We start from the raw sequence: 105,678 nt of genomic DNA, 5'->3' as shown, positions 1-105,678 counted from the left end.
TAACTTTATGAATCAAAATAAACTAAACTATGTCTTTATTCTTATTTTCTATTTACGTCCTTGCAAGGCTAACAAGTTAGTTAGTTAGTTAGTTAGTTAGTTAGTTAGTTAGTTAGTTAGTTAGTTAGTTAGTTAGCACTGTTTTTGACTTCACTATACAACATAAATAGAAAAGATAAATGACCAAACACTGAAAATACTGGCTGGTTGCTAAATGTATTTATGATGTAGGCAACCATGTTTTGTTGCAGCTTCTTGTCTGCAGCATCTCCATGAGGGTAAACGCTCACAGAGTGGGAAGGATTTCATATCACCTGGACAGCTTTGTTCTTTGTATTTAATTCACATTTCTTGTTTAGTTTTAGTACTTGTCACAGCTCCCGGATATTTGAAACTCCAGTGACAGTAACACTATCACTGGGTTAATCTAATTAGTTTAATGATAGGTAACTAGGTTACTAATTGCTTGAACTCAGGTTTCCTCTGTAATGGAAAGAAAATGTTGAGTCACACCGACTGAAGGAAAAGTTAAGGTGACGGATGTAGAGAGAATAAAACACAACACAGCTCAGTTGTCAGTTACAGTTACACAACAAAACAGCTCTGGTTACATCCACCATTAATGTTATTTAAAATGTGAATCGACTCGAGTCTCTTATAAGAATATTTTGCTCAGTCTGAAGTGGCCTGTCGGGCAGAGGGCAGCAAGGGGAAGGGGTACGAGGGGTGGTGGGGGTTGATGGGGTGGGAGTGGGGGGGGGGGGGGGGGTGATGGGGTTAACGTGATCCTCCGTCTCCTTTGTGTCTTCAGACTGTTTGAGTTACTGCAGAGATGTTCCATGAGGTCAGCAAGGAGGTGCTGTTACACAACCAGGAGACAGCTGAGGGAAGCTCCTGCTGCACTGCTGAAACACTGTCTGGATCTAATGGCTGAGAAGAATTCTGTTTATTTCATGTTTCATTTCTCCAAAAAGAACACTGGTCCACAAACTAACATTAGATTAAATATCTTTAATATATATCTCACAAATTAAGAGGTAGAAAATAAAGCCAAAACTGATACATAAAAAAATGTCATAATATTGAATATACAGTATCAGACTATATTTGGTCTTCCTGCCATTTATGGTCCAATGCTCCTTGGGGCCTTTTGCAAAGTGTGAATAATCCCCCTTTAAGTGTTAAGTACTGACTGCTCATCTTGTGTGAGCAGTAAAGGTATGAAACGAAATCATTTCCCAGGCAAAAGCCGATGGAAAATGATTCTTAACATCATTAACTACAAGTTTTGAAATAGATTGACATCAAATACAAAATCTCTTTAAAATCTCTCTACATTAAAGACTATAACTGAGAGAGTGTTAATTTATAAAATACTTGAATGTGAATAAGCACCAAAATGATATGTGCCAGGAGGTGGTCAAACAATGTTTTTTATAAAATTTAAAAATAATATGAATGATTTCATAAAAAGCTTTGTAGATTAATTAATTTTAACTTAATATTAAGTTGCCATTTACAGTGTCTGGTGTACAAAGGTGAAGAAACTGGTATTAAAGGGAAGCTCAGTATCTTATTCTCCATTATGACTGTTGGTTATAATGACATAGAAAAAGTTGACTCCCAATAAGCATCAATCAGGGCAAAGACCACGAGCTTCCTACAGCTTTGCACAAAAAACTATCATGGTAAATACTGATAATGGACATAAATAAAACATCATCATCATGATAAAACCACATATTATCCACATGTTAAGCAGCTAAACTGGTTCAGTTTTCCCTCTCTGGGTCTGATTGTGACGTGTACTGAGTGGCCTCTCGGTAGAGGAGGAAGAAGAGGACTGGAGGGAGGGAGGGAAGGAGGGTGAGGTCCCAGCCTCTCGGACAGCAGCGGGTGACGGACGGGCCGAGGATCTTGCAGATCTGATAAAGGCCCAAAGAGAGCCCTTTCCTTTTCCTGAGTGCTGGACTGTTTGTGTTAGAGCGATCGGCGTCTCTTCTTCTGGGTGTGGGAACCTGCTCCTCCCAGAGTTCATGGTTTCCTCTCGTCAAGGACCCACATGTGTGTCATTCAGCCTCAGAACTGCCTGAAGAAGGTTGTACAGGATATTAAACATATTTATTCAATGGGGTATTGTATATAGAATCAGTTTTTACTTCCCAATTTTTTGTTTTATATGTATATACACAGACGGATGACAAATTAAAGGAAAAAGCAACATAAAGTGTCTTAGTAACAGCTTCACTGCTCCTTGACATGCTTGATTCTCCAAGTCTCTGAACTTCAGTGGAGGGATGAACCATTCTTCCAAAAGATATTCCCTCATTTGGTGTTTTGAAGTTGGTCAAACCACTCAGGATAAAGGTGATCACTCTGAATAACTTTCTATTGATTTGCAGTGACCATTCCCTCTAAGGAGACAAATGGACTGGAACCATGTCAGCAAAATGCAAAACAGAGCCACTGGATTTCCCTCACTGTAGGGGTCAAGCATTCAGGCCTGAACCGTTCCCTTGGTCTACGCCACACATGCACTTGCCCACTGACAATATCACTTTGTTCCACATCTCTGCAGACCAGCGCCTCTGGTTTCGGCACTGAACTCTCAGATCTGCATTCATCTTTCTAATGAAGGTTTATGCTCTGCAGCCTTACTATAATACCCCTCTCTTTGTAACTGTGGATGGACTGTTGCTGCTGACTCTGATCACGTCTTGCATTGACATCCTCAGTCGCCTGAGGAAAAGCTGCTCTTCTGCTCTTCCTTACATATCGCACTGATACACGAGCATCATGGTCATCAACTGTGCTCTGTCGACCCTATTTGCTGACGTCTTTCTCATAGATCTAAATGCAGATGTCACTTTAATCACTGTTACTAAAACATGAACCCTCTTTCAATCTCACTTAGATCTTTTCCTCTTATCATCTTGAAACAAAATCAGGATCATCTGGTATTTTCAGATATGCCACAGAGCATGATGGGATGTTAACTGTTTAATCGTACCATGCAGTTTATTTGTTATTTTTGCCCACCCATTTATTCAGGGGTTTCTTGTCTGTATATTTATCTATATATACTCAGCAGTGTAAAACATCTATTTATATACATTCTTATTTAGTTTTTTTCTTTATATGTATGTCATCCAACAATGATGCATACACCTCACATAGAGTGTGTTTTGGCATAAATAATTGTAGGTTATTTGGCTCTTTTTTTAAAATCATTTTAAACAGCTGTTTCAGAGCCGCATCAGCCCTCCTATCAATACTTTGCATTAAATATTATTTTGTAATAATCAAAATAGGAACAAATGACACTTCTCAATCACAAAGATATGCTAATTCCTCCTACTGGCACTTCTCACCAAGAAAACTTGTCCAATCCAATTTAAATAAATCCACGTTTGAATTCAGTCTAGATTATTATTCTGTGCAAATGACTCTGGTGAATTAGAGAACAATATATCTCGCTGATTAACAGCCTAAGTTATTCTCTGTGTCTTTTTTCTTGCAGCTTTGTCTCAGTTTAAACGCCTCAGTGCTTTTGTGCTGCAGCCCACATTCACACCCAGTTTAAATCAGCAGGGAGCTGTAAATCTGAGTCCTCACTATTGTCTCCTGTACGTCATCACAACAGCTTGTGCGATCCTTCCCCGGGCAGCGCTCAGAGGAATGTCCACAGCTGATAAAAACCAAAGGAGCACCCCAAGATCTCACAGTGATGTTGTTTACAGTCTCTCAGGAGGGTGGGGGGGTGGGGGGGGGGGGGGTGTTGCTGAAAATGTCCCATAAATTTGTAACTGTATGATTCTGTGGCTCGGATACGACGTTTTCTCGTCAATGTAAAGAGTCAAATGCTACAAGAAGTCATGTGTTATAGTTTTGACCTGCATTACAAATGTAAAGGCAAGGCGAGTTTTCATACACCGAGCCAGTTTAACGTGTTTAAAAGAAATCCTGAAAATAAAGTTTGATTTACACTTGATGCAAGAGGGTAATAGGAGTGATGCTGTGGTGTAGTTTTTGGTTCACATCATCAGATTTCGGATCTTTGATATCACCACTGCAACACCAGAAGCACGTCATAGGGTGTGAGAGGGTTGATCATATTTGAATTGTAAAACAGAAGATTTGCCGTTTAGAAAAATGGCTTTGTTAGATGTGTGTTACTGAAAAAGAGAAGATAATGCAGCCTTTATTTGACTTCTTGTAGCGTGTCAGCATGCTAACATTTTTACTAAAAAGCACTAAAACTACAGCTGAAACCTAGGAGGAATGTCATTTGAATGTAGCAATGTAACGTGGTGTAATGTAGTTTTGCAGTTATTTGGTCAGAAACCAAAAGTTTTGGATAATTATAATTTTGATTTATTGATGGCACAAGATGAAAGATATCACATTTTATGGCAGTCCACCTCGTACTTTGCATTACCTTTGACAAACAGACTGAGATTTTGTCCACAATGAGCCAAGTTGCTAGCACAGCTAAAATCTTTTCATTAGAAAAGTGGCTAAAGGCAAAGGTGCACTTGCCATTATTAGGATGTTGTTTCATCCACTGAGAACATACAACCTACATTCAGATTGTACTTGGACAATATAATTTGTCCTTGTTGCTGTGAAAACCTGGAAGTGTGAGGTCAAAAAACTAGATCCATCACATGAAAAAAAGTGATCCATGTGCAGGGAGAGGCATAAATCTAATTAGACAGGCAAAGCTTGATGCTGTAACTGAAACTTGTTGGAAACAGATGTGGGATTGTTTGCACGTCATGCTTTTATCAGATATGGGAGTAAATATGAACAACCATCCAAAACCTTAGCATGAATGCCTCTAAGCGGACCTTTCTCATGCTGAAAGCAACAATAGCCCATTGTGTACAGTGTGCTGTTGCAGGTAACAGTACATGCACTACATGTGGAAAGGTGGAGCAGCCTGTGGAAACTGTGGGAGTGAGTTTTGAGGTTTATTGGGCTCGGGCAGGAAAGTTTCAGCTCCACAAAGTAGCTCAGCTGTTCAGATGAAAAGGAAACCAAGCGCTGTGAAGAAGCTACTTCCCATGACATCATTGTGTTTGTTAAATGACCTCTGCGGGCATGTCAGACACACCTTCTCATTTCCCCCCTCGAGCCATTCAAATTATTTACTTAAATTACTGACAGGAGGGAAAAATGGTTCATGGTTGGCAGGATTGTCCTTGAAACAACAAATAAGATACAGAAAAGAAACTGAAAGAGTCAGTTTTTAATCACAGGCATGAGGCTGACAAATGAAGATGTTTTTATCTGTAAGAGGTTTATGGAGAGTCATTTATATTATCACATTCCTTTTTGAGTATTTTCTTCCACTCTGTAATACAAAATCTCTCTTGTATGAGCATATAACAGATTCCCTCTTAGTGGATTTCAATAAAGTGAATTTAATTATTCAGAATTTAGCGTCTTTTCATGTTCTCTTTTTTAAGTGATGATTGTGATTTTATTTTTTAACTTATAAGACACAAATAGGTCTGATTCTAATCTATAGGCTATCACAAAACAATGGGAGATCCAAATCAATTATTTTTATTTTGGGCATGGTCAGCAGTTTGAGCTCATGGATCATGGAGAATATTGAGGTACAGCGCCCCTCGCTGCCGCAATTAGCATCAAATCATACTCTATAACTCAGTCAAATCCAAACACACAGACGTGATACACACCTTTTGAGATTCAGTGTGATTCACACTTTCTGAGGATATCATTATATCTATTGGGAAAAAAAATCCCTCCTCAGAAATGATAGACAATAGATAGAAAATAGACACAGCTTTTAACTCCTGCACTGAGAAACATCACAAGTTTTCTTCAGTATCAAAATAATAAAAGCGATAGCTGTGTGTACATCCATGGGCACAACACAAACAGGAACTGATCAGAGTTCATTCAGGATACTTTTAATAGACCTGATGATGAAGTTACAAAAGTTCAAGGTGAAAAAGATGTGAAGCAAATTCATGGAATGCACAAGATAACTATACTATAAGTTCATAGTGAAACCAAAGACATCACAGTTAAATTGGGGGATTTGATCGATTTGCAGTAGAAATCTTTCCAAACTTAACAAAATATGTGTGATTTGGATGGAAGCACAAGTTATAGATTTCAAAAATGTTTGAAAAAACACAGCTTTTTTCTATTTTCCTCTAAAACTCACATTGCAAATGCCTCGATGTTCTTCTCAGTATCTGCAATGTTTAATAGAAATGGTTTCAACATGAGGTATTGTATAAAATCAATCAACAGATATTTAGGACGGCCCCTAAAGACAAAGCGCATACAAGAGTGAAAGCACAAACATTGCAAACATCTGGATTTGGAGAGTTTTTCCCCTTATGATTTGTGTTTTCACTCTTGTCTGTCTCTTGTATTTGGGGCCTCCATATATATTTAATGCCACACTGAGCAAAACTAAAATGAAATCCAGTCAGGTGACATATTTCTGTGGAGTAACAGGGTCAACTCTAATAACCAGTGATGACCAAAGTGACCTGAGGTCCTGCTGTGGTGCTCATACAGTAAATGGATTGCTGTCTTGTATGTGTTGTTCCAGTAAAACGATTGAAAACAAAAAGGGACTGGTTTCTGGGTTAACATGTTTTATCTAATTCTTATCACATGTGGACATTTAATGGCTTTATAATATTGAGTTTGACCCTTTTATCTCATTTCCTGTCTTTTATATTTCTATATCTATAAATCCATAGAAAAAAGAGTTACAGATTGTCATCAGGCTTACAATAAAACGTAAGTGGGACATGTTGAAGGCACAGTCATTATAATCTGGAGTTTGAAACAAACTGCTGCGTCCAAACCACGTCATATATGACCAATGACACAGTTTTCAGATGCTTAACATGCTCTCGTCAGACATTGTGTAATAGGCCAGCGAGCGATTTAATTCAGCAGAGTAGGAGCAAATCTTTGATTAACAAAAACCCCTGTGGCTCTGTTTCTCGAGTCCATGAAAGTGGCTGCTGCTGATTAAGAACAGCTTTTCCCGAAATCGTTTGAAAGAGCTTAGTGTCACAATAGCAGCAGGCTTTTACCTGACACGCACAGATGTTTCTCAGCCATCCATGGTATCTTATCACTCTTCCACAGTGGGAGGGTGAATAAGAGGCTGACACACCGGCCACGCATGCAGTTTCCCCATCTTTTGCGAAGCATGTGCGTCAGAAGAGGCGATACCAATTACAGTCCAGGGAAAAGCCAAACAAACGGCCTGTAAAAACAGCAGCTCGGTTTGGATTCAAACAACAGCTCATGAGTTTTTCCTCACACATATGGAGCTAATCATTCCTGATCTGTGATGGGACTGACAACAGTGTGTTGAATTTCCTTTTGTTCTGTCACTTTTTGTTCTTCCTCTGGTGTTGACCACAAAACTTTGGTCTACAATTGTAGAGAGGGGGTTGAGATTTGGTGCAGCAGTTACTTCAATTATCAGATTAAACTATGAGCTCCAGCTGCTGTTATTATACACAAAAACTCTACACACAAAACATCATTTTTATGTTCTTACAAGCCCTGTCACTTTTACACCATTATTTTTGATGTGTATAACACATTTAGGTGGTAAAAACTCTCCTCTTTAAATCTTAACTGTGCCTCGAGGTGGATTCATACGCTTCCCTTCACCCCTGCTCTTAAACATATCAATATTTTACAGCCCTGGGTTCAATAAGGAAGTGACAGACCACTGTAGAAACAATAGGAAAGGGAAGAGAAATTAACAGAGAATGAAAAGCAGCTATATTAAAGTGGTTTATTGGAAAATTAATGTACTGTCTCAGCAGTTTCGGCTCAAGTAGATCATGTGTGTGAACTCAACAATCACCTTTTCTAACCAGTATCAGACAGTAGTATCAGTGTTTTTCTCTTCTTCTTTTTTTTGCAAGGAAGTTCAAACTTTAAAAGAAAAAGTGTGAAGTCCTCCAGCCTTAACAACCACATAGTCTACAGTTTGTCTATGGGCAGGGCCCCCTGATACAACCCATAGAAGCATTTCCTGAATTAGCAACACTAGAGAAGCCACAGATACAAATTTTTATAAATGACTGTTGAAAAATGAATAACTCACCCTTTTATTTGTGACAGTGCTATGGGAAAGCTTTGACTGTTTTTAGGTGCAAAAACAACTTGGTTAGGTTTAGGGAAAGATCATGGTTTGGGATAAATATATTTTGTTAAGGTTAGAGGACCTCTGATGTCATAGTTATAATATTAATCACGCTGACGAACAGCAGTCAACATTCCCCGACTTCCTCCTTTGCTCTCGTCATCATTACTACGGCCACTAGGGGGCTTGGTCACTGTAATGTCAATGTGTCATCATGCTAAAAGACTGATCCAAAAGGTAACTATAGGTCATAATGAGCTGCTTGCACAAATGACCACTGGTGTGTTTTTTTTTTTATGGAAGGACATTCTCAAATACACGGTAGCGTGCTGCACAACTCGTTATAGGCAGCCGTTTAGATGTTGTAGACAAGCAGCTCAAACATTTTGTTTGCAGGTCAAATCCATGCTGACCAAATATAGATGCTGAATGATGTTGATGTTGAATAGACCTACACATACTGAAGTTTTGTTCCAGCAATAAAAAATTTCTCTATCAGCATTTTAGTTTTTCATCTTTAAAGCTGCATTAATTGATTTTTTTCTGACCACTAGAGGGCAGAAAAACTCCACAATATGTTAACAGGTCTTGATAGAATTGCATGATTGCGCACCCAGCACTGCAAAAAAAGCTATGAGCAAGTAGCATTTAACTAACAACAATTACTGTTGAAATTAATTAATCAAGGGAATAAAGGGTATTATTGTTAGTTAGTCGCTTGTTGTGTTTTCTTGATTTTGTAGGGGTTATTGTAAAGCTATGGCAGCAAATGTTTTACATTAGAGATGACACTAGTCCTGTTGAAGTGGGATTTACTGTAAAAATAGGAGGAACTGGTCAGGAAGAGCTGTCTCTTTATTATGTGGAAGAATGAGGGCGAACCGAGCCGCCAGCCCCTGAGGGACTGTGGGCAGCCAACACTTCAGACACTCCAACAACCGCTGGCAGCACATGAAAGAATCAAAGACAGAGCCTGTCGTGCAGAGACACTGTCACACTGTAAAATACTGCTGGCTCTTATTGTGTTAAGCGGAGAGGTTTTGCACTTTGATTTTAAGCCATAAATGGTGTCCTTTTGCACTTTTATATTAACTTCTTGTGGGAGAGGTAACGCCACAGTGCAAACCAAAAGAAAGAAAAGATTCAGGGTACTGCCCAAAGCGCGTAGCTACAACATTTTGTATCCAGATCTGCAGCCTGTTGCACTAAACAGTTTTTTTGATTACTCTAAAGTTCTGTTGTTAAGGCAAAACTAACTGCGTCGCTTTGCTGAGCTGCACCATCTCCATCCATTTTGGTGGCATGCAAAGGACCAACAGCATATTAGGCAGGTGGAAATAATATTTTGGTGCATTAGTTAATGAAAAGATAATGATAGACAATAAATAAGGGTATATTGTTATCCAACTTACAAAATAATGACTGAATTTAATTTGCATAGTGGGGGCCGTGTTTGCAGTTTTTATGGTGGAGTAGATGATGTCACTAACCGTGTTGGCGTGGGCAGAGCGAAGGATGTATACAGCTATCGCGACAGGATGCGACAAATTCCCTTGTTAGGTAGGAAGGCCTCATGCTAACATCCACAGCAGCACATTTTCTCTACACGCAAATCTGAATCTACTGCAGGTAACACACTGCTTATAGATAAGTACCTCACACAGCCCCAAATCCAATAACCCAAACTACATATCACTGTAACTTTTCATCTAGCAGCACAATCAAAATTGTCAGTGTATGACCAAATACCTGGAAGCTAATGACATTTTCATCAGCCTCAGATGTGTTTAGTGCTGATTAGCAAATGTTTGCTAAAACATTAGAATGTTGTATGCGTGTTAGAATTTAGCCAAAAGCACCACTATCAAAGTACCGCTTCAAACAGCCCCTGAGAATTGCAAAACCCAACAGAAATGAATAATGGAGAAATAGACGAATAGAAGTATGAGCCAAAATGAAACTTTATCCGAATAAGCGACAATGAAATCTAAACAAATATCCTGAGTTTAGTTTTAATATGTCATCTTCATCTCCTGATGTCTAAAAAACTTTATCACAGATTTGGCCTTTTCCTTTTTGGAACAGATCTTATCGACACAGTCTTTTTGTTCCTTCTCCAGCAACAGACGACTGCAGAATAATATTAACATTCAAACAAGCTGAACCGGGTCAAATCAAACATCTGGCTTCTCTTGTGCTCCACGTCCTTCTAGAAAACAACCAAAAGTCAGTTCAGTCCAGTCAGCTGGTCAGAAAGCTGTCAGCTCAGGTCTGTTTCAGCCTGTTCACGCTACGTGTGCACAGCTGTTCTGTTAGACTGAACCTAACCGACTAGGATCCCTGTAAAGCTGCTGAGCTCATTATGTTTAATTGTGTTGGATTTGAACAATGTGCAATCGGTTGTGTTGAAGTCTGGAATTTCAGACTTCAGTTTGTTCGGTGTTTGGCTTTTCATTTGTTAGAGAGAAGCTCTGTAAGTGTTGTACTTAATGTACTGAGGTACTGGAGTGTTGCTGAGTTTCACTGAGTTTTGTCGTATTTTCTCTCTTCCTTCTAGCCAATTTTGTCCTTCCTTCTTTCCTTCCTACCATCCTCGATTTCTTCCTTTTTTCTTTCTTTACCTCCCCCTTTCCTTTTATTTCTTCCCTTGTTTCCTTACCATCTCTCCGGATTACTTTGTTTCTTTCCTTCCTTCCTTCTTACCACTCCCCCCAATTTGTTTCCTTCCCTTCTTCCTTGATTTCTATATTTTCTATTCTAAATATATCTTTCCCATCTTTCTTCTTTTCTGTTTCTTTTATCTGTCCCTGTCTTTCCTTTGTCTTTCCTTCTTCCTTTCCTCCAAAGCTCCTTTCCATCGTAATTTATTTCCTTCTGTCCTATCCTTCCTTTTCCAACTATGAAAACATACTGAGTACTTTTTCTTTTGCTAATACTTATTGACTCATACTAAAGTACATTTTCATTATAGTTCTTGTGTATTTCTTCTTCATTGTGGTTTAACTAATTCCACTTAAATGACTAGAGTTCTCTGCTGTTTATCAATACACTAACCCGGCAGTGTGTCGCTGAGTGAAATGACAACCATGTGAGGCACAAAAAGGTGCTAGCAGTGTGTAAAGAGGCTGAAGACACTGGTGGAGAGCACCTGTCAAACTTCATATCAAGTCACCAATTTTTCCAGCTTCAGTCTGCCTTGCTCCAACCTGACAAACAGGGGAGGTGACGCCTCACTGTGTCATGTGTCCCATAAATGTGTTACCGATCCGATCTCTGCGCCCATACGGTACCAGCCTATAGCTGATCGCATGTGGTGCTGGTGATCTCCCAAAAGTGACAAAGTGTGTTGTAGGTTCTCCTCTGACGCAAGGAAACCATTTAGTTGTAGTGTCTGGTGTCACAGGGACGCATAGCAACGCAAATGCTGCCTATAAATATACTTCCACGTCCAGGCTATTTTAAACTTAACAGGGTCAAACAGGAGAGTTCAACTTCCTTTTACCACTGGGAATTTATGTCCTGAAATGTGAAATAAATGAATAAGAGTAAGACGGTGGACTTGACTACTGAAAGTAGACTATCAAACTGTCAATGAACCCCAAACAAACATTTGGCTGATGCAGAATGAGCACTGGTCGCAACAATTGCCATAGTATAGCATTGTCATAGTGTAGGACAACCAACACTGCAAAAAACGCTAATGTGACTGCCTGGTGCACAACTGTTAAAATGGAGGGAGGAAAGAGCAAAGATGATGTTGGAGATGTCTGGTGGGACATCGAAGTAGGTTGTAACCCCCCCACCACCACCACCTCATTTCTGACGGCCAAGTGCAACACAAGATGGGAAGCTATGATTTGTTAGGATCCAGTATTTAGTCTGCCATGTCTCTTGGATAAGATTTACAGGGACCATCAGATATATCAGGTAGTTCAATCAGAGCATAATGAGAAGACTGTATCTGTATGCTGTGAGCACCATAAACAAAATTCCATTCACTAACATTGTGTTAGGGAGTGGGGAGGGTGAGCTGACCCTCTAATTAGTCAACTTATTTACTTTAACTGCACTGTAATGATATCACAAGTCAAAGCACGAAATGTTTGCCACATTCGTTTTGATTATTTGAAATAGTCAACATCAGGCACGAGTGTGTGTATTTGTGTGTGAAGACTCGGGCACACCCATGTACGTCACATTTCCTTCAATTCAGCCCTGGAGGCAGAGAGCTGAATGTTAATATAATAACTCATCACTTCTCCAACCCATAAACCATCTCTAAGAAACACAAACACTGATGTCAGCGTCACCCAGAGTCACATATCCTATAAACACTGAAAGTCTGACTAATTCATTGTGGCAGGTGGCATCGGCTTGTAACAAATGCAGTACTTCTTTATCAGTCTTGGGCTACACAATGGGGGCCAAAATTTGAGACCAGTGTCCTATTCACGTGAGTGGGAAAGTGGTCTCAGACTTTTGGGTCCACCATTGGCCTGATACTATTACTAGAGGTAATGTGGTAATGTGGAAGCAAATATATAGATATAAAAAAAAATATTTCCTAGAATTAAATGCCGGGATCAATTTTCAGTCTCATACTTACTTACTGTACAAGGGAAAGAGTTAGCCTTGTTCTGTCCAAACTACCAAATTACACTCACCAATATCTGAAAAGCTGATTTATTAGGACGTTGTATCTGATTTCTCTGATCTGTACACAAAAAAACGAAATGTGAAGACGTTGGTGAACGTTACAGTGAGGTTGTCAGGGTCAATACCATCTGTGCCTGTTGTCTGTACCTGATAACCCACACTAAAGCCGAGGATGCCGGGCGGATGGATATACTGCTGTTTGTCAATAGATAAGTTCAAGGCTGTGTTGGGATTGTCCACCTGTTCACCTACTCACTATAGTGTTTGCTACATAGATACTCACAAGGGGGTAAGTGCATATAGAAGTTGACACATTTCAGACACTACTTGAATGTAATTATTATCTCTGTCACTGACGTAATTATTATCTCTGTTGCATAAACAAACACGAGAGCATCTGCATCACGAGGCAAAAATACATGCTATCTCACAAACTGTACAATTTTACGTATCCCTTGCGCATTATGTAGCCTATGTTTTCATTTATTAACTTGTTCTTATTGGTTTGTCAGTTTGTGTTGCTTTCAAATATGGTCCCGACAAGCATTTTAATAATAACTTTTGAAATCCTGCTGCTCAGGCAGAGGAAGAGACGAGCCGCGGCACAGTCGAGACGTCTCAGGAGTTAGCTAGCAGCTAACATTAGCAGTTAGCCTGTTGGCGAGATGACTTCTTCTGCAGTGCTTCCACGACAGGCAATGCATGATGGTCTAGCTTGATCGATGTAGTGTACATGTTCTGTACTGAACAAAAAAGAAACAATGTGTCATTTAGTGAGCTGCAGATATATTGATTTTGATTGATATTGAACTTTGGAGAGAGCTAGGCTAGCCATTTCCCCGTTTCCAGTCTTTATGCTATGCTATGCTGACCACGTCCTGACCCCAGCCTTTTCCTTAACACATAAACACAAGATTAACATTCATCTTGTCATCTTACTTTCTTTCTCATTACTTTAATCCGTCTTCCCAACCGTGCCACCATTACATGTTTGAGTATTAATGAGTTTATTAAACCTCATGGCGTCATGTTAATACATGCAAATGATTATATCAAAAAAAAACAAAAACATATGCTACATGTAATATTTTTTACAATATGGAAGTACACCATGGACAATAAGAGCATTGCCACAACACAATTTAAATGTTCCATATTCACCATGATAAGCAATAGTACTCAAACTTTGGATGCATCACTTATTGAATTTGATGTTGTTTAATACTGAATATGATGATTATGAAGGATCAAAGTGCTTTAAGTGAATACATATTAAAGGTTAAATATTCTGTGTGTATAACATCACCTGCCATCTAATCTTATGTGCTGGACAGAATATATTGGCAGATCTTTAACAGTACCATACTTCCATAACAGGCAATTCCTAATAATTCCCTGTGAGATGAACAATAACAGATATGTGCAAGTTGAAGTGTAGAAAATGAGACATGAATCATTGTCCTGGATTTTCCAGTTTCCCTCTCCTTTCCTGGGCTCTTTAAACCACAATCCCTCCCATTACAATCAAAGCCGCCACATCCAACAGCAGATTAATGAGAGACTTCCTCTACATGGCTTTGCACAGTGGTAATTCATCTTAATTGTGATACATTCCTTTTGGCTGAGTTCCCAGTTCACCAGATGCTCAGCGTCTGTTTGACAAATAGATCCCTTACAATGCCTTCAAAGGTTTAAGTTCTGGGCCTTGAGAGTCTGCGGTCAAAGCTTTTACAGGTCGGACATCCAGCACATGCAGGACAACATCTGCCTACAGTTGGTTCTCCAGCTCCAAACCATGTGAAGATCAGGCCTTTGCAGGTTCTAGTAATCAAGATTTGTGTTGTTCAAACTGATCAAGTTCAAGTAAAAATACTCCTCTGGTTCACGACCAGGGCGGTTTGGCTCTCCCGTCGCCTCTCCTTCTTCCTCTCCAGTCTCACCTTCCAGCAGACGGCGCTGGACGCTAAGAGCACCAGACCGGCCGAGAGGAGCACCAGGCCGAAGTACGAGATGGTGGATCCGTGTGAGTTGAAGCTGTAGGCCACGGCGGTGACTACGATGCCCGCGATGAGCACCACTACACCAAATGGGACGGTGCAGCGATAGCAGGACAGCTCCGTCCCGCCGGTGGCTGCAGTCAGCTGGACTTCATTGACCAGGGGGATGTTGACCGCCATTACAGGGGCTGCAGGGCGCTCATTGTTATTGGTCTTCTCCGGGGTCGCAGGTGTTCTCATGGCGTCCTTATGAGCGTCTTCGGGCATTGCAGAGTTCAGCAGTCTCCTCTAAACCAACCACAGATGGTTCCTCAGCGTTGCCCTTTTACCCCTTTTCCTTGCTAGCATCTCCCAGTCTGTGTAGAGAAAGAAACCATTCATTAAAGGGAGAGCAAAGAGTCAAGCGTGTTGCTCAACACTGGACTCTACTTTGCAGGGGGGAAAACAAAAGACCTTGCAGATGCTTTTTGTTGGAATTCAATCCCACATTTCACAATTCACCACCACTCTCTGACCACCACATGCTGCTTTAATAAACCCACGTAACCTCTCTGCACAGTCCCAGCCGCCTCCTGACCCAGTCAGAGGACTTGTCTGAATGACGCAGGACCACTCAGACCAGCACGAGCTGAGACATTCCCTAGAGAGCGCAGGATATGACATTACAAACTGCTCCGTGAAATGCGAGGAGCTTCAAAATCACCAGCAATTTCACAAGCACTCATCCCACCCATCCACCCACCCCCCACCCTCCACCCCCCTCACGTCTGGTGTGTGGAAAGATGTGATTCAGATGCTGAGTGACAATAAGTGGGAAGTACGGTTTCAGTTATACTTTCCTTCAAAATTTTGGCAGATTTTCACTAAAATTACACATGATGAGTATTTAATTGGCTGAATCCAGTATTTCTGGACTGCTTTTAAAACAACAAAATTAGGAATAAAATAAAAGCTTCACTTTTTCTCCATCAGAACTGTCTCCTGACAGTGTGGAAAAGCCTTTTCCTGGACAAAAAATAAGAGTAGAAAACTTCTGTGTGAACTTAAAATATATAATAAATTTGATTATATATATGTTATTTACCTAATGTTTGTGCACTCATTTCATTTCAGCTTAGTGTGAGAGTCTCTAAAGCGTTTTGCTGTCATGTGCAGTGGTGCTTCTCTTCTCTCCTCTGCTTCCTGTTTCATCGTGTCTTAGCCCCTCCCCACACAAAGAGTGGACAAATCATTACGTAAGTGCAATAAAAGATTTCCAACAAGTTATACCAAAGATGGGCAGATTTTTTTGTTTTGTTTTTAAACACACACAATGTGGTAACATAAGTGAGGATGCTAGCAGCTAAGCCCCCACCCCACCTAAAAAAAAGCCCCATCATTGCAGTCAACCTAGAGGAAACACTGGGTTGCATAAATAAAGGATCAAGATAATCCAAACAATTAAAAGAAATTTAGAAATTTTCCCTTTGTTATCTGTTGACAGTTTTATGAGGGGGTCACCAGATAAATCTGACAGGTCGGACGATGCTTACTGACTTAGAAAAAAAAAAAGAAGAAACATTTCTGCTCCACAAATTTATGTTTAAATTCTTCTTCTACACACTGGAGACTTTGACATTTTCAGGAATCTAAAAACCGTGGTGAGAAGGGAAAGGGAATGTCAATCTGGTTGATGAGGGGTCACATAAAAATGTTGGGAACCACTGCTCTTTATCCTACAGATTCACATTTTATAAAAAGGCTTGTATCCCTGTGACTTACACTGAAGAAAAGTTTTTTTCAGTCTCTTCTCTGGAAACAGAAGCTTTAAATTATTATAAAAACTTCTGATGAGAAAATTCAGTTCAGTCTTTTATTCTCTGATTAAACTAACTTCAACAGTGCAGCACAACAATAAGTTAATTTCTTCTGTTCACCTAGGTGTGTTTTTATTGGCCGATTCTTTTCATATTGTTGCATCAATTTATTGTTATTATTGATTCATCTGTCAATTGTTTTCTCAATAAAATGAATAATGTCCATCAGAATTTCCAAAGTAATATCTTGTTTTGTCCATGAAACAGTCCAAAACCCAAAGATATTCGTTTAGTGTAATAGAATAGAAAATAGAAAATAATAATAAATCAATTATCAAAATAGTTGTAGATTGATTTCTTTGTTGGTTGATTAATGACTGATCATTGCAGCTCTACATGGCTTGGAAACAAGCATCCGTTCAGACTGAAGAATTAAGTGGAGTTTGTGACCAAGGATTAATTAAAGGGAGTGAATTAGAGAAAAAGCTCCAAGTTGTGAAGCTTGTTACGACCCAGCTTAAAACAAAAAGAAAAGCAGTAACAGAGGAGAGATGGAGTCTGTGATGACAGTCCACATTACTATCAACAGCAGGCGTTTCAGTTTGTTTTTAGAGTGTTTTACATGCTGAAGTTAAAGTTTGTTTACTGTAACTGAAGATCAGCCTAAAGTTGTTATTTTAAGAATAAGTCCTCTAAACTTTAAGCAAATGAATCTGCACCTCCGCCATGTAAAACTTCAGGATTAACTGACTTGATTTACCATTATACCGCAACTTTCCCTTGTTTTTCGCAGAGCGGTCACCCTGCTTGACATGTTCGACAAAGCTTTGAATAGAAAGAAGAAAAGTGAAGTTACCTCACAGCTGTTTTCCATGTCACCCAGTCTCCAGAGTAGTGCTCCTCCGCTGCGGCGAAACTTGTCTCGCGCTCTTAAAATATTCAATCAGATTGATGTAATTAAAAGTGAGTGTTGTTTGCTTCTGACAACAAACAGCGTCTCTCCTCGGCCCGGAATCCGACTCCCATTCATGAGAAACGTCCGTCTGTAACGTCCCCAGGTTAAGAGCTTGACTGCCATCCCCATTGAGAACAACTATTTCAAGTATCGATGACTGGAGTGTGAAGTTCAGAAAAATAAGAGAAATTACCAGTTCCGGTTGCGTATTTCAAAGTAAATCGCATGTCGTTGTGAGAGCAATTTGTAATTACTTTCAGTTCATTGGATGCATTTATTTTGAAGTCCGAATTGTGTATTTCCGTGACTTTTTTTATTTTGGTAAGCTGGTGGTGCTCACGTTTTTTTTCGTTAATTGATCATTTTAAATATGTGGAAGGATAGAAAATCTTCAGCTTCAGGTAGAAGTATTTTAAACAATATTAGGTTTGCCTACATTTTTTCTATTATGCACCATTTTTGTTTGTAGCCATAAGCAAATTTCAGTTTTTATTGGTTTATTGGGAGGACTAATCTTATTTATGGGGCAAAAACATTCTGCATTGTGTGTACACCTGCCTGGCATCAACTGTCTCCATTAATTGTGGGCAATTTGTTTAACGTTAAAATTGAACACAACATTTCTTAAACTATTTGCTTGTCCTCATTGAAATGTACAAGATTTTGATGATTATAAAAATAAAAGACACAAATTATTGCATGTTGAACCAAAACTAATGGTGAAACCCAGTAGCATCTATACTATGTTCTATAGACAAAGATTTACAAGAATGTTTCTCATAGTGTGTGTAGGACTCAAAACTCACAGTTTTAGAATAAGCTAGACTCTGTATTCCTTTGTCTATAATTTATTATTTTGTCAAAGCAACAGAAACTCTCTGTTCCATTTGATTTAATTTAGCCTAACGCTTTATTTGCATTTAAGTTTTTGTATTTTCATATCAGTAATTTAAATATCAGTTCTGTAGCATGAGCATTTTCTGATGACTGGCTGATACTAATGCTCATACAGTATGGGCAAAGCCACTCCACACTGTCTTTAATTTCCTGTCATCTCTCTCCATTTCACTCACTAATATAGGCGCAAATACTAAATAATACATTCATAATACTATATGACTATGTACAATTAAATATTATAGTTTTCCTCCTACATTTACATATATGATAATAGTAGTAATAGATTTTGTATATTAAGATTTTACATAATGTTACACATGTTATTTTAATTACAAAACATATGACACAATCATAAAATATGATGCAAATTGGAACAAATATATCTGGACCACCTGCAACTGATACTACTTCTAATGCTGATCCTGGAAGATGACTGAAATCTATTACTAACAGTTTTTATGCGCTTCTCATATGTTGAATGCTGCTATAATCTTTCTTAATCTTAAAAAGAAACAAGCTGCCTCAAAAAACAGGGTTTTTCCTTTGGAGAGGAGTGGAGGACAAGTCTTTGAAACATGAAATCTTGTTGTGAAGTACCAGATCTAGATCCTTTACTAAAATAGAAGCAACAACACCAAACAAACAGGTAGCTAAATGTCCTTCTTTGAAAATGGTGATTAAGTAACAGCGCGTAAGTATAGCAAAAATTAACTTAAAATACACTAGCAAACGTAAAATAATACAAAAATTGATGGATACAATACATCCATCATTTCCTCTTTTATTTTGAAAGTATTGACCGGAAACCTGGTGTTGGAGTCACTGCTGGGAGGCAGGTGGTGTGAAAGGAGCTGTCATGTCGCTGCAGTTTACAGATGAGGAGTTTCAAAGCGCGTGGAGGGAGCTGGATGAGCCGCAGCTGGAAGGAGGATGGGAACTCTTCACCGAGACGATGGGAGTCAAAATCTACCGCCTCTATGACAAGGTACAGACAACTGCTGAGATTTCACAACATGAAATGGATCTTAACGAATGTATGAATGAATTTGAGTCAGCCTGTAGCGTCGCTGTAGTAATATCACCCATTCCCACTCGTTCTTTTCCAAAATGATAGGCTGTGACATTTATGTTTCGTAGAATTGAATTTATTGACAACATATTTGCATAATCACATCGGTAGCGGTCTCCTAGCGGCAAGCATGGGAAATATCCGGAAATAGATCGAGAGCCGGTGTGTTTTTCCCTTGATTCACAAACCGCCTGTACCAGTAACACCAAACTCCATTCAGAAACCCGCCAATTTATTTCTACTTCACATTTGGTCAGCTATGCATACTTTATTGAATATGTTGGATGTATAATGGAATACACTATTCAACTCGGCATACATCTTGCAAATGTAGGCAGTAGCCTTTAATCATTTTAAACTGAATTTAATAGAGGTCCAATGTTAAATTGTAAAACTGCTGTTTGGGGAATTACTTTGGAGCAATACAATTACTTGGGAATAATACAATGACTTCTGTTTATTTTGACTGATGTTGGGTGTCATTAATGCATGAAAAAGTATTTATGAAATAGCCTACATAAAACAAAAACAATGCACTTTGTAGTGGAAATCCTATCCTCTTCAACCCGTTTGGCTCTCCTTTACCTCTGTCTCTTGTGAGGAAAAATGAACAAGAGAAAATGCAAAAAGTCTCCATGTTAAAATATGAATGAGAACTTGATATTGTATATGAAGTTCATCACACACCTCCGGTATTATTGCTACCAATCTTCTGACTTAAATAAATCATTCAATCAGTTTCTTAATTTAATTGAAATTTGCACACACTGAACTATGTTCTCCAGTCTCCAGAAAATCTTCATAATGCACTTTTCCCAAAAATATTTTAAAGATTTCAACGAATTAATTTGGTTAGGGGCTTTGACATGCTGTCCACGGCAAAAAAGGGAAAATTAAGAAACCTTAAATTTTTTTTTTTTTTTAATGGAGTTTGGTATGACTTTGCTTCTTTTTTTAATTCAAGTTGAAATAAAGTCAGCCCCAAAATCTGCAAATGTTTATTGCAGTTAAGGGTGTTAACTATATTTCAACTTCTGAATCAAATCCAACACACTTCCTCACTCAGAGTGAGAAAGGGTGTAACGCAGAGCGGCTCTAATCAGAGTTATGTGGTTTGGGATTAGTTACATACTGTGGGGTGTGGCTTGCTGCCTGCAGTTGGAATACAGAACTTTCATGTGCTGTTTTCAGGAAACTGGACTTTATGAGTACAAAGTCTTTGGCGTGCTCACCACCTGCACTCCAGAGCTGTGTGCAGATGTCTACATGGACTTGACCTATCGGAAACATTGGGATGGATATGTGAAAGGTAAAAAAAAAAACCCAGTAAGGCGAGGTTCACACTGTCATTGTCCAAATCAAATTTCCCCCATCTCTCCTCTGCCTAAGAAATAGACTTTACATTCACATTAGTTTCAGTAATGTTTAATTTCTGACATTCACCATGGTTTGTTGGCTGCAGCACACGTGGCCTTTTGTTGTCGTGGTCTTTTCTTCTTAGATCTTCTTGTCTTGAAATAATGTTCTGCATATAGGAATGGTTTTATTGTTACAGTTTTATAAGGAAGTGATATTTTTGATTTTTTTTATCCTTGCCTTCATGCACATCTACAGTAACAAGGTAACATGTTGTACAGTAGCTGTGGTCTGTAGACCTATAGTCATATAGTTACGTAGTCTCTTAGAAAGAAAAATCCAACTTGAATCGCATGCAGTATATTAGTAAATATTTTAGATGATTTTTGTAGAGGTAGCACTGTCCTCTATCATAGGATGCGTTTTGGGATAGTCTTGTTGTCCGTAGTGGAGTCTTTTCTTTTGTCTTCCCTCAAAAAAACATGCAGGTTTTCCCCCAACAAAGTGTTTTGTTTTTCAGCATCAAAAGTAAAATTGTCTGATATAAATTGAATTTTTAAGCCATAACTATGGCACTACCAGACATAGATTGATTTGATGTTGAATTTTGCTTTTGATTTTAAGTCCTCAGAAGCAGAAAGCTAAACACATCCAAAATGACTGGCTATTAACTTTTTAATGGAAGCAGTTATGAAACTGTGAAAATACGTCAATATGGCAGAGATTCTCTGAGATTACTATTACAGCCTTTTGTATCACTTTTCAGTGTATGATGTATCTCTCCATCTACTGCCGATATTTAGCTGCTTTTTTTTTAACTAAGTTTGTCATTTCTTTATTCAGAGCTCTATGAGAAGGACTTCAGTGGACAGTCAGCAATCTACTGGGAAGTGAAATACCCGTTTCCTCTGTCAAACCGAGATGTATCCTTCCGGTTTAAACATTTATTTACACCCAGTCCACATCAATTAGTTTGTGGGAGAATTAAAAGGAGGTGGTTATGGAGCGCATACTCACAGAGTATCTTCCCTGACGGTCCAAACCTCAGTATGTGTACGTTAGGGACAGGAGAGACCTGGATGTGGACGGCAGGAAGATCTGGGTGATCCTGGCCAGAAGCTCTCCAGAGACGGCGTGTGCAGAGAAGAGCGGCGTGCTGCGGGTCAAAGACTACAAGCAGAGCGTTGCCCTGGAGGCCGACGGAGACTGTGGGACTAGAGGTAACACATGATGAGGGAACATAAATATACTGCTGTCACTTTTTTTATGTTTGTCCTTTTTCAGTTTTATGTCATTTGAATATGTTTGGGTAGGAGCAGGAAGTATGGATGAAATTAATATTGCAAGATTAATTTAGATATTTTTCTGATATGAATATACATCATTACAGGAGGAATGTGTGCAAAAACAGTTCAAATAATCAAGCTGATGTCCAATAGATTAATCTCTGAAAACTGTCACATTAGTCACAGCTCTATCACCATGAATAAACATGTGCTTTATTTTAGTTTTCTTGAATTACTTCGACAACCCTGGCGGTATGATTCCTACCTGGCTGGTGAACTGGGCAGCTAAGGTGAGTGCATGCGAGTTCCATTTTACTGCAATACAGTATATAAACATGATGCAAGTATCCATTCAAGAAAAAACAAAGACATGTTACCGCTTTAAATCTGATTGGCCCATTAAGTAGCTTAAGGGTTTCTGGCGTCACTGAGCAGTTACAGATGGGTCAGATGCAGAGAATTTCCTCCTCACTGAGACAAATAAAGTGTGACTCAACATGAGTGGTTTGAATCAAGGCCTCCTGTCAAACATTAGAAGTGCAGAGTTGAGTTTGTAAGTTGTTTTTATTCTCATGTTTTGGAAGTAAATTGTAAGTAATTGAAATAGTGACAAGGAAATATCTCATGTAACTTTTGCATGATTTGTTGGTGTAGTTTATGTGAACTAGCTTCATGTCTCAACAAAGGAAGGGCTTCATGAGGATTATGCTTCCTTAGCTGCACAAAGGAGAGAAAAGACATAGAGTAGTGGTACTGGATACACTTTATATTGATATGTAACACACAACATCTTGAGCCTCAGCTCCATTTTTTTCCCCCTCCTGCTCTGCATCATCACCCATACTGTGTTTTAATACAACCAATCTCACGATTCAGCTGTTCTCGTTCACATATTTTAGTCTGTCCTGTCAGAAAACTGTAGTTTCCCCTCTCCACATTAAAATGCCAGGCTGACATTCTTGTTTATCGTCTCTGGGCAGCATTTTTATTTTATTAGTTTAGCTTATTGTGCTTGTATACAGACTTTAAGATATTAAGACTTTTATTGATGTGGAAATTGTGACGTGACTATTTCCCACCAGCATATCGTGATCTTTGAAATGTACATATGTTCATTGTTGCCCTACACAAACAGGTCTTTGCTGAGGGCTTTAAAGAGGGTGTTAAAAGAGTTCACACACAGGCCTCAGAGAGCTCCATCCCTCCGCCTGCTTTATGGTTTTCCGTCATGATTGTGAGCAGATGTGTGGCAGGGTGATGTCATCAGCTCCTCACTTCGTTGCCCCTCCTTGGGTGGGTCCTCCTGGCACATGTGTTTGTGATGCTCACTGACAAATCCACTTTGTGTTTTTATGAAACAGAGTGGGGTTCCAGGTTTCTTAACAGACATGCAGAAGGCCTGCAGCAATTACAAAACCTACTGCCAGAAGAAATGAATGCAGCCGACGGGAGAGGGGCCTCGCGCACAAGGGCTTTGATCCATTTTTATTGTTTTCGTTTTTGGAGATGTTTTAATCTTTTATGTGCAAATTTGACTTTTCTGTAATGAGGTGAATGGAGCATGGTGTGTGGGCTGCTACTTGTTGTTGTAGCATGCTGTTTACTCAGGCATGATCTGCATGAACATCCACCCTCATTGATAGGCTGGTATGAATCAATTCAGTTCCATTGTGCTGTATTACCCAATACTGTATTGTCTTTTCTGTGTAATCATTGTAAGCTCCAGCCCCCTCCAGGATTCAGGAGCTTTCACAGGATATTTTTTTAAACAAAAGTTTATATAAAAAAAATCAGATGGTTTATTACTTTGGACCCTATGTGGTGAAACAATCATTAGTTGTAGCTTCTTATATAGGTCATTGTCATTTATCCTGGTTTTAATTTTGTTCACTGTACATGTTAAATGTGACAAATGCAATATAATTTGATTTATTGTATATTTGTTCACACTTGAATCTTCTCATTGTCCATTTCAGTTCACTGGGATTCACTCATTTGCTATAATGAAGTGAAAATGAGAAATCTGCTCTTTTAGAGGAATGTTGCCTCTTGTGGTTCTTTTCAATGGGTTCATTACTTATGCAATGGTAATGTTAAGGATGTATATGGTCAAACATACAGTATCGGAGCTAATACTGTGTTTAGGCTGTACCTCTGCTTGGTTTAATCTGGTGATGAAATGACTATTACTGTGTAATATTTTTGCATTATTGAAATGAATAAACTGACATTTAGAGGCGAAAAACTGTCTATTGCATTTTTTCCAGCTTGCCATCACATCCACTGTCACACGATGCATTACAAGTAACATGATCATCACATAAGGTCAATGGGTCTGTACACTGTCATGTTGTCTTACAGATAGGATGCTACCATGGTAACCTAATCGCTGCTAAGCAATGAAGCGTTTGACACTGACACTGAGGATAAGGTTTATATACTCACTTGCCAGTTTATTAGGTACACCTTGCTAAAACTGGTGCAGTCCTGCAATAAATCCACCTCCGTGAAGGTTATAATGTTGAGTTTTGTTGACTCTCTTTTAGACAGGTGTTGATGTCATTTACCCTCAATGATATGAATGAGCTGGGCAAAATAATAGAAACACCTCTCAGTATAACATAATACAATTCATCAGCACCACAAACTACATTCTTTAAATTGATCAATTCAATCAATGGCTTTCTGAACAGTATTGATTGTGTCTGATTCAAGCTTACTTCCTTGTTCCTTTAGACGTAGTACCAATCTACACCCTCACCAAATTTGAACATGTTACTTTGAATTTACTTTATTCATAATGTCTCTATTGCTTGAAACTTTAGTTAAAGTTTAAAATGAAATGACTTGATTAGCTCAGTGAAGTGTAGTCAATGCAAAGGGACACAATCAATTTGTCACAATCAAATGATCATGAATCCTAATGATGTACAAATGTGTCTTTGTTTTGGGTCCTTTTTGGAAACCCTGAATTTAATTCTAGTGTGATTTTCATAATTCAAGAAAACCATGCTTCCTCGTGACTAGGAACAAACACTGTACTGTTTTTTAATCATGAACATAATTTTTAAACTAATTTTTAATGTAATGTAAGTTTGACACTATGTTGTTGAAAACCCTTAATAATTAGACTAGTCGGTTATAGTGTTGCCAGATTGGGCAGTTTTCCGCCACTTAGACTACATTTTCTTTAATTGGGCAGGTTAATATTGATTTGGTCGGGTTATTATATTTTGCTATACTTTCTCTACCATTAGGCCGGTTTCCACTTATGAACAGTTTTAGATTCACCGTGATTTACACTTTCCCAGGATACAATTATCTCGAATTTCTATCGCAAATAAACTCCCATTAACTTGCTCAGAAGTCTGAGAATCATCACGTTTTTAAAGTTTTCTTCAGTATAAAAGTAATTAATTGTAGTTTTGATAACAAAAATGGTACATAGCAAACAGGAACTGGTAATAACAGATTCGGCACACTTACGACGATAGGGTGGGTTCTAGCCTCTGATTGGACCACTAGTCAAATCTGGCAACACTGGCCAGGTACTGTTGTTGCCTCGCAATGAACCGTCGAGCAGGTGTGAAGACGGCCCCTCTCTATCGTGGAGCCTTTTACCCTCCAGGAGGAGGTGCTGCTGCCGGTAAGAACCAAATAAACACCAACCTCTGGGACTAATGGTTCAAGTAAAGAGTTGGGTAGTTCTTTATAAGTGGCTGTACGACTCTTCTGTTTGTGTTTCTGATGGGAGTGAATCTTTTATTTGTCCAGGGCATTTGCCTAAACTTTAGCTAGCTAGCAAACGTGTTATGGTAGCTCCTTGTCATGTTAGCTAGCTGGCTTCTTTTTGTGATCTTTTTTTCTGTCTGTGACAGAAAAAAATATTTAAAAGCAGTAGGAGTTTAGTTTTCTATCAGTAAGGCCATCTCATGATAACAAACAGGTGTGTAAAGCTGCAATGTTTGAGGCTGCCTGTCCAATACACCAATACAACTTTAAACTGATTTTGTCCAGCTAACAAGTGTGAACAAGTATGTTTACTTCCTTCTTCTTTAAAGATGTAAATGTATTTTCTGGGCCCAGAAAATGTTTGCAACTAATGTATTATCACATTTTTGCTGGAGGATAAATCCCTCACAAGATTTGAAAAACCCAGGTCATTTTAACAGCACTTAGTACAGTCTTGAAGTTTTTACAGAATCCTATAAGACTTAAGACTTTCCTATGCTGTGACTTTATTAACCCAGACAGTTAAGTTGAAAGAGGACATCCTGTAATTTACCTAAATGAGTGATTTTTTTAATATGTATTTCACCAGTGACATGACTGTTGTCTGCTTCTGTAACTGTGATGAGACATAGACGATAGACAGTGTGTTTTTTTAGAAAGTGTTTTGCATGATCACGACTTTTCATAAGATATTTACAAGATGAAAGTTGGAGTCTCTTAAGGCAGACATTGTTAAACCAAAGTGTACAGATACATTTATTCCTTTAGATCAGCTCCCTTAGCTCAGTTAAATCTTCTTCATTCTGAAGCAGAAGTCCTCAAATGAAATTTCAAAGCTGCAGCAGAAAATATTGAAGTCATTCATTGAAGTGTCTCCCAACAGGTGATCCTGTGATGGTGCGGTTCTGTCGACAAAAACAGAGCATGGGAGAAGACAGCCACATCCTGAGAGGGTTGGAGTGTTGTGTTGACATGGCTGCTGTAGCTGCATGATGAGTCTGAAACATTCACCAGGTTAGGAACTGACTTATCACTGCATTTTGGTGTGACACAAACCTTGAAATTGATTTAGTACTGCCTCTCTGTAGTATGAGTGACCTGTGCCAACTTGTGCTGGCTGTAGCGTTGACTGCCTGGTATATTTCTGCTGTTGCTTTACACGGTATGGCCACATTAACATTACAGCCACATGTGATAGTTGAATGTCTAATTCCAAAACTATCAATTTGCTTCCTGATTGGCATCCTCCAATCTGTGAAAGGCTTTTCCACAATATTTTGAAACCTAGCTGAAAGCCGGAAAAATGACCCAAGACCAAAAGCGTGGACAGGCTTGTACATTTGGCCAAGTTTAGTATAATTTGCCTCCACAATGATCTTCATTATTGATTAATCTATTGGCCATTTTCCCCATTAGTCTAATCTAGAGCCACGGCTTACAATTATTTTCTTTTGGTCTGTTAAATGCAGGAAGCATGACATTCCCATGGCTCAATGTGAAGTCTTCAAATAGTTCTTTTAGACCAAAAAAGATTTTCAATATCCAATGATAAAAAATGGAAACTGCAGCAAATCCTCACATTTTAGCAGATATTATTTGATGTTCCTTTTTTAATTTAGGATAGCACGTAACTGCTGAACATGTTGAATCAAAGGCCTGATATACATTATAAGTTCACTTCTTGCTTCCTCAGAGGAGTTCTCTGTGGAAATAATGAATTACAGGGTCATTTCCTCGTTGCCCCTATAATCCTCCTGATTACTCCTCTGCCACAGAGGTATAAGTGAAACCAGGCCAGGGTCCTTTATCCCCTCCCTTGCTATGACACGCCCTTCCACCCTTGCCCTATGTTTTTTTTTCTGTGCTGATGAGTCGTGAAACTAGTGTTGGCCCAGATGTTTCCTGACGGAAGAAGATGGTTGTAGTTTCCTATGAGGTCACTTTGCTGGTGGTGTAGTGATGGTTTTGGTGGTCTATACTTACTTGCTCCCCCCTACTGTCTATCTACCTTTGTCATAAGACTGGATCTTTGCCCCTGCTTCATCAAGCAAATCCAGCCAATGGAAAATAATGTTTTGTCTTTAGTTTCTTAAGTGTAAAGATCTTAAAAGCTTGAAGATGGATTGTAGTGCAACAAATTACATTAACTGGTCATTGATGATGCTGAAGACTAGTGTTATATTTCACATCCAAAGTATACTTAATTTTTGAAAAACATCAATTTCATATATACTCTCTTGTAAGGAGATGTAAGAGTATGAATAGTATTTTATTTAATACAGCTCCTAAAGACACAGGAGAATAGCTGTGTCGTATCTTATACTATGCATGTCTAATTTGGACCTGAAAGGAGACATTTGGTTTCAGGTTAGTCAGTCTTCAACCCAGCCATATGAGTTCAGATCCTCCACCACACGATTTGTAGACTCTATTAAAACACAAGAAGTCTTCTGAGTTCAATGTGATGTGGGTTTTATTCCAAAGCTGAGTTCAGTCCTGGGAGTGAACTAAACTGTCTCTTCTGTGCATCAACTCTTTTATTCTCTCTCACTCCACCCACTGTGGACTCAACCAGGGCGCCCACTTATTATTATCTCAAACTGCCGTGCCTAGACACCATTATTTATGAAGTTTGGGTATTTTCCATCGTGGCTAATTATAATGGTACCTCAGTTTTCTCAGTGGTAGATAACAAAATACAAAACATCAATCACATTTCTTTATGGCTCTGCTTTGTACTGCAGTATAATTCAGTTCATTTTCAACATGTTAAAATAAATGATTGTACCCTTAAGCGAATGATCATACCTGGTTTACCGACATATTCGATAAAATAAGCAGAGCACTGTCATATCATTCAAAATTACACAGGCTGAAAGACAAAGCAACAGATTGCTTTTCCATGCAGCATTTTGTTCATGGATGCGTTGTTTAGAATAAAAGGACTACTGGCTTTCAATACAGCTGCTGTATACAGAAGTTAATTTGCACCAAACATCACCGCCTCACAGCTCGGTGATCTGTGATGCTTTTACTCCCTCTGGTGGTGAAAGGTACACACTGACCAAAATCCTGTTTAAGACCAGTATGCTTAATACTTGTTCTAGGACTACCTCAACCTCTGATTCATAGGTCAAACTTCCCACTGTAAAAGATTTATCATTAACAAGATATTAGCATGAAAAACACAATCACAAAATATAAATAGGAACCTGAACCAAATGGCAAAAAATGGTAAAGTTGGATAAAGCCAGCATGAAGAGGGAAAAAAATTCAGTATCTTACATTAGATCTACATTCAGTCAGAAATTGACTTAAAAAAGAACACTGGTGTATTGTTATAAGTTATAAAGAAAATGCTGTTTTATTCCGAAATTCATATCTTTCTACAACTCTTTGTACACAGTAATATTGTGATATTTGCTGTCAGAAGCATTCAAAGTTAAGTGAAAAATACAAATGATAAAGTAAGATGGCTGAAACGAATAATTATGTTGCTCAGACTCTAACAGCAAATGTCCTTTTGAACCCTATGGGAAAGCTTCCATACAATAAATTAAACAGACAGTGTAGAAAGGAAACTGTTGTCAGACACTGTCTATTTTTCGTGGTATTGTAAAGCGAGGTCAGCAGGCGCAATCTATGTTTTAAGTTGTGTTATAAGTTCATTTCAGTTTTTGATGTTAACTGTCTGACTGATTCGATTTGAAATGGTGAGATCTGGTTTCAGCAGAGTTCTCATGCGTTTGTTTGGGAATAACAGTGGTAGCAGTGACAAAAATCAGACGCTTAGATCCCACTTTAATGCAACATTTTATCCCCTGGAATGTCTTGGGTGAATAATATTCAGTTCTGGAGACTTTCCACTGCCAGTCCTTCACAAATGGAAGACAAATATATTTCTTGGCCGGCCATTGTGTTTCAGAGTGAGGTTCTTTTGATTGGTAATATACAGGGCTAATTAGCTTAAGAAAGTGATATAGTTTTTCTGCTGGACTGCTGCTCCCCCTTAACGTCAGCTCAGATTTCCCAGGTGCCTCGCTGTCTGCCAGAGGTAACAAAATAATGGCTCCACTTGGAAGCCTATTTTTCAAAGTCGTTTTTTTTTGTGATTTTTAATAGATTACTATTAGAGATATTGGTGTACTCGAGGGAATCCTTGATCCTGAATAGGCTTTTATGTGTTTTCCTCTTTTTTACACTCTGCTGTGCAAACCAGCTATACTTTGGTGGAAGGCCTTCTGCCCCATTATGCATGTAGATTCACATGAAAGCTCAACGTTAGCCCGTTTCATAAAGAAGAAAAACTGCAGATACCAATTTCAATGCTTGAATTTCTGTTTTTCCCCCCTGTCATAGACTGAAAGAAAATCCTCTTATTTTTTGTGATGTCTGACATTCCTGCATCTGAAGAAGTGTCATGCTGGAAGTGCACCAGTTTAAAGTGTTTTAAGTGATAGAGTGCATTTGTCATGAGTTTATAATATGGCATAATTTTTTTTTTATTTTTTATCATCGATCGCTACCATTAAGGTAGAGACATGAAACTTGTTCATACAACTACATTTGAAGGCAATAAATGTTTGTAGCTGCTACACTCAAAGGCAGGCTGAAATCTTTCAAATTTTGAGAGTCTATACTTGAAGGCGTTCATGGTGTTGTACTCTGTTATACACATGAAACCAATGGAGGCAGTTGTGCCAAGAATGAAGAAAAGAACTTGAAGTTCAAATCCTGCCTTCTTTCTCAGTTCCTCACACCTGGCCAATCACGTAAAGTGAGCGTGCTCGATGGACTGTCGGCTTCGATAGAACTACCAAAATTTTTGGACACAGCCCTGGCAGTTCTGACGTTGGAAAGATGTGGAAGAAGAGGGTTTCAGACTCTCTTAGATGATCCAACAAGCCCTGCATTTGTAGTACACTGAACTCTTCATTATACATGATATCTATCAGGGCTGTAACATTATTGTGGCATTTGGTATGAATAATCCACTCTGTGCCAACATGCAGCATAACATGGTGGCAGCCATGCTAAAGATCCTTGCCACATGTTTGTATGTGTTGCATTGTGTTAACTTAAATATATTGTTTCTTATGCAGCTGAATAGTCAATCAAGAGATCACTAAACCTTCCCCTGCAACATCTGACAGTGTTTTCCATAATTCAGCAGAAGCTCACCAAGTCAAAATCTTCTGGCTCTTTATCTAAAGAAAATCAGTCATCAGTAGTGTTGTGTATAGAATTCTGCATTTTTTAGAAGTTCTAATATTATACATGTGTTTTTGTACTGACACGCTTTTTTGATGCCTTAGTTTGGAGACTATAAACATGTACTAAAGGCATTAGATAAAGAACTACATTAAATATTGTCTAAAGATATATAACCTTCCTTATTAGATTAAGAAATATCTAGGAGGATCCTCAAGGATAAGAAAAGAACATTCATATCGGTTTTGATGTTTGATGCCCATGCATCCTTAGTCATGGTTACATTTATATAAAATACATTTTTACTGTAGTTGTAGGTGACTGTCTGTTTTGGACTAAATTAACTCTTGAAAAGTTCAATATTTTGCTTTCTGTGACTCTATAGTTTTCAGTTATAAAATTATGAACTGTAGTATCATAAAATTTGTTTTAATAGGTTTTTCAATGTCATTGCTTTGGCTCAGTTTTTCTTTATATTTGTGCTATAGAACTTTCAACCTCTCTAGCACCACTCAAAAAAACAAAACAAAGTACAGCATGTCTGTAGATACATGAACATAATAAAGTCATTTTAACCAATAGAAAAACTTGGACAGATACCAGCTGATAATGTTCTGATGTCTCTCTAACATTTGCCTTCAGGGTACATAAGTTACATAATACCATTTTTATTGCAGTTAACACCAGTAACTTAAGCACAGCTGTATTTCTCCTGCCAATCTTCAGTGGAGTAAATCAAACACTGGACATTTTGAGGTAATTCAACCTCAGCGAATGATAATTCATCAAACTGTACAAAGCTTAAGTGCTTATTCAGATGACTGGTTTCCTATAAAAGAGGGAGTTGTCTTCAGGCTGTGTAATTTAGATATGATCTATGTGTGCATTTAGGAAACTACAACAAAGTCACGCTTTAAAAAAAAAAAACAAAAAAAACTTTCACTTAAACACAACTATGCATTTTACTTTATTTCTACTCTTTTTTTGAGAAGAGAAATGTTTAACAAAGAACTGCATTACTCCAGGAACATCCAGCTGCTGTTTAGCCATCCTAATGTTTTTAACATCTCAATAAAGATTTTAGTCAATTGGAAAAACAAACAAACGTCAAACCTCTTAGATTTGATATTTGTATCTATCTTACTATTTTTCCATCCTCATTCTTGGTAAACAGACTTTCTACAGTGCCATTGAACCTGGTGAATGAATGGCCTCTCCTGTCTCCTGTTACAGACATTACCAGAATGGCAGTCTTAGACTATTTATACTGACATTTTGAATCATGGTGACACCCTTTAATTGTTAGAGAACATGTACAAACAACCATCATCCAAACTACTTTTTTTTTTTTTTGTAATGAGCTACTTCCACATTAAACAACAGGAAAATGGCTAAAACTCTTCTTCTTTTTTCTTTCTATGAAGGCAAACAACAAACGTGCATCACAGCCAACATGTGATCAGCAGTTGGACAGACAAACTGAATGTTTGTCAGTTGGTTTCTTCTTGTTCTATGACCTCCTATAGTATAGGACCTATACTGTGCTAAATACAGCCAAATTCACAATTTTGTTGTCCTCATTTACACACATTTATGTCCTGTTGTCCGGCAACTATACAATCTCGGGTTATAAATCTTTGACCAAAGACTCAATCAAATCATCTTTAATGATCCAAAAATTGTCTAAAAATATAAACATAAATGCCTCATAATTGGCTTTATTAACATTTATGCCAAATCACAGAGAAGGTTAGCTGCAAAAGGAAGTTGTTTTGGTAACTTTATACACAGCCCCTGGGCATGTTAATGTCATTGTTTTCCAACAGCTCTGTTTTCCTCATCCCTATTCAAGTCAAGTTAGAAGTTTTCAGAATTATTGACTCTAGAGGTAATTTTCAGGAAGCTCAGTTCTTAGGTGTGAAAGACACAAAACACTAGACAAAGATTCACATTTATCTTGCTTAGCGTGGACGTAGACTACTCTATGAAGTTGGTTCCTCACAGTCCATAGTTTTCATAAGAGGCTTTTAAACTATATATTATCATGAGTGAAGTGAGCAGTACAACGGTTTCTGTTAGTGGTGAGAGGCAGCTACACTTAAGATCTCCTCCTCTTTACAGTACACTTACAGTGAATACATGTCTAAATTTAAAAGGCTAAACTCTTCTGCTTGTCTGTGCTGGTTTGGATTTGATTGCATAACAGTAATGCTTGTGTGCTGCAGACTGCATGGCTAATGACAGCTAGTTGTTTTCCTCTCTTTTTTTTTTTTTGCATTCATTAAAAATAATTGTGTTTTCTGCTGAGCAGACCACAGACTGGCACCTCCTCTGAGTTGCAGCTCCTCTTTGGGCCAACATAAGCCCTGCATACCAAGGAGGGACGACTTGTGTTTACCTCACCCTACCGGCACAGACCGACGGCAGACTGAGGGTCCTCTCCTTTTTCTTCTGTGGTTTCTGGCAGCCAGCGCCAGATTCCTCCATGTCTATCACTGCAATCAGCAGGCCAGACCCGCAGTCAGCCAAGCAGCTTGAAACAAAGCAGCATGAACGGCTGAACATAAAGTAGGTGAAGCGTTTCTTTCTGGATACTGAGAAGAAGAATCTGTTTTCTCTCTCAGCTTTGTCAGTTTTCCGCTCTTTGTCATCGGAGGACAGTTCTTCTCTTTCGTGATAAGCCAAAGTGCGGCACGCTCAGTTTCCTCCTCAGAAGCGGGAACTTAAAGCAGCATAACATGTCCTACAATGTGATGTAACTCCTAACACGATCTTGAAAATGTCTTCATTTTCTCCATAATCTGTTTGTACACTTGGTGACTAATTAAGTGTAATTGTTGATTGGCTACTGAGCAGATTCATCCCTCTGTCTAAATATAACTTTCAGGATCCTACACCTCAAATTATATCATTACCCCTAACCATTCACATAAAACCAAAGTATGTGCTGATAAGCTAAATGTCTTGTGTAAATGGCAGAAGGTGTAAAGCAACCAGAAAATAAGGGTGTTGGTTAAAAATGCTTGTAATGCAGAGACATGTTTACCGAGGAATGATAAACAGCATGATTTTGCGCTGGCACCATCCAAGTGCTTTTCTTGGAGCGGTGCTTCACCTTCAGGGATTATTTGGATTAGACTAAATCATACTAATACCAGTCAAGAAGGAGCAGAGAAACACTAGAGCTGCAGGAAACCAAGGTGAAGTTTTGTCTTTGAAAAATGAAACAAGCTTTTGACCTCTGACTGATGTAGTATTGTTGTTATTGAGTAGTATTATGTTAGTCTGCTTGGGATTTTCAGAACAGCTTTTGAAAAGTCCGAACCATTTTAGTTGGCTGGTTTATTTGTAGCAGAGCTTCAATGAAGCTGTTTCAAAGCCACTAGACACACAATTTTTATAGTGATTTATATATTATTCAAATTATTCTGGGTCAAATGAGCCAATCGCATGGAGCTGTCAGCTCTTAAATCTTCCTGGCTCTGTGCCACAGCGTCTTTTTAAATTAAAAAAAAAATAAATAAATACAACCACTGTTGTATTTAAAGCCAGAGTTGGCTTTAAAAAGTCGCCTGATAATCAGGCAAAATTGTCATTTTGTTTTCTCTTATTTAGTCAGACATCATGGGCATATTGGCAGTTTTCTGTTTGGATCAGGTGATATTGCCCCGATCAGTCGGTAGTGACTGATGTATCTTTCCCATCCGTCATTTTCAGGATGCTGCAGTAGCTGTTGCTGTAGAAGCAGTTAACTTAACGTTTGTCATGAAATATATTAAAGAGCTGTTCTGTCTGTCAGTTGAGTTAAAACATTCTGTTCATCCACACTTCCTGCCATTCTTTGGTAATTTCTTTAGTCAGGATTTTTCCTGTCCTGGCACAGGCAGATGATGTTCCCATGATGTCCTGCCTTAAAAGCTCTGATTGGCTCGGTTGTTATTTCAATCCTGGGAAATAGCCGTCAATAAGTACAACACCAGACCCATTTAAATCGCTGAAAAAATCAGATGTGGACAGAGATTCAGAGTCCATAACTCAACAGGATCAGTGCAAATGGCAAACATCTGATCAGTGGACTGACATCTTTTTACAATCTACATATTTATGAGCTCTTACTGTTTTTCATATAATCCTGCTATAATCTTTTGCTCCAGATTGTCTTTAAATGTCTTATTCAGCCTTATCCAGCCTAGACAGCACTAAAGTCAGTGTTTTGTTGCATGCTGCATTTTTCACCGTAATTATCAAATTAACCAAGAATGACACTGTGCTTAAGTACATGTTGACAGCAAAGAAGAAAAAGTAGTGTGTAGATATGAATCTGTGTGTCTCCACTGCTATTTGGATTTCATTAACCACGCACTTTCTATTGAGCAGTGAAAGAGTTTTAAGAGAAATGTTTGTTATTTCACACCAAGCGCACGGAGCCAGCAGTAAACCCGTCTGTGAACTTAAGTGCTCTTCTATAAACTCCCTAACAGTGTATTCCCTAGTAAAAAAAAATGCTGTGTTGGTCAGAGATGGATAGGGGGCATTTTGGGACTAATAAACCCCAAGTACACAAATGCCTCAAATGAGATGTCTCATTGTAGCCTGCAGACTGATTTACTGATTCCCAGAATCAAAGGCCAGTCACCCTCATGCCGTCCCATTTCACAAACAAAGTGGGAGTCGGGGGGGAGGACACACAATAGCTGTGACAGTATTACTGTTATTATCATTCCGCTCTTGCTCACTCCACACTATCAAATCACTCGTAATAGATATAATTGTTGCTCCAAGAATGTTGTTGAAATGCCTTTTTAATTAGTCTGCACGTAATGAGATGTTTCATACATAAAGGCAAGAGGGAAATGTCAAACTCTCAACACAAGACTTTGTCTTTGTGTTTAAAAAATGGCAGAAAAATGAAAGGTGACGCTCCCTTCCACCTCACCTGACCCGATCTCGCTATAACAACGGCAGTAACGAGCGGCGATGACTGCACATCCTCTCCTTGCTTTCCAGTAATGCATGCAGATATGATTGAATCCTGCTCCTCGTCGGCTCTTTTCAAACACGTGCCTGAAAAACTACCCCATTACAAACCCAGTTAACTGCAGTAATCGGGGCCGTGGCAGGAGCACATCTTGCAGTATCATTAATGCCACTGCTCATTACGGCTTTGCCCTTGAATCCACACATACCAGGAGGAATCGAAAGTGTTTAATGGCTGCAGCCATGGCAACAGAAATTCTTCCTCTTTCTGTTTTTCCTGGAAAAATGCATCTTAATCAGCTGCACTACAGACATGTATTTGGTTTTAGTGTCAGTTATAGACCAGAACCATATCTCCGCATTTTTTTCTCACTGATTTTACGTTGGCTCAGCAGTGTACCGTAACCTACTGCATCCGCAAACAAAATAGAGTTAATAAAATGAGACTTGTGTACATAAATTATTCAATCTACCTCAATTTAATCTAGTTATTTTGTTAGCATGTTTTTGGAATCAGGAGATAGGCCAAGGTCCAGACTCTCAGGGTTTCCTGAGCTTGGCACGTATCAGCTCTGCCGCCATTAACTTTGTGTTTGTAATTAGTTTAATTCTACAGTTATTAAGCCGTCTCACAAATACTGGAAGGAATTCAAGCGGCAGACTGGATTCTCACAGAGCTTGCCATTCAGGCTTGTCTGGATGAGTCTGGTGCCACAGTTCTTTACGTGGGATGATTCCACATGTTGTAGTTTGTTTTAGCTCTGCAGCTCTGAACCATCAGTAGCACACAGGCTCCTCAAAATTAGGGTATACAGTATACACAATCACTAGCAGGCTGAACTGCACAAATATTGTGAGAGGAAAAGGCTTAACCCTTGAATACCAGTCTACACAAGTAGCGCGGGATGAGTTGACCTAAAATCTGAGCTTGTTTAAAGGAGATGTATATAGACTTTAGTTGAGGCCCCTTTTTTGACATGTAATAAAATCAGCCTCTTCTATGTTCACTGTTGCATCCTGTACCATAGATCAAAACCAGCCCCTTCATCTCCACATACATATTTCTTCACTCTATTTAATCTTGATTTACTGATACTTCTCTGGCTCCTTTTTGAGACGATAATTATTTTATTCATTCTCTTGAAATTGAAAATTGGCCTCTTGTATAAGATATATATCCAGGGCTGAGTATCACTTGGCATTTTTTGATACTAGTGCTAATAAGATCCCTGAGTTTTGGTACTTTTAGCAAAATAATAGTAATTTGAGGACCTTATGCTTAGAAATGTCAATTTTTTTTTCTACAAAGCCATTTTTTAATTTTTTTTCAAATTTTGATCAGGAAAGAAGGACTTAAATTATCAGAGTAAGTGAACAAGACTAACCTGCTCAGCTTTTGGTTACTCTATTCTTCCGGCAAATATATAGTTAGTTCCAAAAAGAGTAGTCATTCACTACCTAGCCCTATGATTAGGAAATGAATGTGAAATACGGTCAAACTTTAAACACATTAAGGTCATTTTCTTCCACTGACAGGTTATATGAATGGTCTATAAAAAATGATTATCTTCATATTAATTAGGTTGTTAATTTTCTGACTAACCACATAGTGAAATCATGTTGTAAAGCTCTCAGAGACCAGTGTGATGTCTCCAACTTACTTGTTTTGTTCGACCAACAGTTCAAAAGTGCCTTAAAGATTCAGAGAACGTTTGCCATGTTTTTTTAATAATTGACTAAACGATGAAACGTTTAAGTTTCATGTTGACTAATGAGCCAATTGTTTCAGTCGCAAATGAGGACATCATTCAAAACGTAAGTGAGACCATGTTTCTTCTCAAAATCCTTTCACGGTCTGTCAGTGATCCTAAAAGGAATTAATTGAGTAATGTCTGTTTTCCAAAAACCGAGTCAGGAAAGAAGAAACGGCAAGATGATCACCTCATATGTTGATCTTCTGGGCTGTCAAAAATTAATTTGGTGTTTTTCTATCTGGTCCAATTCCTTTTGTTATTCTAACTCACCATCTTTTACTATAATAGCCTGTAATACTGTATTGTAATTGAGCATTGACCTGACAGATAAGTACATCTTTGAAGTGACAGATAATATATGACACCGATTATTCGCGTTACCGTATCATCTGAGCTCTTTAAGTGGTTTACCTGCCGCCTGCTCGGCACGCTGGTCTGGATTCAAAATGGATTGAGAGAAGCAGCTTTGGCCTTTGTAGTCCACAGAGAGGTTGGGGTGGACAGGGCTTTGTTTAGTCTGACCCCAGTGTGTTTCTTCTGCTCCTAAGGCCTTTGGAGATGCCAATCTCAGAGTGTTTGAATGACCGGCAGCACATCATTCACTGTCAGCTCCCCAGTGCTTCGTCTACCACCACACCTCAGCTTCTTAACTAGTGCCACCGTCCTTCAATAGACTGATATACATACACATCACTGTCATAGGGAAATCATCCCTTTATACTAGTCAAAGAAACTAGATGGATAGATATTGGCTTATATTAAAATTTACCCTTCCCAAAAAACTGAATAGTAATGGTTTATTTCTGGCTCTCTAACCTCTGGGCAAACTCATTTTCATATGTTTTTGACCTAGTTACGATAGAATTCAGGTTATTTTCTTTGCCTAAAATTTAGCCTGAGAATCAAGCATGAGGCAGGGAGGTTTTCTTTCTAAAGCTGCCCTTTTGCACATCTGTTAAACTCAGTGGTGAAAGAAGTTTTTAGATCCTTCGCTTAAGTGACAGTCGTCCGTATTTGAGTCATTCGCAGAAAGTTGTTATGTTAAAGTTTAGAAGCATCAACTAGCAACTAAATGGTTAGGTCTTCAGGAATAGTCTTAGATTATTGGTGCATTAATTTTTTAACTGGTCCAGAGGGAAGTTCATTCATTTATTACCTACTCGACTCTGGGTAGTTGGAAGTTGGAACTAGCATCATGGCAAGCAAATTATTTTATGAATGAAATATGAATTGGTTCACTCACTTGTAACTACAGCTGTCAGATGAATGAGTTGAAAAATACTGTCAATTGTGATCTACTGTGAGAGGCAGAGATTTCTTTCTTATCTGACCCACAGTTTGTATCTTTGCGGATGTGTTGTCAGCATCATGTGAAATCTGATTCTTTTCTTCTAAACATCTGGCTGCAGCACAACAAAACATCTCCTCAGTGTCTTTCTCAATATGAATTAAGCTTCTACCACAGTCTTCACATAAACACAATACGGTAAATTAGAACCTTGTTTGTGTCACAATTCACTCTGGGAAATGTAGGAAAGTGCTGGACTAGAGGCGAGTGTAGGGAAGCTAGGTACACAACAAAACGACAATCAATGATGTCCTGGAACAGCATTACGGCTGGTAATTCTCTATGAAACACAAAACATTGACATTTTTTTTTTTCTAAAGATATACAGTATATTTTTTGTATTTAGCTTATACCAGATAGCTGTGTAAATGCTATCAACCCTCAAAATCCCACGCTCGTTGATAGTAAGTGTAGACTTTACCTCGCCAGGCTACGGAAAGCACAGTAGAAGGCGTATCAGGCTCGACAGAAGCAGGCTCCCCGCCAAGCAGAATCAGAAAGACAATAAAAACAACCTGACCACAGACTCCTCAGCTTTCACCATCAACATCTTCTCGTCTGTCCTCACCAGCTCAGGCTGTTTGTTGCCGTGGAGATTTCTGTGAAATGGGTTACAAGATTAAATAAATCAGCCACGTTGAAGCACAGGATGTCGAACTGCTGCCTGTCAAGCTGCGACTGTCACAAGTCGGCCTACATTGCTGCCGTTCTCCTACAAACTCTGCCAATTCCAGAGGCTTGAGTGCCACTGCCATTGTGATTTTAGAGAGCTCCACAGGGAAAAGAATGGAAGGTTGCACAAAGCCTCAAACATATGACCTTTTTCAAACATCTTGCCCATTATCAGTGCTGTAAAACAGCTGAAATCATTGCTGAAATGCCCTTTTGTGGCTACGTGTGTGCGCAGCCTTAGTTCACGCAATATGATTTTTATTTGCTGTTATTTTAAAAGTGATTCACACAAACAGCAGAACTGCTCTCTGAGGGATCTGGGTGGTCTGGGTTGGTTTCTTTCTTCGTGGGAGCTTCTCGGTTGACTGTCTTTGGACCACTCAGGTAATTTGAGTGACTCCTAATTAATTGTTGCAGCATGGCAAATAGCAGTCCCCCCCGTCTTTACTTGCAGACCTCAGTTGGCGTCAGACCGACATTTAAAAAAAGGAAGAAAAGAAAAAGAAAATTGTAACAGTGAGTCAGTTTCAGGGTCAGGTACCAGGCCTCTGTCTCTGAGCCACTATTTTCATACTTCAGTGTCTGGGAAGCTGAATTGGAGCAATAAATGTTCATAGACAGTATGATGGATTTTCATGGCATTGTTAAGAATCGGTCCGAGCAGCTGGACAGAGCAGAGCCGTGTCGGGCTAAATGCAGAAACAGATGAAGCTGATGGAGGTGGATGCATGTCATATTTATCATAAAGATGCATCATCGTTCCAGTTCATTTAAACTCTCCTGTTTCTCCAGTTTTCACTGATTGACTAGAGAACATTAAAATGGCATCAACCTATTGTGAAGTATATTTCTGGAGGAGTATAGTCCAAAATGTTTTTCCTGCTCACAGCAAAATAAGCCTTTTATTATTTGGTCATCACAGTAGTTTCTCTTATGAAACCATAAAAATCTTATATAATCAGATTAAATATCACTATGCATACACAATATCCAATGATTTGTCATGCCAGCCCATGACTTATACATTTAATGAAACCTCCACAGCCATTTTTACTTACTTTAAAAACCTCTATTCTATATTTATAAAGATTTTATTCAGCATTTTCTTAAAGTCAGATGAAATATTACTACATATACACAATATCATACATAATTTATTATGCCAACCCACAAATTATACATATACTGAACAAGACCCGAGTGCGTTTTCCATACTGTTCATACCATGGTAACTATAACTTTAAATATTTCTGAGTGTATAAGGCCATTGTGGCCAATGTTGCAAATCATCACGGACTAGTGAAGCCCGTCATCCGAATCCACATGTATGCATAAATCGTCCATCCGCCACCCGAACAAATTATTTTCCACGATTTAAGAGATCTGCACCTGATCACGCACTACCATTATTTCTCAGTGGGATATTACGCCTGATGATATGGTAACATATTACACTGAAGTCAGTAAAGTAAAAGTTGTAATTACTTTGGTAAAATGAAACTGAATGTCACTTCTCCTTTATGAACACAAACAATTTAAAAGCTCATAATAAGTGCAGCAGTGCAATCACAGAGTCTAATTCATGCCTCAGGAAAATTAATCTTAAAATATATTCACATTTTAAAGAAAGTCCTCAAACATATAATATTTCACCCACCCGCAGTCCTACAGCTGTTAATCAGAATGTTCATTTTTATGATTTGGTCCGCGGATAAACTGCAGTGCCCGTGGATATAACTGCGATCATCACTATCATGGATTATCATGGGTATTTATTATTATCTAATGTATTGATATTGAGATATAAAATCACATATACTAAGATAGAGGATTTTAGCTGTGTCACCCACTGCTATCCTAAATGATTCATCATGCCGACACACAAATCATTTACAAAAACTTCCACATTTCAATAATATGCCCTTTTAACCCTTCTAACTTTTTGAGCACTTTATTTTTTCACTCTAAAATAGCTTTTTAGAGGTATACTGGAACATTTTAGCAATAAAAGCCCTCAGCAGAAGTTACATAATTTAACCCTTTCAAAGACAGGGAGGAATGTGTTGGAATATGGCAGGTACCTGGTAATATTTCTGTTGTTGATTCACAGGGTCTCATCTAACCCATGAGATTAAAGGGTACAGTTACAGGTCGCACATGCTTATATTTACACCTAAAAGTGATTATTTGACGTAATGAAACCGATTTTTCAGCAGATACTATGCTGTGGTCTTTTCCTTCATATGGGCATTTAAGCACAGCTTCTGTTTTTCTTTAATAAAGCACCAGCTTGAGTCACAGAGTCGGCAGGGATCGACCATCCTAGTTGCTGAGACGAGTTAAAGATCTTAAGCTGGGTGTCTCTGCTCTGCACCCAGTGGGCTTAAACATATATCACACTGGCAGTAGGCTGTTTGCTTTCAACCCCCATCTCTGCCTCCTTCCTCCCTCCCTGCCCTCAGCTGGACTGGCCACTGATCCCCTGTGTCTCTATCTCACAGTGAATCCCTTCTAGTCAGGGCCACGACGTTGAGTTTTCACAGTCAAACAGCACCCATGCTGGCTGAGAATTTCTTTGATCCCCAAAGAGCTTGTGTCTGACAGAGCTACTGGATTCAGTCCTTCCACCAGGTCAATGATGTGTGCTTCATTTAAAACTAACAAACTGAAGGGGATAATCAATAGTTTAAAATAGGCAAATATCTGTTTTACCACTACAATAGCACACAATAGCAATTTGATGAGTATCCAGTTCATTAAAGTTTTTATTGCAGTTGTAAATACCAGGTGTCAGGTAGGTCTTCCTGGGAAAAATACTCTGAACTGAGCAGTGATACTTGCCAAGAAAAGTGCACCACCAACACAAACTCAAACCCTGCAACACACAATCCAAAGAAGATGACATTGTAGTGACCAATGTTTAATTAAGAAGTGATCTCAAGGAAGCTCTGTGTAAAAACACAATAAAAACATAGAACTGATCATTTTGCACTAACTGGAGATGGAATTTAACAAAAATGCAGCTTTCACATCAGAAATAGTTTGTCTGCAGCCACAAGTCAGACCTCCTGAGTTCACACTGCAGGGGATAAGATGGAAAAATATGCAGTGATTCTGAAGGAGGGCTGGTATGGGTGTGAAGACTGTGAACTGTCCTGCTGACCCCTGTGACTCCTTTGATCACTGGACCTTGGTGACAGTGCACCAATCCATGCCAAATTGCCATGTCACAACACAGCAGACCATCTATCAATCTAGATTTTCCCCAAAGAAACAACATTTATCTGTTGCAGATCTGAAATGCATCAAGGAGGCAGTGACGACGCAGGCATGTGTGCATTTGTGACCCACTTTTATTGAGCTGAACTAATTTATTGATTGATTAATTGATAACAGATTAATGGTTTTAGTGCAGGGCTTCCAGCTGCTCAACTCTAACGATCTGCTGCTTTTTATTTGTTGTATATCGTTGTCCATTGAGTACACACACTTAAATTAAAATTTGTGTAAACAATTCAAAGACATCACCTTGAGAACTGGGGAAATTTTAAAGACTGAAAGATCAATAAACAATAACAATAATTAATTGAATCCTTTTGGTGTGGGAAAACATTTGAATTGGAAATTTAGGATAAGCAGTGGAGAGTTCATCATGCTCATTGGACTTCTCAGTGTTTCAAGTCTGTCTAAAAACAATAGTTAAATGCTCATACGCACATCGAAAGAGTTTTCAATCATTCCTCCATTTCCTGAACAATTTCCATAAAAGTGATGGGGACAAAATCCACCATCCTGTTCCTGTGGAATGTGAAGTCTGGAGTCTGAATTAGATGAATCACATGGGTTTCTTCCAAACTTTGACTTTGTCTTTGTAGTACTTTTTAGTATTTACACTCTTAGATTCGGTGTCTTTGCTGATCTGTGGTGGAGGGATAGTAACTAAAAAAGAGGAATTAAGCACCAAAAAGATTGTACCTGTGGGAAGCTTGGGGAATATCCAACATTTAATATCTACAGTCAGGTGTAAGCAATGCTGCCACTAAACAGCAGTTCAAAGCTTTATATTTCACAAGCCAAGGTACAATGTACAGTAAGCAAATCAGTGAAATGAATGAGGGTTGGGATAGGCAGGAAGAACAGGAAGAACAAACATAGGGACTTATAACTGTTTCAGTGCACATGTGCAAACATGCAGAGTCATAGTGGTCTGGTCTCGATCCCTGTTCTTTCATTCTCATTTGCAAGATGGTTGAAATCTTTTTTCTTTTTTTTTTCTCAAATTAGTTACAAAATTCTGACGTTAATGTCCAAACCTCCTCAAAAACTCAGGCCAGAGTAACACAAAACAACATGATGTTGTAACCAGTGTAATGAGTGTAGTTGTGTAGAGTTGTGGTTCTTGATGTGTAATTCAAAAATGAGATTCACTTTAATTTACCAGGACAAACATTTTCTTCCTCCCTGTGTACAAGCAGGAAAGACGACTATACAGTTCAACAATAAATGAACAACAACAGACAACAACAGACAATAACAAACAACAGACTAGATCTTAATCAACTGTTTGTCTATTTGGGGCGTCCATGAAATTAAAACCTTTACAGAACTACTCTTCCCTGCTTGTGTGCCTGTAAGGCCTCCCTTTCATTCTTGTCAGTGTCACACATCAGGTTTTGGGAAATGATAAGTTGCCAGGTCCATCTGATCTGTCTGCATCTGGGTCCTTAATAAAAGACCCACATCAGGGCCAAAACATGGCTGTGATTTTTTTTTTTTTTTTTTCAAATACACAAATGTAACTGGTGTCTGCTGTGAAACTCTGCGGACGTCTTTACATCGCGTTCTGCGTGAGAAAAATGCTTCAGAAAACAAACAGCACACAGCCCGAAGCAGTGGAAAATGTCTTTGTTTCTGTGTTTATGTGATGGTCTAATTTAAACTAAAACAGATCTCATTGGTACAAATTGCCCGTTAATTTGCTTGTGTGCAACACAGATGTGTGATTTCATAGTCCAATAAATTTGCCCACAAGAATCCCTCTAAAAAAATCGGATTAAATTCCACTTTGAAAATAGTTAATTCGCTTCTTCACATTACACATGCAGCATGTACGAATAAATGTAAAATTAAGTGACTCCTTTATGCTCCTGAGGGCGATCCAGGAATTCTGTGAATCAGCAGGGTGTATAAATCAAACTTAATTAGGCACCTGAGCAGGTATGATCTCTCTGTAGTAGTTTTAAGCCTGACAAAAGAAAGATGGGGGAGAACAACCAACACTTTTTCAGTGTTTGCCTGCAGGGCCCTTGGGAAGAATGTGTCTCCCACTAAAGCGTCACCTCTTAAAGAAAGCATATTACGTTACATACAAACATGTCATTTGTGGGACACTTGGGTGGAAATGTCTCCCTGGGGAGCAATCAGACTGACTCCAGCTTTTTAAAAAGTCTCCTCTCTCTGCCACTCCTCATTTTTCAGGCTTCTGAAATTAGTCGAAATCCTAGCTCGCCGTATTTGCCTTCCCCACACAGCTCAGTTACATTGATTAGAAATCAATTAACATTTTCCTGTTTTGAAAGTCTCTTTGTAATTCAACTCCACCGGAGATAAATCAGAGCTTGGAGCACTGTTAGCTTTGCAGGAAAGACTGTGCTGTACTTTTTATTTTCTTACTTTCTCTGCAGTTTAGGAACATCTAGAAATGAAACTAGTGCAGAATTATATTCGTCATCAAAGCAGTTCATTTCAGAATTTTATTGTCCCTAAGAAATTCTTTTGGCAGCAAGTAAAACCAATAAAAACACAATGAACAATTGCGCAGTACAGTCAAACAATGCAAAATACAGTACGGAATTTCATCCATGTGATTTAAAACTGCAACAAATAATAAGAATAAATTATTTGTTAGGCGATGTGGCTGTGTGCTTTCTGTTTTGTTTGAATTATGTTTCTTTCACAAAGAAAAATAAAAATTTGAAGCTGTTTCATCTAATTTCTGGAAACATGTGTCTCTGAGCAGAAGGCTGGATGTCTAATTCCCTGAAGGATAAATATGGCATTAATCTTTGGTTTTTGTGAAGAACACATGTTTTAGTACATCTATGAATACTTTCTGAAACAGCTCACAACTGTATACATATATATATATATATATATATATATATATATATATATATATATATATATATATATATATATATATACACACACACTTATATATATAGTTTTGTTTTGTAAAAAAAGGCTTGTTAATTTGCTAACTGATCACTGGTCTCATTATGTTACTCAAACACAAGGATGTACTGCATTTGTGAACTGTTTTCACCATCGGATTAATCCACATTTGATGCCCTAGCGAGTGTGTACGCTAACAGGACGGTGTGTGTGGGATTGAAACAAAATAAACCTCTGTGTGTGTTCATGGAAATGAAGGAAAATGTCACCCACTGCAACAGTGATGTGTTTTAATAGATTCTGGACAATAATGAAGCTCTGTGGCTTAGAGGAATAAGATATATCAGGCTTTGATTACACACACAATACTTGTTGGATACTGTTGTTGTTCCTCTTGGCGTTTTTTGGGGATTTGTTGACAATAAGAAAACTATAAATTATCACCACCTTATCTTATTGTGTGTATTCTTTGAGATCAGTTTTGAATTTTCCATAACATTTGTCAACTAAAAAACTGCAAGGAACACATTGCAATAAATAGCAAAAAACTCTGATGTGGTAAAAGTGATAACTGCTGTAAAATATAAACTTCAAAACACATTTGGACTGATCTCACTCCCGTTTTAATTTGTTCCCAGTATGTTTAAAATTAAGGTACATGCAAGCAAACTAAACTCAGTCTGCTAGCTCTGTGTTGTTGATTAGCCCAAACAGTTTCTCATCAGCCGTCAACCACCATCCTGACTGGACAAACTATTCCAAAGTTTAGGTGTTAAGCCAGGCTCTGGGAACATCCAGCAGCCACTGATTAGACCTGAGAGACTTTGGTTATCATCATTTGGAGACAACACATTTGGAAATCTACTCAGAGGCTTCAGCATGTAGCCTGAAGACCCAGACCTGGTCCAGCCTGTTTGTTTCAGCAACAGAAAGGGCATCTGCTCAGTGGGACTGAGGGTGACTGTATAAGGTTGCACCCTAACATTTACACACTTGGCACTGGCAACAAAGCAGCCATTCCTCTGGCAACCACCGCCGGTCATTAAGCATAATTTGTCTGGTATCCCTGTGTTGAAAATGCACAAAGGAGGGTGAGTAAAGCCAGCGTGAGGTTGTCTTCTGAGCTGTCATGTGGAGGAATGGTGGGGGCCCCATGCCGGGCGGCGGTGGTGGTGGGGCAGACAGCGACAGAGTGGCTGACTGGGGCAGCTCCCACAGGACTGTTTGGGGACAGCAGCAACCCGAGAGGGACACCACCCCCCTACTTTCCCTCCAAATCCCACCTACAACCACTGCACCACCCCCTCCCTGCAGTCGTGCGTCTGACGGTTAAAACAACAGCCCCTGTGGCCAGCCAGGCTCCATCTCCCCTGCTAGATTTACGCTTGATTCTCAGTTCCCACCACCCTCTACTACACCCTCCCCTCTGTCTCCTGCTCCATCGGCCAGGAACCTTCTCCTCTTCCTGACTTTCTTCCTCACCTTCTGCTCTTGTAAACAGCTTCTTCAACAAGACACCAACGTTTTGTCTATATAATTTTTGCAGCTGACAAGTCGAAGCACTTCAGAGACACTGAATATCACCTGACATTTTGGACACTATCAGCATAATATTCTGCCCATTAACAAACATCTGCATTCGTCGCCTGTGATGATTATGACACACCACACGATCAGAGCTCAAAGTCTGCCTGGATCCACTTGGTTATTAGACACAGCTGTCACAAGGCCCTCACCTGAACCAGTTTGACTTAATATAATTTGAACCTGGTCTTCCAAGGGTCCAGGGCTCATTAAGACATCTCAGCTACAGGCAGAAGTTACAGTGGCTGAGTTTTGCAAAGTCATAAACACTGTTTATAATTTTGAGTCAATGACAGTTGACACTTTTCTTGAGGTTTTCAATGTGCTTTAGCTGCAATTGTCAGCACCGTAGTGTTAGATGCACATATTGACTGTAATGTAGAATAGCTAGAAAACAATGTTTGTGTGAAATTGGGTTTCATCCACACTGGTGTTTCGCAATAAATCCTCACATCTAAATTACAAAATTACTTGTTTGTCAGTGCTTTTTGAAAGTGCTTTTTGTTTTGTTTAGTTTTAAGCATCTACAGCTGTATGGCTAAGTTTGGGGAAAGATCCAGTCTCATTGTTCAAAGAAACCAGTTGTTGACTGTTGGTAGGAGACAAAACATCAACTCCAGTCTCAAGTGTGCACCCCTCCATATACACTGAGTCTCTTCCTGTAACTTTCTGCCAGACTTCAAGAACATCCGACTACCTCCAGCTTTGCCACTGAACTTAACCATAAGTTGTTTAAGTTGTTTAAACAAATGATAATGTCTTGCAGTTCTAGAGGGGAAATTCTCCCTTTTTTAAATTTTTTTTTAATATCGTCTTCTTAAAGTTCACCGTCCTCACTGAAATACTGAATCAATAAAAACATTCGTGTCTGCTCTTTTTACTCCTTTTTCAGCATTTACCTCCATCATCCTGTGACAGACTTTTCCAGGCCTCTCCTCAAGTGCATGCAGTGAAAAGCGCCTGCCTGAACAAGATGTAGAAAGTGGCTGCACGGATGAACCAACGTCAACTGGTAAGGGCTGGTGTTAAATTAATTGACTGTTTGATTTCTGTGGGGTAAAACTCTCAAAGTAAACACTGACTCACATTATCATATCTCTGTTTCTGTTGTGAGACGAGTGTAAGTTTTGATTTTATTATAGGTCATAAACAGTGGCTGTTAAGCAAGGCAGCAAGGTAATTCCTGAGCCACTGCATTTAGACCCACAAATAACTTTCATTCATGATACAGTCATCCAGCGAATGTCCCCCCCCCCCCGTCCACATGCGAAAATGTATCTATTATCTATTATAAATTCATTGTTTGACTTACAATAACACACAAATGCAACAAAATCTGCCAACTCACAGGAGATAGCCGTGTACACAGGCATGTAATGAGAAATAAAAAGCGCAACCCCGGCCATAAACCTGTAAACTGACCATCATAAAACACAACCAGTATAAACACGAGTTAATCTTCTTTTTCCTTCTTCTGTGCGGTTGGATAGCACTAGGGATAATTTACTGTTCACAAACATGTGTCAGCCTAAAAGATGAAGGTTAACTAGCCTGAAAATAACATTTTGGGTAAACTGAACTAAATTAAAAAAAAAAAAAAAAAAAAGTCTCACCATATGATTGTCTATCTGTAGCAGTCTGAAGCTCTGATGTGTCAGTTTTTAAACATGTCTGAGAAACTTTTAATCTAAACCAGCAGAGCTTCTGTTAAATAACAGGACTCAGGAAAAAAAAAGGAGAAAAAGAGAGGAAGAAAGAAAAAAAACTACCCTTGCCTCCCAGAAATGGTGTGAAATCCCGTCTGTCTCCACGTCTGTTTGAGTTCACAGCAACAACACAGTCACATGTTGAACCAACACGAGAGGCTGACTGAGGTGTGAATTGGAGGAAGTGTGAGGAGCTTATAGAGCCAATAAAGTGATTATAGGTTCCTTCCTATCAAGCCCACAGAGCTGCCTGACAGTTCCGTTCAGTTAAACAAACATGTTGATTTAGTCCTCACACAGACCTGCTACATGAGGCCTTTTTGATTCATTTCTCATTTGCTATAACCTGATTATTTTGTTATTAATTCAGTCACTGAGTTTCTAAATTTCTGTTTTTTTTTTTTTTCAATAGCTCAATCATTTGGTTTGTATGTAAGAAAATAGTGATAAAAATACCCATCACAGTTTCCTACAACCGAAGGTGATGTCTTCAGATTGTTTCCTTTGTCTAATTAACATGCCAAAGCCCAATGATATTTTAGCTTGTTGGCATGTAATACAGAGAAAAACAGCAAATATGAGCAGCTGGAGCCTTGAAATCTTTGACATTGTTGCTTTAAAAAAAAAAAGACAATTACTCTGGTCAAAACAGTTCATTTTTGTAGACTGACTATTTGATTAATTGGCCATTGGTTCCACTGTCTTATTCCTGTCTGGTGGATACGTGGAATATTTTTTTTAATGTGGCATGAAAGTGGTTGAGTGAATAAGCTTCACTCCAGAAATGTCACTATATCGTCACAGGGATTGTCCTTCAGAAAGCCATTTTTGGTTGGACGCTAGTATGGAATCATTCCTTCATTTTAACTTGACACAGAGCAGTGGCTGAGATGAAAGTGAGGAATGAAGTCATGTGTCTGTCACCCATTGCTCTGGCCACTGCTGGACCGCAGGCCAGCGAAAGTGACTGCCTGTCTGTCTAATTGCCTCCTGGTTGTTTGACACGCTGAAGCCACGTGGAGGCTCGCTTGCGGTCTCACCCCGATCTGCTGCTGCTGGAGCTGTGGAGGTGAGCTGGGAAGCGCCTGGGTGGCAGGGCAACACACGGGGCCTCCCTGGCTGGCGCCTGTAATTTTACCTTCCCATTCATCAGCCAGAGATATTAATAATAACAGCACATCTGGATTCACTTTACTGTCTCGCGTTAACCCTTTCCACTGCAGCATTGACTGCTGCTGCAATGGCTAGCGAGCCCCCCCCCCCCCCCCCCCCCCCGTCCCAACTCAAGTCTCATTCCTCTTGCTGTCAGTCTTCATTTCTCTGTCTCATCTTGTGCTGCAGTTTTTCTTTTTTCAGCTTCATAGAGAGCCAGCAAGCTCACCTGAAAATCTTTGACATGTTTTTGTGTGAATATATATATATATATATACACCATGGTAGCTGCCTCTTGTGGGCATCGTGCTGCTGGACCTTGTGGACATTTTTGTCACAAAAAGTACCATAAAATTGCTGAATAATGTGTAGGTGTATAAATTTAGACCATAGCTAATGCAGAATCCATTGTTGTTACCTTACAAATATGTTCATAACAAAGTGCTATGTTTGTAATAAACTGCATCAGGGATCACTAAAAGCTCTGAAAATTTTTCCCTGTTTTTTTTTTTTTTTGTCCATGTAAATAGAGAAGGATCTTCATGTTGTTTTCCATGTGGAAAACCACTAAAGGCTGCAGTCATTGTGAAGACATACACTTCTGTTGTACTCGCCATCGGCTGCACTGTATTGCGGCTTATTTGCATAAAGTTTAATTCTTTGTTCTTTGTTGTCGCTCACACTGAGAGAAATAACAGCATCATGAGCATCAGCTGCTGCATGACGAAAAACAACATCGACATCAATTTGCTTCACATTAAGTTCTTGTCAGATCTTCGTGTGTGAACTCCCTCCGCTGACACTACCCAGCTGGCACCGGACGTCACTGCAATGTTAGAAAGACGTTGAACTCTAACGTCGGACAGACATTAAAAAAATGTTTGCTAACTGACATTGTGACATTGAGCAGATGTTGAATTTTGGTCACCATACCTCATGACTAGAACGTCGGTATTTTCGCAAACAGTTTTCCATAGGTTTCCTGTGTCAAGATGGCGTTGGCATGAGACGTTTGGAAGACATTGGGTTTTGGTTACTATACAACACGACTTGAAACCAACAAAATATCAACGTCAGCTGTCATCGGTTTTCTACATCAAATTGATGCTGGCATTAGATGTTGTATTTGGTCACCCGACATGACAACCTTCCTTCAACCAAATATCAACGGCTAACGGCGGTGGTGGACAGCTGTGTGCCTTCTGGGTATTTTTGCTTTAGAATTGGAGGGGCTGCCTTCGAGGTTAGGTGCGGAGATGGGAAAGTATGCAGGATACTTCACACAGCTACTTACACCACTTTTCATGAGTACAACCAAGACCATGAATGCCTTTTGAAAAGAGAAACCATGCGCTGTTATTGCCGTTTGTACTATTCACTATTAAGAAATACAAAAGACACAAAGTGCTTGAAGAGACATCATGGAGTCAATGAGATGCAAGAGAAGGAGGCTACGACAGCCCGCTTTTTACAGCGCCTTCAGTTGTGTTTGATACAGGTGATACGCTACGCCAAACATTGTTTTAATTATACTGAATCCTAACTGGTCCTTTTCAGTGTGTCCACTTCGAGGCTGCCCCCAAAGGTTCTTATCCTCAGCTAATTCAGTGAAGAAAGAACCAATTAGCTGAGCCTTCCATTTGATTTTTATCACCATGCCAAATAATCCAAACGTGAGAACTGCAGTTTGTTTCATGTCCACATGAGACGATGGGGTGTAAAAACTCAGACATCAGCCTGGCTGTATGCCGCCGCTGCTACATGAGTGTCCGTAGACACCTCTGCATGGAGGCAGAGTAAATCACCCTGCTGAGCTGTCTATAGGTGGAGCCAGGGCCCTGCTACTGGCTGCCACGCTTGGCTCCACGCCTGTCGCCCCAGGACTCCCGCTGGTGGTAACAGGTGACAGAGGTCTGCTGTGTGTAGAGCTGACAGCCCCCTCACAACGCATAGAAACACTTGCTTCATTACCAGATCCCCCTCCCCAACTCCTAGCTGTGGAGCGAGAGACAGCGAGACAGACAGAAGGAGAGAGAGGCTTTACTACTTTTCTGTGGCACTAAACACGAGTTTGAGAGGAGGCAAAAAGCTCAGTGTGCATCACTCATCTGCTCATGAGTCAACACTCATGATGTCACAGGCTGCCTTGCCAGCCTCACACACAACTATACTGTATTACCAATTTTCGTATAAAAGACCTTATTTATTAAAAAAAGGGGAGAGTCGGCTCTTTTTCCATGCAGTGGACTGAGCTGTACCTCCCAGAGAGCCCTGACTGTTAAACCATCGTGCCACAAACAACCTGCTAAAAACACTTAGAGTATTTCTCCCATACAGAAATAAACACTGGCCAATTAGTGTTCTTATTTTTGGAACTATTTTAGCTGCCAGCGGAGTTGAAAATATAACCAACCAGACATGGCCTGACACGGAGGACTGCAATTTCAGTCCTCGACGTCTCCGTATGGACGTCCAGGAGCTGTTGGAGCTATCAAGGCTATACATCGGCCTCCAGGATAGTTTATGTCTCTGAAATGAATCCTCATGGTGGAACAATAGTGCCACTATTATCCAGCACAGAGAGAGATGAATTCACATGAGGATAGGCCATCTTGATTTATGAAGTGTGAATTAGGAGCTGAGAGTTTGAGACCAAGGTGGGGTCGGTGGGGGTGTTGCCTGGCACAAACAGCCGTCTGTGTTGTAGGAGCTAGAGACACCGCGACCTCCCGTCATCCCCCCACCACCACCACCACCACTACCACCACCACCCACCGCTACGCTCTTACTCCTGGTCTCTTCGCTCATTCACAGGAGCATCTGGCACGGCTGCAGCTTTGGCTTGTGATGATCTGTAAAAATCCAGCCAGATCACCATGTGGGGATCAAGGCCTCAGCTTCAGCAGGACGTTGAAATGCGCGAAATGCCTCGCTGGCCACAGAGGACGCCTGCTGTGCGACTGTGCTGCTCGTCAGGCTTCATTTATATCACATGGCGGGTTGATGGAGTGCTGAATCATCCATCAAGACTGCAAGCATTTACTCTGATTCTAGTAAAATAAAGGCTGCTGACTTGGACTCTCTCTCTCTTTGGCCAACATGGCAAAGTAAGAGTGGGTGCGTGTTCCTGCGTACTTCTGAATATTAGTTTATGTCAGGGTTTGACCAGTACAAGCTCATGAGAACCCTATTGAGTTAAAGCTGACTGTAGTCAATATTGTAAATACCTGCACGTGGCCATTAATGGGGTTTACGTCTCTGGGGAAATAATTTCACAGTGACAAGAAACTCCAATCATTTTGGAAAAATAGCTCAAACATGTTCACAGCTGCGGCTGCAGATGAAATGTGGCCACAGGTATTGCCATGAGAATTGTCACTCACTGTGATGATGGAGATTTACTCTTAAAGAAAATTCCTCATTTCCTGTTTGTGAAGCTTCACCTTAGACTTCACTCTAGCTAAAGCTAGATTCAAGCAATATTAATGTCTTTATTCGTCCTCCGCTCTATTTAATCACAGCCGGGCTCCTACATACAAACAGTGCTTTAATGACTGTCTGTCAGTCAGAGTGTATGTGTGTGCGTCAGTGATGCAACCATTGGTTATATGCAGGGGATGCTGATGTGAAACTATAGGGCAAATTAAATTTAATATTAATTTAAGACCAATAATAAGTTAAGATATTAATGGGAAAACAAACCAATTATGGTCTTGACACTGACAAAGGCATTCGCTATCAGCGTCCATATATACATTACTGAACATCAGACCAGTGTTAAAAAATTGAATTGTTTTTATAGATGGGGGTGTGTTGCCTCAGAAACTTCAGAAATGATGAAAGTTTATCAGACAGAAAACCAATGCACAGTTTGTAATACTCAGGGATAAGGTTTTACAACTCTGGAAGATGGCAATCACAAGGTAAACAGAAATTCAGTATTCACATTACACACCTATGTACCACAGATGACCACTTGCATGTATTTGATTGGCTAGCGCAGCACCTTGCCAGATGACAGCACGTTGCTTTCTGGTAAAAGTTGAGCTAATGTCGGCCTGAACGTGGCCATAGGCCTTCACTTCCTGTTTGTCCGTTCTGCTTTTTCATCACAGTTAAATAATGTGCATGATCAAAATTTCTGGCATCAGTTGTGATCAAGGAAGTTTATATACTGTGTGTAAAATTTAATTCAGATCGACCTTGACAAAAAGTGTTTTTTCAATAAAATTCAAAATACTGGAAAAATTATTATAGCAGAAAGGAAAATTGGTTCGTACAACGAGCCAAAGACTCTGAGGGGGAAAAAGTTAAAAGAATAGTTCATAGTTCAGGAGTGATGAGCCAAAACATAAAAATACTTGTTACAGTGCCACCAGTTGACCAATTTCAGTACTTGTACTTTACATTGTGTAAGAGTTGAGTTTTTGAACCTTATGAACCATGTGATCGCTCTGGGACTTTAATTTTGAAATTTAGAAGAGGTCAAAATATTTCTCCTCCAGCTTCTCCTGGCGATATATGAGATGCTGATAAACTAATCTGTCACCTGTGTGAAGAAACACAAAATTCAGTCTCCTGAGTGATCACTGAGCACTGTGTTCTGGGTTAGGGTTTAATGACTTTGTTTGGATGCAGAGTTTCTGTCTGTTAAAGTTTATGGAGGAGTGGAAGGAACATACACTCACACTGGGATTTGGGTGCTTTGAGAGTCAATTCTGCAACCTGTGGGAAAAATTAGCTAAATGTACTAATAATAGTCCTCGTTAAAAGCCACAGATATTTATGAGTGTTGTATACAGCCTGAAGATGACTCTCTATGGATTTAACATACAGGTTTCATTTGAATGAACCTGGATTTTTGTGAACTGAAACGCTAAACAGACATGGAAATCTTCAGATTTTCACTTGCTAAACTGAAACCAGTTGATTTTCATATTTCAAGTTGATGCAAGACTGAGTGAAAATGGCTATCAACAGTATTGACAATAGGTCCTTATATTCTCAAACAGGACAGGAATAGTGTGACTTGCGAGAATGCAAAGCTGCCATCCGACTCATGGTCAGTGGTCAGAAGTAGCAATTCATTTTAATTAAGCTCACAGCAGGAGTGATTATTGTGATTGTGTGCTCTTGGATTGCAGAGGAATGGAAAAAAGTGCTAAACAAACTAGCAAATTGCACACCTCCCAAGTGCCAGAGTAAACAGAATAGCACCCACTTCATGTCTGTGTGTATTCAGCTTGGCAGCGTGGCCTCAATTAGCACGAGGTGAGAAACAGCGTACTGATGGAGATAAAGCACAGTGAAAGGTGCTTTGTGTTTTCTGAGTGACACTGTAGCTGCTTTATATCATTGATAACCTCCTGCACAGAGCCACTGCAGAGGGGACATTAAGCCTCAAAAGTCTGCTCCGATGATTTAGTTTAAAAAAAATAATGACCAAAAGAGACTTTCTAAATATCTCAGGTCTTTTGTGTGGATGAAAGCTATCAGAATCCTTTCTGCTGTGTGTGTTTCTACCTGAGCGTGCCTTTTCTTGGTACCAGTACTGAAGGTGTCTGCCAAGAGAGAAGTCTGCTTTTCCTCACTAAATGAGAAATCAGCAGGGAAGGCCACAATGTCCCGTGCACAGCTCAAACAGGGAGATTCATTTTGAACGCATATCCTTAAGCGCAGGTTTTAAAGTCTTCAAGAACCAGACCCCGCAAAAAAAAAAGAAAGAAAGAAAAAAAAAAAAGGTCATTACCTTGGCCAGATTATTAGCCAAAGGGAATTGTGTTTGGTTAACTTAAGAATGAAAAGAAACTCCTCAATTAAGCAGGCGTCTGTCTCAAGTAGCCTGTCTTTTTAAGGAGGAATATTTCACTATCAAAATGTTCCTGTGGTAAAACAGTAGGAAGGGATTAGAAGAAACAAAAACAACTCAGCATTAAATGAGCCTGGCAATCCTGATGACACTTAATGAGAACCATATTTGGACTTCACCCATGCAGCCACATTAGAAATGAAATATTCCAGTGTGTGAAATATGATTTCTTAAGAGGAAAAAACATGCCAATTTCATTTTGAAACTTCCTCAAGTGTGTGATTAAGTACTGAAAGTGAATTCAGCTACTTCATTTAAGTTGTCACTAACAAAAATAATGAATTGGTTTTAATCTTTAACTGCATTATACCTTAAAAACAGTGCGTTTTTAGAGGATTTTAATGGACACATACATTAGATGTGTATGTGTCTGTATGCATTTGTCGTTAACTCTGCAGCGTCTCACGTGTGAATGCGCTGGATTGAGCCTATCTGTCAGGGAGCGATAGTTTATGATACGTGCTGGTCAGATGAAAAATATAAGGGTGACATTTTCCAGACTTTTCACCATCATTCGACCGTAAACTAAATGAGTCGTGTGCTCAAGTGCTTGTGTGAATTAGCTCATTCAAAATGAAACAGAGATGCATTTATCTAAAGCGGATGGTTTATGGCTGATGTAGCAGCTGGCTAAGTTCTTCCACTAAATTATTTTTCAAAGAATGATTCTCTGAGCATGAGTTTAGACAGGTTTGCAAATTGTGATACTTTCCATGGCTGCTGCTTAGTGAGCGTTGTTTATTTGGGAGCTAATTTGGCCGGCTTTATTGAGAGGCTCGCCGTGGCACCGTTACAGGCAGAAATATTGTCCCACTTCAGCTGGACACAAGCAGTAAATACACTGCAAAAAGTGCACTTAAAAGGCCATTTCACATTTCATATTTCATATTCAGATTGTACTTTCCTTCAAACAAGTGAAAGCTTCTGCTGATTTTGCTCGTTTCCTGTGCAGGATGTTTTGATCCATCTTTGACAAAGGCAAAAACGGGGATGTCTCATACTATCAGGAAAAAAAAAATCACATTTAAATCAAGAAATCTGTGAACAAATTGGAAACAGATGAACTTTATTTCACCCTTAAGGTTCAGTTTTCTTCTTTAGTTTCATCTCTCATTCCACACTGTTGGACAGTATCACATAGATTCTGTTCCTGCCCTTTATTTAAGCTTTATGATATTTACACTGCGTGAAATATTCAAACCCAAGACTCTGACACATTCCATCAAATGGAAATATTTTAGTTGTCCAACTGTGCATCATTTTATACAGGTTTCCAAAAGAATTCAGCCTTAGTTGAGATATTTCCTAAACAGCCACAACCCTGACTAACTACGTTAACCGTGTTGATGACTCAAACCTCAAAGTTGACTAATATCATCCAGTTGTAACTGAAAATCATTTTCATTTTGCAGTGATGTTTTCTTCAGAGGAACATCCGCCACAGAATGCATGTATGTCCAAACTTAGATGGTGCTTTTTGTGATCATGTACAAATTTTGTTTTCTTTATCTGCAAGATGGATCTAAACCTAAAGATCACATCAAGTGTGCATCAGACTTTAAATGACCAGAAATTTCAGATGCGTCTGAGCAGAAATAGTGTCTCTAAACTAAATGAGGTGTTTCCCAAACTGAAGTATGACTTTACCAGTGGTGAAAAAATATTCAGATCATTTTACTTTACTAAAATAAAATGTAGTAATAAAAACGAGAGTTCTGCATTCAAAAAGTAAAGGTCCTCTCAAAATGTACTTAAAGTATCGAAAGTAAAAGTACACATGGACACTGTCAGTGTTGGGGGGTGTTATTATATTTAACTTGATTATCATTACTGCTGCATCAAGCAGCATTTGAATGTTGTACCTCCACAGCTGATTTAATCACTTTCAACTACAAACAATCACATTTCATGAGTTAATAAATTTTTTTAATGTAAAATCTTAAATGCAATGTAGTTGTAGGTGTGTGATAAATAGTGCAATAGAGGTAGAATATCATAAAATGCATATAATGTATATATGACTCAATTTAAGTATATATATATATGGGTAAAGTACCTCCGAATTATTTGTAAATGTACATTTCCAAGTGACTATTTTACAAGAGGTTTTGGGTGTTGTGGAGGCTGCAGAGACTCCCAGCAGAAGGATTCATCAGATGACCGACACCCCTGAAGAATGAACGACTTCACTAGTCATTCCTACTGTGAGACTGATTTAAGGAGGTCTGGAAAACCGACAGGGGGCGTCTCCTCTCCCCGCATCCCTCCTCCTTCCCCTCGGCCACCCACCCCCCACCCCCACCCCCCTTTCCAGTGAGATGGAAGAAGGAGGTATTGGGGATCTCCTCCTAGACAACAAACCCACATTCAAAGAGGGGCACACGAATTACATCACGGTCCGTGCGGAGGATATAACGGAGGTCGCGGGTTACGCTCAGCGTTTTTCTGCAGAGGAGACAACAGGGGCATCATGCCGAGCCCGCGCGCACGGAGCCCGAGGAGACATCTGAGCTTTGTCACGCAGTTCATTATTAAAAACAGGTTTCCCTGACGGTGCTGTTTTTAATTCTGTCACGGAATTTCATCATGGGAGTTTGTGAAGTTTAAAGGACACTCAAGACGCGGGTTTGGATACGGCTCACGCGTAATTGCGCACAAGAAAGTAGCAGCTCCCCGTGCGCACTGAACTCACCGCGGGACCGTCTGATACGGATCAATCTCAGCAGTGTTTAGCCATGTATCTGCTGGTGCTGTCTCTCGGACTTCTCATGGGCAGGGGGGTTTGTCAGCACTACTACCTTCTCCGCCCTATCCCGAGCGACAGTCTGCCGCTTGTGGAATTAATAGAGGACCCAGATCCCGTCTTCGACCCCAAGGAGAGGGACCTTAACGAGACCGAGCTGAAGAGCCTCCTGGGAGACTTTGACAGCCGCTTTTTGTCCGTTTTACCGCCCATGGAGGACAAATACACCGGGAACGATGAGCTCGATGACTTTGAGATCCAAAAGCCCGGCGGAGTACTGCCGAAGGAGATTAGAGCGATGGATTTTGACGTCCAGTTCGGCAAGAAGCACAAGCCCAGTAAGAAACTGAAGCGGCGGCTGCAGCAGTGGCTGTGGGCGTACTCGTTCTGTCCGGTCGTGTACACCTGGACCGACCTGGGCAACAGGTTCTGGCCGCGGTTCGTGCGCGTGGGCAGCTGCCTCAGCAAAAGGTCGTGTTCGGTCCCAGAGGGGATGGTGTGTAAACCTGCGAACTCGACCCACCTGACGATACTGAGATGGAGGTGCGTGCAGAGGAAAGGGGGACTCAAATGCGCGTGGATACCGGTGCAGTACCCGGTCATCACAGACTGCAAATGCTCCTGCTCCAGTTAAAAGAGTCTCTGCCGCAAAAATAAATTATAAGCTCAACATGTTTGTGATTCTTTTCTCACATGCACTACCGAGTGTAGGAATGTATTTTCTGTATATGCGGTGCCATGCAGTTATATATAACTCCCTGTACAAAGTCAGTATTATATGTAACCAGAGTCTACTTTATTTGTGGAGAATATTGGTTATATATTTTGTATTTATGGAGATATGGCGCATAGAGCCACGTAAGGACTTGCTGTTTTCCATATTTGGATGAAGCAAAAGGACCTCAGAGTTAAACGTGGATTATTGATACAGCCATCTATCAGTGACTTGTTTCATCCTGTAAATTAAGGAAATTTACTATTTATTCTTTATATTCTGCAATAAAACAACACTGAAATCAATTTAAATGCTTTTCTTTCCTTTTTTTGATCACCTATACTCAGTCTGACCGACTGGATAAAGTCACCTGCCCCAGTGCGCACAGCCTAAGGTTCTCAAGCAAATACCATTTTAAACAACATGTAAGTTTTACAATCATGGTATATCTTTACAATCACGTGTATAGACTTCTGCAGTTTACTCCATATTACAATGATGTTGTAACACTGTAATTATAGAAACAAAAGAGGATTTGAGAATGAACTAGAACTCTTTGGAAGGAGATAACTCAGATGGATACTGGTTTTATTTAACAATGTGGTCAATAGCTCTCCCCTGGCCCCCAGTTAACCAGCCCTGTCTTATCACTGTAAAGCTGTCAGTCATACATCAGACCCATTACATGCTGATAAAGGAAGCAGCCAGATTCAGTAATTGAAGGAATCAGCAGCTGCAAACCGTTCTCACTCTTTCACAAACCCTCCCCTCCATTTGCAGCCCAGCAGGAGCTGAGCTGAACAGAGGAGCTAGATTACTCGACAGTGGAGGAAGCAGAGGCTGATGCTCCACATGTCTCAACCAGTGAATCTATGACACCTTTAAAATAGATTTGTTCTTTCATATGTTAGTGTTACAAAACAACCTACAGGCTGTTCACTAAAGCCTAAATCTCTGGTATATGATAAGTCTTTGCTGTGGGAAAAAAGTTAAAGATATACAGCAGAGTTACACTTAGAAGTGGAAACCATAGTTAATCCCTTGATGTGAAATCTAGAAACACAACAAGACTGAGCACTTCGCAGCAAAGATGGAAACAAAATCAGTTATTTATCAGCTGTAGATTAATATTTCAGACAATATTAAAACATCACAGACAGTTTTATAGCTTTAAAATCAGTGTTCGAACAACTGGATTTACAGTAAGTAAAATAGCAATACCAATAATCAATATAATAGAAACGGTCCTGCGTTCAAATTCTTAAGTAGTAGTACAGACGTATTAGCCTGTCGGCAAGTAAACGTACTCATTAAGACCCCTGTCAGTGAAATAATGTTATTGAATGACCATATGTGTAAACGTGAGCAAACATGCATACTGTTGGGTAAGGAAGTGCAACATGTTGTATGAACACATGTTTTTATATGTAAAATCTTAATCTCTTACGAACCAGCAACTGTAGCTGTCAAATAAATGCAGCTGAGTAGAAAATATAAATACTCACCACACTTCCACCCCTGATTGAACTAATCAACAGTGTATATACAATAGTTGAAATTAGCTCCTCCTCTTCTAGAGACAACATTAATCTGCTGCTTAATGCATCATTAATAATATTGTAATACTATATCATTCTAAATTAATATTCTGCATATTCATTTGTATACATGGGAACATTTTGCGATTAATACTCTCCTACTTTTACTTAAGTACAATTTTGAATGCAGAATCTGTAATTCTGGACTCAAACAGTGTGGTTCTGCCTCTTTTACTTTACCTGAATGTGCATCAACCACAGTGTGTGACATGTGCATCCTTTGGCATCAAACATCAGTGACTGCCTCACATCTTTTGGCATCAGGCCCCTTCTTCTCACTTTTCTACCAACACATTTTCACCTTTTCTACTGATCCTGAATCGGGTGAAGCTAATTAATCCCTTAAACTCTTGAACCCCTCGAAAAAAAAACCCTTTCTATAGTTTATACCAGCGTCACATATACTTTATAGTACATATCAGTTTGTTCCAACTCTTGATTAAAGCTATATGATGTGTATTTTTAATGGCTGCACCATCACGTCAAAAAGAAATATTGTAGATCTCTTGTGCTTTATTTTATTAGAATTTTAATATTTTTGGAAACTTTGGGATCTTCACCCTAAATCTAAAGTTCTGTGAGTTGGCCAAATAACACGAGTCTGTAAAGATGGAGCCACTGGTGGGTTTGGGAATTTACAGCTATAGTTTTCAATGAATTACTTTCTGTAATCAGTTTTACGTAGCTGCTTCTCTCTCATGCTGACTGAGACAACCCCCCCCCCCCCCTCTGTTCTTCCAGAGCCTCAGTTGGGTAGACTGTGGGGCACCAGAAAGCCTGTGTTTTGTTTTAGTTGTGTTTAGTCCATAATGATGCTCCTTAGCCTCAGAGCCAGTTCTGCACGTACACATGCAGCAGACAAATCCCTGTACCCGTCACCAGATAGCAACGTAAGGGGGGAAGATCTGTACAATACAGCTTAAACAAACACAATAAATAGCCTTTGATGTATGTGTGTGTTGGATCCTCAGTGTTTGACGGTGATCCTCTCGTCTTTTACATGATACTGTTTGTTCTTTTGCATAAAGCTCACGGTGGTCAGGCTTCACAGTTGACAAGCTCTGTGGATATCCCCCTATTTCAGGTGTTGTGTGTCATAGTCGGGTGTTAAAGGATTAGAGTATAGTCACTTAACAGCTGCGCTGGAAAATGTATCAGATAATAGTTTCTTCTAACATCTAATTTCTCTTATTTCAACCTGATTTTGTGTATTTTAAGTAGCAGGTGTCCTGTCCAGTCTATTTCTAAAGCTTTTAGGTCACTATAAACCCTTTCAGTATCTCTTCTGTGATTATTTTTATAACTACACTCAAGATTTTCCCCAATGGTTCTTATTCCTCTCAAAGTTTCTATCTTTCTTTCCCCTCTGTTTTTTTTCTGCTGTAGCACAGGCAAAGCGTTGACACCAGTCAGATGATTTGTGTGTGGAGTAATGCATGTTGACAGAGCGCTCGGTGCCTACTAATACCAGCTGCAGACTGGAGGATGCAGGGCTGCTAATGCCCTTCGTCACTTCTGAGCCGGCTCTCGGCTCCCAGCATCGTCGCTCAGCGTGGCGCTCCTCAGCCTCGACTGTCCAAAGATCTTTTACCCGACCCTGTAATGCTTTTAGCCAACAGCAATCCATTAACTTAATGATCTCTTTGGGTATGGGCTCGCTTTATTGCTTCTTTTTTTTTTTTTTTACTCCCTCCCCCTTTAACCTAATCAACTTTATTTTTTTCTCTATGCAGATATTCTGAAGCCAAAACATTGTTGCTGATTAAATTCTCCTACAGGGTTCAGATATTTCACTGATCAAAGCAAACTTCTCCTTGTTAGTTTTGCCAACAATATCAAACACAAGTCATTCATTTTTCATTACAGATGATAAAATTACTTTTAATAACGTTCACTGGCTCATTAATAGGCCAAAGGTAGCCTCTGTGGCACCTTCATTACGAATACAATAATAAGCCGAGCATGCCAGTTCAGTTTGTAAAAGTCAGACTGCTTAGCGATGTTTATGTAGCGAAAATGACAAATTTCAAATAATGCTGTTAAACAGTTGAGCACATGAAAGGATGTGCTGTAATGATGGGGTTTGAGAGCTCTGAATACACTTTCACCACTGTACTTGGACCACAGCTCTGTAATAAAATGATACACAAAGTTTTATGCAGTGATGAAAGCCGAGAAATACCTTTTGATCTTCTGGTAGCTCAGAGAAACTTTTGACTTGCACTAGATATAGCTCTAAGACACATTGCATATAAAATATCATTTAAACTTAAAAATCCAGGAGTGAGTCAAAATTTAACCGAGTGACTAATTCAAAGGTGTTTAAAAGTAATTTGGAAAGTATGACAGTGAACTGCTGCTATCATTCATCGACCAGTAATTGCGATAGTTTTAATGTGTATGCAGCGCATTTATGCTTGCTATGACCTCAAGCTATAAAACTATTAATGTTTTTCATTTGTTTTACATTCTTTAATAGAGTCTTTATGTTGGAAGTAAAATGACTTATTACTCCAAAGAACAGTGACCCAAAGGTGCCTCCATCTTTTTGTAGTGTAGAAAAAGTTCAAATTTTCAGAAGATACTATGTAGTAAGTTAATTCGGGGTAAATGTGTAGTAAATCAACAACTACAAAAAAAACATATCCAGACATGAAGTGACTTTTGCTCAGTTGTCACAGTGATACCTCAGTTGTGAAGTTGACATCATGTGACTCATGTGATGGAAGTGACTCTGTCCACTGAGGAAGACTGAGATGCAGATGAAAAAGTAGTGATTGGAATTTGAGTTTACAAGATCAAAAATGTAAATTTGTGTATTTCATGTTGTAGAATGAGTGTCCATAAAGAAAATGTGCATATATATATAGAAATATATATATATATATATATATATATATATATATATATATATACAGTATATAAACAAATTTAATCAAAAAGATTTAGCTTCTGGTTCATGTGACTACAGACAGCGAAACTTCTTATATTTGGTTTTGAATCCGTGAATTGAAATTTGTCATAAACCTGTCTGACCTATTTTTAACTTACAGTTCATTAGTATTTCACAGCTTGTTGGTGTAGACAAGCGCTGCTTTAATGAGCTGAGGGATGTGTCTGCATACATCTATCACTATGATCAAATATAAAGAAGTTTCATTCATTCACTGTCCAGATGTCCAGCTGTGGCTGCAGCAGAGGCCTCAGGGAAACGTCCCTGAATGAAGCCAGGTGTTCACTCCCGGTGGAACAGGGAACAGCTGTTTCTGTTGTTCACACGGCTCAGATATGAACCTGTTGCTAGGTTAAAGCCTAATTTATTTTCCTCCATTTTTTTTTCATTTTTCTTTATTCTCATATAGAAGCTTTTTATGCTAGTACTCCTGCTGAGTAAGACCAGAGCCCTTTAGATAAGAGTTACAACAGCGAGGAGGTCAAAAGAGTCACTTATTAAAAAACATTAACTACAAACTACAAACAACCATTTTCTACATACTGTCTAATCATCCATCTAGTCTGTTTTCACACACGTCAGCAAGTACATTCTATTCATCTTTTAATTTGCTGGATAGTAAATGTAGTGTTTATATCCTGTAATAGTTATTCCTAAATCAAAAATGTATAGATGCTACAGCTGTGGCTGTTTTCAACTTCTTACCTCACAAAAATGCTTTTAACACCACAACTCTGCAGCGCCGAGGTGTAGAAGTATTCAACATCCCACTGTACACCATTGCGGGTCAAAACTGGCCTTATACAGTCGATGGAAGACCAGCAGTTGGTTTCAGTTGTGTTTTCTTGAAGATGCTGATGATACTTCTCTTCCTGTCATGATAAAGTGTTTTATCTTCTTCCGATTTGTAATCACCATCATTGAATCTGTTGTCTAGCACTGGTGTGACCTCAAAGGCCAACTCCTGTCTTCATCCTGTGCTGAGACTGTGTTTAGCTTGATGCATAGATGTGCACCTACATGCATAGTGAGTGAGATCTTCAGGTGCTAGAAGCAGTTTAAGGGCTCTGAAACACCAAGCTCTCAGTCAGCCTTTTATGCCACATTGGGCAATCAGTCCTGTTACACCTTTCGGTTTAGGACTGTTGGTCAAACAGAACAAGACCTTTGAAGATGTCAGCTTAGACATTTTCCCACCACTGCTCAACATTTAATGAACCAAATTTTTAATCAGAAGAAAATCGGCAAATAAATCGACATGTTTGAAACATCATGACATCGCACCCTTCTCTGTATGACAGCAGGCTTTTTGTCCCACCTTTGTGTGCTTTTTGCCTCCAGTCGTGCTTGGATCTCACAATATAAACTAGACTGTTTCAACCCTACTCAAGCCCTAAGAGATCCTTAAATTTATGAATCCACAACAAAAGCTTATCGCTTCTTCGTCAGTTCATGGCCTGACTTTGAACCAAATCTTACTGATGTCTGTTTAATACTGTCCGGAAATGTCATTTAGGGTTTGATATTTCAACTGGTATTCTACTTATATCTTTTATTTTCACTCTATAATTGCTTTTTTTTACTTAAAGTATAAATGAAGTTACAGAAATCAGCGAGCATTAAATATCAGGAGTGTTTGTGGCTGCCGTCCTCTGAAAGGCAGACACGTCCTGTCAAAAGTTTTATTTGTTTGGTAAAGGATGCTGTTTGGCGTGGGGCCCAGTTCATTGTGCTCTCCCACACATCAGATAATTGGAGGCTTTTGAAATATCCTCTCTGCTGCTGGTGCTGTTCCCCGTCCTGGTCACGATGTTCAAACTGAGATGCATGGCAAGGTTGATGTTGATTTTTCCAGCATTTTTGTCCGCCGTAAATTTCACCGAGCTAGGTTTGATGACTTGTGGGTGGTGATCCTGCTGTTTGATGTCCAGAGCTCGTTAATCCAAACCTCATATGGTATGCAAGGTCAGACCCTACTTTGATGTGCACGGGCCGGCTCTGCCAAGTCTGCAGAGTCGAGAGGGCACTGTTCGTTTACGAAAGATCAGGAACCGTAGCAACCCTGACACATTTTGGCTTTTGTCCATCAACTACTGTGAGGATGAGGTCTGGTTTGTTAAAGGGGCCCCTTAGCTCTCCTGCTGCTGAAAGCGCACACATGAACATTTCCTGAGAAGCTGAATCGAATACAAATCATTTCCCAAACACGCAGGGTAATTGGAGGAATGTGTGGAACTTTCATGTTTTCCTCAGGGAGCCACCAATACAGTTTATAAGATGAAAGCTCCATGATAACATATAATACATATACAAAATATCAGTGTTCTGACCCGCTGCTTCCTTCTCCATTTGTTTTTTACGATGAAGAAATTGCACTTATTTCTCACATGACAACAAATAATGATTTAACAATTTGGTCATTTTGGGTGAAGAGTTTAGTCTCATGCCTTTTTTGCATCTTTGGTTCAACCTCCTTGGAAACACAGAGGAATGATTAGAAACAGTGTGTTTGTTATGTAAAATAAAGCAACAACAGCCCCCACTTTGCACCCAGCGCAGGAATTCAATGCAATTAACTCTTGAGCGTTGCATGTAAATATGAAGGTTTGGGGCTCGGCGGGCAGGCCGGCGCTCACTCACTCACAGGGATCGTGGGTCTTTGTTGTCCCGGGGCTTTGGCTGGCCGCCACACTGCCTCAGTTGGCGGCACTTAGCTATAATTTTCTCACAATGGCTGGCGTGTGAGCCGTCCATCATTCCTCTCCCGTGTCTCCCTGCTTCTTCCAGTGCAAACCCCCCCCCCCCCCCCCCACACACACACACACACACACACACACACACACTCCACTGGCACCTCTCGAGCGTCAAGCACATTCAGGTTTACCCACTCCCGCTTGCATGTCAAGTCTTTGCAATCATCCTGTCATCTTGCAACTAAACAAGCCGCTGAAGGATATTTATTAACTTACTCTCATTGCACTTGGCTGTGATTTGATCAGATGTTAACTATCTAAAGAGATCATTTCTTGAGGTTTGTGAGATTCTCAGATGAACTGTAGGATGGATCTCTGCAAATTGTTTCCAGACCCACCGCTTTGATTCAGCTTCTTACCTACAATAACTTCAGAAAGTACTACCAAAGGACTGTTGCTCTGCTGATATTATTCTGGGCTCCTAAAATACCATTCAGTAGTCACTTCATACCAACAACAACATGATACTGGAAAAAAGTCAGTGTGAAAAGGAAGGGCCCACAAGATTGCTGCAGAATGTCTTTTTTCCTGGAGTTGAAACAAATTCTAGATTCGCAAACTTAAATGGTGTAATGTATAATCAGTGGTCAGAATCATTCAGTCAGTCATGATAATTATGCAACAAATTATTCTTAAAAATGCACATTTCTGGCTGACATTTCTGTCATTTAGGTCCAATGTGTTAGGAGTAAATACAAAAGGCCAGGAAATAATATCCGTAAGAAAGATACATGAGAGGCAACAAGAAGCTGTACAGGAATATTATATATTATAGGTACACGATATGACAGATATTACGGCATATAGCGTAAAGCAACCAAATATTAAGAAGCCTGGAGGAAGCTGGAAGCCTCTCGTCCTGTAGGATTTGTTTTGTAACCAGAATCTTGTCCTACAGTCTTCAGTTTTTAGCCAGAGGTCTCGGTTGTGGATGGTTTCAGGACGATTCACAATGGGCTCTTGGCAACCAAAGCATGATAGGAAGCAAGGTGTTTGGGAAATTGGGGATATGTTTGGCAGCTTTCCTGGATAGGCTCAGCTGGAGTGTTTGTCTTTCTCTCTTTTCTGCGAGTGTTGAACATTACATGGATACACATAAATGTTAAAACAGCTTCAGTTTTGTTATAGAAGAATTAAGAATGGTTTATATGTGGGAGAAGAGCCACCACTGGTAACCACTTACAGTGTTGCCGCTGTGTGTTGGCAGCCGCATTGTGTATCTTTGCATCATGTCTAGCAGTGTGGCGATGGTAGGATGGATGCTTTATGAGGGACTCATGCTTTTTGTGAAAATGTATCCCCTCCTAAAGTTTGAGAGAAAAGTAGCAACTGTGTTGTCTTGGCAGAATTTGCCTTTTACTTCCTCACATATCATCACTGGGACCTAAATCACCACCCAGTGTGGATTCCTTAACATAAACTAAGGTAATATTTTCTATTAAGATGCAAAGTATTGACCAATGGAACTGAGGGGATCAAATCTCGCTCAGCTTGGTGGCATACATCATAATGCTTCAAGTCCGCAAAACTGGTCCCAACTCCGTGCTGTTTGGGTCCAGGGGCAGAAGGTAAAGTTGCCACAAATAGTGAAGAGGAAGGTCAAAAGACAGAAGAAACTTACACAGGCCCTTTGTTGTTTCACTAATTCAGACGTGCTGCCTCTATTACATAAGCAGTGTTACCAGAAGTTCAACATAAAAAAGGTTATCAGGGGCAAAAGCCCTTAAGCACCACAAACTGAGACAAAATCATCTTCACGTCTCCATCCTGATGAAGGAGCAGCGTCATTAACACGCCTGTGGGTTGCTGATATAATTGCATTCTGTTAAGGTGCTGCACAAACATGTCACATAAATACTTCATGTTTTATGGGCAGGACGGGCCCCTAGTTCAGGCATAATCCCAGGTTTTACCAGTGACATAAATGTCTTGATTGTGTACATCTCACTTATTGAAAAAAGGAAAAACATGAACAAATGAATGAATGAATGAATGAATGAATTGATACTCATTCTACACAAATTTGGTTTTTAAGGCATTTCTCATGTTATTGTTCATCACAAATTAGTTCCAGTGCAGAACTTTTTTTACATTCTGCTTGTTTGCAAATTAAATAAAGAAGATACTTTCCAGTCTTTAAACTAAGATTAGCTAAACGCCTCACAGTTCCAGTTCCATACTTAACAGCCATAAGATTGGTGTTGAGCTTCTCATCTAACTCTCGGAAGTAATGTAATGTCCCAAAAAGTTGAATTATTCATTTAAAGTAGATGATTTCTAGGGTACAAAACCTAAAAATCACTTAAGCTTTCGTTAAAGGGATGTTTGACCTCACAAAGCCTCGGGTCTTGAGCCTTTTCTCTACCTATTTTTTTGATCAAGACAATCTGTTGCTGCCTTAGCAGAGAGAGAAGAGAAGAAGCTTATAAAAGAGAAACAAGGGAAGCAGGCGGTAGAGGAGGGAAGACTGAAGATTTATCATCCAGCCATGGAGTGGAAAGAAGTGCTGCTAGTCTGGAGAGTGGGTTTCCACTTCACTTTAATTTGGTGTGAAGTGTTTAAGACACACGAGTGTGGTTTGGGGAGATAAATGGGAAATCCAGGCTTTTTCCGTCGAGACTGACACCTCTCAGTTTTCTGATCTATAATTAACTCTCAGTAGTATTTACCACAGTTAGTTGTTGACAGGTTTTTAGTGGTAATTTGCTGCATGTTGATTCAGTATTTGAAGTGTGTCTTGTTTTGGTTTTTTTGTTTTGTTTTTTTGTTTGCCAGTGAAAGTTTCTTTTTTTTTTCTTTTTTTCCTAACACAACTGGAAGCCATCAGTTCTCATTGAGGGAATATTAATGACAGCTGCAGCATTCTGAACGGTATGAAACTGCATTGAAGGGTACGTCAGGGGATATCTGCCATCTAGTGGTACAGATGTGTGCAGATGTTTTCTACAGTTCTTTCAGATCCTCCTCTGCTTGTCTTAGTGACAATGGATACAGAATGGAATCTGCCACACTCCTGTGGTCCGTGATTAAAAAGCGCAAGTGTTCAGCATGTTAACTGGGACTAATATTAGCACTGGATGAGCTCAGCTTTTATCTGATATTTTTAGATCTAAGAGTAACACTGAGGAAACAGTTTTGACTTGGTAAATAAACAGCTCAAGATATTTTCTTCAAAATATTTAAAGGTCTATATTTTACACTTCGCCTGTGTTTTTGATCCATAAGAAGATATATTTGGCTGTAAGAACCAAAAAACCATCTCAATGTAGTTTTACATCTCCTCTCTCAGGCTTCTCTCTGGAGCTCTAGTAACAACAGGTTGGTGAGCCAATCGGAAGAGAGGAGACTTTGAGTTTCTCTACTGATTGGCTGACTCTTTTCTGAGTGATTGAATAAAAATATAGCAGATTTCAGGTAAACACTCAAATCTTGTAAGGTTGGATGGTGGGTCCAGGTGGGCATGGCTTGCGGCATGGCTGAGAGCGGTGACTGCTTTCTTGTGACATCACAAAGTTACAGATGTCCTGATGGCTCTTTCTAAGGTTCAGTTTCTGAATACAGGCTGTGTGCATTTCTCTGTGGACTGAGCGCTTTGATAGTATGACAGTATTAATATAGAACCTAGACCTGACTTTTAATCAAAGAGCACATGAACATCTACCTTTATACTATATGGGGCCTTTAATCAACCTCAGCAACAAGTTTCTTTATTTTTCTTTATTTAATCACCTTACATTTACAATTTTCAAGACACTGCACATGTCTGTGTGTGTTTTGAAGACAAAACCTTTGTGTCGGCTCTGAGAAACCTGCACTAAATGACTCGGTTCTCATATTACGAGGTCATTGGCACATTAATGGCTGTTCTATTACCTTAGCATGTCAACCTGAAGCACTGCTTACCGTCTAAGAAGAACCCAAGGAGCTGCATGAAAATGATTACACTGCAATTATACCAGCCACTTTGTTGCGACTCCTCACTGCCCAGCTGTCTGCTGCCTGCTGCCAAGAAATGGATTAGTTTCACCGCTCCTCTAATAAGACTGTTCGACCAACAGCGTGAGCCCCAATAAATGAATGAAAGCTGCAGATAGGGGGACAGAAGGAGATTAATATTGTCAGACCGTGGTGTGTCTCTTCATCCAGTCATAGCTGGAAAACTGGCAGAAGCGAGGGGCGATTCTCATTATCTCTGAGGAGCAGCGAACAGCCAGAAGACTCTCACCACGATCAAAACCTGTCAAACATTCTCACACAGGACAGGACAGCGTCAAACAGAGTGTTTTGTATCCCCAGAGGGCAGAAGTACAACCCAGGCGGTAATAAAACTCAGACAGACCATGTTGGTCCTGTAAACGTAATCTGCAAAGTGTTAATTACAACCTGGCGCCTCTGTGAAGCTGTGTGTGCTGGAAGTCAGCTGAGTCGTCAGCGGCGTCCTGATCTCCTTCCTGAACAACACGGCTCGAGCCATGGCGACAGCCTTGGAAACGAGATTTTCTCTCTGCTGGGGATCCTGTTTGAATGGGCTGCTTTAAACAAATTAAGAGCCGGTCAGATGCTGTGTTTGTGTGACCCCCTTTCTCCTCAGGGGTGAGGGGGTAGGGGGGGGTGCAGCCAGAAATCCTGTGTTGTTTACTGTCATTCATGTGGAGGGTCGAGGGTTTGTGTGTTTACCACACACAACTTCTCACAGATGACACTCAATGAAAATGCTCTTTAAGCTGCATTATAGCCCACACAGCAGTGAGAACCCAGGGCTGTAGAGCTGCAACGATCAATCAATTAATCGATTAGCTGATCAGCCATAAATTAGTCTACAACTATTTAGATAATTGATTCGTTTCCCTCATTATTTAAGCTAAAAAAAAAAGCTAACATTTCTGTGGCCTCAGCTTCTCCACTGTGAAGATTTGCTACTTTTCTTTGTCATGTATGATAGTAAACTGAATATATTTGGACAGTTTGTCAAATACAACAGAATTTTCAAGAGTCTCCTTGGATTTTCTCAATTTTTCTCACTTTTCATAGACAATTAATCAATCAATCAATCGAGAAAGTAACCAGCAGATATACAGACAAATAAGACAAATAATCATAACTTGCAGCCCTACATGGCTGGTCTTTTAGTTTTTTTACTTTACCTCGACTGTTTCTGATCATTTACATCCACCAGCTTTCAGCTCTGCTTTATCCTGCAGAGCATGAAAAGCTGTTTTTATGCTCTCACTGTGGTATTCAGGAAATTCATCCTACCTCTCTTTGGTAAGACTTAATTCAGATATGTCTCTCTCTGTCTACCTCTCTCTCTCTCTCTCTGTAGCCCCACAGGACAGGTTTCAGTCAATGAGCCCCTCTCTCAGATTTTTGTTATTTTGTTATTGTGTAATGGGCCTCCGAAGGTTGATGGATGGCTCCTCTACAGGTCTCCCTGAGGAGCAAACCTTCTATCTAGACATTAATCTACTGCTGTGAGACAGACACGCTTGTTTAGCTAGCACAAAGCCCAGTAAGCTGTTGTCTCTGAGAAAAAGCTGGCCGTCTCCAGAGCCACTGGAGGCTGCGATGGCTGGAGCCAGAGTAATGACCTGTGAAATTCACCGATAGAGTTGTCCTGTTGCACACAGGTCCGCCAGCACCAGGCCTTGTTTGCGGCCTGTTGCTGATTTATCAGTGCGCCTCTCCTGGTGCCACTGGCTTTATGCAGTTTTATGTGGGTTGACCAAAGGTCAAAGAAAAATGAATGCTGTATTTGTGAATGTCAGGGCATGGAAAAATCTGTATAATATGATCTACTAACTTGTTTTGTTCTAGCAGAACAACATGTAACTTCTCTGCTGAGAGGCATTTAAAGAAAAAAGCTACACCATAAGTTGTTGTTTCTAAATGATTCGATTTAACTGTCAGTATTTGAGCCCCTTTTCCACTGGTGTATTATAGCAATGGTTTCAAATATTTACACTGCTCTGTCCTGTGGAATAGTCAATGTTTTCTCTCCTCCTCAATCAGATTAGGATGTGAGTCTGAAAGTTAAGGAGAAGAGCCTTTGAAGGAGGTAAGGAGAGTAGCTGTGTCTTCCCCAGAGCAGATTATACAAAGATCAGAAGGGCAAACTTCCTGCTGGCACCTTCTGTCTGGTAGATACAGTTTGACTTTGTTACCTCAGCTTCACAGCAGAGGGAGATTCCTCCTTGTTCCTGCCCTGTGGGTGTTAAAAGAAACTGCTCGCTGGGAGAGAAACAGGTTTTCGTGTCAAAAACTGCTTTTGTGCAATAACTCCTCAGTCTCTTTGTTGTACTGCCTTCTTTCTTACTTTTTATTTTGGTATCTTCTGCTCTCTTTGCTCTTTCAAGTGCTTTGCCATGTTGTTATTACTTGATCATTAGTGTTGTTATTTGACACCAACTCTGAGTCACAGCATAATATCTGAATAATCGTTAGTGAGTCTGCAGCCAAGCCAGTGGCTGTGTGATGCTACAGTACAGTGGTGTTTTGTGCAAAATGCTAATGCCAACATGGTAATTTGCTGATGTTTATCAGGTATAATATTTACCATGTCCACCATCTTAGTTTAGCATGTTAGCATGCTGTCAATTGCATATTGGCACTAAACACAAAGTTCAGCAGAGGCTCTACTTTACTTTCAGGTACAGTCTTTCAGTTATTTGGTCGTGTATCATCACTGTGGTCCATCCGATATTTGTCAAGATTTCAGTCATGACCAAAGCTGTGGACTGAGCAATATGCTCATCCCTAGATCCATGCTGCTAGTGTGGTCAATACTAATGAATGTAAACCATGCTGGCTCATACACAAACATGGGACCTAACTCATCCTTTCTTAAACTTCCAGCCGGCATCTGCATTATCAGTACCACATTTCTCTGTCTGACAAACACTGAGATCACAGTGTTTGTATCACACACATTATTAATATGATTTATCTGAGTCTCCCTAAATTGCAATAAATCAGTTGTAGTTATCAACTAGGGGAAGTGAAAATATTAGTCTTATTGTAAAATCACTGTAGTTGTTGCCTGCAAAAGCTCATTTGTTTTAGAATTCCTTCAGTTAGTTATGCATGGATTTATACTGGAATAAAATATCTTGGGTTTGCTTGTAAATTATAACATTTCCTCTAAATCATTCCCTGCTCATGATCCCCACAAGGCTAGAGCTCTTTTTTTTATTAGCTTTAAAGTGGCCGACTCTTTCAAATATCCTCCTGTTGGAGCTGAGAAAAGCAGACAAGCTCTGACTGAAGCTCCAGCCTTTTCGGTTAAGTCCAGAGTCACTATAAATTATCAATCTGTTTTATCTTTTCTGCATCAAGTTGCCAGCTCAATAATTCAAATCTCTCAATAAATGTAGTCAATTGAAATGTTTATTTATTTTTTCTACTCTGTCATTTTATATGCTAAAGTTAGGTTAATTCTTTTTGTACAATATGGCTCTGACACATTTTACAGGTAGCTGAGTGGTGATTGAAAAAGTGTTTATGGAGCCAGGATGACATCAGATACCGTGACTAATCAATAGGTTTCTCCCTGCCTGCTTGCCCTTCAGGTGTCCGTGAATTCAGAGGGAAGGAGGCGGAGTTCATCTGGTGTAATAAAAGTAAGCTTGGAGGAAAATGTGACAGATGTGGAGGCCTGTGCCAGTGAGAAAAGCGAGAGTGGGACTGTCAGACATGTCGACTCCGGCGTAGTGATGGATGGAGAGTGAGGTAAGACAGATGACATCGTCTGTCTGAGGCCATGTTGTCATAGCGGAGGATTGCCGCTTGTCTTAACCTCTCAATATCAGAGAGCAAACTGAAGTTTGTTTACACTGCTCCAGTGGAGTGATTTAGAATGAGGGGCAAGGGAGACGTGGGTGTAGAAGGTATGCTTGCTGGAGGGTCGGATCAGGTTTCTAAACATTCCCTTTGAAATCGAATAGCAACCATCCCAGGCGTTTTAAACTCAACCAGCCCCGTTTAGTTACAATCCTCAAGGTAGAGAAGAGTCCAAACACAAATACAAACAGAAAATTGAGTATCAATATAAGTATTGGCCTTTAGTTCCCCATATTAGTCAACATCCAGCCTGGATTCTGGCTACTGAAAAAAAAATGAAAATATGAGTGAATTACTGTCTCTAGTTTGTTACAGAACCAGAATAAAGCAATAAAAAAACAAAATATCATAGCTGTTATAATTACAGAGACGCACTAAAGTGTGCTAAATAGAAGACCTTTTGACAATACTTTGTTTTGTATCAGTAATATGGATGATTGTCTCCCTGTGGAGGTATGTCAGAATTTTTCTGCTAACAAAAAGGTGAGTAAAATGTGTCCCTCATCATGTCTTTTGTTGCATCCTTTGTATCGGCTGTTTACTTTCAACAATGCATCGTGGAAACAGCTCATATCTCGCTTTTAAACAAAGGCCAAAGTGAAGCAAAGAGCTGATTGATTTACAGCATCTTGTGTTGCTAAAACAATAAGACGTCCTGGGGAAAAAAACAAAAACATCCCCGGAGATGAACTTGCTGAACACTCTTCATAACAACATGGTTTGGGGTGTGTGTTATTGCGATGGAAGATGGATTGGAGTCTGTCTTGTTTTGCCAGGAGTCAGGTGTGGGGTGGGTGGATGGGGGGTGTCGGGGATTGGCACTGGGGGTGAAGTGGGGGTTTAGGCTCATTTCCAACCCCGGCCTGAAGTCAGAGCTGGGCTGGGTTGTTGGATGTGTGTGTGTGTGTGTGTGTGTGTGTGTGTGTGTATTGGGTAGGGGGGGTGTGGGGTTGGGATTACACTGTCACACTGTTCATACTGTTTATGCATACCAGGCCACTGTGAGTGCCTCTTTGTCGCGTAAGTGTTTACTTGAATTTATTTTGGGAGAATTCCACATGACTGGGACGGGGATCTCTATAAATTATGGAATCGAGCGCTTTGTGTAATGATAACTTCTGTCAGTTAGTCAGGCTGTGTGACAGTGTTTTAAGAGTATGTAAATACAGGGGTGGTGAAAGAGGGAGAGGGGCGTCTGTGTGTTGAAAAGTGCTGTAGACTTTCTTGTTCATTTAGTCTCTTCAGCAGAACAATAACAATGTGTTCAAATGAGCTCCTTACACATCTTTCCTCCTTTAGTTTATGCTACGTTACACTTCAGCTCCCCTGCATTTCAGCAGAAAATATTGTACTTGTATTTTACAGATTCAATTTTACATAGAAAAATATGATCAGCTTATAGAATATAATGCATTGTTACAGACTGAACTAGCCAACAATAGCTCTGCGTCATCTGTCATAATAATCCCACACTATGTATAGAATAATGCAACCCTGAAAATGGTCTTTCTGCATCAAGAATACTTTAAATTTTCTATTTAGATTTACTTAAGAAAGGTTTTGAATGCAGGTGGTAACTTGTAAAGAAGTAAAATATCTTAATACTTCTTCCATAACTGCTCAGAATAAAATATGTCTTGCCTGTACGTGTATAACTGAGCTTATACTGACTGGTTATATTCATAGGGACTGAGCACTGCTAATGTATGACCCATATAGCCACCATAAACCTTGAGATTACCCTGCATTAGAGCGACGCGATCTCTTCATCCAGATCAACAGGTACCTACTAATTATTTTGCCATTAATTACATACCATTTTTTCCTTTCATTAACCGATTAATTGTTTAGTTTCTGAAATGGCAATCAGTTAAACAGAGAGAACACTTTTCTTATCCGTTATGGTTACAGGTCATGCATACTACAGGCGGGTCAAGTGTGACACTAGCAGCCAAGGATTAATACAACAAAACGACCAGTGTCGGTGACTGTCTGCAGCTGAGGATTGATGGGAAACTGTTGAAACCATAGGAAAGACTGGCTGTATTGTCCTCTGTTCTGTCAGAGAGCCTTTTCTGCTTTTACTGAGAGATTATTAGATTTGAACACCTAAGTGCCAAATCAGAAGCCGAGTTATTCTGCGGTTGCCTCCAGCCCAGAACTCCTCTGTTCTCAGTGGATACCACAAGTTTGTGGGTTAGAGACACAAGGTTTTGCACTGCCAAGCCATACACACACCCCATACCTATACAGACCTGAGGCAAATCAAATGGAATGAGAGGCTGAAATTGAATCACTGGTCATATAGTGAAAGCGTTTCCAGTGTTAACAAGATCATCAGATGTGGATGTAGTTGAATCAGAGGACATGTACACTCTCTGGGCAAGCAGAGTAGAAACTGTGGTTGTAGATAACTCAAAAGTTGAGCCACTGATGACAAACAAAACAATGAGGTTAATAGGCGTCATTGTATGTCTTTAAATGCAAGTATATGTTGTTGTGCTGTCATTAGAGAGGAAATTGTATTTTTGTATGTATAAGGAGCTTTTAAAGTGAGAAAATCAGAAAATTGGCACTTTGTTTGATGTCTATGATGAGACACATTAAGTTTCAGGATTTCAGTCTCAAGTGTGTAAACTAACAAATTTTATAATTATGGTTAATTAAGAAATTGAAGCGCTCTTGGGTGTCTTCACCTTCAAGTACAACAGCACCATCTAGTGGCTTTTACCGTAGGCTACATGTTTCCATGAGGTGTAGTGGAGGGTCTTGCAGTGGAGATAGTGATAGTAGAAAGTCCTAATGACTGGTTTTCTGTCATTGTGTTTCTTCCTTAATGGATGAGTGTTACTTAAGTGACTTTTTAGCAGCGGTGCTAGTGAGGACTGATACTACACTGCTTCAGAGAGAACAAAAGATGAGTTATGACATCTTCTGTTGGTGAACGTCCCATCGGCATGATAACGGTCGGTGGTACCATCTGAAACGCCAGATATGTTCTGACTCACCTATGCTTAATGCTAACATGCTGAATGTAGGGCTGCAACTACAGATTATTTTCACTATCAATCTGTTTATTTATGATTGGTTAGTCTGTGAAATGTCAGCAAATAGTGAAAAATACCAATGACAGGAACCCAATGTTATGTCTTCAAACTGCTCGTTTTCTCCTACAGTACAAAACCCAAACATACACAATATATTTTGAATCTATGATGTATAACAGACAAAATCAGATAATCGTCACCTTAAAGAAGCTGGAACCAGCAAGTATTTGGCTTTTTTGCTTGATAAATTACTGTAAAGAAACCAGAGTCAGACATAAGGTTGTACCATTTATTAGTCAATTTGACAAGCGGCACAATACAAGGATTGATGACACTGTCCTACCCTGAAAGGCTCTTAATTTGAAATAAATAGAGTGTAAAGAGAACAACATTCCATTGAAATGGTTAGTAGATCTAAAAAAAGACCATAACTGAAAGAAAAGTTCTTTCTTTTCATCGATTAAGAAAAGCAGATACCATTTATAAAAAATAAAAATAAAAAAAATTCATACAAACACCTTGCGTTACCCCATAGCCTATTACATGGTAGTGATAAGTGACATTGATTGAGCCTAGACTAATCTTTATCTACCGCCTTATGCATTTCTTTGACTTAAAAACTATACTGACAAGAAGAAACCAAAAGCTGCGCACTAACATTTTTCACCTGTAACACATGTAATATGAGAATGCACTCAGTATTTTTCAGATGATCCTGAATGGAAAGTACTTCTATAAGTTGAGCCTAAACCACTCTCATTGTTTCAATAAGGCATCAAATATTTGTCTGTTCCATACATGTGTGATAAGTCTTCCAGCAAGGTCTCCTTGCTGTTTCACAACAATATGGACCAAAAAAAGGTACAGTCCCCATGCTGTGCTCGAGGGGTACGCTTTTATTGAATAACCTGAAATTCTAGCTATCTTTGGGGTAATGCCTTTGTGTTTAGTCTTTGAGAGAAAGAAAGGCACAGTCTGCAAAGCAGGATTAGACAGAAGAGTTCAGTCGAAGTGCTTTGTTGCTGAACTCCTCTCAAGGGAGCAGAAAGTAGCGCACATTGTTGTGGTTTCTTTTCCGTTACATCAGATAAAGACCTTTTTTCTCTGGGAGGCTGGGCCTGCAGCTCCTGAACCCATGCAGGCGGGTGAAATGAGACGTCTGCAGCTGCATGTAAAGTAAAAACAAAACAGAAAAACAAAAAAGACAACCAAATCAAATGTGGTATTTCAGTACTAGAGATTTTGAAACACCAGTAGCAACAGACACAATGAAATCTGGCGTTATGTGGTCTGGGACAAACAATGCTGAACCGTTTATTGTCAAGCACTGTCCACGCCCAAACCTTTTCCCATTCCCCACTTTGAAAGCAGTTGCCTTAAGCAATCTCAGAGGCTCATGGGAGGCTTTGACAGATTGAGGGAGAAGCTTTGTCAGGTGTACTGTCCATGATCATCCAGCCATGTCAACACAAGCACTTATTCTCTGGCCTTTGTCAGTATTAATTACAAGTCTGAGAAGATTAAAGTTGCTGGTGAATACCTCATTGAAGGACAGAACTGATGCAAAGGCAGAAGAGCAAACCTCAGCCAGAACTGAGTCTTATCTGAGCACCAGGGAGGAACAGAGATACTGTATCTGACTCCCCACATGCTTCAGCCCATTTGGAAAACTGCGCAGATAAACTGGCTGCACTGTGGAATGAAGCTTCTTTTTGAGGCGATAAAGGTGTGCACAGTTCAACATCGCGTGGAACGCAGGTCCAGTTCTGATGGGAGTTTTTCCTAACATAGAAACAAAGCTGTTGTTCGAAAGCTGCAGCTCGGGCTGGTCGCTGGTACTAACACATGTCTATACAGCATGAAAACTCAATACATTAGAGCTATATAAAAACAATTATATGGACATAATATGGACACAATGATGGTATACCCTGGAGGGAAAGGTTTTCCTGTCCCATAAGAAAAGAATATACATTTGCAGCAAATGCTGAAAAAAAAACAGAGGTAGCTAATTTATGAAACATTAAAAAACAATACTATACTAAGAATTAAAAACTGGTTTACATTAACTATTGATATGGATTCACAACACATAATGACATATTATGAACTAAATGTCCGCCATCCTCAAAAGAAGCTAGCCCTCCTGCTCATGCCTACCTTTCATAATTTCTTCATTAAGTCATTCCTCTCATCTGCTTAGCTGTATGTTATAACACAGCAGATGGAAACACACAAGAGATCAATATGAATGCTAATATTTTGCACAGATTCAGCAACAATGGGCAACAGAGTTTTAGCTTGATATTTAAAAGATGAATATGAGAAAGTTATTTTTCCCCAGGACCCTGGTAACAATGCTGTGTTGGGATCTCTGAGGCTAAAAAGACTTGAGATTTGAGATTATCAGACTGTCACTTCCTGAACAATTTATAGACACGAGCAAATAAATAATCACAATCGATAACTGATGTCCTTTTTTTTAACGTAAAAATTAGTCTTTTACTAAAAGAAAATGAAGAGCAAATTGACTTCCATTCCACAATGTGTTCCTCAGGAATTCTCCAGCGAAAGGTTTTATCTAGTTCCTTCAGAACCCCAATCCTGTCTCTTTGATCCAAAGTCCATCTGGTTTGCAGTGTGTTTAATCCTTGTCAGTAGTTACGAATGCTGAAGAACCCAACACTGGTTGGAGACTCCTTGACTGTGACAGTGACTAGATTAGCAGTGACATCTGTTACAAACACATGCTCTATCAGACTACGCGTGGGCTTCCAGTCCTGGTTCTGGACTGCCACTGACGGATCCTGGCCGGTGTAGGAGGAATCCTGGTCGGAGTCTGAGCTGCTCTCCTCTTCACCTGTGCTCATGTCATTCATTTTGGCTTTCTTGCCATCTTTGTAGGCCGATCTTTCTTGTTGGCTCTGGACCTCCGTGGAGGATTTATGCACACTGTTCTTCTCCAGCCTGCCTTGGACTCTAGAGGTCTGGATTTCATTCGCCTCCTTGACTTTTTCTGCTCCAGGCTGGTTCTTTCTGGCTTGCAGTCTTCCAGGGGTTGCTGGACTCTTAGGATTATATTCCTGATTTTGTGTGACAGTAGTTTTCCTTGCTGGGTTTGTTGCATTTCTCATGCCTGACACTGGGGTAGTGCCATTTCCAGGAGCATCATTGCTTTGCATTGGTTTGCTCTGAAGGTTGAGAGGCTGAAGGCCTGAACCTTGATTGGAAGAGGCGTTCTTAGATGGTACAGAAGCCACTGTTTTGGTATTGGGTATCCGCTGCAGTGTTGACACAGGGCCCTGGGGTTTCTTTTGTCCATTGGGGGAGCTTAGTGTATGCTGAGTGGTTCCTTGAATGGGGTGTTTGGATGTATTCAAATTCAACGCTGCTACTCCTTTTGATTTACCAGCAGCTGCTTTCAAATCCAGACTTGTCCCACTGCTCATACTGGAGATGGACAGTTTACCCTCAGTGACATTCCTGCTCTGGCTGGATTTGTTCAGAGAGAGGGAGGCAGGTTGGACTGACCTGCCAGATCCCACAGAGCTCATGGAGTTTTTAACAGCCCCTCCCTGGGCGAGAGAACTCCGGTTCTGACTACCCACTGTATCCCTAGCAGAGCCCCGATGGAAACCCATGAAGGTGAAGCTTGCTGGATGAACAGGCTTTTTGATTGCTCCTGGAAGATCTGTATCTTTAGACGTCTTCAGGATTTTACGAGGGCTCTTGTTCTGCTGAAATTCCTTCACTTCAGGGGGCAGAGGTTTCCTGCTTCGTTTCTTTGGGGGCTCCTGTTTTGCAACGACAATCTGTGCTTTCTTCTGAGGGACGGGATGAAGGTCTCGTGTTCTGACACTTGGGGTTGCCTGCTTAACGCTGCTGTCTTCGTCATCGTCATCTGATGAGGATGAAGAGGAGGAGCATGAGGATGAGGAATCGGACGACGACGACGATGAGCCAGATGAAGAGCTGCTTGATTTTGGAGCTTCAGGCACATTTTCCTAAATAAAAGAGCAAACATTAGATAATTGTGTACTAAACCTTCAAAGAATGGCGGTTTGCTTTAGAATGTACTTACAAGGATTTTCCGTGGCCGTCCTCTTGGCCTTTTCCCTCTCTTACGCAGCAGGAGCTCCCTTTCTTGCTCTCTATAAAGAAAAACAAATTTCAACAAATGCTTAATGTGGTATTAATGAATATTCATCAACTATTGTTCAAGCTCCACGTTTGTAATGTAAAAAAAAAAAATCAGTGTTAATACAACCAACAAATTTAATAAAATTTATAAAAACTACAATATACTGTACATCAATATATACTATTTTGGTTATCACTAAGATTAGTTAGAATGGCTAAAAATGCAACAAATCTATGAACACGGGGAAAAAGTTATGGTTTGCACACAATTGTGCAAATCAATCAAAAGCATATCACTTAATGTGTGTTTGTTTCTTACAAAACAACTTTTAACTGTAACAAATTGACCACCGATTGGTGTGTTAATGCTAAAGAAGGAAACTCACTTCTTGTTGAATGCAGCCAACAGTCTTGGGTCAAGGATGTTTTCTTGGGGCTCCCAGCTGTTGTGTCTGAAATAAATTGACATAAGGAGTGTTACACATCGTGGTGTTAGTCAAAATAAAGAAGCAATGTGGCCCCTGTGAGATTAAATGTACCCTCCAGCCTCAGCAGTGAGCAGTAACAGAGGACTCTGTTGTTCCAGCAGCCATGAACTTACTACAGGCAAACTGTGAGTTATACTGTGAGACAAATTACAGAAGGATTGGCTGAGAAAGACCTTTTAAGATAGACAACAGGGCAAGAACTAAAATATAGTCCTTAACAGAAATAAAATTAAAACTATCATTTAGGACTGCTTTGTGTTACATAGAGAAATAGATGGTGCAGTGCAGCACTCAAAGAGCATTTCAGACACAGAGATCTGTGTAATAGCTATATCACTTATAAACTATATCTTAATAAGTAATTTGAAAATGGTAGTTCATTTAACGGTGTATTTCATAGAGCTGCATCTTTACTATTCTGAAAAAGACAATCTGATAATCACATCTGGTTTGCGCAGCAACTGGCCAGGTGTGCAGAGGTGAAAGATAAGTTGGAGAGATACATGTGTGTGAGGAGTTTTGGGAAAGTTTGGCTATTTCACTGAAAACCACATAAGGTACTTCCCAACTTGTTTCCCACAGCTGCCAGATCAGATTTTAGTTATTTTTTGTTCCACAATGAGCTCAGCTATGGTGAAACCCCAACTGCCCATCTCTGTAGAAAAACACTAACAACCCAGGAAGGAAGACCATTTTTAGATCATGGAAGTGCTGTGACATTTATGGGAAGTAGTGAGAATAAGAGGTTTGTTGTGGTTGTGCTGGCACAGCACAGAGTGTCGTTTAGATGGCAAAAACAACTTTGTTTTGCAGGTGTTTCTCTGCTGCATCTGTATGACAGCATTGACATGGCCCGGTGCTGTTTTCACTGAATTACTTGAGTCAGATTTGTTGCAGAAACAGACCTGAAAAGGTCATTGTGTTTTTTCTTTAAGTGATCTGAGCTACATGCATATGTAATGACCTCTCTCCTCATCACTTGTTGTTGAATGGCCCATTCTGATCAGCAGTCACCAGTGAAATAATCGACCCCCACCCTTTCCCTACACACACGCACGCACGCACGCGCACACACACACACACACACACACACACACACACACACACACACACACACACACACACATACACAAAGGATGTGGTTCTAACAGAAAGCCATGGAGCTGGCAGGCAACCGTGTGCATTGATGGTGGATTACAGCAACAATGTGGAGTGAACAGAAAGGGCAAATGACAAGAAATGAAGTCAGAGTGGAGCCTAACCAGCAGCGACACTAATGCAGTGTAAAAATAACTCATAATTCAAAATCACTTTTGAATTATGAGTTATGTAACGAATGTATCAGGGTATTAAGTGCCTATAAATCAAATATAAAACAGTCCTTGGAAATCTGAGTGCTTTGATTGTCGTGTCCGAGCCACACACACAAAAAACTTGTTTTCAGTCAGCAATTAAATTAGTTAAAAACCGCCATTATCTTAAAAAAATAGAGGAATGGAAATCCAGAAAGACGAAATTGATGTACTTTAAAAAGTATTTTCTCTTGCTTTCCGCTAAGTTCCCAAATTTGAGGTGTTATGAACAAAAGAAAGCCAATGTAAAGGCAGAATTGTGAGCTGTATTTGGAGAAACTGCCATAAGAAACGCAAACGAACAACACCCCGTCGTTGTTGTATTTTGGACTCGGACCTTTGAGAAAAAAACGAACGGTTTAGCTTCAACAGTTTCGCCAAAAGCAACAAGCGACACGTTGTTGTTGTTTTCATTGTTTCGTGCTGAGCAGCTCCACTTGTACTTACTTGGATGACCATCCCCTCCACTTCACAAGAAACTCCAACTTTCCCTGAAAGATAAACCAAAAGAGGAAGAACCTTTGTAAACACCCGCCAGAAAAATAAAAACGCGGATATACGTTGAGACGTTTTACAGCTCTAACCTTTCTCAGTCGTTTGTTTAAAATGCATTCGGCATCAAAAACCTGCTCTCCCACGGCGCTCAGTTCCTCCATGTCTGCCTTCACCCCGAATAAGAATCCTTTATCAAAAGACAAGAGCTGCGCCAAGTTAATGACAGTTACACTCCGACAGGGCCGGGTGTGTAGAGTCGTGCCTTCAAAATAAAGGTATTGTCAGTTAAAGCACTGATAATACTCGGTGGAAAATTGCCGTAGTGGAAATATAACTAAACAGGTCTGAAGAGGCAATAGCTGGATCTTTAAAAATCTAATCTAAAGTAATAATGTATGTAAATTGTATTATTAATTTGTTTGTTAATGATGGTGCTCAATTGTCAGTGTAATGTAAATCAGCCAGAATGCTAATTTGCCATCTGTTGTCCTTTACCAGATGCTAACAATGCACCCTAAAATAGAACTATATGTCTCTTATAAAACTGGGTTATACAATATAACTATCATACATAAAATAAAATAAAAAAAAATAATAATAAAATGTTGCAGTTGGTGGAATAAGCTCAGGCAAGTCCAGCAATGTCAGTTGGTATTGGCTTTATTAGTGAGCAATGTAGCCAGTATAACGATTGATTATATAGGTTAAATTTTGTAATGTAAACATTAGTAAGTAAGTTAATTAAAGTGATATTTAAATTAGCTAGAAGTGATGTGAATTAGAAATCATTTAAATATTCAAAATGGATAAGTGATTAATTAAAACTAATTAACACAATCATCTAATGAAAAGGATTTTTGAAGGAAATATATAGTTCAGCTATAAAATGTAGGCTTGCATCCACTGGTGGAAGCACACATGCTGAAATACATGTTTTGTATTACTGCATTATCTTCTTCGTGTAAAATTAAAACATAATCAACGTTTCTGCAAAAACATGAATTAGAAAAAATGGCATCCTCTTGTACAAACAGTGTAATTCTGGTATCTGTGTTAACGTATATTTTCAATTTAATGGAAAAAATATTACACTAGTGTGCAAGACTTCAAGTATAGTTTTATTTTGAAAATCGTAAACGGAAGTCCGGTGCTAGCGTGCGTAACTTGACACCATTACGCGAAGAGAGGCGGGTAACTGAGAATGTGGTTGCTGAATTATGTCCCATGGCAGGCACCGTCGTATGATGTTCACATATTGTAAGTGAAAGTAGAGACATATTCATTATAAAGTAATTACTGCTTTGTTCTCAAATCAGATCTTAAAACACACTTTTTTCGACTTGCAGGTTCGATTAATCACTTTTCTCTACATGGTGCTTTTTTATTTTAACTTTTTTTTGTTTTTCAAAACAATTAATAGGCCTAGTTAAATAGTTAATCCTAATTTGTGGCCTCAGGTGCTCTTATTCAAGGCTCAATTTTAAGACAACCGCATAGCCTTACGTAAATTAGGTTTAGGTAAATGAAGTTTATTCATTCAGACATTCAATTACAACATGTTGTGAAACAGACAGTAATATACATTTTATAATTTACTTTTACTTTACATTTTATACTTCACTCACTTTGCATTACAGAATTAGATTTAACGAAATACTAAACAAAATAAACTCAAAGTAGGCTGATGAATTCATTTACTCTTCACCCAGTTCTGTTCATTTTCCATTTTAAACCAAAAATAATAATTTGTAAAATGGTTACACACACCTCTGCTTTTTGGTTCTTTGTGTGATTAAGAAAAATCCATATCCTCATATAGGATGAGATAGAATCACCCAGAGAGACTGTCCACAGGCAGCTGTTTCCTAGTCTCACACCGAAGAATTACGATTTTGTGTGGTGATCAAAATGAAGTTTGCTTTGTATTTTTTTTCTCTTGAGGATGTTTCGAACTTCCTGATCTGAAAACAGAAAGATACAATTGTCATATTGTTACCTTTATATCAATATTGAAAATAGTCTTATTCGTGAATTACTGAATTTGACCTTTTTTGCCTATACTTACAGGGGACAAACAGAAATGGCATGTAATAATTGTTTTAATTACTTTGTTATTACCTTTTATTCTTCGGTTTCCTCTTGAGTGTTGTGTAGGTTATCATCACTATAAAAACTAAAACAAGAAATCCAGCCACTGCAGCTAGTCCCGTGAAGACGTTTTGCAGGACATCTTGACATGAAAAAACAGAACACATTCAAATTTTAAGTTTGTGCTTTTGGAAAGTTGATGCTGATATTTCTACACTGATTTTGCAGACCGCTGGAATTTTGTGTGAGTATTTTTAAAGAACCACAGTTATTTTACCCCATTTGCCTCATTGTGATCTTATTCCTCTACTTCCTCCCTTAAAATACCTGTTTTACAGCAACCAGTACTGCCTTTACTCAAGTACTAAACTGCATCAACTAACCACATGATGGCGCTATAACAATTACTTTTACATTTTGTCCAATAGCTTCTTTGTGTCACTCAGGCACAAAGGTCTTCTGTACGTTGTGAGCTTTGCTCACCACAAGAGGAGCTTGTTTACTGAAAACTGCTGTGATCAGTGTCATCTGTGTCTTACAACAGGAAACACAACAACTTTTAGTTTCAGGACAAATTCAAATGAAAGTCAGTCCAAATTAATGTGCCTTCTTAAAAGCCAAACAAAAAATTTAAGTAGACAATATTTTTGGGTGAAAATCCGGAATAAAACAAAAACAAGGAGCCTTTAGTATGAGTAGGTTAAAATGGAAACACTCAAGTTAAGTACAAGTGCCCAAATGTTATACTTCCATACTTACGTAAATGTGTTTGGTTGCTTTAAACTTGAGTTGCAGTTCAACAGTCTTAAGGTCAGATTATGTTGCCCCTACTAGCAAATTAAATGACCACGCCAGATGTAAAATCTAAAACTCACTTTGCAAAATTATGAGCTGTGTGAGTAAAATCACACACAAATCATCAATTGATTTTACTAATAAATGTAAGTGTAACAAAGCCTGATATATCTTATTCCTCTGAGCCATAGAGCTTCATTATTGTCCAAAAACTATTAAACACACATCAGTGAGCCACACTTCCACTTTCTGACATTTATTACCACACACTCTGTAGTTTATTTTTGACTTGATTCTGCTCCAGATAATCATTATATGAAATGCTTTATATATTCCCTGATTGAGTAAAGTTAGCTGTAACTGTAACTTTAACTACAGTGCACAGACTTTTACAAAGCCTTTAAAAAGAGTATATTAGTGACCTTTCCTTCATTTCAGAACTGATGAAGCCTTTCGAATAAAACGTCTTCAAGAACCTTAAGCAAGTTCAGTTCCTTACATTCAGCACTTAGAAATACCATGACCTGGATGAATCTTCACAGACATATATTAGTGACCCATTTTTAAAGATTTACTTTATGGCTTCAGTAGGAACCAGAGAGCTTAGTCTGATGCACTCAAGTCAGAAAACATTGAGAGAGGATAAACACATCGCACGATTTATTCACAAATATAGAATATTGCCAACATTGTCCCTGTTGTAGCTGTTTAACAGCAGACACTTGGCATCACATTTTTACATATTCTTTTCGGAACTTACTGTGAGCAATGCCAGATGTACTTTCTAGTTTTAACCTACAGTACCTCTACATCTGATTTGGACATATGTGAAGTTGGAAATGATGGATGAATGGCCCAGAAATGAAGGAGCAGGTGTTGGAATGACACACTTTCGAGGCCACGGGGAGAGGCTCATTAGTCTGATATAAACTCACCCTGAGTTGTAGTGCTAGTAACCAGCATGTGTTTGGTGGCATTCAGGTGGCCGTCGTTGACCTCCGGCTGGATGCCCAGGATGTGACACATCAAGGGGTAGATGTTTACCGTCTCAAAAGGTCCCACTTTCAGATTCTTCTGAAACGCCGGACCCACTGCCCTGAAGAAAGGCTTCATGTCCATCTCTTGGTTGTCAAAGCCGTGCTCTCCCTTGTGGAACTGAACTGGGAAATACTGCAAGGACACACAGGGACAGTTACCACAACTCGCATGACCCAGTTTAGGTTCATTTAGACTGCAGCTCTTTTAAGCCAGTGATTTTAATAACAGGACATTACCAGCAACAGAGTTCACACATCTTGGCCTACTCTTATTTACTCAGCAGAGGGAGGTATTGGCCAAGTGAAAGAGTCATTTCCATATTGTAGAAGGAAGGCCTGTTTTCGCTTTGTGATTACTATCAACTGATGAAAGTGACTAAATGAGAATTTTAATCATCTCTAAAATTTCCATTTTCATAAAATACTTTAAGGACATACATTCATTTGATAATGTCGTAGTATATATTAAGTTTAATGAGACAAACTGTGATATAAATACCACTATGTGGAGGACCCAGTTATCTTAGCTATTATGTAAGGGTCTCAACATACATATCCTTCCCTGGGATGAAGCTAAAAGGAGTTTAAGTGGCCATAAAATGACCGTCAGAAAATACAGTCACGGCAGGTCGTAACCTGTAGTCTTTAGATAACCCATTTCATCAGTGGATTCACAGGACTGATTATTTTCCTCATCGTCAGGATTTGAAGACATTCTATGATTTCAATAACTTAAATTAACTTAAGACTTGATGGTTCTCAATACTGACTGACACATTCAGTTGCAAAGTTGCTGCACAGTGAAGTGACTGATATGAAAATGCTAATTTTGAATTTTGAGGCATGAATAGCTTCCTGAAGCATTTGAGAGCACTGCATGTCATCAGCCAGGCCTGGATTATCCCGAGGACGTGCAAATTCACTTGATTAAAATTGTAATGTACTAAGATTAGAATTTAACTCCTTGTCTCTAGTTCAAAAGTGTCCAGTTTCACCATTTTCTATAAATAAAACACAGCTGGTAACTTCAGTATTTCTGATGTCAAGACTGTTTATCTGGCTATTTATCTGTATCAGCAGATTAGTGTTATCATTTGATTTCCCTTTAACCAGCTAAGTAGGCCATTATCACATAAATTACTGGCTGTTAGTAAGCTGCCAATACCTCTACATGAAATGGAAATGCTGTAGCAGCGGTTATTCTAAGGAGTCTCAGTAGTAAAAGTAATATCTTTACATTTTGCTGCTGTTTTAAGTACTCTGCAACTTGGCATGTTAGTGGAAATGATGACATGGAATAGCTATTTACTTTAAAGGGTAAATCAGTAGGACTTGCATTGGGTAGAAAACTGCTGCTGCAAGTCACTCTATAGTTTTAAACTTTCCAAACCCAAGTCATTGATATCAGAGACACATATGTCTGATCACTCTTGCAGCCCCTCAGTTATTAGATAACTCATGCCTTCAGTCTGACAGGTAACATCCAGTTCTTGAACAAGAGAGACATAAAAAGCAAATGTGACTTTATCTGTCAACGCACCCCATTGATTACATATCCAGGGTCCGACCAGAGAATGATGGGGAGGATGCGATCATTTTTGGCAAAGTGGAGACGTTCTGGCATCTCCTCCTTCTTGTATACATGGAGGTGTGGATGTGAACCCTTCAAGGCATTGTAAACCTTCTCCAGCTTGCCTGGCTTTGGCAATAACATCCCAGAGGGCCCAAAGTCCACCAGGTGAAACGACAGGTCTCTGAACGAGAAGCCCGGGATCTTGGACAGGGTGATTTCTTCCACCTGACCATTGCGGTACACCGAGGTCATGCCGTGGTCGGCTGTGATGATAATGTTCAGGCTGTTGGTCAGCCCATGTTGTTTCGCTGATTGTCGAATGTAGCCCACAGTTCTATCAACTTGCTTGACCATTTCCCGACGCTCTGGCGAGTCTGGACCATATCTGTGGCCTGTTCCGTCTGGCTCACCAAAATACAGGGTCACAAAGTCCAGATCCTGGTCTCTGAACCAGCCCATCACCTTGTCTGTGTTTTCTCGCCAAGCAGTCTCATTCTTGTAGTTGTAAAGCAGTGGCTCCACTTCCCGCACCATAGCAACCTGTCCCTGGTAACTGGAAGCCGTGCCAGGAAAGTGAAGAGAGCCCGCTTTTAGGCCCTTGAAGGTTAGGAAAAAGAGGCCACATTAACATCACACACATAAATATGACACATGTACTTTGACATGTTTACAAGTATGCCAAGAACTCATCTGTCCACACTGTCAGCATACAAGGAAATCAAATTAGTAGTTGATGCATTTTTATTCATTTTCTTAAACGTACAGCTGAACTTTTTAGGCAGCTTTACAGCAGCTTTCATTTGCATGCAGTTAACATCTATACCTGCAAAATAGTTTCCAATATAACTGCAGTGATCTACATGAAATCATTCAGCAGGCTTTCAGAGGTGTTTTGTCAAGAGAAATGGTTTCTAGTGCTGTAAACAGCAAAACAGTATCTCAGAGATAAGATGGAAATTGTGCTGCACACACCTGTCTCTGCGCTGTGATCCAGATAGGCAGAGTGCCATTGTCCCACCACTCATTCACAAACTGAGTCTGATAGTAAGGCTTCTTCTCAGTGGTGGTTGTGTTGAACCACATGTTGTGGATTACCCCATGATTCTCAATGTAGCGGCCTACAGAAGAGAATCACTGTCAGTCGGCTTGCACTCATTATTCATAGCGTGACACATTCACATTAAAAATTCTATCAACTTAACGGGCTGAGTGGCATGACGCTTTTGGACAAGGTCTTACGACCAACTTCGGAGATTAGAGGAATTTAATTTCAAGGAAGTTAAATTTCTTTTAGCTGGCACTGATGATTTGAGAGTCAAAATAAGAAAGGGAGCAGAGAATTCTTCCCTCAGTCATCCAAGCATAATCATCTTACTCAGCTATAAAAGCTGTTGGACCCTGGGACATTCAATTACAACTAATTCCTTTTTCCTGTGGCTTTTTTCTGTCCTTGCAAAGTAAACTCAGAGCAGTTTCCTGTTCCGTCATGATATGCAGATCCCCTGCCAACTGAAAGCACTGTTGTAGAAAATGAAACACTTTACCTGTCAAGAGGGTGAAGTGTGTAGGACTGGTGATGGTGAGGTAAGGAGGTGTGACATATAGGGCTTTGACTCCATCCTTGGCCATTTTGTCGAGGTTTGGTGTGTCGACATCACGGTCGTAATCCCACCGGAAACCATCGAAGGAGATCAGCAGCACTTTCTGTCTCTGTTTGTTTACCGGCGCTCCGAGGATGGACAAAGCCCAGAGGAGGCACATACTTGCAGTCCACAGCATGGTGAACACAGGCACTTCACAGATCTTAACTGACTTTATCCTCCAGCTAAAACTCTCATTTACAAGAGGATCCACCTCTTGGCATCTCACCTGAGGTTTCTGAAGCCAACATGTTCTGAGCAAAGTTTCACCAATTTATCTTATCTGTTAGATTGGACAGACTTTATCTCAGCACTTTCCTGCATGCGGCCCAATGGTGTTTATGAGTCGATTTTACGGTTGGGAGTTGTGTTCACAGTGAATTTTCCCCGTTTTGCTCTTGAGGACTGCCAGTAAAGCAGATTAATCTCTCCGGACATCACGGCTGTTTGTTTCCCCCCCTAACTCGGTTGTTGATGCTGTCTTTCTGTTTGTCTGGCTGCCTGTCTGTGTTTCGGGAGTTTCCTGTGAATCATTGACAATGGGGGAATGACACTTTGATGGGTTTCACCTTGAGTTGGGATGGTGCATGATTGATCTGACACCAGGAAAATGAAGAGGAAATTGAGAGTATATTCTTTGTCAGCTAGCGGTGGTCTCTCGAGAAGAAAAGACCCTAATAGACATATTCATTTTAATAACTCTAATGTGTATATTAGCCTCAGGATATTGTTAAAAGATCTTTTAAAATCTACATTGATTTTTTTTTAGCAACGGCCATGACGATGGACAAACTATTAAAAATGAACTGCAGCCTCCTCAGTGTTTCAGCTCAGATCATACTCAGTGTTCTCATCCAGACATTATATATCATGCCTTGTGATGTAACCTTATCAACGTCCATCAAATTGCTAGACAAGCTCACTCTTCAAATTTGTTCTTTATTGTGTATGTCCTTGGAAGAGGTTCAAGGGAATTGTCTAATCTTTATGGAGATAAGGGATAACATTCATCAGCTTTCATTTACCTCATTCATATTCATTAGCATTCTCATATTAACTCTATATGCTCATCGTCCACTGTCAGCAAGATTTGGAGGAGTGTTTAGGACTGCTGAGACTGGTGGAAGTCTCAGATCTCTGCTATGAGAACTTTATCAAACACACACACTCTGAACTTAAGGGGCAAGCAAACTTTATCCGACCCTCTCAATCCTGCACAGAATTTCCACAGGGAATCTCACATTTTCTTGAAGAAGAAAAGTAAGGTTTTTGCCTTAAGCACTCCCTGCTGCCCATACACAACCCGCCAAAACAACTTTGTCCGTTTGAGCCGGAGCATGTACATTATTAATACACAAATTAACAACATGGTATTTCCTAGGCTGAACAGAGAGTATTGTGTCTTTAAGCAAAGGTTCTGACAACTCATGCTAATCATCATCTAGAAAATGTTACATCCTGTGAACATCTGTAAATCCTCTCATACTGTACATTCAAAAGTGCGTCCTACAAACTTCTGAATCTGTCACTACAACTCAAACTTTAGACTTACAAAAATGAAATGGAGTAGAAGTCGACTCATGTCTATTTTGAAGGGAAGTTTGTTAATTTTTGATTTGTGTTCTTTTTTTGTACTTAAAACTCTTGAACAAAGTGACAAACTCTCCACACACTCTCTCACTTACTGCTGGTTTATTTATTTTACACAACGTTTCTGTCTATACAACTTTAATCATGTACATGAAAGAACAAGCCTTACAACACTTCCAAATGCTGTATACATACAGTACATAGATGCAAATAAATAAATCATCCAATCAGAGAAACACAAAAATGTGTTCAGCTGGTGCATTATATGCTAAAACACACACATAGCCATCAAGGTTATTCATTACAGACAACATCTTTTCATAAAAAACATCCATGAAATATCACAAGCTTTGAAAAGACAGACCGTTAATGCTAAAAGTATTTCATCATGCATCAAAGAGCATGGAAGCAATATCCATATAACAACCACATATTTTCCCAAAGTCAAAGAATTAGAAAATGGCAACATCAGGTGTATGATAAAAGACCTATATCCACAATTTACTGAATGCATATATTTGCCGTCCATGGAATAACTGCACGCTGCCCAAAGAATAAGGGAAGTTGTAGATATGGGATCAATACAACAAGTCTATCTACTGTGTTTCATTCACCAGTTAATCTAATTTTGTGGTCCTTTGATTGGATAATTTAATTAGCATCTGTGTGTGCTTATAATCCTTGTAATGATTGTTCTTAAACTTGATGAAGGTTGTTTGAACCAAAAATAAACCAGCAGCAATCGAGACAATCAAGAATTTGTCACTTTTGTTCAAGATGCATCTGTGACACATGCAGATATGTAGAGATTTGTCAGTTTTTTGATGACATACTATCAACTCTTTACAGATTAGTCCCTCGAGATCAAGATAAAAACACAAGACCAAATGATTTTTTCCCCCATGATCCTCACAGCTTATTTAATTTTACGCAAAATGGCTCTAAATAAAAGTTGTATAAAATTACGTTTTTTGAAAAATAAAAACATAATCTAATAAGTGTGATGATAGTTGTGAGAATTGTCATGCTAAAAAAAATACCTCACGATCAAGCGAACTGTTCAACATTTGAATTTCCACAATGCATATAAAATGTTTACTCTTAAGTCTGAATTGCTGATGAAAGGAGTCAGATCCAAACACAAACACAACCACACAACGACCCCTTCATGAGTGAAAATAAACTCTTAACTGCATCTGTATTCTGTTCACTTGGTGTCTGAATGGCAAACTGTTTCTTTCCCTGCTGTGACTGGAAGTAGACCATCAAGTACCACGCCAGCGTGCAGAGATCGATGTGTTTTGAATTGTGAGCAAACAAACTTTTGATGCATGAGTGGCTTATTATCAGGTTACATGCAAGCAAGTCCAAGCGTAAGACTTCAAACCAAAGGAAAACGCCATGGAGGTGTTATTATTTTCCTATTAGCAAATTACACGTTTGGAGCAAACATCATGTCAGCCTGGTTAATGTCTTTCCATTACAAATCAGACACAACATTCTTGATAAACAAATCTACAAAATGTTCACTACCAACACTTTTCAGCAGATGATTTTATTAATATATAAACATATTAAACTCCAGTTTTGGAGATATATTTTTTTCCCTAATATGCACGTCTACATTTTGGCAGTTTTCATTACTATCTTCAATTTTAAGGATTTTCATTATTTATTAACTTGTACAAACCACATGTCATGATCTCAATAATTCATATACATATATATAGAAATATATATATATATATATATATATATATATATATATTCAGTTTAGATAACTTCAAGTACACTTGTAAGTAAATTAAGGACATTTCACATGAGGATATTTGTTCCCTTGCGCTTCATGTGAATGCAGGGCCTCTAGTTTTATCAGAGTATTTTCCCATAAACAGTATTGCTGCTTTTAATTTATGTGGCTATAATCAATATTTGTACAATGTATCAAATGACAATGTGAAAACAATGTGACAATGTGAAAAGGGTTAGTAGTAACGAACCTAAAGAGAATTATGACCTCCGTCTGCAGCTCCCCTCGGCTTCATGGAGCTTAATAGGGAGTTTCAGCTCTTTGTTTAGCTGTCTGTCTCGCAGCGTTACTGTTGTGGTTCACTCTCACCGCTCTCATAATGTTGTTTCCAGCAGCAGCAGGCAGCTGTTTTCAGCGTTTCCTGCTCAGCACCAAACAGAAGACAGACACAGTTAGAGACTAACTGGTGAACATACTGAAGCATTTAGCAGCTAAAGAGCCACATATTTCCCTCAGGAGCTTGTAGAGACCAAAAGCTAAAACAGAGCTAAAAGAGGCTGAATCCTGGACTTAGATTTATCAAGTGACCAGAAACACACATCCACATGAATGATGTTGTTCTGTAACTGCTAGTTGTGGTTGCTTGTATGTTTATTAAGATCCGCATTAGTTGATCCGCTACATAACAACATCAGCTATTCCCTCAGGGGTTAGTGCAGTCTCCAGGGTGACAGTGCAAAAATACACATACATATGAGTAACTGCTAACAATTTCACTATATGAACCTAAAAGGTAATGATGCCAATGATGTGTTCACAGCTTGTTTCCTGCTGCCCCCCAAGTGGTCAAAAAGGTAGTTCTTGTAGGTTTATGCCAAAAAATAGGTCCTTCACCACTGACCTCTGCTACAGACTCCATTCGATGTACTGTTCCAGCACTCTGAAATTAGTGAAAATCTCCTTTACACACCCAGATAGCTCTTCAGGGCCGGCTTCCTGCACTGGCACTGAGTGTTTCCATTGAACATAACTGGCTAATCCCTAATGGTGGCGTAAGAACAGCATTCATACGACACTCAGTATTTGGCAGGTTGTGAGTTGTGCTGATCCACAGTGGATCAGGCCTCCAGCCTCCAGCAGGCCCCTCTCATTGAACAGTCTTATTAGGGAAACAGACCAGATTTCAGCAACAGCTTAGGTGCAATGGCTGTGGTGCTGCAAGGAGAGCACTCTTTCACACCTGTCAAACAGCCATGCTGAAACTGATGAAGAATGAGGAGGGTTTGAATGTGTGCGTGTGTTTGGTTTTGTGTTAATGTAGGTGTGTAATTTTCTGGCCCAGTACTGTAAACACCCACATATGGTCAACATGTGATGACAGCATGGAGCTTAGGGCAGGGCTCAGGGTCAGAGATTTACCACAAGGCTAGCATAGACAGGTAAATCAGCTTTTTAAAGAAATAAAATCAATCTGTTTTATTCATATCCAGTGTCGTTGTTGCCAACTAGGAGTAGCATTAACAATCTAACATCCATGTAAGCACTTTATCAAACTGTACTTATACTCAAACTGACCTTGAGTCTCTGTCTCTACCCTTGGACAAAGCCTATATGCGAGTGCTGCACCTGTTGTGTGTGTTGACTTTGATTTGATAACAATGAGATTAACATTTAGAGAGGGTGGTAGTCAGTTCCGGCTGACTGGCACAGTGTATGTAACATACTGTATTAAAATCGAACAGCAGGAATGTGACAGCAGATATTCCTATAATATAGTAGCTCTTACTCCAACAGGCCACTAGCATGTAGTAATCTTCTTTTCAGTCCATCTGCATCCTGAATCTAACAGTTGCTAACCTACAGCAAATCAACTTTCCTCTTCACTAATTCCTTATTCGCTCTCTGAGCACTCTGTCAAGTAAATATGACTGTTCTGTTTTTTTGCTTGTTGTTGAGCTTCACTGTCCAACAGTTATTTATTGGTAAATCAGAACGGGGAAAATATGACACTTGGTTAATGATTAGCTAAACTTAAACCATAAAAGATACCATAAACATACAGTAAATTATACTGTACTTTTAGAAAACAGTTGAATTGAACTTTTACCTTAAAGCTTACAGCTTATTATTGCCTGTGATAAGAGCTGGATAGTTCAGAGATAAGAGAAAAGCAACATTTAGTGGTAATATGATGCATTTTGTTTATGAATACTATTCAGTCCTAATTCTGTATTAGCACTCACATTTATGTATTTTTTGTCTGGATCAAAAATCTCCTGAAGCAACATTTTCATTGTAAAATTGGATTTAAAATCCAAATCTAATCTGACTGTTTTAAAATCAGCAGATTTTATAAAGCTGCAAAGACCTTAAAATAAAGGAATAAGGACACCTTATTGTCCACTAGTGGCACCTGTGTAAAATAGTCTCCCAAAAATGAACTACTTTCATTCTGAGTAATGTTTGCTGAAGAATTACAGTGCCCAGTTTGAGGAAATTGCACAGCCTTTTTTTTTATTTTTTTTTTATAGAAAATACGTATTTATATATATTTGTTAGTTATTTTAGATTTACATCTTTAGTAGGTGCCATTGGGCTTGATAGCCACAGATGGCGTAGGAGGTCACAGTATTGACATTTTCATTTTTTAACCACAAGAAAATTAAAATATGTAATAATGCCAGACGTATCCTTTGTTTTTGGAATAGAGTCCAAAGCATTGCCAGCACCACCTACAGGCTGTAGTGATTATTACACCCCACAAAATGTAACCAAACAAACTACATACCAACAATAATGCTGTTTCTAGAGACTCACCAGTAGCCTGAGATGTACAGGTTGCCCGGAGGCTGGGACTAGTCCCCAAAAGGTTCATCCTGGGCAGCACGAATGTTCTTAGTGAATTTCATTACAACGTTTCTTTTAGAATTTTATATTTATTCTGATTATTTGCGTGGAAGTTTTGGCCTGATGGTGGAGATAGTCCTCTACAATCAGCCTCCTCCTGATTTGCAAGGGCAACAACATAACATGAATACAGACAAATGAAATGAAAAAAGTGGGAAGCAAATATGTTCATATTAAATTGCATTGCAGGCTTCAAGAGAAATCTGTAGAGTAGTGGACAATAATGAAGAGCCAAGATGCAATATGCAGTATACAGTAAATGGCCATTACCACCCTGGAATATCTGTAACCTTAGCCTGTGTTCCATGTCTGTACTGTGTGTGAGAGACAGAGAGCGGGAGACTGAAGGTGAGAGAATGAGTAAGAACTGAGAGCAGAGTGGAGGAGGCTCAGGCTTGTGGAGGCAGCTAGGCTGATTTGCGGCTTCATTCCAGCGCGTGGGCCCTTTCAGGCTCTGTTGCCTGTAACAGGTTGATGTGATAAACTCTGTAGCCGAGCCAGTCAGATGTGGCACAGTGGAGGCGCCCTCCTCCTCGCTCCTCTCCCTTTGGCCTGGTGTCTCATTGTGGCGCTGTGGGGCTCCGATGTGCTGGCATTACACTTTCACACGGCAGTAATTGATTTCTTTAATTTGCTTCAAGAGAAACTGTTGTCAGCCAACCAGGCAGCCATTTTTCAGGCCACTTTAATTAAATGCCAGGTCTTTAGGTGTGATATGAAATTCGTTTGGCTCCTCTGATCTTCTACTCCTCAGACAATTCATTAACATTTTCGTTTCTGCCTTTATGTTTTACACAAAGCTTCAAAAAGGAGCTCATCAGTGACATTTCGGTTCCTGCGCTATACATTCAATCATTTATTTAAGTGCATTTAAACTAGAGATTAAGTGCAGTGTGGCTGTTTCACTTGAGATAATACAGAGTCTCAGTCAGCTGAGGAATTCATGAGAATAAAAAAAGCAGACCTTCAGTTGGGTGTCTTTTATTAGAGGCTCTGTTATATATTGTAACTGTTCCAGGTTACTAAAATGTACCTGAAGACAAGGCGATAATAGAATTAACTGTAGTGAATGTTGAACAAAGATTCAGGTCCATGTTCCTCACTTTAAAAAAAAAAAAAAAAAAATCTTCCTCACTCTGGTGGCTAGCAGCTACATTACTCTGCCTCAGTGGTGAACATGCTTCATCCTGGTTACTTTTGTCTCTTTTGCAACAATCAAAACTGTCATTAGGCCTATAATCTGATGGGAATTATAGGTTTAATAGTATAAAATCTCTTTTGCATCTCACATGTAATACCTGGTGAAACGGCACAGGGCAGGTGTGTCTTCGGTCTAAAGATGCAGAACCATTTATTTCTGCAATAATAGCAGGGGAACAGGCACACCTCCCTAATAATATCCTGATGCCTCCCCACTCGCTCTGACTCAGAGATCTTCTGAAATGCCCCTCTCCACTCATCCTCTCAGAGTGGCCTTCCTCTCATGGCTCATGGAGATGAACAGCAGCTGCCTCTTCCTGCCTCCCACCATACGTCAACACATCAGCACCACTCTGCCTGCCTGCCAGCCTTCAAACACAAAAAAATATGAAGCCCGGAAGAATAGTTTGTTGCAGTTCATATTACATGTATTGATAAAAAAAAAAAAATATATATATATATCTATATCAAATAAATATTATATTAATAAATAGTATATGTATGTGTGTGTGTGTGTGTGTGTGTGTGTGTGTGTGTATATGTGTGTGTATGTGTACATATATTTTTTTTCACAGTTGAAGTTAGTCTAGATTTTATCTTCATTTTTTGCCACAGTGGCAGCATAGCTTTAAGGAAGATAGTGCTGGTTGGACAGCATGTGCACTACTTTTGTCCAGACTGAAATATCTGAACAACTATTGGATTAATTGCCATCCTGTGCAGACATTCATATTCCCCACAGATGAAGCCTACTGACTTTGATGATTATTCCGAAGTGTTGTTGTTCCTCATTTTCCAACAAGTATTGGATGGACACGATATTTGATACAGGTATTTATACTGCCTAAAGGAGGAATCGTAATGACTTTGATCCCATAACTTTTCATCTACCACCAGCAGAAGCTCAGAGTTCTCTCAGAGTTAGTGAAAAGTGACATCTACTGGATGGATTGGTAATTTTCTACAGACATTCCTCGTTCCCAGATGGTGAATATGGTGAGTAGATAGTTTACACTGCAGTTGGTTTTCAGTTGCAGAAAATACTAGAAATAAGGAACAGCATTGGCAAAATCTAAGACCAGAGATTTCTTTGCTTGGACTGAAAACGAGGTGGAGCTGTTACTGAAAGTCACACGGGTATAAGGTCGCCCCGCCATGGGGGGCAGAAAACACAGATTTGGAGTTGTCTCAAAGCAAATGCAGTGACATATTAGAGCAGTACCGGGATTGTTTAACCATCAAAGCCACAAATCAGGGAAGAATATGTCATAACTCATAAGACCCAATTAGGTAGCGAACATGGGTGTCTGCGTCATCCTTTTCAAAGATCTCTCGTCCAGACTAAAATGCAACCCTGAAAGTTTTCATACTAAAATGCTGCCAGCTTTTCCAAACGTATCAGTTTTAGGCTACTCCAGAGTAGTATGGAAGTGTATGTTTGAACTGAGCATAAATTGAAAAAGGAAACTTCATGGTAAAGGGTTGAGTGCTCTTGCTATTATACAACGAGAAGATCTCCAAAGACTGAGCCTAGCTGGGGCTGTCCAATAGATGTGGCTGCATCGCAGTTTGCTGGAAACATTTCAGACCCTGAGCATCTTCAATGTGTTTGTTCTTCAGCAGCTGCATCTCCATAATAGTTTAGGGTTGTTTTGCCAACATTTTGTATTTTACAAACATATTGAACACACATTGGCATCTCATACATACTGATACTTTGCTCATTTTAATTACTGTATGCAACATGCTGTCTAATCTGTATTTTCTAAATAGAATACTGTATATTAGCAGAAAAGAAACCGTAGCATTAATTTTCCTGCTTCAGAGACTAAACCAAAAAGAAAAACCACTTGTGTGCTGTATGTATACTGACAAAGTCAATAGCTATGAAACACATAATTAAATATTAAGTTAATTATAAATTGATATCAGCATTTATATACATTGAATAGTGATGCAAGCTTCTAAAATAGACCTGAACATTTAGGGTCAAAAACTTTTGTTAAAAAAGTTGTCCACGCCAACATTGTGGTTTCTGAGAAACCGAAGAATCATGCTGCATGCAGTGTCAGGGCTTCATCCCAAATGCATTTAAAGAAAGGTTTTCATCTGGAAATAGAGCGGGAGGCATTGTAAATGGGACATTAAAAGGAATCCCACATCAATTTCCCACACCAAATGCTGCATAACAGGAGTAATTTTGACAAAGTAGCCGTGTGATTATTTTTTATTTCCATTTGAAAGCAATTAGCTGAAAGGTCCTTCCCTTGAGTTTCTGTGGCAGAATGTGTGGAATGACTCAGGATAATTGCTGTGAAATGAACAGAGTGCCAAGTTGAGAGAAGCACGAAAACCGCAAGGGTTCCCTCTCCATGGAAACGCCCTCTGCCTTTGTCAGTGCACCAGGAAATTAGGCAGCAAGTGATAACGGGGCTTGAATGAGTAACAAATGCAGGGGGGCGAGTGATATTTACTCCATTTCAAGCCATTACAGAAATTGAGTGTTTCCCCATGTCTCATGCTGTGCCTACTGAGTGTTGGATGCAGGAGGAGGAGGGTCATTAAACATGGCAGCCGCTAGCGACATGCTGGAGAAAGCCGGTTGAACAACAGTTTCACACCACCGATGGGCAGGACAGATATAATGAAGCCCAGTGCTGTCAGTGTATGGCACCAGCTGATGATACTGATGCCTGAAAGGAGGACAAGGTGTTAGACGAAAGACAAGGCTGAGACAGTGTTTGCAGCTCATCTCATGTCTTTGCCACAAGCTGCCTCCTCAGCTTCTGCCCTAATTGCTGCCTTGCTTGGAGGCAGCTCTCCCTCGGTATGCCTTTCATGCCTCCTTTAATTACGTCAGCCGGAAAGGAATGTGATTGTTATTGTCATTACTCTCGTTAGTAATTAAGCAGCTATTGACTCCTTCCCTACATTCAGTCTGTTTGATTAGGCCTGAGGTCTGGAGATATGGATTAGGCTCTCACAATGTTGCAGCCGTACAGCGCTGCAGTCTTTTGTTGGCCAAGAGCCATGTTGGCCGTACACATACAAGCTGGGGAAGAGGAAGAACTTAACTGTTGCCTACTATTTCAGCCAGGGAAGCAGGCAACTGTCAGCCTGTGCTCACCATGGAGAAGTTGGAACGCCTTCACCCTTCATGCTACCTCATTGTTGGTGACACCGGGGGTGCGCACCTCCACAGAAATGGTACAGGAAAAAAATCATCCACGTAAATCACCAACGCAGGGCTGTCAAGAATCTGCGGAACGAACACTTAGGCAGTGGTGGTGTAGATTCGCCTCAGCAGTGATGGAGGAGAAAGAAAGTCATTTTGCAAACTGTATAGCCAAAGTTCAGGAGATAAAATCTGAAGTTTTCTGAGTTATCATGCCCTTATGTCTCTTGACGAAAAAAGGCATTGAGAACCACCATGGCTGAACAGACAAGAGGAGAAACTGAGTTATTCAACGCATTGGTTTAATGAAAAATCTTTCCTTGTCACTAGCTTTTGCAGTTGCAAGCTCTGTAAAATCCTTGTAAGTGGCCCTAGAGTTATTATTCTTTTTTTTCAAACTTCTACAACAGTACAGTCCACTGTGTTTCCATAGAGCCGTTTATTCAGCTACTCTTCATGACATTTGTAATGTTGGACAGATGAAAACTTTTTCCAATAGTAGGCTCAGTAAATGAAACTGAAAAGTAGAGGTTGCGTTAGGTCTCGGGTCAGTGTGTCAATAAGTATCGCTATCAGCTCTGATCAAGTAGTGGTCATAATCATTAATTGGTGAAGCATCATGCTGGTCCCAGTGATGGTCTTCCTTCTCTGTCTGGGTCTATTCAGGTTCACCACTGTTTGGGTCAGGTCTCATTATTGTTGGGGATATTTCATGCACTTCTGTTAGTGGTAGAACGCCAAATTTGTTCATTTGCATGAAAGATTCATGCACATTTTAGAACAACCCATGAGAATTATTACTTAAAAATTTAATTGGCTGACGTGAACACATAAATCACTGTAGTGACAACTTCTTACCAAAGGTGTCACTAAAATCAAAAAAGACACAGAGATTCAGTGGGTTGCCATCTTAAAACCCAAGGGATTCCCTCCCTTTGGGGAAGTGGCAGAGTAAGATGAGAATAATAGTCTGAGTATAGAAGTGGGAGTTCAATAATCGTGCAGGAGTGACAAGGACCCAAAAGCAATTCCTGACTGAGCACTAATCCCCACTTTTTTTTTGTGAGACGCACAGAGAGTGAGATAAGCCTGGAGGTTAATGCAGAGGCGTCTCTCCTCCGTCCTCGGCGGTGACAGCCCCTGACAGGCGGACCCCAGCAGCACGCCTTGTTTATGTTAATGTAGGTGGCCCGGGCCAGCTCCCACACTGAGCAGCGCAGATAGAGACGTCAGAGGCTCGTAAGAGTGACACTCGCAACCTCTCGCCGGGCTACCCAGGATCTCTGCGTTCGCATATGAGGGATAGGCAGTGGAGGAGTACCCAGGGTGAGGGAAGATGGGTGAGGTGACACGGGCCTGCTGGGACTCCCACCCACCTAATCATCTGTGGTTGGTTCATCTACTTCTTCACACTTCGTTTGAACCACAAATGACATCTTGGAAAGAAAGGGAGAGGATTCTGCTTTTAATGTATGCATATTTTAAAATGTGCATTTTTATACCAGCTCTATTCTGTTTTACTTTGATAGGGTCAGGCCCTGACAGTTACAATCAAAACTAGCTATGCACTGCCAGTTTTGCCTTTATTTCCTATGCACATGTTACGTTATTCATAAAACTGGCATATCTGATGTACCAAACAGCATACAGGAAACTGATTCTTTATGTGAGTGACATGTGGAATAGAATTGCTTCTTTTTTTAATGGTAGAAATAAAAACGGGTTGTATATCTTTTCATAATAAAACCACATTTTGAGCTTCTACCATTATATTTGTATTAAATTAACAGTGGATCAGTTGATTATTGTAGTTGATTATCAGGGAGCTTTTAAGTCATATATGAAGCAAACAAAGCTCTAGCTTCCTCAACAGCATTTTGTCTTTTAAATAATTTTAAGAGAAATATCCTTCGGTTTGGAACCGTTGATTGGACAACATGAACAGTTTGAAGATGCCACTGGGTTCGGGGAACTTATAATATAAATAAATAGATATAATAAATACATCAATCAATAAATATGTATTTATATTGGTACAATAGATAGGATGTGAAAAGAGGAGAATCTATGTTAGCAGATCTTTCTTTCTTCTTGACTATAGAAGGCAGTTTTACCCAAAGACCCAAACATTTTCAACAAACCAGCCTGCAATCTGGTTTCCATACAGATTTTTTAAAAATCCATAATGAAACTTTTATCCACTGCCAAAGAAAACACTGTACCTCCTGGTGTAGCTGCCCCATATCAGCTCTGCACTGAGCACACGTTCCTTTTGTTGTTGTTCCCTTGTTTATCTGTTTGCTTCTCCGAGGTATCATCCTCATCATATGCCTTGTCTCTCACTGATGAATGGCTGTGCCTTGGTCACCTGCCCCCCCCCCCCCCTTGTTTGTGTCAGTGTGATGTAGGGCTGACCCGTGGAGGTGGGAGCAAGGTGGGGACATTGAGACAGATGAAGGGTCAGAGATGTGTGCCGAGAAGCTTCTCCTCTGGGTCTCCTTCACCCCGATGTGCTCGACCCGCGCCAGCCTTTCATTCTAATCTGATGATAATGATATTTGCTCAGGACGACCTCTGCTTGCACAGTGTAATTACCCCCCCAGCTTTCTATGATCTCAGCTATTGGAAATCGATGGGCCATAAGAGGGCCCCATCAGAGCTTATTATTATCACTGCTCGCTTTTCGTTACAGTGCGATCAGATTTAATATGTTGTCGAGTTTTTTACTGCATGTTTTCCCCCTGTTTTACGTCGACTACTTACTTACTTATGTCAGTGTGGTTAAATCAGTGTCGGGTTATTCTTTGAACACTCTTCCGAACATTTCTAAGATTCATACTATACTTTTGTTTCTTTTATCCTGCAAAGATAAAATCCCAGTCACAGACAATCAAAGGTTTAATATTAAAAATCATGTGTTTCTTCTTGATTTTATGCTCCCTAAACTATCCCCTCAGTGCACACCAAAACTGGTTCTAAGGATATTGTTGAGTGTTATTTTGTTCACCGTTGGCGTGGTAGCACTCAGCACTTCCATGCTTATCCATGCATTTGTGAGTGGATGCCTATTTAAATCAGTTAGGTTAGGCCACTTTGGATGACTGCTCTGGATGACTCCCTCCATTAGCTACTCATCCCGGGTTAAGTACCCTGTGGAACAGACGGCGCTGGCCATCAGGTGACCCTTCCGCTGCGCTGCCTTGACTGAGACACTTCAGTTGAGGCCTTGCTCTCTGCGACTTTCCGAAAGCCTCCCCGTAAATAGACCTTTCTTGTACTACCAAGGGTGTGCGTGTGGTCCACTGATCTGGACAATATTGCTACTACTTCAGCCTTATGAAACCAAAACTTGTTATTTCAAGAGTAAAGCAGTGTCTTTGCGGTGACCTTCGCGCTTGTTATTGTGTCTTGTGTCATGTCTTGTCACAGAGATAAGAGGATC

General features: G+C 39.6%; 5 protein-coding genes and 1 long non-coding RNA gene across 6 annotated transcripts; 3 read left to right on the top strand and 3 right to left on the bottom strand.

The window, feature by feature from the left end:
• Positions 1 to 13,813: 13,813 nt before the first annotated feature.
• tmem100a (transmembrane protein 100a) lies at positions 13,814 to 17,718 on the bottom strand. The gene is made up of 2 exons (XM_056400534.1): positions 17,473 to 17,718; positions 13,814 to 15,176 (listed from the first exon to the last, which is right to left on the bottom strand). Exon 2 carries the CDS (start codon positions 15,085 to 15,087, stop codon positions 14,683 to 14,685), a length of 405 nt encoding a protein of 134 aa, XP_056256509.1. The 5' UTR covers positions 15,088 to 15,176; positions 17,473 to 17,718; the 3' UTR covers positions 13,814 to 14,682.
• A 1,564-nt stretch (positions 17,719 to 19,282) lies between these two features.
• On the top strand, positions 19,283 to 24,427 carry pctp (phosphatidylcholine transfer protein). The gene is made up of 6 exons (XM_056400449.1): positions 19,283 to 19,456; positions 20,732 to 20,849; positions 21,740 to 21,819; positions 21,945 to 22,116; positions 22,405 to 22,472; positions 23,544 to 24,427. Exons 1-6 carry the CDS (start codon positions 19,328 to 19,330, stop codon positions 23,616 to 23,618), a joined length of 642 nt encoding a protein of 213 aa, XP_056256424.1. The 5' UTR covers positions 19,283 to 19,327; the 3' UTR covers positions 23,619 to 24,427.
• Positions 24,428 to 25,679: 1,252 nt separating this feature from the next.
• On the top strand, positions 25,680 to 75,454 carry LOC130185497 (uncharacterized). Its single transcript, XR_008830163.1, has 4 exons — positions 25,680 to 25,828; positions 26,798 to 26,928; positions 48,527 to 48,646; positions 74,689 to 75,454. It is a non-coding gene; the product is annotated as an uncharacterized LOC130185497 (long non-coding RNA).
• Positions 58,664 to 60,115, top strand: LOC130185496 (noggin-like). Its single transcript, XM_056401987.1, has one exon. The coding sequence runs from the start codon at positions 59,097 to 59,099 to the stop codon at positions 59,736 to 59,738; it is 642 nt and encodes a 213-aa protein (XP_056257962.1). The 5' UTR covers positions 58,664 to 59,096; the 3' UTR covers positions 59,739 to 60,115.
• A 2,827-nt stretch (positions 75,455 to 78,281) lies between the features above and the next one.
• cbx2 (chromobox homolog 2 (Drosophila Pc class)) lies at positions 78,282 to 84,683 on the bottom strand. The gene is made up of 5 exons (XM_056401981.1): positions 84,571 to 84,683; positions 84,434 to 84,477; positions 82,533 to 82,598; positions 82,088 to 82,157; positions 78,282 to 82,010 (listed from the first exon to the last, which is right to left on the bottom strand). Exons 1-5 carry the CDS (start codon positions 84,640 to 84,642, stop codon positions 80,661 to 80,663), a joined length of 1,602 nt encoding a protein of 533 aa, XP_056257956.1. The 5' UTR covers positions 84,643 to 84,683; the 3' UTR covers positions 78,282 to 80,660.
• A 1,306-nt stretch (positions 84,684 to 85,989) lies between these two features.
• Positions 85,990 to 91,753, bottom strand: LOC130185494 (ectonucleotide pyrophosphatase/phosphodiesterase family member 7-like). The gene is made up of 6 exons (XM_056401982.1): positions 91,519 to 91,753; positions 90,947 to 91,092; positions 89,942 to 90,571; positions 88,300 to 88,534; positions 86,600 to 86,711; positions 85,990 to 86,442 (listed from the first exon to the last, which is right to left on the bottom strand). Exons 1-6 carry the CDS (start codon positions 91,751 to 91,753, stop codon positions 86,385 to 86,387), a joined length of 1,416 nt encoding a protein of 471 aa, XP_056257957.1. The 3' UTR covers positions 85,990 to 86,384.
• Positions 91,754 to 105,678: the final 13,925 nt, after the last annotated feature.

The sequence above is a fragment of the Seriola aureovittata genome, chromosome 17 (genome assembly GCF_021018895.1).
Source record: "Seriola aureovittata isolate HTS-2021-v1 ecotype China chromosome 17, ASM2101889v1, whole genome shotgun sequence".
NCBI classification, from domain to species: domain Eukaryota; kingdom Metazoa; phylum Chordata; class Actinopteri; order Carangiformes; family Carangidae; genus Seriola; species Seriola aureovittata.
Note: the sequence above shows the minus strand (reverse complement) of the source record. Positions and strands in the feature narration are given on the sequence as shown.

What these genes read in the sequence shown, in the direction of transcription:
- tmem100a (XM_056400534.1), bottom strand. Translation starts at nt 15,087, where the DNA reads ATGCCCGAAGACGCTCATAAGGACGCCATGAGAACACCTGCGACCCCG.
- pctp (XM_056400449.1), top strand. Translation starts at nt 19,328, where the DNA reads ATGTCGCTGCAGTTTACAGATGAGGAGTTTCAAAGCGCGTGGAGGGAG. An exon ending in CGGAGACTGTGGGACTAGAG is followed by an intron (nt 22,117 to 22,404) that starts GTAACACATGAT and finishes GCTTTATTTTAG; the next exon opens with TTTTCTTGAATTACTTCGAC. An exon ending in TGGTGAACTGGGCAGCTAAG is followed by an intron (nt 22,473 to 23,543) that starts GTGAGTGCATGC and finishes TTTATGAAACAG; the next exon opens with AGTGGGGTTCCAGGTTTCTT.
- LOC130185496 (XM_056401987.1), top strand. Translation starts at nt 59,097, where the DNA reads ATGTATCTGCTGGTGCTGTCTCTCGGACTTCTCATGGGCAGGGGGGTT.
- cbx2 (XM_056401981.1), bottom strand. Translation starts at nt 84,642, where the DNA reads ATGGAGGAACTGAGCGCCGTGGGAGAGCAGGTTTTTGATGCCGAATGC. An exon ending in TGGAGGGGATGGTCATCCAA is followed by an intron (nt 82,599 to 84,433) that starts GTAAGTACAAGT and finishes AATTTATTTCAG; the next exon opens with ACACAACAGCTGGGAGCCCC. An exon ending in TTGGCTGCATTCAACAAGAA is followed by an intron (nt 82,158 to 82,532) that starts GTGAGTTTCCTT and finishes TTTTCTTTATAG; the next exon opens with AGAGCAAGAAAGGGAGCTCC.
- LOC130185494 (XM_056401982.1), bottom strand. Translation starts at nt 91,753, where the DNA reads ATGCTGTGGACTGCAAGTATGTGCCTCCTCTGGGCTTTGTCCATCCTC. An exon ending in ACACTTCACCCTCTTGACAG is followed by an intron (nt 91,093 to 91,518) that starts GTAAAGTGTTTC and finishes TCTCTTCTGTAG; the next exon opens with GCCGCTACATTGAGAATCAT. An exon ending in AGGAAACCGAAGAATAAAAG is followed by an intron (nt 86,443 to 86,599) that starts GTAATAACAAAG and finishes TTCTGTTTTCAG; the next exon opens with ATCAGGAAGTTCGAAACATC.